The sequence below is a fragment of the Gymnoscopelus braueri genome (assembly GCF_963280865.1).
Source record: "Gymnoscopelus braueri genome assembly, chromosome: 22".
NCBI lineage: Eukaryota > Metazoa > Chordata > Actinopteri > Myctophiformes > Myctophidae > Gymnoscopelus > Gymnoscopelus braueri.
In genome coordinates this window covers 19,187,432-19,306,099 of record NC_137624.1, presented here as the reverse complement: position 1 = coordinate 19,306,099, position 118,668 = coordinate 19,187,432, and the positions used below count along the sequence as shown (strand labels likewise).

The window sequence follows — 118,668 nt, the reverse complement described above, 5'->3', positions numbered from 1 at the left end:
TTAATGACATATGGTTTCATTCTTGCTGCAGTCTTTGGTTTACAATACAGAAATACATGTACACCGCTGCTGTACATTCGCTCGGGTGGCGCAGTGGTACCAGCCTAGTGGTTCAAATCCACTGTGTCCGAACACAATTGACCCGTGTTCGGGGTAGGGAAGCCGGGTACAACAGCAGTGACTACACACAGAAATGTGTGTGGGGAGGTATCAATTAGCATAACTACATTGTAGAGAAAACAGTGGAGAGAAAAAACGAGAGAAAGAAATGCATGCACAGTACGCCACTATATAAAATCCTGAGTGCTAAATGAATTGTTGCAGTGTACAAATTTTCAACGCACCTACAGTACTACCCACAATAGTAAAAGGTAAAATCCTCAGTAAATGTATCCATTTGTAACTCAGAGAATGTACAGTACAAATGTACTGTAACCAAATGAACCCGGTTGGGCACATTTGATTACATTTCTTAATCAGCTGAGTAACAGTTACACTTCTGTGTTTCCTCATATATCGCACAAATGCACAAGCATCGCTTTCATCGACTGAGCCCTTTTGACCACAATTTCTGACCCCATTTACTGACGTCTTTCCTGTAGTTTGAAATGCAGATGCCTTTTGAAACCAGCCTGTTGAGCAGTGTTATTGAAGCTCCTGCCACCCGTGTCCCAATAATGAACCCTCTTTCATAGTCACTTGGATCTTTTAATCTTGCCATCTTGATCCAAACATTGATGACAACTGAGCCTGTTCAGCATCAGCATATTTATGCATGCCACTGAGCATGATAGGATATTAATAGCTTAATTATCTCTCCCAGGCCGGAATTGCCGGAGGTGGAGGTTATGTTTTCGCCCCTATGTGTATCTGTGGATCTGGAGTTAATCCCGGAAACTACTTAACCGTTCAGTGGCAAATGTATCGTGCAGGCAGCCAGTAGGCCAAGGAAGTCACTCCACCAACTACTACTTACTTGAACCGTTGATAGTACAATACACAAACGGCCAATTTAGAACTAGTTAGGTGGACTAACTAGTTTTACCATGAAAAGTTGAACTGTTTGTCATAGAAATGCTATATCCCCCATAGCTTCCTCGGGTCCAGATGGCTGCAACCCATTATTAACTGTTATTAGGTTTTTACTTACATTTGTAACCTGTGTGTATATGTACATATACAGTACACACATATACTGTATATACAGTAAATATTTTGACAATAGGGACTAATGCATCCTCCTATATTAGAATTGCCTACAGGGTCAACCGGCGGTGGACGGTGGGTGGACGTCACAACCGTAACATGTGGACCTGCGAGGCGCACCGTTGCTCCGATCCGCACCAAACTTGGCACCAACACTGGTCAGGGGTCTGCCATCAGAATAGCCACATTCTGGTCGGGGTGCCACAGGCGCACCATTGCTCCGCCCACTCTGTGTTCCTATTGGCTGGGCTTTAAACAGCCATAACTCAGTTCCCAGCATGCTAAGCTTCCCAAACTTGGTCGGTGCTCTTAGACAGCCGATAGGGACAGGCTGTAATTGCTTAAGCTCCGCCCCCTCTGTGTTCCTATTGGCTGGGCTTTAAACAGCCATAACGCCAGTTCCCAGCATGCTAAAGGCCCCAAACTTGATGGGTGCTCTTAGACGGTGACTATTGCTCTTATCAGCGCAACATAGGACTAGGCGTGAACATTTAGTACTTTTAAAAGGGCATGAAAGTAATTACCTTTTATAATTTGTTAAAATTATAGTTTAAAAACTACAGCAGATTCAAAACATGGTAAGCTAGTAAGCAACGTAGGCATAGCTGCAGCTAATACAATTTAAAATAGGTGTCTTAGATTTAGGTGTTTATAGAGCTTGTTGAACACCTACATATAACACACCCATTATTAATTTGTTTAGGTGCAGCTGCTGTTGCTTACATCATGGTGTACTATAAGGTTAAGCGGCCTACTGTGTTTACTAGAGGTGTAACAATATAGTAACTGCATCGAAACATATTTTTGAATTTTCAACGATCTACTATATCGATATGCAAACAGCAAAATATCGTATCGTTTGACTTTGTATCGAATCGTTCTGCAAATGCAAATAATTGATTTTATTGATACTAAGTACTTGTGTGTTGTATTTACCAATTTTAAGGAGAAAAAAGAGAAAGAGGGGTTTAATTACTTTTCCATTCCATATCACTTCACTTGGTTCATCGATAAATGTGTCTCTGTGTTCATGTCAAGGTGCGGGTTTGTCCATATGTGTTCAAATATTTGCTAGAGAATCACTGTGTTCTACATGGATTTATATCCATAATATATGTTTTTTCCCTTTAAAAAACTGCACTATCCACATGTTTCACACTTATTTCTTTTTTTTGCTAAATAGTTACTGAATCGATTTTAAATCATTGAATCGTATCGTATCGCCATGAATGAACCAATATCGTCCATGTATCGCATCGTCAACCATGTATCGTGATGCGTATCATATCGCTGTTAAAATGTATCGTTACACACCCCTAGTGTTTACCCTGCTGTAGTTTTTAACCTGAACTGGAAAACAAACTACAAAATACGCCTAGGGATATATCCCCCTTTAAGTAAATCCTGTACACCTTACCGTTTAAAAAACTCAGATTTAATTAAACGTGCACGCATTCTGTCACAAATACTGAAAATGGATTTAACTGAATTTGTTTATTTGTTTTTCAGTCTATTGCATAGCTCTCACAAAAACTGTACGCTTTTTGTATTGTACATCTGAATCAATAGGGTGTGCACTGTAAAGAACTGAAGGTTTTCTCAGTGACAATTTAGATGAAAGAATGACCGTGCGTAGAATGCATTGTGATCGTTCGCCTGTGCTGCATCAGCAGCACTCTCGAGCGACGGCTGCTTGCCCTTATAATCCGTGATTTCTCTTAAACCTTGCAACACACCTGCGTTATGCTGTTGGAAAGTCATTGGAATGTCCTTACTTTACTCACCCAGTGACCACTTATACTGTAGTGACTTACAATCCCCCTATAATACATAACAGTGATTATAATGCATTATATAATTATGGTGTGTTACAAAAAATACGAAGAGAATTATAATACACTATGAATGAGTGTCCAGCAATTATGAAGTACTGTGATACTTGACCTTATAAGTCATGCTTTATGTGTTAGGAGTGCTTATAACTAGAATGATACAGTGTAATAAGCAGAATATAATGCATTCTAAGTATACAGTATATTTATAATGCATTATAGACACATTCTTGAGGTTCTGTGTGCACAAAGTGTCTCAGCCTATCAGAGGGAGGGTTTTACTACGCTCTCCGCACTTCTGTCCAAACACAAGCAAGTTGTGTCAGACAACAGATTTGACAGAGCAGTTGCTATTCGCGTTGCTATTTAGTTTCACTGTCGATTCATCCTCTTAAAACTACAATCGGCTTTGGCAGTGTTTACTGTATGTCACCCACCAGGAAACGCACGCACGCGCACGCACACGCACACGCACACGCACACACAGAAAGCTGACTACACAGTGTACTTGTGCTCCCATGCTATGTCAGGTATTCATTTCAGCTGTGGCAGCCGGTGCTTACCTTGCAGACAGACACTATGGAAATGGATAAAGAATGTGTGTGTGTGCGTGTATGTGTGTGTTTGTGCTTGTGAGTGTGTCATGAAATGTGCTCATGAAATGTTGTGAGTATGCCTGCGAACCAAGGGCCCAGCATCCGTCTTCGAAATTGAGCCTATATAGGAAGTGACAGTTCATATGAATGGCCTGTAGTTTAGACTTTAGACTTGATTTTATTACCTTAAAAAAACATTGTCATAAATACTATGCTTCCAGTCGCTAGGTTAAAATCTTCTTTCAATCACCATGATATGCGTTTTGGTAAATTATGGTCCTATATATTTTAAAATTGATGATAAAGTAGGGTATGCTCTAGGAGGGGCGGAATAATTTGATTGACAAGCTACACAACCAATAGCATTCATTCCCCCGCTCTTGATTGACAAGCTACCCAACCAATAGCATTAATTTCCGGTTGCACAGGATATGAGGCGATATGACGCGATATAGAAAGATGGCGGATTTGAAATCGTTGTAAAATAGGCTTCATTTACGGTCTGTAGAAACCAATGGCGTCACTCTGTCCATTCTTTTTTACGGTCTATACTGCGAACACAGTCACGGTAAGCCATTGGTTCTCAACATCGGGTCCGGGGACCACCAGGGGTCCGAATGGGCCCTTAAAGGTCTGTAAACCCTAAGAATGTACAAGTGGAACCAAATGGACCCTCGTTGAGAACCAGTACCCTAAGCCAGTGTTTCTCAACCAGTGGCCCACTGGTGGGCTGTGAGGGTATTGCACATGGGCCCCCAAATAATTGACAAAACCCATAAGATTTTAACGATAATATAACATTAATATAAAAAAATTACACCAGTAAATAAGAACCTAAAGTATGTTAGTTCCATTGATCCAAGGTGGAACACAGTCGATTGATTGATCATTAAAATAAACATGCGCTGGCCCGTACAGCTGGAGTAGCGGTCCGGGCACCTAGGCTCAGTGTAGCCTGACAGCGCGTTGCGGGTTCGAGTGCCGATCCCGACGGCCTTTGCTGCGTGTCACTCTCCATCTCTCTCTACCCGTTTCCTGTCAAACTATACTGTACTATCAATAAAGGCATAAAAGCCCAAAAATAAATCTTTAAAAAATATATAAATAAACATGCTCTGACAATGCATGAGTCCCACCCATCTGATGATCTGACCAGCAATGGGTTGTGAACATTTTCATGATTTTCAAGTGGGCCCTGATCCAGCAAAGGTTGACAACACTGCCCTAAGCAATATGAGTAAAGGATGCTGCATGGACCAAATATTGATTCATGGTGAGGAGCACAAAGGTCCCCTGTGAGTGTTGGTTATGTAGACGCCTTCAGGCTGTTTTAGACTAATGGATGTACTTTAGATCAGCCTTGGGCAACCACCTCTTTTTGGTCTTCCAGGTGATCCGGTTGGGCTATTGAGGCGATCAATTGAGACAATCAAAAACGACCGTTATTAACCATTATTATTTGATGTGCATACATCTTTTCTCCCCAGCTAGAGCTTACCTTTATTGTTCATATTAACCACATGAACCCTAGTGTCCCTATTTTGGGCATAGGCAAAACATTTCAAGGATTTTCAAAAATAGTCGATCTACAGTACACGATTGCAGATTGGCTATATTTGAATTCATTTGAAGTCATTCTTTGTTAGTTTTTGTTTTTACATTATTTACTTGCTGGTATTCTATTTAGCAGCTTATAATAACGTAAATACAATGGTGGTTTCACTGTCTGCCTCACAGCCAGCCTCGCAAAACATAGAGTAAGTGATCAAAAAAGGTTGCCCACTCCTTTAGATGATAAAACCTGGGCAATCACAGGTGAAGCTTCTTAACCATGCACCTTCTGGAAATATTCCAACAAAGTACATCAAGGTTTACTGTAGCTGCTGATCTGTCTATCGATTGCCTTTCTCTGGTATCAGAAACGCAGTATCAGCACTTGTCTCACTTGATCACAAAGGGTTGGAAGCTCGTTATCAGTCGAGGAGCAAATCTTTCACATCCTTCAGCTTGTCCAAAGATTTTATGATAATCCATGAGAGTGAGTGAGTAAAGGGTTTTGAATGTAGCATAAGCATAGCATGCGCCATACAACGATAGAGATATGATTGTGCAACAGCTATGGTATCATAAAGTGTGGATGTACACCAGAAATAACAAGATTTTAAAAGTAATTCACTCAAGGTCTTAGTAGCAGTTTTTCCCAAATGTGGCCCAGGACCCCTGGCACAGCTTGGTTTCAATCCTACTAGGAACTTAATTACATTCACTGCAGGTGGGTGGAATTAACTGCTTGCTAGAGGAGAAACCCAGCGGTACCAGGGGTTCCTGAGAACTAAGGCTGAGAAAGCACTTCCTTGGAGAAATATACTGTTGGAATAGAATTACCCAAACTGTAGAGGTTTAACCACCCTATTTTGGGTGGAAATTTGACATACAAATGAAAATAAATAAATTACATGAATGATTTTTATTTGTATTATTCAAAAACATTCCAAAATTGCAGATGTACAACCTCACAATGCATCACATCACAACGCATTGTGAGCTTGTAGATTGGCTATTTTGGAAAAATAATAATAGGCCTTAAAGGTAATGACATCTGGGCTGATTTTGTAGTTTGTTTTCCGGTTCCGGATATTACAGAAGGCTGAAAACATGGCAGGCCGCTTAAGACTGATCTTAGACAGTACACCATGATGTGAGCAAAACGGCAGCTAATCAAATTAAAAAGAGGTGTGTAAGATTTAGGCATGCAAATGTGCAAATACGGTTGTCTGCTGTCTGTTTGCACATTGGCACACCTAGATCTACACACCCATTTACTTATTTTTTCTTCTGTAGTTGCGTGGTCAGACTGGGGGCACTCGAAAGCTCTGATCATGATCAAAATATAAAGTGGAAGTGAAGCCTGCTCCCCACTTCCGTTTCGTCTTTACAGTTCTAGAAATGTATCCTAATATAAATCAAAATCATCTAAGTATATATAGCTTGATGCTAAGCAGAAATGGAAATTAAAACATCAAATGTAAAGATAATTTAAAATATTTTTTCGTGAACGGAAGTGCCAGCTTCCTCTCTCGGATTTCGGGAGGTGTAGTTCCAGACTCTATATAGCATTCGGAGATTGTGGAATAGTTGTCTGGCTACGCGAGACTAATCTGTGTATGCTGTTGAAACATCTCTTCTCTTAAGCCATAACTGTCTAATCATAAAACATCTTTATGTTCTCAAACTGACCTGACTTTTATTCAGCCTTGTACACAAGACTGTTTTTCCAAATATTACATGTATTACTTAACATCAGTTTTGGTCCTGCCTAAATTCACTGCACGGCCCCTTTGGGCCCAAATTATTGTTTTATGTGGATCCCCATTAGCTGTTGCCTTGGTGACTGCCAAATAACTTCTCCCTATTTGTAATAATTAGGCATACAGTACTCTGTACTCTCCAATTATTATTTCTTTACCACACTCTTGGCTGACTTATCCCTGCATGAATGTGCTTTGATCCATCTGGACTAGTGTTCATTTAAGACAAAAAAAATATTGTTCCAATGTGGTTTGTTTGATATTCGAGGAAGCCATTGTATTCAATGAATGTCATTACAGTATGAAAACCTACTTGCAACATTTTTTAGATGAGCAACCCTGTTTATACATACAGTATAGCATGTTCTCTATGCACAAGACATCACATGTTTTGGTTGAAGAGTAAGGATGGCTCAATAACATGAAGTTCAAACAAGAGAGGTCATTTTATTTTTTAATAACAGAAAACATCCCATGAACAGAATTGATGCAAGAAAGCAACAGAACAGGTTTTGTTCATGATAGCAGGTCCAGTTCTAGTTTTTGTGACATCTCAGAAAGGTCTTTGGACCCGTTCACAAAATAATATCATTATGGATCCCTTTGCAGCTATATTCTGTGTTTTTCCCAGCATGTATTTTTTAAACTATCAGTTGGTACTTTTGTGGGCATACTTACTGTGGGGTCCCCTTGTGACCAGAGCACCGACATCAATTTAATTCAAGAGGCTGAACCCCAAGGAAAGAGCCTATACTGTAGCTTTCTCATGTGGGTCCTGGGTTGAAAAGTTGAAGGCCTGTGGTTTAATTTTCATTTCATCGTGTATCTTGCATGTATTACTATTACATTATGAACAGAATAATACAAAACAGGGATTATACATGAGAGTCGTACCCTGATACGTCATATGAATAGGTTTCAGTACAAAACCTTTGAGTGCAGGATTGAAGTGCAGGAGAAAAGTAGTACAGACTGAGGTCCATAAAAACAAGAGGCCTTTTCCAACAATCCACCATAGATGCCAATGAGCCATTCTTGCAGAATATAGTTGTCTTGCTAAAGCATATTATCTCAGATTATCCCCATGTTAATCTTGGCCAACATTACAACTCCCATAGAAAAAACAAATTATGACCTTAGGACCAAGCCAAACCATTGGTTTAGTTAGGGAGCGGGAGTGAGACAGTGGCGAAGGAGGAGGAGGAGGAGGGAGGTCCTGGGAAGGAAGACGCTCCAGGTCATTCTGCTGCACTTCCTGTGGGAGGATCCTCCGCCTGTTGCAGTGGGAGGACTCTGAGCGATTCCAGGATGCTGATTGGTTGTTACTTTCATTGCATCTGGAGATCAGACAGACAGTTGTACTTAGTAGTATTCTGAGTAATTCCAAGAAACCCATTAGTGCATCCCACTCTTTCTGTTGAAGAAATAATGTTGATGCCCAGTGGTGGAAAAAGTACCCACATCCTTTACTTAAATAAAAGTATCAATACTGCAGTGTAGAAATACTCTGTTACAAGCACAACATTTACAACAAAATTTACTTGAGTAAAAGTACAAAAGTATTGGTATCAAAATATACTTAAAGTACCAAAAGTAAAAGTACTCGTTATTCAGAATGTCCCATTTCACAAGTTTTCAAATGTATAAAAAATCTTTTGAAAATAGCCGATCTACAAGCTCACAATGCGACACCCTATGTCGTGTCATTAGTGTCGTATATTATGTAATAATACGTAATATGACATGTATATATTACATGTCCCCAATGACACTGTACTATTATCCTCCAATAGAAAGGTTTGTACAGTATGATACTATCCTCCAATAGAAAGGTTTGTATGACACCGTAGTATCCTCCAATAGAAAGGTTTGTATGACACTGTAGTATCCTCCAATCCTTCAAAAAAAGCACTTACCAGACCAAGCGACTGGCTTACACTTGAGGTCCCACCTGTTCAGTCTGAACTGTGGAAATCTGCTTTCTGCATTGATTTCATGGAACACAACTCACGCTAAAAATGAATGCCCCAATATCCTATGGACAATTTAATCACCTGCCCTTAAATCTCCCTACCTCAACATGTAATTGTTTACAAGTGTTCAAATGTTCTGTTATGGTTTTATTTTTGTTGTATCTATCATATATGCGATTAATCTTCTATTGTAATAGATGTGCGATAGTTATCATAACTATCACTACCATTCATCTTCTATTGTAATAGTTATCATAATATCATCTCTACCACTTCCTCCCTCTAGCTCCGCCCCTTCATCTCCGCCCCTTCCTCCCTCTAACTCCACCCCTTCATCTCCACCACTTCCTCTCTCTAGCTCCGCCCCTTCATCTCCACCCCTTCCTCCCTCTAGCTCCGCCCCTTCATCTCCACCACTTCCTCCCTCTAGCTCCGCCCCTCCATCTCCAGTCTTTCCTCCCTCTAGCTCTGCCTCTTCATCTCCACCACTTCCTCCCTCTAGCTCAGCCCCTTCCTTCGTCTAGCTCCGCCCCTTCCGCTCTCTAGCTCCACCCCTTCATCTCCACCACTTCCTACCTCTCGCTCCGCCCCTTCCACCATCTAGCTTCGCCCTTCCTCCCTCTAGCTCCACCCCCTCCCTCTAGCTCCACCCCCTCCCTCTAGCTCCACCCCCTCCCTCTAGCTCCGCCCCCTCCCTCTAGCTCCGGCCCCTCCCTCTAGCTCCGCCCCTCCCTCTAGCTCCGCCCCCTCCCTCTAGCTCCGCCCCCTCCCCCTAGCTCCGCCCCCCTCCCCCTAGCTCCGTTTTTTTTTTTTTTTGGACAGCTTTGATCAAGGGAGGACCATGCTAACGAAATTTAGCACGTTAGCATTGTCTATTTAAATGAGGGTCTAAAGGCTCTGTGAGGCAGTTTATAACATGGTAAAGCAAACGATTTTATGCTCAAATAACCTGGTGAGTTGGTGAATACAGTGGATTCGTTTTTAGATCGATCTGGGATTGTATAATTGTGTACTGGGCTGTCTGCAGCTTGGGCTTAAAGCTAACAACAGTCCATGTTAGACAAATGTAATGATTCATAAATATACTCACTGATCACTATCATGCTCCTTAGAGTGTTTAGCTTAGTTTAAGGGTCTGATTTGTTGAAAATAGCTGTGTTGATAAAGCCAGGTTATTCATATATTTTCATACATTTCCATGCAAGTATGGAAATATGGTGTCAACATGGCAAAAAAGCGCTGGTAGTCGGTACTCCTGGTTTTTGCTGGGAACAGGGTTCGATTCCCTGCAGCGCCTTGCTTACTGTTCCACCTTTGTCCTGTTGTGTATGTTTACATTAAATGTTAGCACTCAATTAATTGATTCATAATACCTGAATGCACTTTTATTTTAATATATAAAGCAGATAGCCCTGTGATTACCTGTGATTACATCTTTAGCACATACTCCTATGTCATGGTGTATTAGTCGGCATAGTGGATTAATATTTCAAACAATCTTAAAGTTAAATATTTCAAAAACTACAAATCATTTCAAAGTAAAACATATCAAGGATGCATGTCCACAGTAAGGTGGACTTTTTGAACTATGGAACGTGATAACTTACCTGAATTTTGATGCATGGACAACCCCCCCCCCTTACAGTCCAATGGTCCCCAGCTTCGGACGGACGGACGGACAGACAGACAGGGGGCAAAACATACTCTCTCGCCATGCCTTTCGACCTGGCAGAGACAATAATTAGATTTAAAGAACAACAGTGGTGTAAAGTAACTAGCTGGCTGGCTGGAATGACCAGCAAAGCCAAGCTGGGAAGCTGGGCTTTGCTGGTCAGTCCAAAAGAACACTTTAAAGCGCTAGAAGACTACATCTATACATTAAACATGTGATGGTCTAGTGGACTAATGCTCAAACTCTCAGCACTGGGTTTCCATGTTCAAGTCCCAGACCTGCTGTAGTTGAATGTGAAATTAAACATTTCAAAAGTACTGAGTAATGGTGTAGTAATACTCAGTATTTCAGTGGTTGAGAGTGGTTGAGATGTAGCGGTCTAAAGATCAGTCTCTCAGCAAGGCGATGCCATGTTCAAATCACAGTCATTCTATGGTTCATTGCTTTTCAACTTTACTAACTGAAGGCTGACATATAAACATTTCAAGAGTACGGAGAGACATATGATGGGGGTGGGTGAGATATGGTGTAGCGGTCTAAAGATCAGACTCTCAGCATCAAGAGATGGCCAAAGAGATGGAGATGCCATGTTCAAATCCCAGTCATTCTATGGTTCATTGCTTTTCAACTTTACTAACTGAAGGCTGACATATAAACACTTCAAGACTACAAAGAGACATACGATGGGAGTGGCTGAGAAATGGTGTAGCGGTCTAAAGATCAGACTCTCAGCATAGAAATGCCATGTTCAAATCCCAGGCATTCTATGGTTCATTGCTTTTCAACTTTACTAACTGAACGCTGACATATAAACACTTCCAGAGTATCAAGAGACATAGGATGGGAGTGGCTGAGAGATGGTGTAGCGGTCTGAAGATCAGACTCTCAGCATAGAAATGCCATGTTCAAATCCCAGGCATTCTATGGTTCATTGCTTTTCAACTTTACTAACTGAACGCTGACATATAAACACTTCCAGAGTATCAAGAGACATAGGATGGGAGTGGCTGAGAGATGGTGCAGTGGTCTAAAGGTCGGACTCTCAGCACAGAGATTCCATGTTCAAATCCCAGCCCTTCTATGGTTCATTGCTTTTCAACTTTACAAACTGAAGGCTGACATATAAAAGAACACTTCAACAGTACTACCAGACATCTGCTGTTAGTCAGTGAGAGATGGTATAGTGATCAGACTCTCAGCACAGAGGTTCCTTGTTCAAATCCCAGTCGTCCCATACTTCAAAGTACTTTGAAAATTTCAAGGCCAAAAAGAAAGTCAAATGCACAAAGAGACACGTGAAGGGAGTGGCTGAGAGATGGGGTAGTGGTCTAAAGGTCAGACTTTCAGCACAGAGGTTCCATGTTCAAATCCCAGTGCTCCCATACTTCAAAGTTGTAGTACTTTGAGATTTTCAAGTAGTTTAGGACCTGGCTAAGATATGTATGCACTTAATTTAGGAGAGAATATCTCAACTGTTCTTGGCTAATATGACCCCAGGGAACAACTTAAGAACTGTGACAAATTCTCTATCCGGGGCGAAATACCCGAAGATGACCACGCCCTTTTTAAAATGACCATAACCGGTGCACTACTTCCAACATGGCTCTATCTGCTAAACCGTTGGAGCTACAGATTTACTGAGGTGCTCAAAATGTTCAGAATACTTATGTTTAGTGAAACATAGTAAAGTGTAAAATGTCTAATTTGATATTTGACAGAACAGCTAAAAGAAACTAAAAACGTATTACAGTCCAGGGCCATAGGGATATTTTTTGCACGAATCAATCTAAGTGCACCACATTTGTCCCAGATGTAATCCAGGGCATGCTCTAATGAATTAGCAAGGGCGCCCGAGCCAGCGACCTATAGATGGGTTTCCGCGCGACGTCATCACAGAGCAGAGTCCGCAATCTGCGCATGCGCGGGGGAGAACGAACCGGAAGTGCCATTCACTCTATTGTTATTTTCGGGATTTAGATAGGCATAATGCTGCTATTATAGGCATAATAGGCATAATGCTGCTATTATATACAAACAGATCCAACTTCCGACAAATCATTTTTATTGAGTAAAGAAGATATTACAAACTGCATCATTTAATCTACTTTCATTAAACCTGGTGAAGACCATTCATTTTATGGGTAATAGGGTATAGGATATTTTTAGGGTAATAGCGCCCTCTACAGGCTCATCCCGCCACTGCGCGCGCATCATCCTCTCATGTTTACAAACAGGAAACCCATCTATATAGTGGCCAAATCCAATATGGCTGCCACCTGACAAAGTTTTTGGCTATAACGTTTGAACCACATTTTGAGCTATGAATGCAAACTTGGTGTCTAAATCATGTTTTTTGACAATTAGAAACATGTTTGAATGTTTCCACTCCACTGTGGCTGCAAAAGTCATGTAGTGGACACAGCTGTCCACAAATGCTGCAAAACTGAAGTCTGTTGCATCTCGATATGTATCAGTTATTGCTGTTCTGTTGTAGTAACGCCAAGACACATTCCTAGCAACGATTTGTTGTTTAGCAATTAACTTTTCTGATTCTAATTTGAACATATTGTTCAAATTCCATACACCTTTGACTATTATGATAGTATTCACTTTATGCTGAGCCTTGATGTGCATACTGTACTGGCTGTTGTATCATTTGGATTCTATAGTCATTATATTGTTTCGATAAAAAAACATTGTTTTCTCCAGTTTGATCTTAACTCATTCCTACAACTACTGTATACACTCAATCTGGATGAAACTTTATGTTACAGTACATGTTACATATGTTACAGTTAGGTATAGTGGCCATATTTGTAATAAGCAAGTCAAGTGCTCTAGATGGATTCAATCATAAATATAAGCATTCCAATGTGTTTCTAATGCTCAAAAAGCATAAAGTAGACACCAAGTTTGCCAAAAATGACAAAGATTAAGGTAAGTGAAACAAATTTGCAAAACTAATATTTCTTTGAAATATGCAAAATATAGGTCCAGCCACACCCAGTCATAAAGGTAAGCATTACAACATGTTTCTAATTGTCAAAAAACAGGATTTAGACACCAAGTTTGCTCATTTATAGCTCATCTGGTTCAAAAGTTTTTGCCAAAACCTTTTTCAGGTGGTGGCCATATTGGATTTGGCCACAATGATGACCCAGAGCGTTGCTGGCTCAGGTACCCTTGCTAAATCATTAGAGCATGCCCTGGGTTACATCAATTTAGGTGCTTTTAGACTGATTCACACAAAATTATTCCTATAGCCATAATAGCCCTGGACTGTAATGTGTTGGCAGTTTCTTTTGCTTTTTGTAGCTGTTCTGTCTTAAAATATCAAATTAGAAATATTACACTTTACTATATTTCCCTAAACATAAGTATTCTGAACATTTTGAGCACCTCAGTAAATCTGTAGCTCCAACGGTTTAGTAGATAGAGCCATGTTGGAAGTAGTGCACCGGTTATGGTCATTTTAAAAAGGGCGTGGTCATTTTCGGGTATTTCGCCCCGGATAAAGAATTAGTCACAGTTCCTAAGTTGTTCCCTGGGGTCATATTAGCCAAGAACAGTTGAGATATTCTCTCCTAAATTAAGTGCATACATATCTTAGCCAGGTCCTAGACTAAAGGCGAAAATACAAAAATGCAAGTCAAAAGCACAAAGAGACATGTGAAGGGAGTGGCTGAGAGATGGGGTAGTGGTCTGAAGGTTGGACTCTCAGCACAGAGGTTCCATGTTCAAGTCCCATACTTCAAAGTTGTAGTACTTTGACATTTTCAAAGCCAAAAAGCAAGTCAAAAACACAAAGAGACATGTGAAGGGAGTGGCTAAGAGATGGGGTAGTGGTCTGAAGGTCGGACTCTCAGCATAGAGGTTCCATGTTCAAATCCCAGTCGTCCCATGCTTCAAAATTGTAGTACTTTGAAATTTTCAAGGCCAAAATACAAAAAAGAAAGTCAAAAGCACAAAGAGACATATGAAGGGAGTGACTGAGAGATGGGGTAGTGGTGTAAAGGTTGGACTCTCAGCACAGAGGTTCCATGTTCAAATCTCAGTTCTCCTATACTTCAAAGTTGTAGAACTTTGAAATGTTCAAGGCCAAAATACAAAAAAGCAAGTCAAATAAACAAAGAGACATGTGAAGGGAGTGGCTGAGAGATGGGGTAGTGGTCTAAAGGTTGGACTCTCAGCAGAGAGGTTCCATGTTCAAATCCCATTCGTCCCATACTTCAAGGTTGTAGAACTTTGAAGTTTTCAAGGCCAAAATACAAAAAAGGAAGTCAAAAGCACGAAGAGACACCTGCTGAGGGCCCAAAGGTGCGTTGGCGCAGTGGTGTGGTGTGCTTGATCGGTCGCCTCTGCTACAGACAGTTGGCAGGTTCAAGTCCCATGCCATCAACGTACTGGAGGACCATCGGGGGGACTGCGTCCCTCCCCTGTTTCCTGATAGCTAAAGGTGGGGGGTTATGTCTGAAAGAACTCTGCCCAGCTTAGGTTTTAGCTGGGCAGGGCGCCTTTTGGGGATCACATGGTTTAGCTGCCTTGGTGCCTCTGAAGGACTCGTATGGTATCGCCGGTTTGAACAGGGCCATCTGGTGGATAAACACTGAAGGCACTGGAACGCCAAAAATGCCAAAAACGCATCGGCGGCACGTGGAGGATCTCGGTGGCACTGAATGAGTTGGCGTGTCCTTCTGTAAAACCTTAGCTGGGCAGAGTTCTTTCAGACATAACCCCCCACCTTTAACTATCAGGAAACAGGGGAGGGACGCAGTCCCCCCGATGGTCCTCCAGTATGTTGATGGCATGGGACTTGAACCTGCCAACTGTCTGTAGCAGAGGCAACCGATCAAGCACACCACACCACTGCGCCAACGCACCTTTGGGCCCTCAGCAGGTGTCTCTTCGTGCTTTTGACTTGCTTTTTTGTATTTTGGCCTTGAAAACTTCAAAGTTCTACAACTTTGAAGTATGGGACGACTGGGATTTGAACATGGAACCTCTGTGCTGAGAGTCCAACCTTTAGACCACCACTCCATCTCTCAGCCACTCCCTTCCCATGTCTCTTTGTGTTTTTGACTTGCTTCTTTGTATTTTGGCCTTGAAAATGTCAAAGTATTACAACTTTGAAGTAAGGGACGACTGTGATTTGATCATGGAACCTCTGTGCTGAGAGTCCAAACTTTAGACCACTACTCCATCTCTCAGGCACTCCCTTCCCATGTCTCTTTGTGTTTTTATGATTTGCTTCTTTGTATTTTGGCCTTGAAAATGTCAAAGTACTACAACTTTGAAGTAAGGGACGACTGGGATTTGATCATGGAACCTCTGTGCTGAGAATCCAAACTTTAGACCACTACTCCATCTCTCAGGCACTCCCTTCCCATGTCTCTTTGTGATTTTGACTTGCTCTTTTGTATTTTAGCCTTGAACATTTCAAAGTTCTACAACCTTGAAATATGGGAGAACTGGGACTTGAACATGGAACCTCTGTGCTGAAAGTCTGACCTTTACACCACTACCCCAGCTCTCAGTCACTCCCTTCACAAGTCTCTTTGTGATTTTGACTTGCTTTTTTGTATTTTGGCCTTGAACATTTCAAAGTACTACAACTTAGGAAGATGGGACGACTGTGATTTGAACATGGAACCGCCGTGCTGAGTCCGACCTTCAGACCACTACCCCATCTCTCAGTCACTCCCTTCATATGTCTCTTCGTGCCTTTGACTTGCTTTTCTGTATTTTGGCCTTGAAAATGTCAAAGTACTACAACATTGAAGTATGGGACGAGAACATGGAACCTCCATGCTGACAGTCTGATCTTCAAACCGCTACACCATCTCTCAGCCACTCCCTTCACATGTCTCTTTGTCTTGTTTTTTTGTATTTTGGCCTCAAACATTTCAAAGTACTACAGCTTTGAAGTATGGGACGACTGGGATTTGATTATGGAACCTCTGTGCTAAGAGTCCGACCTTTAGACCACTACCCCATCTCTCAGCCACTCTCTTCACATGTCTCTTTGTGATTTTGACTTTCTTTTTTGTATTTTGGCCTTGAAAACTTCAAAGTACTACAACTTTGAAGTATGGGACGACTGGGATTTGAACATGGAACCTCTGTGCTGAGAGTCCGACCTTTAGACCACTATCTCTCAGCCACTCCCATCGTATATCTCTTCGTAGTCTTGAAGTGTTTATATGTCAGCCTTGAGTTAGTAAAGTTGAAAAGCAATGAATCATAGAATGACTCTGATTTGAACATGGCATCTCCATGCTGAGAGTCTGATCTTTAGACCGCTACACCATCTCTCAGACACTCCCAACATATGTCTTTTCGTAGTCTTGAAGTGTTTATACTGTACTAGCCCATACCCGGTCGGTCGACCCAAGACGGACGGTACTCCAATTATATAGTAGGATGTCAGCCTTTACTTAGTAAAGTTGAAAAGCAATGAACCATACAATGACTAGGATTTGAACATGGCATCTCCTTGCTGAGAGTCTGATCTTCAAACCGCTACACCATCTCTCAGCCACTCCCATTGTATGTCTCTTCGTACTCTGGAAGTGTTTATATATCAGCCTTCAGTTAGTAAAGTTGAAAAGGAATGAACAATAGAATGACTGGGAATTGAACATGTAATATCTACACAGGGAGTCTGATGCTTAGACCACCACACCATCACTCAGCCACATTTAGCTGATGTGTCATATAAATTAGACCCTCCATAAAAATGCGATTTTGGGATCGCATAATTTACCGCATAATCAGCAAAATGGCGCATAATTATGCGGGGGTAACGTTTTTTCAAAAAGCCCGCATCGCATAAAATGCGCATCGCATCACATAAAATGCGCATCGAATATGCGCATCGCATCGCATTATGCGCTTCGCATTATGCGCTCCGCATCGGATATTTCGCAACTTTTCACAACTTTCCGCATATTTCGCAACTTCCCGCAATTTCACCGCATAAAAATGCAAAAACTCCAATATGAAAAGGGGGGCATTTCTTCCTCAGCCTAGTGGGAATCTGCATGCAAAATTTCACGGAAATTGCACACCGTGTTCATGTTTTGAGGCATTTTGTTCAAAACTGACCAATCCTGCAAACTTTGGAAGCCACTGTAGGCCAAATAGGATGGAATAGGAAATATCGGACAGATCCATCAGAATCACATGACTATGGAGATACAGTGTACCAATTTGCGTGTTTTTTGGACAGAATCTGAAGGAATAATCTCCAAAAATGTATTATACAGAAGTCGGCCTCCTGGTGGCGCTATAAAAGGCAGATGTGAAAAATGCAGGGCAAGGGTTTTTCCTTGACCTCTAGGGAGTGTGCTTACAAAGTTTTACACAGATCGGTGCAGTTATAGGTAAAAACACGAATCGGCCTGTTATAGCGCCACCATGAGGCTGATTTGAAAATTTTCAATTGGCATTTCTTCCTCGGCATAGTGGAAATGTACGTGCAAAATTTCAAGGTAATTGCATGCTGTGTTCATGATTTGAGGCATTTTGTTCAAAACGGAGCAGTCCTGCAAACGTTGGAAGCCATTTTTAGCCAAAATCTGAAAGACCCGTTTCGTTTAATGACTACAGAGATACTGTGTACCGATTTGCGGGATTTTGGGACAAAATCTGTAGGAGTACTGTCAAAAAATATGTTTTGCACAAATTGGCCTCCTGGTGGCGCTATAAAAGACCCATGTGAAAAAATGTGGGCAGAGGTTCTTCTGTGGCATCCAGGGAGTGTGTGTGCACAGTTTCACTGCGAGCAAGCCAACGGTGCCGGAGATTAGCTGTACACAGACAGAATGACACACGGACACACGGACGGACGGACGGACGGACACACGGACGGACGGACGGACGGACGGACGGACGGACGGACAGGGGGCAAAACATACTCTCTCGCCATGCCTTTCGGCCTGGCGGAGACAATAATAATAATAATATCAGTAAAGTCTGACTTTTTTCATGTTTTACAACTTACATACTTGACTCTGACTTAGTGTAGTAGTGTAGTCTGCCCTTTTTTTCTTTCATTTTTGTTTACAATTTAGTAGGCCTATAGTCTGCCTTGATCTTCAGACCAAAGAGACAGCTGTAGGCAGTGGTGGAAAAAGTACTCAAATTCTTTACCTAAGTAAAAGTACCAATACTGTAATATAGAAATACTCTTAGTAAAAGTACAACATTATTGGCATCAAAATGTACTTAAAGTACCAAAAGTTAAAGTACTAAAATGTTTGAAAATAGCAGATCTACAAGCTCACAACACGTTGTGAGCTTGTAGATCGGCTATTTTCAAATAGCCTATGTATAAAATAGGGCTAAACTGGTTAATGTATGTTTAATAATATCATAATTTATATCTGAAAACTCCAATTTATTTTTTTACCACACCAGTGTTCAATTATGACAAAACATGTATTTGTTGCTTTTTCCTGGTTCCAATGTTTCAGTAAGGTCAATCTGTATTCACGAGTAGATTTAAACATGGACTGTGAGGGGGTTGCTTATTTTTACATAGTTTTTGGCTACTGGTTGACTGGGTTGTGTTCTGGCACACTATACAATTATTCACACAATCTTGTGCGGCATGATCAAATCCAAAAGTAAGTGGTTTGTTTGATATTCGAGGAAGCCAGTGTATTAAATGAATGTCATTACAGTATGAAAATCTACTAGCAACATTTTTGAGATGGGTAACATTCTTATAATACCTATAGCATGTTCTGTATGCACAAGACCTCACATGTTTTGGTTGAAGAGTAAGGATGGCTCAATAACATGAAGTTCAAACAAGAGAGGTCATTTTCTTTTTTAATAACAGAAAACATCCCATGAACAGAATTGATGCAAGAAAGCAACAGAACAGGTTCCGTTCATGATAGCAGGTCCAGTTCGAGTTTTTATGACATCTCAGAAAGGTCTTTGGACCCATTCACAAAATAATATAATTATGGATCCCTTTGCAGCTATATTCTGTGTTTTTCCCAGCATGTATTTCTTAAACTATCAGTTGGTACTTGAAAGATTTGTGGACATACTTACTGTGGGGTCCCCTTGTGACCAGAGCACCGACATCAATTTAATTCAAGAGGCTGAACCCCAAGGAAAGAGCCTATACTGTAGCTTTCTCAGGTGGGTCCTGGGTTGAAAAGTTGAAGGCCTGTGGTTTAATTTTCATTTCATTGTGTATCTTGCATGTATTTCAGTTCCAGAGGTGTTAAACATTGAACTGTCAATCATTATGAACAGAAGAATACAAAACAGGGATTATACATGAGAGTCGTACCCTGATACGTCATATTATGAATAGGTTTCAGTACAAAACCTTTGAGTGCAGGATTGAAGTGCAGGAGAAAAGTAGTACAGACTGAGGTCCATAAAAACAGAGTGGTTTTTGGCATTTTCCAACAATCCACCATAGATGCCAATGAGCCATTCTTGCAGAATATAGTTGTCTTGCTAAAGCATATTATCTCAGATTATCCCCCTGTTAATCTTGGCCAACATAACCATAGAAAAAAAACAAATTATGACCTTAAGACCAAGCCAAACCATTGGTAATGCACTGTCAAATATCCAAAAATACTGTGGCATCAGTGGTGAAATTAACCAGCAATGCATATTTTTTTGTCTTTTTCTTTTTTTAAATTCTCACAGTGCTGACACTGTTTCTTCAGTACGCAAACAATACAGAGGTGTAGTTGGCTGGGTTTATACACTGAGAATACATGGAAGTCATACTCAAGTGAGTTAGCCCATCAAGCTTAAATACTAAGGTGCCTTTATGTCTAGGTGTCTTCATGTTCATGGAAAGATCAATACTCCTGGAGAGAAATGTGTGGAGGACATTGCAGGGAGAGGACACACAGGAAGCAACAGAAAAGAATGGGAGGACTGAAAACAAAAACAAAAACAAAAAAACATGTAGAGATAGAATGGGAAGAAGTATAGAGATGGAGGAAAAGGAGAAGAATGTCGAGATGAAGGGATGTAGAGGAGCGAATGCACAGCTCTTCCATAGGAGGAAGTGACCAGCTCAGTGAGGGTCTCGGAAGGGTCTGAGTTCAGGTTCCCTGGCTTGCTCTTTCCCAAACATGCCGAAACCCTCTAACAGTCTAGAAAATGCTTAGTTCCAGACGCATGGGAGTGTTCCGTTGGAAATCCTTGTGTCTGAGAGAACTCTATTCCCTGGAGAACATTTCATTCCAACATTCAGTCGGCAGCATTCTAAGTTCCAGAGCCCTGAGGAGATTCTGATTCTAGAACTCTGGGGAGAATCTAACGTCAGTACTCCTTTTTTTTTAGGACCTTGTTGCGGTCTGTAGTTAACCACTCCTCTAGAACAGAGGAGTTTTTTTCAACTCAAGGAGTGTTGGTGTGTGGGTTTGTCTGCTGGTGGGGTTGGCTATACTGAGCAAACTGGTTAGCTTGGTTGGACTGGTTCGCTATGGGCTGGATGGCCTGGTTCGTTGGCTGGTTCGCCGACTGATATTGTTCCATCTCTAGTTCCCTCTTCCTCCTCATGGCCGACTGCAGCTGCTGCTTGATTATGAGAATCTGTCCTTCCAATTCCGACAGCTCCTGAACGAGTGGGTTGCGGCCCACCGTGACCCCGAGGCCAGGGCCACAGTCTCCAACACCCAGTCCCAGACATTGTCCCGGGGCTAGGCCCTGCCCAGAGACCCCCTGACCTAGTCCAGGACAAGACCCCGGTCCCTGCCCCAAACCCAGCCCCAGCAGGTCAGAGCGACCGTTGGAAGTGGTCACCAGGGGCAGGTGTTTGTCCAGCTTGGTTAGGGAGTGGGAGTGAGACAGTGGCGAAGGAGGAGGGAGGTCCTGGGAAGGAAGACGCTCCAGGTCATTCTGCTGCACTTCCTGTGGGAGGATCCGCCGCCTGTTGCAGTGGGAGGACTCTGAGCGATTCCAGGATGCTGATTGGTTGTTACCTTCATTGCACCTGGAGATCAGATAGACAGAGAAACATATTCACATATATGTATGGTTGTCTTTATTCTCTTCTCTTAAGTAGTACTTAGTAGTATTCTGCTTCGCCAAGCAGAATTCCAAGAAACCCATTGATGCATCCCCCTCTTTCTGTTGAAGATATATGTTGATGATCTAGTCCTGGTGTTCAAAGAACTTGTAAGTGCTCTTATTGTATAGGTTATCTAGTTTGGGTATGAGAGCAGACCACTAAACCCAGCCAGAGAGGGAAATGGCCTTGAAGATTGTAAAACCAGGCTCACAACACATCGAAATGTGACGCATTGTGAGCTTGTAGATTGTCTATTTTCACAATCTAAAATGTTTTTTAAATAACAATAAAAAGGAAAGGTTTTGGACATACAAGGTTTCTACCTGACAGCAGCGATATGTGACTTGTAATTAGTTCTCCAGATATTCAGAAATATATAATTATATAATAATGATTTATTTGAGCTTAAAGGGGAATACCACTCATTTTCAAAATTGAACTACCGTATGTCTTTAATACACCTTAGAGCTGTTGTGTGGAAATAAGAAAAAAGCCCCCCCCCCCCCTATGTTGCCTAGAACGGGATAATTTATTGAGGTCATGTGATAGTTCAATGTTGAAAATGAGTGGTATTTCCCTTTAAATCTTTGAAGCAAATTGAGTGCTCCAGTGCCTTTGTGAAGAGGCCCATAGTACTATTTTTCATATTACAAGCTTATCTACTGTGCCGTACTCTACTCCCAACAAGGCCTCTCAACATGGGGAATATCTGGAAGAAAATAATTAGTGAGTAGCAATCATCGTAAAAGCATGCTTATTGATGGGGAAAATAAATTAAATCAATAATGTGCCTGCTGGGAACCCTCCTTAACCATGCTTAGCCCAGGTGAACAGACTGTGTTGAAAAACTAAACGTATAATTTGACAGAATAATTTGGAATACTTTGATGTCCCCTGCTTATATTTGTGTTATGTGTATCTATGATTGTTCTGTTCATTGTCTTCTAGCTTCTGAATACATTTACATCTGTACGAGTAACTTTAAGGCTAGAAACATTTTAGACTTTGTACTAGATTTGATAGCTGGGAACAAAATATTTTCCAATATTACTAAGGGGATAGAGAGATTTATCTGAAAAAACAAGAAGTGAATTCTTCACAAATAAGACATTACATGGTGAGATGCATGAGATGAGACCATCAGCATTTTCAACATAATTGATAATTCTGAAATGAGTTACCTACAATACAAATAAAATGTTTGCTCCTGTTCTCATACAGCAATTTCTAAGATAACCATGTTATGAATACTTCATTGCCAGCTGTCAAAAGACCTGTTTGCAATCCTCAGTGCTTTTTTGAAATCATGATTAATGCTATTTGAGTTATCTTTCTTTCTCTGAAAGAAATCATTGAAATGAAGCCCTTCAGATACAATCTCACTTCTTCTGTATCTCTCCCTACATTCATCCAGCAGTACTATTGCGTTTTGTGTATATTGTGTCACAATGACGATGTGTAGTTTGATGAATGCATTTGTTCAAAGCGCAATTAGTCTTTCAAAACAAATGAACAAATAAGCAAACAAACAAACAAACAAACGAAAAACATGTATCTACTGTTCAAATTGGTCTTGTCACTGTTATTTCTGCGTTATTTTGTCTCACATGAGAACACATGGTTTCATTACCAAGCAGCAACCAAGCCAACCGGTTGACAATTTAGTGTAAAATTGATTTGAGCGGAGATACCAGGTTCTTGCAGGACAATATGACAGTAATCGTTTCCGACTCTCTGACCGAGTGTGAGGTAGGATTCTGCAGAGTTCAACTGACTGGGCATAATTATACCAGAGTAGGTAATCTATCCTCGTTACCACAGGCATCCCTCGCATGGCCCTGCCTTCCTAATTACAACACATATTTTACTAATTCCAATTCCGGCCACAGTGCAAAAGCATAAATTCAGTATTTCGCAGTATGTGGCATTTCATATGGCAGTGATATATGTAATAGAGTAGAAGGGAAGGCAATTCATTAAAATAAAGTAAAGGAGTTACTTTGCTTAACAAAGGCTAACACAGGCTAATATACTCAGCAGTAAACCCACTTGGGTCAGTAATTTCCCTTCAGGCACATAATAACTGACAGTTAGGATTCTTCATCTGTTCCTACTTTGTCAGTCCTACTTCTGGCATCGTATCTAATTTGAAAACCAATATTTCCCTTCAGGCACATAATAACTGACAGTTAAGATTCTTCATCTGTTCCTACTTTGTCGGTCCTACTGCTGGCATCGTATCTAATTTGAAAACCAATAGGAACCTTCCACTTGATGCTGTATTAATGCCATGTGAGAAATGGCCAGTTGTGAATTTCGGCTGCTACAGAAAAGCGTAAAAAGAAAAAAATAATTAACACTGCTGTCATTCTTGAAATGCCCTTGGATGAGGCAACGCATATTGGGCTTAAAGTGCCGTATGGTTCTGAAACACTATTTCACTCAATGCAGCTCTTGGAAAAACACTGAAAACAAATGAGAAAATAGCTCTTAGGCTTTACTAATAGAAATCTACAGTATCTCTCTGTCTCTCACAAACACTCTGTTTATTTATTTCTCTAATTCTCTCAATCTCTCTCTCTCCCTCCCACATAGTCGGACTTTCTCACACTCTCCCTTTCTCTATCTCGTTTTCTCAGTTAAAACAGTTTGAGGTTATGTCAATGTGCGATTATTCACCCAATTTTCTGAGCTGATAATTGCTCTCCAACAGACTCTGACCATTTCATTTAGCTCCAGATTAAAAGCTGCTCCGTTAACTGCTACTTACTTGGATGTTAATTGATGTCACTAACTCCCAACCCGCTAATTTTCACAAGTGCTCCAAAAATATGTTGCCTACCCAATGTTGGAGAGTGCCTGTGTGCATTTTAAGTGAAGCAGTGTGTGTGTGTGTGTGTGTGTGTGTGTGTGTGTGTGTGTGTGTGTGTGTGTGTGTGTGTGTGTGTGTGTGTGTGTGTGTGTGTGTGTGTGTGTGTGTGTGTGTGCGCGCGTGCACGGGTGTGCGTGTATGTATTTTGGTTGTGTTTCATTCGTAGGTGTCACCCAGTAATGTAACAATTTCCTTTGGTGTTTTATGTGTAATTGAAGTATGAAATATGTGCATATCTCTCTCTGTGTGTGTGTGTGTGTGTGTGTGTGTGTGTGTGTGTGTGTGTGTGTGTGTGTGTGTGTGTGTGTGTGTGTGTGTGTGTGTGTGTGTGTGTGTGTGTGCGTGTGCGTGCTTGCATATGCATGTGTGTGAGGTGCAAGATACAGAGCATAAGGTCCTACATCTTCTGATGATAATGTAATACAAATGAGGAGGCAACCCATCGGCGCACTGTGGGTGCTCGGTAGGAGAAATTGAACTTTGTTAAAGGGATCACTGCTAGTGCTGCTGTGACCCCAACTGTTGTCGACCGACAGTCGGCCTGGTCTAACTTGGCTTAACTCTCTGGCGTCCACATTTTGTTTTAAAACACAAAATGACTATCCTTTTTTGTCAGGGCTGGTATGGTAGACTTGAATGGTTTAAGGGAAACTCTTGGCATGCGCTGTACTCACAGTAATGGCGAAATCAAGGTATACTAAGGTAATGCTTTTCATACTTTTTTCATTGTAATTTCAAACCCACCAGAATCCACTTCAAATAAAGAAATGCATAATGGTGGAGTGATCAAAAGCAACAGATGTCCATATGAACAATTATTTTTACATTCCCATAACAATCCCCATATTAGAACGAAACAAGCTTGGATACAGAATCCCTTAATTGGGCTAAACAAAATGATGATACATTTTACTAATCTATCGTTCACTCTTCACATGAGACTAATCAAGGGCGATGTGCATGAATGTGTGAGGGAGCACCCGCTGATTTTAGAATTACTACATTCAGGATGCAGGATCTGCATGTGGTACTACACACACCGAGTTTAATTACACTCCTGTCAGTTTAGTCAATTGAGCATGTAGACTTTTTCAAAATAGATTATCCATGGTAGGCTACTACTGAAAGCCTAATATATATTGCACAGAGTGAAGCAAGAGAGAATGGAATAGGAAAGGGAAAAGAAGAGAAGAGAGAGAAAAGAGAGACAGAGAGTCCCCAGGGGCCGGGACATGAGATTGTCGTCATAACTATGTATTTTAAATAACTATTCATTTAATTCATTTGCATGTCATGTCTAATTGACTGAATTGGAAGTATAAATGGTACCTTTTTTCTGGTTTGGTTATGGTTGGTAGCTTGTCGTCTTCATCGTTGAAGACACCATTGAGGGCCCGGTGTAACCTCTGGAAAACAAGCCACACATTATATTGTTATAATTAAAAGGTAACAGAACAAAACAAAATGTCACTTTTTAAAATGTATTATTTAATGCATGTCCTTTTAAATGCGCAACATGTATCAGTATTCAACATACTTTTCTTCGTGTGCGTGCGTGCGTGCGTGCGTGCGTGCGTGCGTGCGTGCGTGCGTGCGTGCGTGCGTGCGTGCGTGCGTGCGTGCGTGCGTGCGTGCGTGCGTGCGTGCGTGCGTGCGTGCGTTCAGTGTTTTAATGAATGAGAGACGAGGGTAAGAGAAGAGTTCAACTGAGGTCCCCAGTTGCAATCTCTTTCCATGGTGCATTGATCCGTCCTTCCTCAAAACAATCAGAGATAGCGCAGACATCACGTGTGTGTGTGTGTGTGTGTGTGTGTGTGTGTGTGTGTGTGTGTGTGTGTGTGTGTGTGTGTGTGTGTGTGTGTGTGTGTGTGTGCGTGCGTTCGTGCATACCTGGCTGGTGTGCAGCCAGTATCTGAAGCGTGGTTCCTTGACCCTCGGGATGACAAATCTATAGACGATGTGTTCGGCTACGGTGGTCACCAGTGACAAGGCTACGCCCACACACAGCATCACGAACAGGCCGGAAAAGTGCTTTATACCCATCTGTAACGTCTGTGGAGAGAAAGAGAGGGGGGAGGCAGGAGGAGGGAGAGGAATGATGATGAAGGAGAGAAAGAGATGGAAAGATGGAGGAAGACAGCGAAGAGGCAGAGTAAGAGATTGAGACAAGGCAAAAGACATGAGGGATGGAGTCAGATGAGGAGATGCAGTAGAGAGAGAGAGAGAGAGAGAGAGAGAGAGAGAGAGAGAGAGAGAGAGAGAGAGAGAGAGAGAGAGAGAGATGGACGGATAGAAAGCATCATAGATAGACAGGAAGGGAGGAGATGCAGGGGTGTACGAGTCAGACAGAATGACGGAGATAGAGGGAGAGTGAGGATAGAAGGGCAGAAGGGCAATCATGAAAGAGATGAAGGGTGAGATTGTAGGGACAGAGGTAAAAAAAGAAGAGAAATAAATAAGATGAGATGCATAATTACCACTTAAAATAAAACATTTTCTAGTTCACTATGCATTCTACATAATGCCTAACAGGCGAGTGCTCTCATCGGAAGAACAGTCACATTACGCTACTAACCAATAATCAGCGGCTACGGAGCGCAAGCGCCAATTGACATTATGCTTTCTGAGTGCGATACACAGCATCCAGAACATTACTAACAACAGTAACAACTACAACCAAACTTTTCAGAAAACCTACTACCTACTTTCGCTACTATTTCAGATTTTGTAAAACCTACCAAGTGCTCCCAGGAAGGAGCACACTTTTCTAGTATTTGTAGTTAGAAAGTAAAAGTGGTGTTTGAACTCTTAACCTTGGGAGCATCAAACATTAAAGACAAGTGTCCAAGATGGGGATTTGAACCCATGTTTCTCATATCCCTGGCAGCTGCACTAACCTAGTTAGCTAAAGTGTTGGTTCTCAAAGTGGGGTTCGGGGACCCCTAGAGGTCCTTGGGGGGGTACCAGGGGATCCCCAGCAAAATGTGTCAATATAGCGTCACAATTGTTTTAACCACTTTAACCATATTTTATACTTTGTCTATTCAAAAATAGCAGATATACAAGCTCATATGAGCTTGTATATCTGCTATTTTTGAAAAATCGGCAGCCAAATACATATCATTTTGGGGGTCCTTGACATGAAAAGGTTTGAGAACCACTGGGCTAAAGCACCAGCCCAGAGCTGACATGCAGCTACAGTACTTGGTCAGATAAATGTTACATTTAAACCAAGCTCATTGAAACAATGTCAATGGGGATCCAGGTGTCAGTCAATCAACCCTAGTCAACCTAGCAGGTTCTGAGAGGGGGTGGGACTGGGACTTAAAAAATGGAGGAAGGGAAACAGTCTGAGAGTGAGAGAAACAAGTGAAAACAGAGACGTTTAAGTGCTGGTTACAAATTCAATAATCTGGTTAATGTTGTCACCAAATTAAGGGCCAAGGATCAATGCAGAGCCCTCACATGAATATCAATGCAATGCTACTAGTGTCAGCCTATAGCAGTCACTTCCATTCTCTAATGCTGTCAGAGAGAGAGAGAGAGAGAGAGAGAGAGAGAGAGAGAGAGAGAGAGAGAGAGAGAGAGAGAGAGAGGAATGACAGTGACAATGTATTGCTTAATTCAGTAGTTCTCAAACCTTTTCGTGCCAAGGACCCCCACATTGTATATTTGGCCGCAGACCCCCCCATCAGATTTTTTTTTGTGCCAGGTTAGGATTTAGAAGACATTTGTAGAATCCCCAGAAGCAAAGATTTTAGTAAAAAATGTTACAAAAATATATTCAAAGATTTGCACAAATGTTCACGATTAAAAAAAAAGTATATCTGCTATCCAGCTTGTATATCTGCTATTTTTGAATAGCCAAAGTATAAAATAATGGTTAAAGTGGTTACACAGATGCGTTCCCGTTTTTTAATGGGTTAATAGTTGAAAGATAAGACGTTTAATAGTGTTGTGTGTGTTTTGGATAGTGTGCTTCAGGGCCTATAGCTGCTACCAAAGCTGTTGCAGTAGAGGTGATACAGGTCACTGCATACCAGAGGATCCAGGTGCACACGTAGGATAAGATTGTGGCGCTGTATCTTGCATTACAAAAGTATTTTTTTCATTTTTTGCCAGGTGCCTGGTGCACCCCAGAGCTTGGTGACCAGGGCTGCAGCCCCTGAAGACATCATGTGCATTAAGCTGGGGCTGCCTGAGCACTGTAAGAACTTTTATGTTCAATCAAAAAAATCAACTAAAACAAACTAATCAACAAAAAAAAATACATCAATATGAATACAGGCACACAGTTTGGCTTTACTGAATAACTATATGAGCACGTGGGTTCTATACCTTTCCAACACACTGTTGCTGTGGCAAGCTATTTGAGTGCAAGGGAGTTGGGAAAGTCCCGGAAAAGACGCGCTGTGATTGGCCAGTAGTCACTTTGAGTGGCAAACTCTCACCCCAAAACATGATTTACGATTCTGTGCCTATCGGTACATAACTCGGACGGCGCTGAGTCGGCTCAAGGCTGCGCGCCCCCGTCGCGATCCAATACTATACTTTATCGGCGAAAAAAAAGTCTGCGGTTGTTGGAAAAATAGCGGCGGCAGCAGGATTTGATCCCAGGAAGTTGGGTTGGCAATCTAATGATCAGCGAGGCACACCACCCAGGCAGGTGCTACAATGTGCTTTTTGGGCTGTATTAGAATATGAAAACGGCCCCACCGAAGGGGCTTCCCAAGTCCAGTAGAGCGAAAGCCCCGTCCGTGTATAGTTCCATATATAGCGTTGCTGTGGGGTGGTCACATGATAACTCCAGAGAGCAGGATGTAATCAGATTGATTGAGAACATGCAGGCTCAGACATTACTTGCACAACAAACATGACTGGGCACTTAACCTTTTAGAATTTAGGTGGAGAGTGAAAGACAGAAAATGTTCCTTATTGTATTGAACCACCAATCGCCTGTTATCAAACCAGTGACATTTCCTCTGTGCTACGGAAACATGGAACACTCTGGGGACAACAACGTTTAAGCTCATAGGAAAACTGTTCTGTGCGGACATAAAATGTTCTCTATTGGTCTTGAATCACAATCCTTCTGTTAACAAACCACTGACATTTCCTCTCTGCTACAGAGACATGGACGATACTGGGGACTACAAAATAGGATTTAGAAGCAGAACATGTTCCGTGACCATGTGCATTTCCGGAAGTCCTTCCTTTCAACTGACAGTTCACACTCTATCAGCACTCTTGCATGCTCTTCAGTTAAAGATTAGAGCCAAATACAAACTTGGAAAACATTGTTTTTTGAACCAAGAACCTTCTGTTAACAAAGCACTGACTTAGACTAATTACTTAGTCTAATAGGGATTTGGAGTGAAAATGTTCAAAATAGTGGATTAAAACCAGGGACCCTGTGTTTATAAAAGACTGAAATAAAACACAGACAATGTATGCTGGCTGAGCCGCCAGGAACAACTTCATGTCTTGTTTGCCAACAAGACCTGCAGCCACATCATGATTTTAAAACATGCACCGTAACCATCAAGCCATACATCAAGCCACAATTCTTGATGTGTCTCTCTCAAGCGTGGCGATGGGGAATGCACCCCTCATACAGACTGGGTCCATTTTTACTAACTCGATTTTCCGTGCATGGCCTATATGGGGAGTCGCAGTTTGATCCAAGGAATGCAGGGGAAAACATTTGATTGTACGACCTACAGTATATATTCTCTCCAGATATCCTGGCAGGTAGAAAAAAATATATATATACACACAATATACAGTATATATGTTATTATTATTATCAGCGCAAATCATGGTCTGTTGGGGTCATCAACAACTGCCAAAAGAATCAGGCTACATGATCATTAATCACTTGTCAACGGTGCTTTTAGTTTAATGACTGAAGTTCAGTGAACATGAATGGATATGCAACACAAATGAAGCTCCAAAAAACGGAAAGAAACACAAAAGCATTCAAGTCTCAATTAATACTCTGGTGCCATGTCATAAAAGAAAAACGAAAGCCTGATTTATAGTTAGTTGCACGCTGTGTCGTGCGCCGTAAATAGCAGATCTACAAGCTACACAACACGCTGTGAGCTTTAGATTTCCGTGTGCCCAACGCCGTGCACAACCGAGTATAAATCAGGCTTAACAGCACTGTAGTTGCTGTTTCATGCTGCCTGACAACAGCTTTCACTCTTCACTCCCAGAGAATCGAAACCTGTCGCCCTCCTCGTGCGAACACACAGAACCAAAGCTTAGCCATAACAGAGGCTGAGGACACAAGACATTTATATAATTTGTATAATGCCCAACTGCCTGACATCCAAAACCAAAGAAGCTAGGTCAGCTTTTTTTCTCTGTCCAAAAAAATCCCCACCATGGGGTTTCCTCCGTGGATCAGCAGATTAACCCATTAAAACCGGGAAAGGGTCCCGTGTCATTTTAGATGTAAGCATTGGCTATTCAAAAATAGCAGATCTACAAGCTCACAGCACAGCTTGTACATCTGCTTTTTTTTTTACATTTTTGTGTTTGAAAATGTTTGAATACTAAAAAAATACTGTATATATATATACAAATCTCTTCTAGTGGTCCCTGGCACAAAACATTTTCAGATGGGGTGGGGGGGTCCGTGGCCAAATACATGTACATTTGGGGGTCCTTGGCAGGAAAAAGTTTGAGAACTACTGATTTAGAAGGCATGTGTAGAATCTGCCTCAGGTCTTAATGGGTTAAAGCAATGTGCACCATAACTGTACACACAGCATATTTGGTTCATGGCCGGCTCATGACCTGTGTTTTGTGTAATATTGAAACGCGCACGCACACACACACACACACACACACACACACACACACACACACACACACACACACACACACACACACACACACACACACACACACACACACACACACACACACACACACACACACACACACACACACACAATCCCCCAGCTTTCATGTCGTTCTTTCTAGTATGTACTGTATGACGTAATAAGGCAATTCCATAAATCTTCTTTTTGGTCTCGCTCTGTCTCTCTCACTTGATGGTAACCAAATCAATAGGGGATGGTTTATTCTGCATGTTAATATGCTGAAAATACAAACACAAAAGTTGATAGAGCTGGTTGTGTGGCAGTAGATATGTCTTTGTCAGTGAAGACAGTGAGAGACGTATCTCCATAATATGGGGTTTTCTTTTTTGTTTATTTTTTCCCCTATTATTCTGGTGTGAACATTCGGAGAAAATAGTACAAGCTCACATGTGTCACATTGCTCTTAGATTTTTTGTTTTTGCTTGGAGTATGATTACGTAGACTCTTGTAAAAAAAAAAAAAAATTGAGGTGCAAGGTCCGATCTACAGCTTGCAGATCAGCTATTTTTGGGCGTAGAGGGAAAAGTATAGACCCCCAGGCTGGGGGTCTATACTTGTCCCTCTATGCCCAAAGCCAAGCCAATGCTGGGGGCCCCAGCACTGGCTCTGTCAACCATACCACATATCGTTGCTGTCGGGTGGAAACCTCCAAAACTGTTACTTTTCAGAATTCAAATAAAAAAATAGCAAAAATAGCCGATCTAAAAGCTCAAAAGGAGTCGCTGCTCTGCATTAATTAACAAAAAAAGGTTTCTGCCCAGGGTTTGAGTGGTTAAGCGACGTTGAACTTTAAGAGAACCTTGGGTTTTACAGCTACCTTGAAATGATATAAGTTCAAATGTTGTCTGTCATGTTTATCTGTTGCTTCTGTGAGAATGAGTGGTTCCATTCAGTCCGATTGGTGGGACAGGTCTTAACATCACACGTTTAACACAAATTAATGTAAAACAAAGCAGATTCTGCCAATGTGTATTGACAGTGATGCGCTCAGGAACGAGATGGAGTCGAGTTCCGCAAGCATCACTGAAGTGAATGGTTGACAGAGCCAGTGATGGGGGTCTATACTTGGCCCACTCCTTTTTTCCCTCTACACCCAAAAGAACATTTAAAAAAAACGCATACGAGAAAATTATTCATATTGTGGGACATTTCGCTCTCAAAATAACAACCTTTCTGCGAGTGTTATCTCTGTTATCCTGGAAATACATGGGGTCTGACAGAGACCAAGTCCTTGACCCAACATTGATATGGCTGTGCGCTAGACAACTTTTACCAAACTGAATACAACATTTAACTGTTAGCTCAATCTCATTGTAATTAAGATATCCGATCGCAATTCAAATTTTCTATACCAGATTTAGCTATTATGTCTGCAAAAGTCCCACGCAAACTGCTAGCCTAGCCACTGGCTAGGCAGCCTGATCGCCAAGAATTTAGTATACATTGCACGGATCCAGTGCACGTCATTCAGTGCATAGTCGCCTAGAAACCCCGAAAATCCGTGCATATGTACGGCGAGTCCCACGGTGGGCGTAACCAGTTGCAACCCGGAAAAACCCGGAAGCAGAGCAGTCCACACAACAAAATTTACGATTCTGTGCCTATCGGTACGTACTGTAACTCAAACGGCGCTGAGTAGGCTCAAGGGAACGTCGCAACGTTCGGGACGGCAACTCGCTCGCTTTAGCTCACTCGGTGGTCCCTTACGTGGCGACAGTTCCCTTGAGACTGCGCGCCTCCGAAATGGTTTAGTCACAATGGGGGAGATGCGAGGCGGCTATGCACAGATTTTCTGGTTTTCCAGTTGTCTATGCACGGAATTTGAAAAACGTTCAATGACAACGTTTCCTCTGGCGATCGGGTTGGGATCCTGACAATGATCCTGACATGATACTGACCATGACTAACCATGATACTGACATGATATTGACAGGATACTGGCCCTGCTACTGACCATGATGATGACCATGATACTGACCATGATAGCCTCTCCACCCACTCAGCTACAACCACCCCGGTATAGACCTGGCCAGTAAGGTTCCATCGTCATTTCCCCCATAGTAACTGCCCATCACACTATCTGTTTACAGCCAAAGCGTATCGTGTAAGTTCATAATCTTTGACAGTGGTATAGATTATTTGAATTGTTTTACTGTTACAACCAATAAAGGTACATGTCTGAACTTAATTTGTTAGAAAGTATGTGTTATATCATACTCGTTTCCATACCATCTACTACACAATACATACTGTATAAGCCCTGCCAATTTTCAGAAAATCGCAAGAGCACAACAATTAGCATTTTCAGTTGCATTGCGTGCCATAGCTGCGGCACCAGTTCAAGCTGTCAAGGATAAAAGTATTCTACTAGTTGGCTAAACAGATACAAAACACTGCAGCATCACTATGCTACTTGTTCTTTCTATCAGAATTCAACCATGAAGTCTACGCTAGAAAGTGGTCTCGAAATTAATGATGGAAAGTGTTGTTCTTCTGCATTGTGTTTCATGCCATAAGATATAGAGGTTATATTCTTGCAGTCATGCCATGAGAGGGATGGGGTGGTGGTGGGGGCTATTCTATCAAACAGAAGGGATAAGAACTAAGGCCAGGTGAAGTGTCAGTCATTTTGCCATGGAGTAAGACAGCCGTAGTGCCTGGCAGGACCACAGCGCAGTGCACAGAAACATAGGTTAGAGTGCAAGGTTGGAGCATGGCCTGGAGCTGTTGCCATTCAGCTTCCTTGTAGCCTTGTTCACCAGTGAGTGGGTTTTCAATTCCATATGAGCAGCCAGATTGAGCGGGTGCAGTGATAGATAGGAAGACGAATGGCATGGAATAATTTAGACAGGTTGGAAACTCAGGGGACAGGCTGCAGCATTCTCTTTTTTTTTTGAAAGATTATGTTTAAGGAATGAACATTTTATTGGCCAGCACAGGAGAAACAGACAGGAAAGATATGACAGAGAGAGCGGGGATGTCATGTGACGCAGAGGTAGATTTGCAGGATATCATGATAATATCGAGAGGGAAGGCTGAAGGCTGAAAAATAAGGTATACTGTATTGTGCTGAAGAAAGTTGAACAGCGAGGAGAGAGTTGGCTGGGCGACTTGACTTTCATTTTGTGGGTTTCCACACATTCTGTTGAAAAAAACATGGGCCCGATTCACTAAGCTGTTTACGCCCATATTTTGAACGTACCAGCATTTACGTTACGTGTCTGATTCATCAATCTTTTTCTGTCTGTCTAGTTTGCGGGAGGTCCGCTCTTCTCAAGTCTGCTCGGAGGCATGACTTAACCCATTAAGACCTGGAACGCATCTGTGTCATTTTATGATTTAAGCTAAAAAGCATTATTTTATACTTTGGCTATTCAAAAAGCTCGTAGCGCAGCACCGAGTGCCGCACTACGAGCTTGTAGATCTGCTATTTTTGAAAAATCGTGAAAATGTGTGCAAATCTTATATTCTTTTAAAGCGAACATTTTTAACTCAAATCTTTGCTTCTGGGGGTCCCTGGAACAAAATATTTTGAGATGGGGGTCGGCGGCCAAATACATATCATTTTGGGGGTCCTTGACATGAAAAAGTTTGAGCACCACTGATATAGAAACATACGTTTTTTAGAATACTGTTGGGATTTAGAAGACATTTGTAGAATAGGCTTCAGGTCTTCGAGACCAAAGCTTGCATATATGTCATTAGAACGCCTCATTATTCTTCATACAAAATCAATTGCAATCGTGCCAAACCTCAAATTAAATATTATGTGCCCAAATTTTGTCAACACATGTAAAAAAGAAAGAAAACATTGTCAAACTAGAAAAAGTGCTCCTCGGAGCACAGGTCTCCGACAGGTCAGGTACGTTATTCTGGCCTCCTGGTGGCACTATAATAGGCCAATGTTAAGGGTGGCATTTATTCTTGGGTCTTTCACGGCAATCAGACACTGCATTCATGATTTGAGGCATTTTGTTCCAAAAACGTGTTTTGCTAAATTAGACCTGCTGGTGGCGCTATAACAGGCCAATGTGAAAAGGGTGGCATTTCTTCCTCGGCCTAGTGGGAATGTGCGTGTGAAAATTCACGGAAATCGCAAGCTGCGTGCATAGTTTGAGGCTTTTTGTTCAAAACGGACCAATCCTGCAAACTTTGGAAGCCAACCATAGGCAATGAGGATGGAATATGGGAAATCGGACAGATTTGTGTTGATCACATGACTATAGAGATACTGTGTACCGATTTGCATGACGTTTGGATAAAATCTGTAGGAGTAATGTAAAAAAAAAGGGTTTTGCACAAATCGGCCTCCTGGTGGCGCTATAACAGGCCCGTGTGAAATAATTGGGGCAGAGGTTCTGAATTGGCATCCAGGGAGTGTGTGTGCAAAGTTTCGGAGCGACCGGGCCAACGGTGCCGGAGATTAGCTGCTAACACACAGACAGGACGGACACACACACACACACACACGGACGGACGGACGGAGGGTAAAACATACTCTCTCGCCATGCCTTTCGGCCTGGCGGAGACAACAATCTTTGTATGCATTTAAAGACATGATGCAAAATTGCAAATTCAACCAATTTTTTTTTCTTTTCAGTTGACACATTTAGAGCTGAGTTATTAGGCGTGTTTGCCGCTTTTGCAAGTGTGGCCACAGTTTCGCCAACTCCAATGTCACGCTATTAATTTATAATATTGACCAAATCACATGAAGCAGTCTTACCTTAAAAGGATACATTATAGATGAAAAATAGCTGCCTGTGTCCATTACTCCATTTCCAATTCCGATGTAGTAGTCGGACAGTGGAGGGTTCGTCCAAAGGACAGATTACCCTCAGTAATCAATAAAGCTCTGATAAAAAATATCGGATATTGGCGGATTCCAGAATAATCTTTTTTACCTCGGTAAAGGTGAGTGAGCAATTGCTCAGTAGAAAGGGCTTATATAATATCCATTCCAAGTTGTATTAGCCTTTGCTCGTGAGGTTGAAGTTTATAAATTAACTTCTTATTCTCATTACACGCTATTACTTTATTAACGTGCAGTGGATCCATCGCGTGAGGAACTCGTGTGGTCAGCTTGTCGATCTGTCCATTTTGAAGCGTGATGGCGTTTATGGTCTCACGTTAGAGTTCCTGGTTGCCTTTTATGGTTTTAAATGGGACGTGCATGATCTAAACGGGAGCGCGCTCCTGACTGTCAGGCAAAAATGAGCTACACTCGGAATACACACAAATGAAGGCAGTACACAGCGTTTGGTGGATCGCACGTTAGACTGTGATTATCGAAAATACACCCTTCTTTAGTAACTTTGTTTACACGTTACCACCGACCAGCTTAGTGAATCGGGCCCATGGTTAATAAAACTATCTCATAATTCTTGTTTACACTTCCTTAGTTAAACAATCCAAACGTGTACCTCCGTGTGTGCGCGTGCGTGCGTGTGCGTGTGTGTGTGTGTGTGTGTGTGTGTGTGTGTGTGTGTGTGTGTAAAACGTGGGAGTCCATGGCCGCTGATAAAAACTCTTGGCGCTGTGCAGTAAACGACGCTGCCGTAAAGCTCAGCAACATGAAGCGGACAGCTGCAATGGACAAACGTGCTCGTCGAAAGGGTGACAAATCCTCCCAGACCTCTACCGCAGCCACATCAGGCCAGGAGTTCAAGTGCACCGGTTGCCAGAAAATCTGTCGGTCAAGGATCGGCTTACATGGTCATCAACGTGCCTGCCTCAAAGCAAAGCAAAAGGACTCCAAACTCCTCCTAAGAACCAGCCATCGTGTGTGTGTAGGGACACATATTAGATGGTGAGATGTAATGTACAGTATGTAAGTGTCCGGTTTATTTTGGACGGAAGAATGCAGAGAGACAGGAAGGGCAGAGAGAGACACGCAAGACAAGACAGGGGTCACATTCAAACCCAGGTTCTCATGCTCACTAGGAGCATATGACCTCGCATTTCCACACGGTGCAAAGCCTGTTTTTCGTTCCAAACTGACGAGTGTGATCCGGTCTCGACCACAGCTACTCCCCAACTAGTATCCGGTTATATATTCGGTTGAGCATCGCAATGTTATTGTTCCCCCACATGAATGCCGAATCATAGCTTGTTCTTGCCAGTTACAACAGTACACTCACATTTATAGTTATTTTTGTATTTTAAAGATGATATAACGTGCACTGTATCACAGGTTTATGGGTAGGCGGAGTGGGTCTTGTTTCCGGTCTTGTTTCAGCCCGCCTGGTGCCGCACATTTATATCCTTTCTATACCAGATCAGAAAACTGCTAAACGAGTTGATCCCAGTCTACTAGGAGCATAGGGTCTGTGCACTATCTGCCTGAGCCAGTCTCCTCTGCTGTTCCTGACCTGAAATGCAAATGTCCTTCGTGTGCTCATTAAGCGAAGCTTGTTTATTGTTATGAAGCATTTTAAGTTTTGTTTTTTTGTGAACATAATTCTCATTAAGTTTCATGTCCCTACAGGGCTGGAGATAGCCCTTTGAAAATCTGTTAACGATATGAGCGTTGAATAGGAAATGCAGGACACGCGCACGCACGCACGCACGCACGCACGCACGCACGCACGCACGCACGCACGCACGCACGCACGCACGCACACACACACACACACACACACACACACACACACACACACACACACACACACACACACACACACACACACACACACACACACACACACACACACACACACACACACACACACACACACACACACATCCCCCACATTTTTTATTATTATTTATTTTGAGTGGTGTTTTTATTATGTATACTGTAAGAGCAGGGTGTTAATTACCTCAGTTACAGCGAAGCTGCGTTTTCCACAGGGTACCACCTTGTACCACTTATCATGCAGCGTGTCCATGAAGCCGTCTGATTTGTACAGACTGACCAGCTCTGAGATGTTGGTGGTGAAAGGAGAGTTCTGGGGAAGGCCAATGCCATAGCCTGGGTGAAAGGACACAGACAGACAGACAGACAGACAGACAGACAGACAGACAGACAGACAGACAGACAGACGGATGTAGACACAAACACACAGTTGTACAGTATTGTTTAGCAATTATTCTTTGGTATCAACAGTAAGCTTATTTTCTACAGACTCACATAAGACAGACACACAATTGTGCATGATGTCATGTAATGCCATTCCTATATCAACGGTTAAAGGAGTAGTTCACCCCAAACATTACGTATTTTCTATCAATTACGCACCCCATGAAGCCTTGAAGATTTTTTTTGTCTCGTCATTGAATTATTGGCTCAGTAATGCATTCGGTGGTAATGCCATGAATTTAAGGTTTCTTGGGCTGTGTAATTGATAGAAAATCTGTAATTTTTACGCGTGTCCATTCCAAAGTGTCCATTTCAATATCCCAGCCTTGCACGGTGTCCTTTTTCAATGGCTCTTCGCTGTTGTGTGTAAGAGTAAAGAGAATCCTTGTCAGGAGCAGGGTGACCATTAGCAAGGCTGTCGCTGCTAATAACCAAACATCACGGTTAGGAAAGACACAGGCATTTAATTAGAAATGTCAGAGGGTATCTCAGGACCTGTTAGCATGTTCGCTAAGTGTGACAGATTTAGCAAATCCTTCCCTTTGGTAATGGGACGGAACCACTCACAGATGCATCTCCGTTCTGTCCCAAAGATTCCATCTGCACTAAAAGTTTTGTTGTCTTGGCTTGTAAATCTTTCTTTCTTTCTTTCTTTCTTTCTTTCTTTCTTTCTTTCTTTCTTTCTTTCTGTTGTGAGCTTGTAGATTTGGGGGGCTTTTTTCGCCGGTCCCATTATCCCTAAACTTCGTTGCCATTTAAAAAAAAAATGTTGTTCAAATAGTTCAAATAGACAATCTACAAGCTCACAACGTGTCGATGTAGATCGGCTAGTTGAACTACTTGAAAATGTTTTTAAAAATAGTAAAAAAATGGCATGAAGTTTAGGGATAATGAGGCACGGGCGAAAATAGGGCCCTTGGTGTAGATGGGAAAAAAGCGGTATAGATGCTCTCCCCCACTTCTAAAGGTACAGTAGCAGTACACACCTGTATCCCCCCACATGTAGGCCTCCCTCATCTAAGCAGTGTGTGAGCTAATGTTCCTTTTTTGTTGTTGTTGGTACTGTTGTACATAAATTCAAAATTTGACATAAAAAAAATAAAAATGTAAAGTTAATTCAAAATGGTCTCATGTTGGCACCTAGTTCGGAATATAACATTTACAGCACATACAGTACAGTTACTTAATGCTTCCCTAAACTCAGTAATGTGTGTTAATGTTCTTCAATGGCAAATGATTCGCTTAAGTCAGTAAGTGCGTTAATGTTCTATAGTAAATATTTAGCTAAAGTCAGTAAGTGTATTAATGTTATATAGTAAATGATTCTATAAAGTGTTAATGTTCTTCAATAGCAAATGATTTCATAGTCAGTAATGTGCGTTAATGTTCAATGGCAAAAGTTTCCCGCAACAACTCAGTAATTTGTTCTGTTGTACTGTATGGCAAAGGCTTCCATAGACTCAGTAATGTGTGTTAATCTTCTGTGTTGATTTACCTTCAATAGCAAAGGGCTTTCCAACGGTGAGTGTCTTACATTCTGCATCGATGGAGACCTCATAGTCCAGCAGAGCTTTATCCATGATGAAAGCATCCAGTATCTGAGGGTCAGCTCTGGAAATGATACAAGAACTCACACTAAGTATTTTGTTGGCATGTCCACTGGTATTAGGTCAGTGAAGAGAGACAATAATGGCAGAGAGGAGGGATAACAGCCAATACAAGGATATTGTTATTATAGTATATGGGACAATAAGTGATTCCAAGCTGACAGATCAATCAAACTTAAAGTACTGCATGTAACCACTCAAATTTGGATTTGAGCTAGGGTTATGTTTTCAGCTTGTTTTTGTCTGTCTGTAAGTCTCTAAGCACAATTACTTGAGAAGGGAAGGACATAATGTCCATGAAACTGATTCATGATACTGGAATTGGAAACTTGGAATTATCAGTCAGCAGAGTTGTTTAACTTTGGTGTTGAAAAGGTAAAGGTCACAATGAAGATCAACGTTAAAATCAAGAACACATGGTCACATTTCTCTGAAACTGTGAGAATCATCAATAGGCTGCCCTGCAAGAGATAACCTTTGGGTCAAACCGGTCAAAGTTCAAGGTCACAACTAAGGTCACGGTTTGAATTACATAATCAGTCATGTCTCAGCTGGGAATGACATATTTTGACAAATTCATAAAGTGTTGGTGGAGGTAGGCTACTCTATGCCCTCTACTGAGTACAACAATTGTACTTCAATTATTGTTCTAGTTTTTAAGGCATTGATCTTTTTGAGCTCCTGAATGAATGCTGCTTCTTTTGGGCTTTCTGGAAACCCTAGTTGTGTAAACAATAAGAGAAGGCAAAGGAAATGCTAGTCTGATAGTGAAGAAAGACAGATTTCTTATTAGATTTGAAAAACCCTTTCAGATGGCTACAGCATGTAGAGTCTAGACATAATCAATCTCAAAGCTCTTTCTTTCATAAGCATCATACTAGATGCTAGTCTAAGCTGCTTCAACTTTGATTCTACTATACTGTCAAAATATTTAAAGTGAAGGACCAACGATGTGCTATAAACTAGCCAAGTCTGAGTCCTCAGTGGACAGACAAAAATGCTGACGTCCAGAGCATTAGTCAAAAGTCAGCCCCAGACTACCGTCTGCTTTTTGTAAATGTATTGCTAATGAGTCTCTATTGGTTTAAAATCACAATTATCATTGGACAGCCCTGTTGTTGTTTTTTAACAACTGGTTATTTTTCTCCCCAATTTTGTAATTGCCAATTCTCCCGTTGTGTACTGTGATCTGTGTTGCATCACATGCCTCCACTGATACACATTGGGTCACTAGGGGTGCAGCAGTTAATTTAGTAGCAAAAATAACAAAAAAAGCAGAACTACAAGCTTACAACATGTCGCAATGTGACGCATTGTTGATTGGCTATTTTTGCACGACACCGTTGTACAATTAGGCTAATTGATTTAGTTGATTATAAAAAAACGATCTGATTTTTCACATAATTTTGTTGATGTATAAATAGTAAAAAAAATACATAATATGCGCTTCTCAATGAATCGAAAAAGTAATCGATATAATAATGGCTAAGAAAGTAATTGATAGTTGCAGCCCTATGGGTCTACCAGCCTCTTCTTCTCACCTGACAGAATTTTTTCTGACAGTTTCACCATTGGGGTGTAATATGTGTTACGGGTGCAGCAGTTAATTGAACTAATCAATTTAATTGAAAATAGAATAATAATTGATAATAATTTAATAAGTTAAAGTTTAAAGTTAAAATATTTTTTGCATGACAGCTTTCTGTTGCAAAGTATAAGATACGGTTAATCGTTTTGTTGATTTAAAAAATAAATAAAAAATACACAAAAAACACTCTAATATTCACTTAATCAAAAAAGTAATCGATAGAATAATAGCTAAGAAAAAAATCGATACTTGCAGCAATAATGGTTGTTGAGGTCCAAACTATCTTCCCCAGATCCCCTCCCCACTGAAGAGGCACCATGGCCAAGTGCAATGACAAGGACACAATCCCCTTCCAACTTCTTTAACACTGCCAATTATGTTTGTTGGAGGACCCGGCCAAGCCAGATTAAATTAAAATTAAGATGCATGAATAGGGAAAGTCTATAATGGCTATCACTTAAAACAATTTCAGCACTGCCAGATGCTTCCATAAGTAGTCAGTAGCAGAGGTTTCAGCTCTAGACCCAAAAGAGAAATTTGGTGTCTTACAGTAGATACATTATGAATTAAATACGTATTAAGCCCTTGTTAAAAAATAGAAGAAGGGTTAAAAAAGAAGAAGGAAATATTTACTTGTGAATCACAACCCATAACAATGTGTCGGTGACCCAAAATGGGTCGCTCGCTACCCTATATTTGGGAAACAGTAGTACCATCCCTGTAGTATCAGGGCATATAGGATAGTGTTTAGAGTCAGATCATAGCCTGGAGGTGTGGACACATAACTCCCATAGCATCAGACACTTGTAGCCGTTTTGAATTTGATATCAGCATCCACAGCCCGGCAAACAATGTCTGTTTATCTCCGTCTCTCTCTCCACTCGCTTGAATCATGAAGAATGACATAAGCTACAAACGACTGCTCCTGGTGTGCAACCGCAGACTAGACTTAAGAGTGACCTTCCTCAGGATGTTATGCTGTTACATCATGCTGAAAAAAAATATTTAAAATTATTCCTAACTCACCGCTTTGATGTAATGACGTTTTGTTGCCACATACACCTAACATATTACAGCAGCAGCCACAGCAAGACAGACTTAGATGCTACCAGCAGGCTGTTTCAGTTTCTTTTAATCATGTCAAGTAAAGAGATACAGTAAGTAGTTTAAAGGTAACTAGCAATTAAATTAATTAGCAAAGATAACCGATCCACAAGCTTATACATTTTCACGCAGCTCTACCTCCCCTCCTCAATAATCACTGCTACCAGCCCCTCCATCCTCACCTGACATACAAAAAGGGATGCAAATAAACTCACTAAAAACTCAACTGCAATAACCAATGAAGTCCCCATAATTGATCCAGACTCTCTCACACGCTCCACTCAAAAGTTCTCCCTCGACATTGATGGCTCCATCGTCACCCTAGCCACCCAAGTCCGTAACCTTGGAACCATTCTCGACCCCACATGACATTATGCTGTAACGCTTTGGAAATTAATAAAGTATATCTCATCTCATCTCACCCTCTCCTTCCAGCCCCATATCAAACAGATCACCAAAACAGACTTTTTCCACCTCTGCAACATTGCCCCGCCTTCGACCCAAACTGTCACACACTGCTGCAGAAACACTCATTCACGCCTTCATCACATCCAGACTTGAACACTGAAATAGCCTCAGGGCCTCAGTGACAGGGCCTTCTCAGTTGCTGCCATCTCCCTATGGACCTCACTCCCAACTCACATCAAAGCTGTACCCCACCATCTTTAAAACCACCCTCAAAACCCACCTCTTCAGACTTGCCTTCCCCGCCAAATCTATTTCCCTTTTTTTTCCTCCATTCCAATTTTAAATGTAGTGTTTTTTGTTTTTTTAACCTTATTTTCTCTTTCTAACCATCACACACATTCATAGGAACCAAACGATCTGTAACAAATAAAACACAGCAGGGCACGCTGAGTAGACACTACATTATTGGCATACTAATGTGTAAATTTCTGTAATGTTGCATTGACGTTTTGACAGCAACAAGGGCAAAATTACGTGTTTGGCATTTGAGGAATATACATTATGCTTCCGTTGTCCCGTCATGATGTGATGCATTGTGAGTTTGTGAAACAAAACACATTTGAAAAATTCTAGAAAATCTTTGAAAACTTTTGAAAGTTTTTGCCTATGAACAAAATAGGGATGCCAGCGTTAATGTGTACGAACACGGAAAGGATTAGATTTCCCATGACTCCTCTAGTCAGCACAATGCGAGTTAAATAAGAATTCCTGTCAAGACTCCATGCTTTCCAGCCCTAAGCCTACCACACCCCAGTCCTGTATCCCCCCACATTCTGCTGTGCTTCACAAGGATGTGAGGTGAATGCGGAAGCGGGTTGAGATGACAGCATACACAGGGGGGGAAATCATGGCGCCATTAGGATGGGAACAGCTGTAGTGATAGATGACAACGGGGGTGGGGGGGGACATATTTATTTATTTATTTACCAATACTTGTTTTTTTTTTTGCAAATGTCTTAGTTTGAACTCTAGTTATGTTTTTCTTTTATGTTTTTTTTAACAGAATTCACTCAGCTATTGCTGAGTGTTGCGTGGACCTTGTTTCTAGAATATACAGCTGCTGGGTACTGTTTGTTTGTGTGTGTGTGTGTGTGTGTGTGTGTGTGTGTGTGTGTGTGTGTGTGTGTGTGTGTGTGTGTGTGTGTGTGTGTGTGTGTGTGTGTGTGTGTGTGTGTGTGTGTGTGTGTGTGTTTATATTATCTACATTTCATCAATTAAAGTTGCATCAATTAAATGTTGCACCCCTTGATGCACATTTACTGATGTAAACACAAATATTTAATAAAATGTCACACTAACTTGTATTTAACCATTTAATCTGTCTTTGTATACTCTCTTTGTATTATTTGAATCATTATACAGTAGAAGATCACAAATATACACTGTTGCTACAGTACCTCAAATCCAGAGAATACCAGGAGTGGCAGCCCTGGTCTCTCATTCATAAGCATTGCTTATTCCCTTTGATACCACATTCTACACAATGAAAGTGAAAAGGCACAGGTAGTGCTGTTCACTGCCTATATGCCTAAAAGTCTTGGTAATTAATTCACTTGTTATATTTACATAAGCGTCTGCGCAAATGTAAATCTGATACTGAATATAATATCCCACGGTATACGTTCCCTCTGATTCACTTGCTACAAGATAGTTTTATTTAGCTAGCTGCCCTGATAGTAAAATTGGAATAAACCAATTGAAACGTCAAAACTAGATTTTCAAATGGAAAAGGAACGTTTTTGGAGACAGGGAGATAAGGCCGTTGCAGTGATCGTGAAAAGAATATATCTGCACACCATCCTGGCTGCTCCCAAAGTTATCAATCCTCTGACTTGGGCCCTGCCCATGTCCTGATCGTTTATATACGCCAATACCCCACATGTTCACATTTATGATTAACCCGTTAAAACCGGGAAAGCATCTGTGTCATTTTTGATTTTAGCTATTCAAAAATAGCAGATCTACAAGCTCATAGTGTGTCACTTCGTGCTATGAGTTTGTAGATCTGCCATTTTTGAAAAATCTTGAAAAGTTGAGCAAATCTTTGAATACAGTATATATATTTTAAAGCAAACATTTTTAAATCAAATCTTTGCTTCTGGGAGTCCCTGGAACAAAATATTTTGAGATGGCCCTGGAACAAAATATTTTGAGATGGGGGTATGCAGCCACATTTATACAGTATAATTTTGGGGGTCCTTGACATTTCTGAGCAGTTTTGAGCACCACTGATAGAGCAACATACATTTTTCAGAAAACTGGATTTAGAAGACTTTTTTTTCCTGCCTCAGGTCTTAATGGGTTACGAACACACCAAATGTTCTACTAATGAAATTCACTTTGGGAGCGGCAAGAACGGGTGTGCAGATTTTCTATTCTTTTCTTGAACTCTATTCTTTTATCCTGCGCCCTTTGAAATCATTCATTTGGACGTGCGAGTGCTCCTGGACTGCATCTGTCACAGTAATTGTACCACTGCAAAATTGCAGCAGTGTCATAAAACCTGCGAGGAATGGAAAACAGCCTACACAACCGCTCCAGCACGTCACATTTTCATTACATATTGGCCTACTTGTATACTTTATAGGTGTTATACTTTATGAATGTTCAAGGGACAGAGAGTCTTTTCATTTCCAGCTAATGGTGTGTTGACAAAATTTGCAAAACATGAGGATCATTTGGATACCGTTCTGCATAACATTTACTCATTATTAATGCTGTGTTCAGTGTGTACACCCTGATGATTTATAAACATCATTTGGATCCTGTTCTGCGTAGCATTTAATCGTTAATGTTGTGTTCAGTGTGAAACCAGATGATTCATAAAGTTCATTTTCTGCCTTGCATTTAGTCATAAACACTATTTACTTCGTTGACCGGGGTCCCCCAGGAGTCTAACACTTTGTTCCCGCCCTTTCCCCTCTACAAGTTTCTTCTGCAAAAATAGCTGAGCTTGCAGATTCTATTTTTGCCAAATGACATGCCCAGAATAGGGACACTACAAATTCCTTGCACATTCATGTTAATGCATGACATCCCTCTACATGTCCCGATTCCATCCATAAGGCACTAGAAAAAATGGTGCTCTTAATGCAATGATGACAGTTCAAGGAGGTTTAATGATGAAGATCTAGAAGCCACTTTCATATTATAGGGGCAGAAAGGTTGGTGTGCAAGGAAGATCATAATACCTGGGCACTTCAGAAGAGACTACCCAAATAAAATATACTGGAGCACTCGACTGGTCTGCAGAAGCAGAGACAGAGTCAAACTGTTTGACTCTGAGGAAGACGCAAGTCGAAACGTCGGCCACCCTGCAAAACAATACAAAAAACGTGCAGACCAGTCGAGTGCTCCAGTATATTTTATTTGGGTAGTCTCTCCTGAAGTGCCCAGGTATTATTATCTTCTCTGATGCAAGTTGTCCCTGTTGAGCACTGACGAGCCCTTCTACCTTCAACTGGCTGACGCGCGTAGGACTTCTCTTTACTTAGGTTGGTATGCAAGTTTGGGCGTAGAGAAAAAAACATGTCACAGGAGTATTCAGTAATAAGTGATGATGCAGCCATACATTAAAATAGCGTTATCTAGTGCGCTCGGGTGACACAGGCGTAAAGTTGTTGCCCACCACCATCAGACTAAGGCAGTGGTTCTCAAATGTTTTATTTTCATGGACCCCCATAACTCAAATGGAAATGGAAAAAACAAATGGAAACAATTGACGCATAAGAGTCCATTTGGTTCAAACCGCTGGACTAGGGGTGCAGCTGCAGCGAACACAATAGGCTCTATGCACAGCAGCCATATTGGAAAGAAATTGGGCCGCTTCCTTACTTCCTTCACAGGTATTACTAATGATACTAATGAAGGCTCTGTTCCATTTAGGGTAGCACAGTTGTTCTCAAACATTAGAATTTCAAGGACCACCATAACTCTGAGAGTGTACAAATGGAACCAAATGGACCCATTTGGTTCCATTTGTACACTCTCAGAGTTACACAATCGCAAGGGGCCATTTGGAACCCCCTCAAGGAACCATGGCATGAGGGTCCCTGGACCCCACTTTGTGACCCACTGATGTAGCAGAGTGTTTCCAGTGAGCCAACATGCACAATATCAGCACTCAGACCAGAATGGAACAGAGCCTTCATTAGTATAATTGGTAAGACCTGTGAAGGAAGTAAGGAAGAGGCCCTATTTCTTTCCAATATGGCTGCTGTGCATAGAGTCCATTGGCCGTGTTCGAGGGTGGAATGCCAGCTTCTGACTTCATGTGTATCAGAGGAGACATGTGCTCATCACCCTCCTTAATGAGCCAAACAGTGGGGGTGAGCAGCAGGAAGGGACTACAGCACAAGGGGAAGTAGGAATAGGCAGAATGTCTAAATTAGGAGAAAACGTGGGAAAAGATTAAAAAAAAAATTGAAAAAAATAACACGTTATCTAATCCTGACACCGCAGCCCAGTAAAAAAAGAAAAAGAAAATATTCTCAGCTCTTTACCGTTCTGCGGAGGTCCATGCAGCTGCGATAAGGCCAGACACACACAGGCACGCGTCGTTCACAAACTGCACAGCTGGTAACATGCTATGATCCATAGCCACCGATTGCACAGGGAAGCCACGCTGTTATTAGACCCTAGCCTGCCTTGGTTTTTTTTATCGCTTTGGCACGGTCATGTACCGTAAATTGACAACAATGGGAACTGTCAGAGTGAGGAGCGCAGAGAACAAACGTGAAGAGTGCTGTGAGACTGCTTCAACACATGACCCACTTCCACAACTGCGGGTGAGCCATTCTTAACCGCAAGTGTGCTATGGAGACCCACACCACCGTTAGCAAAGGAAGCAAAGGAAGGGGTGGAAGATTGTTTGAAAAGTTGTATTACTTTTAAAACTTTATTAGGAAGTACACAGACATCTTCAACCTCCTCTGCCAACATTTTCTTAACCACTGAAGCCCTGTATACTACTTCGACCAACAAATATCAATCAAACGATCTACAAGCTCCCAATGTGTTGCATCACGATGCGTTGTGAGCGTGTAGATCTGGTATTTTCACAGTTACTTAATTAAAAAAGGACACATTACTGTGGTTAACATATACTTTTAATTAAAATGTAAAATTGTGATCAACATATCAGACTACAGTCTACATTTCCCAAAAGAAAATGCATGGATGTAATTAAGTCTGCCAAAAAGCAGGGATAAAACATATCTCCACCGGCAATAAAAAGTAATAACCAGAGGGAGGATTCTAAAAAGCATGAAACCCAGCAAATCAATCCTTGCTCACACCAGTCACCATGAAGTACTTTGTGTGGCCAGTCAAAGCACATAATCTCCTCCATTTACAGACAGCACAGGTGCATGGATGCACTGACCCTCACCATCCACACTGCCCTCTCTCCCACCTGGAACTGAGCAACACATTTAGAATGCCGTTCATTGACTACAGTTCAGCATTCAACACCACTACTCTCAGCTTATCACCAGAGCTCAGAGATCTAGGACTCAACAGCACCCTGTGTAGCTGGATCCTGGACTTCCTGACAGACAGACCAGCCCTGGGGGCCCCTCCTGTACTCCCTGTTCACTCACGACTGCGTGGCCACACATAGCTCAAAATACATCATACATTTTGCCGAAGACACCACCATCACAGGGCGGCTAGTGGCTCAGGAGGTAAAGCGGGCCACTTGAGAATCGGAAGATTCCCATTTTGATCCGCACGGCTCCCCTATGGCTTCATGTTGAAGTGTCCTTGAGCAAGACACTGAACCGCTTAACTGCTTCCGATGAGCAGGTTGGTGCATGTGTGAATGTAAAGTGCTTTGGATAAAGGCGCTATATGGCTGCTCCATTTACCATTTATCATCGGCCTGATTATAGACAACAATGAGTAGGCCGGTCACAATATTACATAATCGTCTAATCGCAATAATTTTTTATATAATCGCAATTATTTTTGCATAATCGTCATAATCAATTAAAAAATATATATATTTTCAAAAAATGACAATTTTTTGAAATAGCAGATCTACAAGCTCAAAGCTCATTTTGAGCTTATAGATCGTCTATTTCCACTATAAATGTTTATTTTTAAGTATAAAGTAATTAAATAGGTGTTATTTGTCATATCTGCCCTGTGCAACTTCCGTTTAGGAAGGCTAAAAGCCAAACAGAAATGTAATTTTTAATATGTAATGTTCCATTCATTTTCAACGACAGAAATACTGTCGTTGAAAATCGTTAATCGCTATTATTTGAGTGACAATTAATCGTCAACTTAAATTTGTAATCGTGCCCTAACAATGAGATGACCTAAAGCGAGGAAGTGAGCAGTTGAGCAGCTTTAGCTTCCTTGGGAGTTCAGGAACTGGACCTGGGCTCGACATGTCACGTGGGTGCTGTTGTCAAGGCGGCGATACAAGGAGCTTATCTTCCTCTGAGCAGGCTGAAGAGGTTTGGAATGGGACTACTACAGGATACTGTGCAACTTCTACCGGAGTACCACAGAGAGTATACTGATTACCTGCATCACTGCCAGATGCTCAACACACGTTCACGAGGCTCCACAGAGGGTGGTTGAAACAGCACAACACAACACAACACAGCACTTTACCCCGAACCAAGTTGCCAGCCGCGCAATACCGCTACACCCAGAGTGAAAGGCCCAGAGGATCAAGATTCGTGCTGCCCCTTTAATGGACTGTTCACTTTGATACCATTTGACAAACTCAGGGGTAGTCTCTATCCCCACGCCATAAGACTTCTTAAGAGACATAATAAATTGCATGGTGCTGTCTGCCTTGTTTATATTCCGGATTGTTTTATATTCAGACATTTCTTATTTTATTATTTTTTATTTTATTGCTCTTTTCCCACTTTTGAGGTAAACTCAGAGTTCCCTATACCTGCAATGTTGAGCATTGCTGTAATGGTGTGCATGTGACAATAAAACACCTTGAAAAGGACTGCTTGCGTGGCTGCTTTTGCAGTGGCAGGCTTTTCTGCTATCCGGACCTATATACTTCTTTTCCACCAACAACGGCATGTGGATGAAAGCTGGATACTGCAACCTCTTAAAAGTAAGCCTATTACGATATCCTGGCTTTTTTATTAGCATTATGTTGGTGTTATATTGGCCTGTAACTTCTTGTCTGTGACACATACAATACTACGTATTCACAGAACCAAGTCCTGTTAAACACACTGGAGTTTATTGGAGACATCTAACATTATTTGGCTTTTTTTTTTACATCTCGTGTTCATTGAGATTAGACATGCAAGACCTGACCCAACCTGGTGTTTAGAATCTGTATCAGGGACAGTAGCATTGTCCTACTTTGTTTATTTAGCCCATAAGTTGAAAGATTGTAGAAAAATTATGTTTAAGTGGGCTAGGTGCTGGTCATCATCAGGTCATCAGAGTTTGGAATCGCATGTGAATCTGATGGTGTTAAAATTCTATAACGTAGCTGTTAGCAAGGTTTATCATTACTACATATGGCTTTCATAACGGCCAGTGTTATACACTGAGCTCACTTAACATGAAGGCTAGACGTGAAGGCTACATGTATCCATGATGTGGTGCATACTGTATATCTGTGTGCATGCGTAATCTATGCTTTTGAAGGCTACATGTGTCCATGATGTGGTGCATACTGCATCTCTGCACATGCACAGTGATAATACAGCTGTCTTACTTAAGCTGATCTATCCCGTCAGGCGTAGCAGGAACATTGTAGCGTCTCATGTACTCGTGCATCTCAGGGAAGCTCTTTTTGAGGTAGTCCTCAGCGCTGCTCTCCTTCACGGTGGCAAAGCGGAAACCCTGCGAGGGGTGGTGAAGCTGCAAACAGAAACAGAAACAAACACACCCAAGGTGTGGTTTTTCATTATGTTTTGAGTGCATCGTTTAATTTTTGAACGTATGCATTTTGCATGAATGAAATGCGTCCAGTACCAAAAGTAAAAGTACTAAAATGTTAGAAAATAGCAGATCTACAAGCTCACAACGTGTAGCGATGCGACGTTTTGTGATCTTCTAGATCTGCCATTTTCAAATAGCGTCGCTATAAAATAGGGCTAAAGTGGTTAATGTATGTTTTATAATGCAATCATTTATATCCGCAAAGTAACTAGTAACTAACGTTTTCAAATAATTGTGGTGGAGTAAAAGTACAATATTTGCCTCTGAGATGTAATGGAGTAGAGGTAGTATTGAAAATTGGAAATCCTCCAGTAAAGTAAAAAAAATACCTCAAAATTGGACTTAAGTACAGTACTTGAGAAAATGTACTTAGTTACTTTCCACCACTGGCAACAGCACATGCTGAACGGAATGGATGCAAAGGCTGTACTTACAGCATTACTGTTTGGATTGCAAGCCTTCAAATCAAATCATGTTTTGTAACCAAGCTCTTGCTGCTGCATTAGAAGGGAGTTTCTATAACACTTATTTAGCTGACTCAGATATTTGGTCTTTTTCCTTTTTATATTAACTAATTACATTTCCTTCCAGCAGCATGCATTTATCAACAAATAGGCCTAATAATAAAAACTTTATTATCCCCAATGGGCGCACTTTGTTTTACAGCAGCAGTAAAAACAGCAACAAACAATGGAGCAACAACATACAATAATAGACATACAGAATATGTCCATAATTGTTATTAATACACAATGTTACACACTAGGGGTTAATTAGAGTACAAATATACAATAATTTTAAAAAATTGCTTGGGGACAGGGGGGACTGTTGAGTATCAGTAAATTGGCTGGATGCAGATATTTTTTAAATGCAAATCAATCAATCAATCAATCCCTTTTGAAAACGTTCTCTGTACAGTACATTACAAAAATGCAAAGATTATTTCAACTGCTGATGTTTTTTTTGTAAATGAATTCCCTATTTCATCATACAAGAGTGTCGCACAAAAGTAGTGAAAATAGCAGATCTACAAGCGTTTCACTGTTTTTTTTATAATAATATATAAAAGGAACGGTTTATGGACATAGGCTACAGCAGCGATATCTTGTATAATATAGCATAACATAGACAGGGCCATAACAACCACTGCGTCTCTGTGATAAGCATGCTGGCACCGTGTTGCAGGAAGTTCTGTTATACAGTCAGTGCAGCAAAACGTAAACAGCGTTTTCAAACAATTCCACTCTGGAGAGCGTTTCCAAAAAGTTTACATTTGAAAGTGTGATTTCATACGATGCCCCTTTCATAACATCCAAGATACATGTCGATGTCTAGGCCTATCCATCTCTCTCCCACTTTTATGTCTCTCTACACTGTCCTGTCAAATGAGACAGAACATTCATACTAAACTAAAATGTCTTTAAATAGGTCACATCAACAAAAACAGAACTCTGAACACTTATTAATCCCCTCACACCAACCACAGGCTGACAAAACGGTGGCATAATTAATGATCAAATCTAAATAGTTTAAAAGGCTTTTCAATATAACTTTTTAATTATTTTCAGCTGACCTTGCTTTATATAAAGCAAGGCCGAGCTTTTTCAGCTAAATATTATCAGATTGATAGACATACAGATGTCAGCCAGTCTTACAGACACACAATAGAGACTAGCCGAATGATCTTGACCTACAGTACAGTCTACAACAGGTACATTTGACCCTGGTGCGTTACTACATTGGTTCTCAAAGTGGGGTCCGGGGACCTCCAGGGGTCTTTGGGGGGGATACCAGGGGGTCCCCAGCAAAATTAGTTAGTAAAGCGTCACAATCGTTTTAACCTCTTTATCCATATTTTATACTTTGGCTATTCAAAAATAGCAGATATACAAGCTTGTAGTGCGGCACAGAGTGCCGGGCTACGAGCTTGTAGATCTGCTATTTTTGAACAATCTTGAAAATGTGTGCAGTTAAAAAGCGAACATTTTTAACACAAATCTTTGCTTCTGGGGTCCCTGGCACAACATATTTTCAGGTGGGGGTCCGCAGCCACATAAATATCAATTTGGGGGTCCTTTGCATGAAAAAGTTTGAGAACCGCTTCTTACCTACACATACTGTACAGCTTAAAGTTCTACTTCTAGTCTAGTCCAGTCTATAGGGTTTGTTATTTTTTTGTCCTATTTAAATGTTTCAAATAGAACTTATACGTTGAGCACACTTATCAAAACTTTATGAAGGTCCTCTTTTGTGATTATTATTATTTATGATGATATAGGGCTTTCAGTTAATTAGCTAATTGTGGCCTCGTCCCCAACCTCAGCCCACTGTTCTGTGCACAGTACGGCATGCTTTGTTTTGTTTTCTTTGTCTGTTGGACAGCACAAAGGGGTGGGGGGGGGGTGGGCGGAGTGCTTTGGGAATTGCATGTTTAACAATCCAGTTGTTAAAATGTTTGCACTGTGCACAAAATACAAAAAGAAGAAAAGAAAAACAAACTTCATGACCGTCATAGAGCTCTTTTGGTGGCTATCTAGAGTAGACCATTGGTTCTCAAAGTGGGTCCTTGAGGGAGTTCCAGGGGGTCCAAATGATAGATACTCTAGTTAGGAACCAAACTGATCCTTATGGGTCTGTAACTCACAGAGTGTACAAATGGAACCAAATGGACCCTAACGGGTCCATTTGGTTCCATTTGTACACTCTCAGAGTTAAATTAACATTGATTTTACAATATAAATTGGGGTCCATGAGATAGATATGCCATTAAAGAGGGGTCCGTAGCCTCATGCATGTCACACTGGGGGTCCTTGAAATTAAAATGGTTGAAAATCACTGGTAGAGCCGTACAAATCTTCTCTTATGGGGGTCCTTGGCATATCTTTTCAAATGGAGGTCCGTGGGCTGTCAATTTGGGGGTCCTTGACATGAAAAAGTTTGAGAACCACTGATCTAGACAGTCGTGTTTCTTACCTTGGGGTCATGTATTCCGGACAGCTCCTCGAAGGTCTTCTCCCCGACCATGACGGCGGCCAGGTTGGCGGTGTAGGTCGACAGACAGAACAGGCAGAAGATGGCCCAGAGGTTCATCAGCAGACGCCCCGTCCAGCACTTGGGGGGTTTGATGGCCACGGTGCGCCCGAAGAGGATGGCGTAGCACACGTTGAGCGCGGAGGAGAAGGAGAACACGCGGTCCCGGTTGCGCCCGCGCGGCGTCATGCCAAAGGGGCTGGTCCACTCGTACAGGGTGAGGAAGACGGCGGTGACGTGGAGGGCGACGAAGATGCCGAGCCACATGGACCAGTGGAGAGGCCACATGAAAGCCCCGATGGGTGCTGCTGTGTCACGGGTACGCACCTGGAAAATATATAAACAGGATTGGACGACCTTTATGTTGGTTATAGATTGTTTCAACAGTCTATGGCAGGGGTCTTCAACGTTTCTCAGGCCAAGGACCCCCTAGCTGAGAGAGAGATGAAGCAGGGACCCCCTCTATATTGTATAAAATTGTGTTTCAGATTAAACTTTTTTTTTTTACTTGTTCTGCTCTTTTTCCCTCTACGCGCCAAACCTCTTTGCCAAAAAATAGCTGATCTACAAGCTCACACGAGGCGTTGTGAGCTTGTAGATCTGCTATTTTTGGCTAAAGTTCTCCTCAGAATAGGGATGCTAGGGTTCAAGTGGTTAATGTAAAAAAAAAAGATCAAATAACACAAAGATTTGGCGGCCACCATGTAGTAACTCTGAGGACCCCCTAGGGGTCCCGGGCCCCCTGTTGAGGACCCCTGGTCTATAGGTCAGCTGTGTACACCACTAGGCAGGGGTGGACGAGACTCAACAGTACATTTAAAACAACCTGTTCAGGTAATAAGTTGGACAGTTGTTGTTTCTGTGATTTATGTCTTTTCGAGGGCAATGGGTTCACAAAGGTTGGAATGTTCAGGGCAGCTGTGTTATTGTTTACAGCATTAAAACAACAGCTCAACTAGACTCAGTAATTTGTCACTTTTCCTGCTACCTCTCTCTTTCTTCTCTCCCACTTCTGTTTCTTGACCCCACTATATTTCCTCTAGACCAAGGGTGCAGATCTCATTACAACAAACATGGAATTTTCAAAAGTGCTCACAGAAAAAACAAACAAACCTATCGACAAAAAGTGCTGCATTGTGCACTACAGTGGCAGCCTCTGCCATTTGGAGGACCATTTCAGAAACCATAGCACACTGCACTCTTGTGACATAAACATGTACACTATAATCACAGTGTATATACAGCTCCAGACTACCCCTATATGCACCATGGACAGCAACACTGTCACAAAACGCACGTCATCCAAGTTTGAACTCCTAATGAATTACTAGGCTAGGCTATAGTTTTACTCAAATACATAGACATTGACTTTTTTTATAAGATGGGCAATATTAATACATCACCTCAAATCACCTAATCTCTCTCTGCATCTCTCTCTCTCTCTTGAATGAGAGAAATCCGTTATGTGAGGATCTGGGGATGTGTCATGTTATTATGAATGATTTCAATAGTGGAGTCGGTTTCTGTTAAATATATATTTCTAATTGCGTAATTTATTTCAAATTAATTTATTGAGGCTGACTCGTCCTCTACGACCCCCCGGGGTCTGTGCCGGTGTGCTAGACAGAGAGATATCTATCTAGTAGATAGACAGACAGACAGACAGACAGACAGACATAAAGACAGACAGACAGACAGACAGACAGAAACGGCAGACAGACAGACAGACAGACAGACAGACAGACAGACAGACAGACAGACAGACAGACAGACAGACAGACAGACAGACAGACAGACAGAAACGGCAGACAGACAGACAGACAGACAGACATAAACGCTGACATAATCGCTGAGGATGAGTGCTTCATATTTGTAGGTGGATTGATTGATTGACTGGCTTAATGATTTGATCGATCGATCGATCAAAAATCAATCATCACAGCAAGGTACTCTTTTTCAATATCACACTTGATTACCTTTAATTGTCCACATACTTCTGATATAGACAAACTCCATCATGAGAAATCAATGCTGTGACTGAGTTAATACGTTCACACAAGGAAAGCTGCATGCTCTCAATTCTGTTGTCATTAAGATAAAAATTTGCATTGGAATTCAATAATGCGTGGCTTGCTGAAAGCGAACAGCTGAACCATATAAGTCTGGACCAGAGTGCCATGGAAAAGAAGGTGAGGTGATGTCATTGAGAGCCGGGAGGAATGAAAATAACAGAAGTCGGACCCACACAAAAGAGAATGCAAAGGTAAGAGAAAGATAACGAGAGAGTACAAAGAAAGACTGACAGAGTCTGAAAGGGACAGAGAGAGGGAGAGAGAGAGAGAGAGAGAGAGAGAGAGAGAGAGAGAGAGAGAGAGAGAGAGAGAGAGAGAGAGAGAGAGAGAGAGAGAGAGATAGAATAGGGGTTGGAAAAATGGGGAGAGAGTGAGATAAAGAGAGGAACAGACAACAACACCGAAAAAAGTGGAGGAAAGCAAAGGACAGTGGTGGAAAGTAACTAAGTACATTTACTTAAGTACTGTACTTATGTACAATTTTGAGGTATTTGTACTTTACTGGAGTATTTCCACTTTTCAATACTTTTACTTCTACTCCACTACATCTCAGAGGCAAATATTGTACTTTTACTCCACTACAATTATTTTAAAACTTTAGTTACTAGTTACTTTATAGATTTAGATTATTATTACAAAACAAACATTAACCACTTCAGCCCTATATACATTTCGGCCATTTGAAAATAGCAGATCAGCTTGTAGATCTGCTATTTTCATAAGAATTTTATAATTTTATACATTTGAAAACTTGTAAAATGGTACATTCTGCATAAGGAGTATTTTCTACTTTTGTACTTGTTTTCATACCAATACTTTTGTACTTTTACTCCAGACTTTTACTTGTAACAGAGTATTTCTACATTGCAGTATTGATACTTTTACTTAAGTAAAACATTTTAGTACTTTTTCCACCACTGGCAAAGGGGGTGGGGATGAGAGAGAGAGAGAGAGAGAGAGAGAGAGAGAGAGAGAGAGAGAGAGAGAGAGAGAGAGAGAGAGAGAGAGAGAGAGAGAGAGAGAATGTGTGTGTGTGTGTGTGTGTGTGTGTGTGTGTGTGTGTGTGTGTGTGTGTGTGTGTGTGTGTGTGTGTGTGTGTGTGTGTGTGTGTGTGTGTATGTGGCAGAGAGGTACTGTACCAGAATCCCCAAGCTGGTGGAGAAGAATGGAGAGGTGAAATCGATGACCTGGCTCCTGGCGGAGTTGATGCTGAACGACGTCAGGGCCAGGTGCGCGGCGCCACTGAGCAGGTCGCCCACCAGCCCCGTCCAGCGGCCGTTCTTGTACCCGCCGTACTTCCCGTCGCCGACGATGTAGAGGTCATAGGTGAAGCCCATGTCCTCCGCCAGCTTCTCCAGCAGGTCGATGCAGTATCCGTAGCAGCACTTCTTGAGCTCCGTGGGGACGGTGCCGTTGGGCCTCCTGAGGTTCTGGAAGTAGCCCTCCAGCACCGACGACTCGTTGGCGAACGGGTCCAGGCACAGCGTGCCCGCCGGGCACAGCCCGTCGGCGTCCACGTCCCGCGTGAACACGAACGGGTGCTCGACCAGCGTGACGACCCGCATGTGGAGCCGGGCGCGGCGCCAGTCCCCGCCGGCGCCCCCGGACCCCTGGTGGCTCGGCCAGCCCCCGTGGTCCATCAGGACCTTGCCCTGCCGCCAGCGGCCGAGCCGTGTCCAGGTCGGCTGGCCCAGGGGGTCCAGCTGGAGGGACCAGATGAAGTGGTGGGCCTCCGAGGTGACGCTCTGGCTCCCCTCGTCGCTCGACATGAAGCCGCTCTGGCCCTCGAATGATGTGTTGGCTAGAAACCTGAGAGGGTTGGATAGAGAATAATGGAAGGCAAAATGAGATCACAAAAGCAAATTCATGAATGAATTCCAATAACACGGATGCTTTTTGCATTTTAAATCCTCAATTTTGCAAAAAAAAATTCATCTCCAAATATACATTCTAGAGCAATGGCGAGAGTTCAGATAGAAGAAAAAGACAGAGCGAAAGAGAAAGAGAGGGGGGGGGGGGTGTTGGATAAACTAATAAAGATTTGGAATTACTGTAAAGGTACACTATTAACAAGACTAGTAGTACTAAAAGCCCCACTAACGGCCACTAGAGGCCATGCAGCTTCTTACACCCAACTAGACTAGGTGTGGTTTGAACCAACTTTCCTGCTCTTACTTGTGGGGCTAAAGAAGAATAAGAAGAATACGTTGGTCTGAGGGTGGTACTAGAGGCAAGCTCATGCAGTCAATCAAATCAGGAGGGTTAATCTTCCAAGGAACATGAATTTGCTCTGCAAGTTTCGTGGCAATCAGCCTTTGAGATGCTATATGTGCTAGTAGGACTTTTGGCCTACGGGCGGCGCCAGAGGAAAGGTCATGGGGTCAACAAAATCAGGGTTCATCCTTCGAGGAGCACCCTATCCCTAGTTTTGGGCATATGACGGGATATACTCTATCCATAGAGCCCTGCCACTAACAGGCAGAAAGATAACCCAAATAGATGCATTTGTGTCCAAATGGCTATGCGTTTACTTGCAGATGTCTGTAGTTTGGTTATAGTAAGTTGGTAGCCCCTGACATTATCGCACCTCAAAATGACAAAAAATAAGTAATTCATAGGAGAGGGACTGCAGTATGAAGAGAATGGAAAACAAAAGAAAATACTTTTGGTAGGGGGACTATTGGAAGAACTGGGAAGAGAGCGGAAGACAGATTGAGAGAGGAGAGAAGGGGAACACGGGGAGAGACGGGCAGGGGAGGGTGGGTCAGGGAGATAAATTGAGTCATCCGTGGATACACTTGGGCCATCTGGGTATTTGCAGGGTACAGATAGCTCGCTAGCAATACTATCAATCTCTCTTTATACCTGTTAGCATTACAGATTCATCAAGTCCTGCCATTTTACAGTCTGCTGACTAAGTGTAAAGCAGGAGATATCAAGGCTGAACCAGCCAACATGAGGCCAGGCTACAAAATAGATGTTTTGGGTTGTATTGCCAATAATCCCATTTTGTCACTTAAATGGGAGTTTACAGCTGGGGAGTTGTTATACCCCACTAGAGTCCAATCTGTCTCAAACTCCTTATCTCTTACTGTCATGCATGTACATATAAACACACACACACACACACACACACACACACACACACACACACACACACACACACACACACACACACACACACACACACACACACACACACACACACACACACACACACACACACACACACACACACACACACTCATATGTCATAAATATTATTATGTGACATAGAACAGAGATAAAAAATAATAATAATTTTGTCAAGTCATCTGCAAACTGCACAGGTTTTAATGAGGGATTCTGCTGTCATGCATTTTTTATTCATGTGCCGTGAAAAACATATTACTTTTCCCAGATGTTTTGTTGTTGTTATCAACAGCAGCACAAAAAATGTGTTATATTAGAGGTCTTAGTGTCAGAGAGAGAGAGAGAGAGAGAGAGTGTGTGTGTACACGTGTGACGCGTGTGTGTGTGTGTGTGTGTGTGTGTGTGTGTGTGTGTGCGTGCGTGTGCGTGTGCGTGTGCGTGTGCGTGTGTGTGTGTGTGTGTGTGTGTGTGTGTGTGTGTGTGTGTGTGTGACAGCGTCAGACAGCCCATGGTTCAGTGATCATGCCATCTCTCTCACTGAGCCATGCTACTGGCTGTCTGAAGGTGTCAGATACCAGAGCGTGCGCTCACACACGCACACACACACACACACACACCTGCACACGCACATGCACACACACACACACATTACTAACATCAGCAAACCGACGCAGCATTTGGAAGGGGAATATTCTGATTCATAGAAAATGTGGGCATCACTTCATCACAAGCAGATTCACACCATTTTGATATACCTTCAGGTAGTGATGTGACCTTTCTAAAATATCTATTTCGTGTGTCACCTCACTCTCAAAATGCTTCCCGCCAAAGCTACATCTACAAGCCTATCCCTTTAGCGGTCTGTAACCCAACCAGACAGGCCGGGCAGCCTGTTTAAAAGTCAACCTACGTGTTCCGAAGACAGCCGAGAAGCTGTGAGAGGCTAAGCTACTTGAGAAATATCATTAAGAGTGCAGGCATCTTTCTCTCCGTCAGTCCTGCTTCACCCTGAAGGGGTTTATTTGACAATAATCGCTCACGCACTGTACAATATGCCACGTTCAGATACTTGAAATATGAACAAAATCAATCATTTGTCATATTGATTTAAAAATGTGCTTCCATAGCAGAGCAGGCATCTGTTATTCATAACAGAATGCCTTGATTGAACTGATCAGAATCAAGTTTTCAACCAAGTCATGTAATAAAGACTCTCGTAAGTAGGCTACATCACCTGTACTCACACAGTATAGTATTTATGTTGCTAACTGCCCTTGGAAATGACATATATACGCTATTAGAGAGCTCAACAGCCACCTATTGAACAGCCTAGTTTCCAGAAGTGATTTCCCATTAATTTACTCCATAGATGTTTCAGAAAATCCTTGTAATTGTAAATAGTTGTAAGTCTGGTTTCAAACAGGTCAACAAGACAAATTGTGACAACAAACCTTTTGATTCGGTAAAACAATTAAAAAACATTGAAAAACACAAAAAACTAAGGTACAAGACAATGTGGCTTCTACAGGAACATAATGCATCATTTCATAACCTCAGCTTATTAGATGGTCACGACATTATGTCTAATAATAGTCCCGTATGCAGAATTTCGATGGGATTTTTACTTCCGGAGAGCATCCTGCTGAGCTCAATTATCAGCTCCGGATATTTTAAATTTCGTGTGGTTTGGTTTGCACTGCATCTTCTGTTTTGTACTGCATTAAATTCCGCTTCTATTCTCCCCAAGGCCCCTGCTGTGACACATTACATGAAAGTTACTGTATGACATCCACCTTTGGCTCACTGGAAAACATGACTCACTTCCACTCAACAAAAGGGTAAAATGATAGTTACAGAAATGATGGATAAAATGATCTAGTCTTTGAAGCTGAAGAGCAGGAATGGTATTTTAACAAGACTAGGGCAAAACCTAGTATATGGCTGGACCATGGATGAAACGCTGGAGGGCTTTTACAGATACTGAGCAGCGACCCTTATAACTTAATTTTAACATAACTTAAAGGACGACTTCAGCCATTTTCAACCCATCTTCATGTAATTGGTCCTCACTAATGCTCATTTTAATATGGCACCATTTTTGTCTATTCACTCTGTGTCTCAGAGGAAGGCTGTGGACAGTTCAGAAACCCACCTACCAGTGACATTATTGGTATGGAGGTTTGGTCATTTCAAACATGATTAAAACATATATACATATTATATATATAACGCGAGAACAATGTCTTCTAAGTTAGAATAATAGCATGCTAACTTTCCAGGAATAGAAAGCCTGGAGTTTCTATTAGCTTGGATTCCCCGCTGGTAGGCGGGTTTCTGAACACAGCTCTAAGACACAGAGTGAGTAGACAAAAATGATACCATATCATAACTAGAAAAAGTGCTCCTCGGAGCACAGGTCTCCGCCAGGTCAGGTAAGTTATTGTGGCCTCCTGGTGGCGCTATAATAGGCCAATGTGAAAAGGGTGCCATTTATTCTTAGGTCGTTCACGGCAATCGGACACTGCATTCATGATTTGAGGCATTTTGTTCCAAAACAATGTTTTGCTAAATTAGACCTGTTGGTGGCGCTATAACAGGCCAATGTGAAAAATTGTGGCATTTCTTCCTTGGCCTAGTGGAAATGTGTTTGTGAAATTTCACGGAAATCGCAAGCTGCGTTCATGATTTGAGGCATTTTGTTCAAACGGAGCAATCCTGCTAATTTTGGAAGCGAACCTTAGTCAATGAGGATGGAATATGGGAAATCGGACAGATCTGTGTTGATCACATGACTATAGAGATACTGTGTACCGATTTGCATGACGTTTGGATAAAATCTGTAGGAGTAATGTAAAAAAATTGGTTTTGCACAAATTGGCCTCCAGGTGGCGCTATAACAGGCCCATGTGAAAAAATTTAGGCAGAGGTTCTGAATTGGCATCCAGGGAGTGTGTGTGCACAGTTTCGCAGCGACCGGGCCAACGGTGCCAGAGATTAGCTGCTAACACACGGACAGGACACACGGACACACACACACACACACACACGGACACACACACGGAAGGACGGAGGGTAAAACATACTCTCTCGCCATGCCTATCGGCCTGGCGGAGACAATGAGCATTAGTGAGGATTAATTATATGAAGATACTGTAGGGTTGAAAATGGCTCACGTCGTCCTTTAAGTCAATGATGTTCGTGTTTTTTATGTTATTCCTAGAGCAGTCAAACTTACTGGGCAAAATGTGACTTAATGTGGGCCAGACCAGTTGTGTGTGCGCAAAGTGCCATTGGCTTTGTTTTTTCAACCAGCTGCCTCACTCAGACCCTGCTATAATTACTGTGTCTCAGTTTTGTTTATTATGAAGCATTGCTTTTATGATTGGTACTACAGTCGTAGGCTTCAAGAAAGTTGTGACGAGAGATGGGGAAAAAACAATGCTAGTTTTAGTTTCAGGAGCCCCACCCTTTCTAAACCATATTCTCACAATATTTCATAATGCATTGTCCTTACATGTCACAGCTAGTGCATCCAACAGTGTGTAACTAATTTCTCGTTCTTCCAGACACCTGAGATTTCTTGGCTTTAACCAGCCTGTCAAAGTCAGGACCCCATTTCTGGGGCAATTTCCATGTAATTTAGATATCTATGTGCCACCTGCGAGTGCAGTTTGGATTTGTTCATGTTCATTATGTAGAAAGCCTGCTCTTAGAGATTTTGTGCTGAACATGCAAAGGATCTTTCTCAGGGCACACCAGCTCAGCCACCATCAGAATGCATGCATTGATGATTTCCCTCTCTGAGTATGGTTTTGACACAGCAGTTATTATGGGCAATAATATCGCTAGCCTTGACAGGAGTCTCCCGGCTTTTGGCGAATATGGATTGCAGTTTTCCAGTCATTCTGTGTCTTCCTGCAAACGTGTCATGCTTTTGTCATTTCTCATAGAGTCGTAGTGTCGTTGTATTCTTTTGCCATAGTCACTTGTTGCGAGCATTGAATATCAGACTCAAAACAAAACAAACAAACAAAAATCACCCACTTCTTTACACCTGTAAACCTGTGACGTCACAATATTCTGATTCTGATTATTTACGTCAACTTTAGTTTTCCTGGACAGCATTTTCAACCACAGCAGCAAACAGTCTCAGATTGGCTACAGCCTGAGTACCCTAGTGGTCTTTATACAAAGCAGGTGGGTAACCATCTATTGTTATACTCAGTGATGAGCTGTGGATTTTTGAACTAGGGGGGCTATATTTTCTGACGTCACGTGCACGCACACGTGCACGCATGTGCACATAGCCAATCAGCTCAGTGCTAGTTGAAATACTGTATTCAACATGTGATTTTTTATGTATTTATATCTTATTATTTAGTTGCATTGTTAATTTGTTGTTTTTATTTTTGTTTCAATTAATTAATTATTTTATTTTCCTTTTAGTTTTATATAAAAGCCCTTTACATAGACTCACCCACACATAAGTACTTAAAATAATCAGACAACTTGTCTTTGTCCTGTCTCAGAGAACTGGGTCCTCTTCTAAGCGATCCCCTTCACACTCTGCAGTGCAGAGACTGTTGTCTCTCATTGTGAGAGGAATGTACACATTCAATTCAAGTCCATGGCTTTTTTCGAGTAGCCTAATGTTATGCAAAGCAGCCAGGTAGACGCTATTGAGAACGGCTCGCCGCTGACGGCGCGAACCTTGAGAGGCTATTGTTTAAACTTTAAGGTGTTAAGACCGCAGCTGACGGTGCGTGCTCGCGCGTGCATGTGGAGCTCCCAGCCCCCCAGCCAGCGCCAGAACTAAGGGGTCGCCGACCCCCCATAGCACCCCCCTACAGCTCATCATACTGTTTACACTTTACAGGTGTGTTTTTTAGGCCAAAGACCCCTTAGCTGAGAGAGAGATGACACAGGGAGGGACCCCCACAACATTGTGTAATAGGCTATGTTGGATTCATGTTAATGTTTTCAGGCATTTAATCACTTAAACCCTCAATGCTTGGTCAAATTTATCAAATACTTTTGGCTCTATACTTGGTCTGCTCTTTTTTCCATCTACACCGAACCAAAATTCGGCGAAAAAAAATAATATATATATATATTTTCGGGTAATGTTCCCCCCCAGATTAGAATAGGGATGATAGGGTTCAAGTTGTTAATGTAAATGAAACAAAAAAGTTCCTTTCACACAAAGGTTTGGCGGACATTCTGTAGTAACTCTGAAGAAAATTACAGCATTGTTGTGTAAACCATGGGTCTTCAACAGAGGTTCCCGGGCGGTCCCGGACCCCTGTTGAAGACCCATGGTTTACCCAACAAGCTGCTGACGAGGAGATCCAGACATCAGGGGGGGATAGAGAGCACATAGTGGCTAGTACCGAGGGTGGCATCAGACCGGCTACATATACAGTACGTAACAAAGGGTAATACATGGTAGTGTTTTTTTTTGCTGTTGTGTAGTTTTTTCAGATCGAACCAGATCGGACCCCTTCGGGCTGCCGGTCGTGCCAGTTTAATAGATCATCCTGACTGACTGGGAACAAGGGTCAGAGATACGTACGGGACTACATGGCCACGCAAGTAGTCAGATCCCAGCGTCAAATGATAAGATAAGGTCAGTTATTGGATGTTTTGTTTTAGTTTGCAATACTGTGTGTGTGCGTGTGCGTGTGTGTGTGCGCGCGCGCGCGCGCGCGTGCGTGTGTGTGTGTGTGCGTGTGTGTGTGTGTGTGAGAGAGACTGTACGTCAGTGCTGACTTGATAAATGATGGCGTGTGTATGTGGTTGTGTTGATAAATGATAATGCATGTGTGTGTGTGTCTACTCAGTGTATGTGTGTGGTTGATAAATGGATGCACACAATAACAAATTACCCCACACTCTCAATCATGCGCAGTTCCACACAGCGTTATGGAAGGCAACTAATGATGATCACTATGAAAGGTCTTATACCTCCCCTATCTTATAATCTAAAAAGTGGAGGTTACGCCAAAGCTGTCTCATCTACCTAATGCATTGATTCTCAACCTTTTTTAATTTCAAGGACCCGAAGTTTGATAGGCATTAGTCCACAGACCCCCATTTTCTTTCTTTTTTCTTCTTCTAAATCTCTGACCCAATCACTGTAGAATCAAATCCGAAAAGTTCAATTCGGTTCCTAACTATCTAATAATTTAGCTGGGGACCCCCTGGAACCCCCTCAAAGACCCCTGGGGTTCTCTGGACCCCACGTGGAGAACCAGTGATCTGATACTAATATTAGTTATTCTGCACTGTAATTTTCTTCTGCACTGTAATTTCTTATTTTCTTTTACATGTTGTATGTGTTTATGTGGTTCATGCTGTGTCTTAATGCTTACTGTTTTATGTAAAGCACTTTGAATTGCCTTGTTGTTGAAATGTGCCAGACAAATAAACTTTGCCTTGCAAAGAAATCTTTCAAAGCAAGAGCTTGCTTGCCCCGGACGGCTGGCGTAGCGGTCCGGGCACCTAGGCTCATTGCAGTCTGACGGCGTGTCGCGGGTTCGAGTCCCGATCCCGACGAGCTTTGCTGCGTGTCACTCCCCGTCTCTCTCTCTCCCCATTTTCTGTCTGTATACTGTATACTATCATTAAACAAAGCCAAAAGAATATCACCCCTCCCCCCCCCAAAAAAAGAGCTTACCAATTTGGGGACAGTTGGCACACACACACACGCACACACATGCACACACACACACGCGCACCCACCCACGCACACTCCCTGATAAGAGAGTTTTGAGCTGTGATTTTGTTTTTTGAGCAGTGAGCTTGTTAGTGCAGCTGTCTGTATTTTAACACTACAGCTCCCACAGCCGTTATTAGTTGTGCTTATCCCTCTACCTCATAAGAAGCATATAAGTAGGATACTTAAAATCGACTTACTTACAGTCTAAGTATATATCATTACCAGCTGTAATGATATTTCGTCTGCATTGTTAAGTAATGCTACATCTATCTTGTCCCAAACTGGACCAACGTGTTTCGGTATTGTAATAACTTCATCCATGGTGTTCTTCCTTGATAAATCAATGCCCACTTCCACCAAGCAGGGAACATTAACTTTTAATGCTGCAGTGAATATTTAAGACCTCTGCCGAGTCATTCATTACATAGCATTATTCTGTCTTTATAAAGTCTGCGGGCCAAAAGATTTTGTTTAACTGGGCTGCATAGGCGTCACTCTAAAAACAAGATTCCTGTCAAGGATTGTCAATGGTGGAAACAAAACATGATTAAGATAAGCCAAATGAAATGTTCCCATGCGGCATCTTATCTTTATGGCCCCTATCCCCCTGTAGGTCATCTGAGCGTCTCCAGGTGTTGCCACTATACGACGATTAAGTGAAAGTATCTTCCTCTCTCTCCCACCCCAATCTGTCTGTCTGCCTCTTTCAGTCTAAGGTGTTTCATTCTCTCCCCCTCCCTGTCTGTCATCTCTCTATCTATCTATTTCATGCTCTCTCTCTCATTCTATGTCATTCTCTTTCTCTCTCGCTCTCTCTCATTCTGTATCTCTCTCTCTCTCTCATTCTATCTCGCCCCCCCACAACCTGTCTACCTGCTACCTTCCCAGCCACTCTCCAACAGCTTTCTCAGTCTGTTGGGCAAGGCTTATTATCAGCCCTTCTCCCTGGCTTAATGGCATAATGTCAGGGCAGCAGCGTGTACACACATCCTGTAAACAGACAGGTTGAAATAATACAGGTGTTGCTGTTCTATTTATAGATACAATCTGTAATGTATACTGTAATTGAAATATATCACTAGGTTTGGTGAAATAGAATAGGTTTCTGCAAGTGTCTGACCTGTTAGTGAAAGGTTTTGTCAATGGTTTTATGAAGTACCTGTTGCAATTCAGCCTTGGCTCAGTATTCATGTCAAGCTTACTGTAGCTGTCAAGAAACCTTCAAGATACTTACAAACTCATATTATGCAGTGACAGATACAGTAACAACAATGGAGTCACACTGCTATCAACAAGTTTAAACATCTTTGTATAAAAGCTGAAATAAGCCACGTTATTGATAAAGAACATTGTAAATGATTCCATGTTACCAAAAGCTTTCAGCACCACAGTCTACTTACTGCTGTATGTATTTATGTATGAGCACTGAATCCCTTCACAAAAAATGCATTGTGCTTTCTGTGGCTGTGTGAGGAGAGTAATGTAATCTGCCATTCTAGGGCTATGTTATATAAGTAAATAGTATATATTTGTGCTTGCAAAAGCAATTTAACATTTTGACATGACATTAAGTTATCTGAGTTTTATCTATGTACGGTACCTGTGGTGCACTGTTTGAAGCAGTCAGTGATGGAAGGAGTGCTCACATGTTTTACTTAAGTAAAAGTATAAATACCCTATTGTAGAAATATTTACAAGTACAAGTTTGGTATTCAAAATTTACTTGAGCAAAAGTACAAAAGTATTGGCATCAAAATATACTTACTGTACAGTACCAAAAGTTAAAAAAATAGCAGATCTACAAGCTCACAACATGTCGCTTTGTGACGCGTTGTGAGCTTGTAGATCAGCTATTTTCAAATTGCCAAATTATATATATATAGGTCTGAAGTGGTTTTGTAATAATAATCAAAATTGAAATGTAGTGCAGTAGAAGTACAATTATTGAAAATTGGGAATACTCCAGTAAAGTAAAAAATACCTCAAAATTGTACTGAAGTACAGTACTTGAGTAAATGTACTTAGTTACTTTCCACCACTGGAAGCAGTCTTTGTTATTGTTGTTAGACATACAGTATAATCAAATGTTTTGTGTCCCTCCATGGATTGTTGCATGGAGGGAGATGTAACAAACTGTATTTTCTTCTGGCGCTGAGCTTGGTGCGTGTGCCACAAGAGGCTGCATGTTGTTGTTGTTATTGTTGTGGTTTTACGTGGAATACTTTGTGTTATGTCACCCCCTTTGGTTTTTCAAAAGCCCCCTCACTGATACTCTGGCACCGGGCCTGGACTTCAGACCGCAGGAGGACTACGTAGCTGCCTGGTGGCATTGGCAACAACTAACAACAACTAATGGGGACCCTTTTTAATAAACAAATAAACAAGGGGCATTTTCAAGTGCATAGAGGAGTAGAAAGTAAGACAAAACACAACAAACTTTCGCTCACAGGCAGCGAGAGCACTTTAGTGATGCTTTGAGGGGAATCGTGTCATCACAGAAGTATATAGCCTACCACTGACAATAAAAAAAAGACAAAAGAAAAAACATTGGATGGATGGGTGGACCCATCCATCCATCCACCCGTATGTCTGTCTATCCACCATGTTGGCCCCAAGTAACAATGAACCAGATCACACAGCGCCACCATTAGGCCACAGTTTCCAATTCCACAGCATCTTAAAAACTAATGGGCAAATTGCTCACAAAACCTCATGTGCTCAGCATGAATGAACTCCAACGAACCATTGCTTTTGGTGACCCCATGGCCTTTCCTCTAGCACCACCCTTAGGCCAAACTTTCTACTTGCAGACTTGTGGTTTTCTCTAAAATCTAAAGGGCAGATTGCCCTGAAACTTGCCGAGTGCATCCACGCTCCCTGGAGGATGAACCCTAACCTATGACATTTCCTATCGCACCACCCTGGGGCCAAAATGTCATCTTTGCACACACACTATCTCATAATGTAATAATATTACAGACTGCATGATGATCCCTAATGCTTTTTGGGCCTCATGGCCTCACCACTCTTCAGCCATTTACAGTTGGGTGTAAGGAATAGCACAGTCTCTATAAAGCTGCTAGCAGGGCTTTTAGGTTGAACTCGATACAACTCTACTCGACTTTTTCTTTTCCATCAGGCAAAAAGTATCTGGCGCCTGGTACTTTTTTGGCATCACCTCAGGCAAGGTTCCAAATGAGACACATCAAAAGGTAACACACTGCAGACCACTGATTGGCCAGAAAGAATTGTCACTAGCATGAATATGTCATTGAGTCATGACGGACAGCCCTACACGGCTCCTGAACGCTGTTAATAACACAGTCATTGTAAATCAAATGTGAAATTAATCAGTATTGAGCAATTGTCTGGGTAATTTCTCACCTAAAAAGTTATCAGAAACCGTTTTTGTGGACTGTACAGGTGAAACAGAGAGAGAGCGAGAGAGAGAGAGAGAGAGAGAGAGAGAGAGAGAGAGAGAGAGAGAGAGAGAGAGAAAGAGAAAGAGAGCGAGAGCGAGAGCGAGAGAGAGAGAGGCAGAGGCAGAGGGAGAGAGAGAGAGAGAGAGAGAGAGAGAGAGAGAGAGAGAGAGAGAGAGAGAGAGAGAGAGGCAGAGAGAGAGAGAGAGGCAGAGCGAATGATAGAAGGAGACAGAGGGAGAGCCTATTTAACCAACACAACAACCCGGTCAATGCTGGGTACCAAAACCTGGAAACATTGATAGACACGTCGCTTGTTAGCACAATAACCATGGTAAAGCCAGGCAAGCTGCTTGTGGTAATATAATTGCCAATCACCACCCCTCCTCCTTAAAGTGTCAGCTAGATTTTGTTCATTTACTTAAATGGCGCTCGCCTATATTTGCACAGGGGACAGTCACTTTTCTTCCTGTGTATTGGTAAGTGACGGCTCCATCTCCATTTACATTTTAGTCACGTAGTTCAAGCTCTTATCCAGACCAACATGCATTCTGTGCGTGTCTTGGTCAAGGACACAAGGCAGGGATTAAACCTGGGACCTTTTAATGAATGGGACAGTCGCTCTAATGACTTGGCCACCCTGTTTTCCAATATTCCACTTGTACCTACAACCTCTGTTCACAGGCTCGGGCAGAAAATCAGACTGAATCTGTTGACAGGCCAGACAGTCTACCTGCCACCAGCTGCCATGCTGTCTCTGCATTTGTCAATTCCTGGTGACAACACTTGGTTCCTGCTGCAGAGTCTCTCACGCTGGGACTAGTTCAAACGACCAGCCGGCATTTTCTACAACCCCCTGCCCCCCCCTGCCATTTCCTCCTGCCAGTGTTATCATTTTCTGATGCCAGCCAATCTCCGTATCATGTCAGTTATTCCAGCTATCTTGCTGGATTTAATGTCAGGGTAGGAATTTCTCCAACCACAACTCCCCTACTTGTCATTCTACCTGCCATTTACTGTCTACGTTCATCACTTTGTCCACTGATAGCATCTTAAATAAGGTGCTCCTGTTTCTGTCGCTTTCTCCACCCTCCGTAGTTTGTACAACAAACTACAAGGTCTGATTTGTTCATGAGATTGTTGGCAAAAATAGTTGTGCAATCCATTTGGCATAAAAGAAAAGGGTATCTGGCTCTAAGTAATGCATTTTGGATCTTGGCACTACAGAAGGTGGAGAAAAGTGAATGTAGGTTTGCAACAAATTACTTTTTCTCATTACATTTCAGTTTGGTCCATATTGATACTGCAGAAAAAAGGGAAAACCCAAGAGACTGTTAATATTTGTCACTTCATTTTCAGATCCAGATCATTACCGCATTTATATGTTGCTCAAGGACACAATATCAGGAGGAGCCGTGGATCAAACTCTGGGATTATTCAGATATGAATAAATACTGACCATTTAAGTGATCTAAAAAAAACACTGGCTGGATTGCCATGGAATTCATTATTCACCTTCATGTTCCCTGGACAGATTTTGGTAATGCCATGGCCTTTCCTCTAGCACCACTAGCCTGGTTCCAGACGAATCTGCCATTGCAAAATTGCATTGCATTTTGCCCTAGTTATTGTCTGGCCACGCGAGGCTATAGCACCACCACCATTACAGTAGGTCATATTTTCCACTTAAACACAATTGTATAAACATCGAACGGGCGGATTACCGTGAAACCTGCTCAGCATATTCATGCTCCCTGGAGAATGAAGACGAACCCTAGTACTTTTGGTGACCCCACAGCGTTTCCTCTAGTACCAGCCGAAGACCAAAATTTCCACTTGCAAACAAAATAATTTATCTCAAAATCCAATGGTCAGATTGCTTAAGATTTGTCCATTTGGTCTCTTAGACTCTTGGTCTTGTTGATAGTCATAATGCTTGAAAATAATACAGCCTGTATGAATGTTTTATTGCGAAATATGCTTTACCAGTCAACTGATACGTGCTTCTGCGTCTTTGACTCACCACCCTCGTGGTTTATGCCAAACCCAGCTCTGTATTTGCCAGTGTCTCTTCTAACCACCTGGTTTTGTTTTGTGTTTTCTCGAGGGACATTGTTGAAGTTTTTATAGAGAACCACTTGTCTTCCTAACACATCTCCATACACACCGCTCGTCTTCCAGCATGGAAGCCCTTCTTTCAACACGGCTGCATCTGTTGTGATTTGACATCTTTTGTCACATCACAAGATCAGAGGTGTAACAAATCTTCAGTACAAGCTCCAAATGTTTTGCGGTTGCACAAAATAGTCAGACAGGACAGAAAAAGAAACAAAGAGGGGAAAAGGTCACAAAACAGGACAACACTATCAGATACTGTATATATAAGGTGAATGCTCATAAAAGGAAATATGAAAGATGCAGAATATCAGTCTCTGGTGCGAAAAAGAGACATCACTTAGCAGTAGATATATACAGTAGCAGATCCAGAATCACTTGTATGTTTTTACTTTCTCTCTCATCTGTATTCTCTCTGTTTTCATTCAACAGGAGGGCCTATTTAATGTCTATTTTGCAGTGGTGGAAAAAGTACTCACATTTGTTACTTAAGTAAAAGTATCAATTCTGCAATGTAGAAATACTCTGTTACAAGTAAAAGTCCGGAACTTGAGTAAAAGTACAAAAGTATTGGTTTCAAAATGTACTCAAAGTACCAAAAGTAAGTACGGTACTCATTATGCAGAATGTCCCATTAGACTAATCTTTTGAAAATAGCAGATCTACAAGCTCACAATGTGTCGTGCGACGCATTGTGAGCTTGTAGATCGGCTATTTTCAAATGGCCGAAATATATGTAGGGCTGAAGTGGTTAATATATGTTTTGCAATAATAATCAAAATCTACAAAGTAACTAGTAACTAAAGTGATTCAAGTAATTGTAAACGTACAGAAAATTGGAAATACTCCAGTGAAGTAAAAAAAATACCTCAAATTTGTACAGTACTTGAGTAAATGTACTTAGTTACTTTACACCACTGCTATTTTGCCAAACTTATGACACATTTGCAGCTTACCGATACAGTTATGATACATTTGCAGCACAGTCATTGTTGTTGATGGACATTGTTTTGAGAAGCAACACAAATTATTGTTGTCCTCAAGTAGACAGCGTTGAAAACTTGGTGCCTAGGGATTCTCTGGGTGAGGGTGCACCTGATTTAATGGCTGTCTCCCTCAGCGAGCCTCATTACATTACACAATCTACAGTACTGCCATTTTGGCACTTTGGCACTTATCCATGTATGGGGAGGGAAGAAATTCAGCAGTTTGACTTTGACACAAATCAAAATATGTCAATGTGGAACAACATACACTTGACTGGTGACAAAGTAAATACAAAAAACCTGACTAAATCAGTGAGGAAAAATAATGAATTCAGACGCATACACACAGGTGTAATGCATCATACAACTAATAAGCCCATAGCATTCCTATCCTGGGGTTAAAATGTAGCATAAAATGTGCCCAAAAAAGCAAAAGTAGCAAGATCGACAATTTTCTGCAAAGATATTTAGTGAAGCGTGAACACAGCAGGGGACCTCGTAAAGATCCCTTGAGAATGTGGTAAATTAAGTATAGGGTTTATGTGGGTTTTAAACACCATGCTCTGTGGCATGTATAAAAATGCTGATGCTAAGAGTGACTGAGAATCAAGATAAATTCTACCCGGTATAACATAATCATAACCCTAATATCATTGCTTACAGTCACATAATCTGATACAGTATGTCACATCATGGCACTAATTTCTGACATATCACCTTTTTCCAAGTGAAGAGTGAAAACTTGGAAAAAGGACCTCGTATAGAGCCCTTGAGAATGAGGTAAATTAAGTATAGGGTTTATGTGGGTTTAAACATCATGCTCTGTGGCATGTATAAAAATGCTGATGCTCAGAGTGACTGAGAATCAATGCGGGACATGATCATACCGTGTCAGCAAGAACAGTACATCGACAACTAGAGAGGGACGTTATAGTAGGATTATAGTGCATAAAGCCCTCATTACAAAGACAAATTCACATCTGAGACTTCAGCGGTGCAAAAGCCAAAAGTGATATGGTCAGATGAGTCATCTTTCACCATATTATCCACAAGCTCACAATGCGTCGCATCGCGACGTTTCCTTTTCTGTCGCCCGGGTACTAGGGAGGTAAAATGGTTTGTTAATTGTTTTGTAGGTAGTTAATTTAAAGTTTTTTTTTGCATTGTGAGCTTGTATTTCTGCTATTTTTAAATGGCCAAAATGTATTGAAGCTGAAGTTAGTAATGTGTGTTTTGTAATAATCAAAATCTACAATGGTTACTTAAAGCTATACTAGTTAACTTACAAAAAAACTAAAGTTAAATTGTATATCTTTTGTGAGTGGCAAATGTTTCACAACACCCACAACACCCACAACACCCCCGAAAGCCTTTTATAAACATATTTTCTATTGAAACGGTGGTGGGGCACCCTTCCTGCGAAAATGACGTCATCCGGCCGGAAACGGAAATGCACCGGTTTCCTGTTTGGCCAGGAACTAGCGCGCTATTAACAAAAAGGAATCTCACGCTGTTTTTATGGTATTATAGGATTTGAAGATGGAAAAACAACAGCAAAAGAAAGCACAGCTCACGGTAACTAAAGCCCCACTGGCTAAGAGAAACGATCCGTAGATAGTATAAAACAATTAAAAGAACGCTTTTTGAAACGCTTCCGCCTTCTGGTGAAAACAAATGGAATTCTGGGTAATGCTGGACTCAGCAATGGACCTGCAATGACGGTAGTGACCAGCAGAGGTTGCTAAAAAAAAAAATTGGACCTGCCTCGAACTGCTTTAAGTTTTCGAATAATTGTAGTGGAGTAGAAGTAAAAGTACAGAAAATTGGAAATACTCCAGTAAAGTAAAATACCTCAACATTGTACTCAAGTACAGTACTTGAGTAAATGTACTTTCCACCACTGGTGGCATACACTAAGAAAACGGTACACGCCTTGATGCTTGACACTTACAGTGAGGGGGGTCCAGTGGCTCTGTTATGCTGTGGGGGGCATTTTGCTGGCATGGTTTGGTCACTTCTCCTTTTAGAGGGAAGGCCGGGTCACTGCAAATCAATACAAAGAGTGATCACCTTTATCCTATGATGAAACGCATCTATCCTGATGGGACTGGTCTCTTCCATGATGACAAAGCTCCCTCAGGCCACGAGGGAGGGTCACGGATACTTTGATGAGTATGAACATTACATGAATCATATGCTATGGCCTTCGCGATTTCAACCCAATCAAACGCGTTAGACAGCGCTCTCTACCATCATCAGAAAAACACCAAATGAGGGAATATCTTTTGTTAGAATGGCGTTACATCACTCCAGTAGACTTCCAGAGACTTACTACAATCTATGCCAAGGCACTTTGAAGCTGTTCTGAGGATTTGTGGAGGCCTGACAACATCAAGTCACTTGATGTTGGTTTTGAAACACAGAACGTGATGTTATGACCCAGAGTGCTGGGACTCTGCATCAGTCTGCATGTAATCTCTCAAGAAAGGATTCCTAGCTGCGCTACTTCATCTGTCGGGAGGGTCATTCATTCAACGTGTGAATATTGGCCTACAAGTGGGTGGGCCTTAGATCAGGAAGCAAGCCACGCTTCACTTAACTGAATCTGCATCTCTACATTTCCAATCATTCATTCAATTTAATGTAGTAGTTTATGTATCAGGGACAATGTACATAATATTGATCTCAAGCGTGACTACAGTACTAGCTCATTCCCACCTGTAAACCTGGGCAGGTGAACAGAAACAATAAAAGAAAGTGCAAAACCTACCCTCTCTACAATAAATGGACCAATAATCGATTAGTCACCCCATGGAGACTTTCATTCATGGATTCATGGATATTTGTTTGTTTTTGTCACATTCCTAGGCCAAGAATTTGATGACCAACCAGGCAGTGGTTCCGGTAGGAGACACAGAGGAGACTCTTTGTGTCTCCTACCGGAACCGCTGCCAGTCATAACATTTTTGGCTTAGGAATGCGACGAAAACGAAACAGTATCCATGAATTCAAGTCTCCATGGGGTGACTAATTGATAGAAAAAGAAGTCATTTTGGGGGTGAACTATCCCTTTAACCTAACATCTCTGCCGGTAGCCAGGCACACACACGGCATGCACACACACACAGCTGGACCAAACACAAAGCGTAATACAACAAACCAAACACCACCTAGGCAACACATGCTGTACACAGACTCAGAGTTATAAAAACGAATATGAAAATGAATGCTGACAAGACTGGTTGCTTTATTTTTTTGCCTAACGGGAGAAAATATGGTAATCTGTACAGGTTTTCAGATTGACTGGGAGTTTATTCCATTATTTAATGGCTTTAAAATAAAAGGCTCAGTGTGCAAGCCTTGTTTAGGGCCGCTGTAGTCTCCCCTTGAAGCAGACCTTGAAGCTCTGCCCATTTCGATGCTGTTGGGTGGAAACTGTTAAGGCGGTTACACACCGGCGAATATGCGAATATACGCAAAATTCGGACTCGTTCCGAATAATTAAAAGACGCTTTTTTCGCTCCGCGAAACTGGTGTGGAAGCTTGCATTGACTTTATAAGGTTTAAAAAAAGAACGTATTATTCGCATGAAAAAAATCGCCCCGGTGTGTAAGGACCTTTACTCTTCAGAATTCTAATTCAAAAATAGCAGATCTACGAGGAAAAAAGATCTAGGAAAAAACATAAGAAGTTGTAATATGGAGATAAGAGGTTTCTACTGAGTGTTGCTCAACAAAGCACTATGGATTATCTTAGGCACAAAACGGATGTCATACAAAATTAATTGTCAACGCTCAACATTTTATGTTTGTCAAGTATATCACAATGATGATACTGCAATCATTTCCTGTCAAGAACTTTCACGGCTTATTAGCTGGAGACCAACATGATATGCAGTAATGAAAATAATAAGAACAAAAAAAATCATATAGCATTCATATGATGTCTTAGAGGCCTCAACTGCTGCTAATGAATCCCTAATATGTTTAAAGTTTCAAAAATAGCAGATCTACAAGCTCACAGCACATCACATCGTGCCGTGCTGCGAGCTTGTAGATCTGCTATTTTAGATTTGTTTTTAATATATACATTTTTTAAAGTGAAAATGTTTAACTCAAATTTGCTTCTGGGGGTCCCTGGAACAAAATATTTTGAAGAGCCAAATCCTTGAGGGGTCCTTGACATGAAAAGGTTTGAGAACCACTGACTAACATAGGTTTTTCAGAAAACTGTTAGAAGGCATTTGTAGAATCGGCATCAGGTCTTAATGGGTCAACAGAGAGTTTCAATTTCGACAAATATTTTAGAGGAATTTAGAGGAGCATTGAGCTGACCATATCAAAGGCCTTGTACAGATCCAGAAATACCCTACACCCACAACACACTCCTTTATCGAGACTAGCGTTGATGACTTCAAGGAAGTAGCAACATTCAGCAGAATAGTTAGCTCTAAACCCAAGTTGCGTGGGTGCAATGGGTTTAAATGTCTGACAGCCCCGAGGCAAAACTATGCTCGCAACCGTTTTCAAACATTTAATTTGACTTGCATGAACTTTCATGTGGTGAAGAGCAACTTGTTTTCAGTTCAGCACCACGGTGACCTCCGAACCTTTGACATAAGTTGCATCTTGTACAATCTCTTATGTCCCCTGTGTCTGACATGGGTAAACCAAACAAAAACGGTGTGTAGTGAATAGTGATGCCCTTAGGCTATATGGCTTGGTGAAGAAACTTGTTCTTAATGTTTGTTATATTCACCTCTTTCTGCCTTTATTTGCTATTGATGAACCACTTCAGTCAGATCTTTCTGTGTGATTAATGTTACTAAAGGGACAGTTCACCCCCAAAAAATAAGAGAGAGAGAGAGAGAGAGAGAGAGAGAGAGAGAGAGAGAGAGAGAGAGAGAGAGAGAGAGAGAGAGAGAGAGAGAGAGAGAGATGCTCTAGTTAAAAGAAATGGAGGCAGAAGGACATATAAAGTGGTCTGATTAAACTCTGTCACCATTTGGAAAACACAATGGTGTTTTCCAAGTGGCCACATTCCTGAGCCATGACATTCCATAATACAAGTTTGGTTACTGTCCATCACCAGTTTGAACTGAAGAAAACAACCTGGACATCACTGGTTGTGGGATCATGAAATGCGTTGCTGTGTCGATAACTTGAGTTGGAAAAGCACAATACTGGGGTGTCTGCACATCCCAGTTTGTACAGTACACATAGTGATTGTCAGTCACACGTGTGTTTCAACAATGTGGACTCAAACAGTCAATCACTCACTCAGTAATGGACCAGGGTCTGGCAAAACAACAACAACAACAGGGTTCCAGGAAGTGAAAATCTACACGTTCCAACGAGTTTTACTTTTGGTCTTAATTTAAATGTCATTCAATCTCATTTCAATATTTTGTTAAAACGTGGGGGAAAACCTAATAATAATGATACCGTGTTTTCTAGAACGCCACGGTATTTCCTGCATAGATAAATGTTTTCCACCTCCCATAGGGTTTTAGCCACCCTAAAAGGAAAATCCCCCGCACCAAGATTATAAGAATTGAGAGTAAAATATATATCCTGGATGCTCAAGTAAGACAAGCTGTTATTAAGCTATCAACAAATCAATCACTAAGTATTTAGCACTTGTATGTAGCCAGTCACCTGCCCCTTTGAATGGTTTACGCGGCATGCCACTCCCCACTCAAACTCACTCCCCTCCCCCATCTATTGTTCTAATATTTAATTATATCATTTAATTAATTATATTAATTAATTTGTAACCATTTCATTGGTAATTATGATTTACTCAATTAAGATTGTCAGAAATAACAGGAAAAGGCATAGCTTTCTGTTAACGTAACACAGGCCTTGTGCATAGTCGCAACACAGACAGACATGCTTTTAAATGTCATTATAATGATGCATGAGAGAATAAGTTGTGGAGAGATGCGTGGTGAATACTGCCAGTTTGTTTGCAGGTGGTATGAGCAACAATAGGCTTAGCCAGCTGGACTCCCTCCTGTCCTTTTAGCCCTTATGAATCCAGACACATATTGACTTAAACATTGATCATTTACAGCAGCATCTGGGGAACATCAATGTACTGGGAGTGAGGGTCTCACACACACACACACACACACACACACACACACACACACACACACACACACACACACACACACACACACACACACACACACACACACACACACACACACACACACACACACACACACACACACACACACACACACACGTTAAATGCCTTGCTCAAGACAATGTTGACAGGAGGCACTGAGGGTGAAGAGGGTAACAGCATCTCTAATTAATTTAGTCTCAAGATCAATTAACTTTGTTCTGGGATTTGAATCAGCAACATTCTTGTTATGAGCCTACTTCTCCAATCCTAGTCTCCTGCTGCCAGCATGTTCATACAAATCAACTGTCACACCGTGCCTATCTATTCCTATTGCGTATTTATTTACTTTAATATGCTTATGGCTGGTGTTTTTATCCAGGATTACTGAAACAGCAAACAGAAGAATAAGTCAACATTTAAATGCATACCTCTAAATGCAATTTGGCCCACTTTTAAAGAAGTGCAAAGGACAGCAGTACACTGAGAACGGTGCTTTCTGCATCTCCTACTAAACAGGCCTGAGGCTTGACAGAGAAAATAATATTTCAGGCAGAGAATAATACTGTGTGTGACACACATTCACAACCAACTTTCCTATTCCCCAGCATGCCCTGATATCTTTATCAAGTGTTATTATCTCATACCTACGTATACCTTTCCTAGGGCTGCCTGTGGCTGACAACCAATTCCCACAGCATGTATAACAGTTTGAAGTTGGACACTGGACTCATACGCAGGAAGATAAACATACAAATTCTATTGTTTCCGTTTGTGGGTGCTTTGTTACAAAGCACCTTAGACTAGAATGACTACATATACTGTTGTTTTTTTATGAGGAATTACACCTCCCTAAACTTAATAGTGTTAGTATTCTGCTCTATTCACCAAGCTTAATCTGTTCAAAGTAAACCTCTCTCGTGCTTTGTTTTGATTTACAAGGTCACAGACAGGGCTATTCTAAGATGCCATAAAAATGTATTATACCCCCAAGTGGAAAAGAATGTATTACACTAGCTAACGATAGATATAATGGACAAAGAATAGTGGAATACATAAATCCACAAAATCAACAATTCAGCACAAAATGTAATCTCCAAAATCTCTAAAAGCTCGAGTGTGAGAACAAAAGGTCTTGCTTCCTCCTGGTCTGAAGTTCTCCAGTCTATAAAAACTCTCACAGATCAATCAAAGCAACCCTTTATAAGCAGCTTATACTGTACTAAACAGAGCATAAACACCTGGCAGGGTTCTCCATCAGCACTCCAACCTTACGGCTTCCAAATAAATCCTGTTCCTGGAGAGGAAGGTACTTCTGGGACGTTTGTTCTGCTGATTCGAGTGTTTTTTGGGGAGAGGATCACAGTAGGAAAGGTCAGACTCTAATTGTAATGCAGTGGTGTGTGATCGGCGCTGATCGCGGTCTCATAGCTCATATCTCCCCGCTGTGTAGAAGTGGAATGCAGCAGAGCTACACACTTCACAGTGCTGCTGCTAAATGCAATTCAACACATTATTCTGCCATCACATCGCTACAGTCAGAAAGCTGTGTGCACGTGTGTGTGTGTGTGTGTGTGTGTGTGTGTGTGTGTGCATGTGAGTGTGAGTGTGAGTGCTTAGGAGAGTGGTACACATATATGCAGTTTTGCTGTAGCGTTTACCAGCCGTCATGTCAGTTGTGTGTTGTTCGACTGAGACAGAGAAAAAGAGAGACAGAGAGGAGGAGCAAAAGACAGAAGAGAGAGAGAGACATCATCTATCCCAGTGGTTCTCAACCTGTGGGCCGGGACACCCAGGGGGGTCCCCACATGATTTTTGGGGGGTCCCCAGATGACAGTGAAGAGACAATTTAAGGACTTTTAAGACCTTTTTGATACCTAATAAATAAATAAAACATGTAAATAAATAAAATAGCATTTATCAAAAGTAACAACAACAAACTATACTATGAAAACTGGTGAAACATTGGCCAAATTGTCAAATAATATAAGAAAGAGGCAAACATTTTGAAAATAGCCGATCTACAAGCTCACAACGCCTCGCATTGCAAGGCGTTGTGAACTTGTAGATCTGCTATTTTCACAATATTTATCTGTGGAATCAGGGTGGGGGGTCCCCAGTTCAAATATGATTATTTTGGGGGGTCAAGGCCTGAAAAGGTTGAGAACCACTGATCTATCCAAGCACCTGTGCTTATGCAAGCATGTTATGATCTCGTTGATTGAACGTCTTACCTGGCCAGGTATGTCCCTGAGTTGTTGCTTTTGCTCTCCTGTACATCCATGCAGTTGGTGGTGCCGGGTATGAGCGCCAGGGCCGGGTTCTCTCGAGCCGCGGTTCCCACCGCCCGCGCCACCAGCTCCAGGGAGTCCTGCACGTAATGGTCCAAAGTCGGGGAGCCCATCAGCCCGTGCGCCAGCAGCCCCAGGGGCAGCCCCTCTGTCCTCAGCTCCACCACGTTCTGGCTGTCCCCGAGGACCCAGTGAAAGTCCGGGAGCGACATCCTGGCGGTCAGCGTCCAGAGGCGTCGCACCTCGCGGATCTCGCACCCGAACGTGATCACGGCCCTGGTGCCCGAGTCCCGCAGGGCCTCCAGCTGCTTTATGAGGACCTGCTGCTGGTCCGACTTCGACGAGGAGGGAGAGGAAGGAGATGAGGAGGACGCGGCGGAGGAGAAGTAAGGGAAAGAGGCCGAGGACGACGACAATGATGTATCTGATGCTGTCGCTGGCGATGATGACGAGGAAGACCCAGAGGACCCGGTCGCAGCGGATGAAACAGCAGTCAGGTTGACCAGGGCACCCAGGTGAAAACGAGTGTTGTTCTTGATGAGGAAAAGGAACTCGGCCACGTTCCACTCCTGGCAGAGGAGAACGCTGAGGTCCCACCAGCCATTCATCATCAGCAGGGAGTAGAGGAGACGCGCCGGTGGAGCCTCCGCTGTCCGCATGGCCAACTGGAAATGGAGGGGGTTCTGGCAGGGTGAATGGGGGTAGAGGGTGGAAGAGGAAAGGTAGTGGACCGAGTGAGTGGCGGAGAGAGGGAATGGAAGAAATGAACACACAGGGAACGTGAAAAAGGATACGGTTTGGGGCGTATAGACCGTAGAGGAGAGAGGGATGATAAAGAAGGGTGGAGGAGAAATGGAATGGTGCGAGAAGGGAGAGAATGACAGAGACGGGAGAAAAGGAAGAACAAGATGGATGGAGGAGAGAGGCGATAAAAGGTGGACGAGTGGAATGGGGAGAGGGGAGAGAGAGAGAGAGAGATAGAAGGAAGATAAATATGAGTGTAGGTGCCATGAAAGTGGGGATATATGAAGGCAGAAGTGAGAGGGGAGAAAGAGAGAGGAATAGGAATAGGTAGCAAAGGTTAAAGAGGATGAAGCGAAGGTAGAGGGGTGTGTGTGGGGGGGGGGGGGCAGGTGAGGTGAATTTGGGAAAAGAAATGGAAGTGCAAAGAGGAGAGGAGGGTAAGATGAAGGTTGTGAAGTGGAAAGATGGTGTAGGTGGATTCGGGAGGATGAAAGGAGAGAAGGAGGGAGGGAAATGGTAGAGTGATTTTTGTGTTTTGGAGACGGGAGGGAGGCCAGGGAGAGGTGGAGTGTGTGGGGAGGAGAAGAGAGGAGAGAGAGAACAATGGATAAAGAGATGGGGACAAATGGGGGACGGATTTGGGAAAGGATAGAGATGAAAGAGAGGCGGCGGGGAGAATGGAGTAGGGGGAATTGGATAGGACAATGACAAAGAGTGAAGAGAAGAGAAGAGAAGAGAAGAGAAGAGAAGAGAAGAGAAGAGAAGAGAAGAGAAGAGAAGAGAAGAGAAGAGAAGAGAAGAGAAGAGAAGTATAACCGGTTAGTACGGATGGAAAATGTAAAATAGTGGTAGCAGGAGAGATTAGAGATTAGAGATTAAGGCGGCCGACATGGGCAAAATGGAGAAGAGCAGAAGGTTGTTTTTGGGGTAAGAAGACAGAGGTGTGAAGAAGTGGTAGGATGTAGGAGCATTGTGGGTAAAAAAGAAACAAAGAGAAGAGATAGAGAGATAATGGGATTCACATGGAAAGAAAGAAAGAAAGAAAGAAAGAAAGAAAGACAATTTTAACCAATTCTGCGTAAAAATTCACCTTCGTTGCTTTAAAAGTGAAGAAGAACACACACAGTTCGCTGCATATAATGGATTTCAAACTCCACTGGCTTACCTGCACCCATGAATATCATTATACACATCAAGAACAGTGTTACCTTTATCTGCATGGAAATTGATATCACTTACACACTGTATGGATCGACCGGCCCTTACAGAAAACACCCTGCCTCTTCAGTTTCAAAAGGTTCGTTCAAACACATTTTTTGCTCTCTCAACAAAAGCCGCAGCCAAACTTATGAATTATGAAGAATTGATTTCGGTGTCAAGAATGAGTGCTTTGTATTCCCCGCTCGCCAAACTGATACATTGATAGCAAAAGCTTATTTCTGCGAGACGAATTCACTGATATAATCATATGTTATGTTTATGATTATTTATTTATTTTCGTTTTCATTCTATTCCGTCTTTGTTGGTACCTTGACAACACATCTTTTGGACGTACTTTATTGAACTGTAGGCAGTGTTTCCACAATTCTTTTCAGCAATACTTTTAATTTAATGCAGATGATATGACCACCAAAACCATGAAGCAATTATGTAAAATTAATGAGCTGTTGACAGGATGAGTACTGTCAAATTTTGGCTTGACAAAATTGATAAGTTGTTATAAAATGAGGAAATAAGATATAAAAAATAAAATAAAGGAAATAATAAATCAATGTACTAAGCACAAAACCACGTTTAAAACCACACACACACACACACACACACACACACACACACACACACACACACACACACACACACACACACACACACACACACACACACACACACACACACACATTTCTCCTATACTATCATTCTGCAGCTGCTCTGGCAGGCCATCCCCTTAGCCAGCATGACCATCATTTTAATTTGGCCGCGTCATAATCACACAATAGGTACTTTTGCAGGGCTCAGAGTCTACAGAAATTCTCTGTCATTTTTAGTGAGGTTCCGGTTGCCAGCTCTGATCTTACCTCTGAAAGGGGCTATACTTCATATACAAAATGTGCACAGTCAACCTGGGAATCAGCTACCGGAGCAGGGAGTAGGGCTTAACTATGTCCCTTTAGAGTAGAATATATCTATTCACTCTCTATCATTATGCAGATGTCTAGTGATTCTCATCAGACTTTATCCGCATACTTTGCATATTAATTAAGTATACATTGTTGAGACATTTTAATTACTTGTTGCTCTTTATGCACCGACAAGTAAAGTGGAGAATCTTATTTATACTATTAATTATATGTAAAGTGGAGAACAACATAAACATCATAATTTAACCCATTCAAACCGGGAACATGTCTCTGTCATTTTTAGATTTCTTTGGGCTATTCAAAAATAGCAGATATAAAAGCTCATAGCGCGGCACCGAGTGCCTCGCTATGAGCTTGTAGATCTGCTATTTTTGGGGAAAATCGTGAAAAATGTGTGCAAATCTTTGAAAAAACACATTAAGAGGACATTTGTAAGTCTAATCTTTGCTTCTGGGGATTCTACAAATGTCTTCTAAATCCTAACTGTTTAAAAAAAAACAGAATTAAATATATATATATATACTATATATTCAAAGATTTGCACGTTTTTTTTTTTTTTTTTTTTTTTTAATAACAAATCTACAAGCTCATAGCGCAGCACTCGGTGCCGCGCTATGAGCTTGTACATCTGCTATTTTTGAATAGCCAAAGAAATCTTAAAATGACACAGATGCGTTCCCGGTCTTAATGGGTTAAAAAGGAATGTCTCTTACTTCTTAGTTAAAGATTAAGCCACTGATGAATCCAATGACAATATCTGGACTCATATCATGGCCATTCACGCAAGACTCTCCAACATCCAACATTCCCTTGAAATCCCAGCTAGCTGCACAGCAGTTTTCACAAAGCCGTTTGGGGACCTCAGCCTTGTGTGAGTCACAGTTTTGGCATGACACTAATGAAGGCCTGGGGCTGAAAAGTCTGTCTGTTCTCTCCATGAATGACTTAAAATATATATTCTATGAGCGTGTATCCTGTTTTGATGTCCACATTCTTGTCAAACACAAGACATCATCGCTGTGAGTTGTTTAATGATTTTTAAGGACAAGACAGAAATCATGATGCCACCCACAGTCTCGGTTGTCCAGAAGTACAACAGAAAACAAGATTGGACAGTTTCGTAGTGATGAAAATGGATCTTATGCCATGGATCTTTAAGCAGAACTGATGTTTGAAATCTGTCGACCAACCACTGGCCTACTCGCACCAGACAGTGGTTGCTCCAAATTAAGGTTTTCTGATTGCTACAAAATTGCAGTAAAGGTGATCCCAGGTCAGGCATCGAGGTGATGTGCTGGTGCCGCGCAATACTTTCAGTGCCTGTGTAGCAATTGTATGCAAATGCATTCCACAGTTGGTTTGACAATAAAGCCGTAACTACTTCTTCATACCCAGAGTTGCACCGCAACAGGCCCACCCAGTTGCCGTACCCTCCAACACCTGTCAATGGATCACTAACTAGCACCTAACTAGCATGAGACTGTGCCTCCATCTGTATGAGAGACACACACACACACACATACACACACACACAACGACTACAATGTCCATCAGCACAGGTACGTGCCTCCAGGGCTGTGTTCTCTGTCTGATTCTGTCTTTTCCCGGTGTTTCTCCCAGGTCGACGTGGTTTTGAGGTTAGGTCTAGGCATAGTTTCTGTGAGGTTAGGGTTAGGCATAGTGTTTGTGAGGTTAGGGTTAGGGTTAGGCATAGTTTTGGTTAAGTTAAAGGTTAGGGTTTAGTCGCCACGTGGGCAACACACAAAAGGAAGAGGGAGTCCCGTGTTCTCTCACCCGTCTTACTCTACACAAACAAATGTAGCCTAACTCCTGACACATCCACCAAAATCCTGACACAACTGTAGTGGTTGTCTTCTCTAAAAACAACGAGTCCTCCTTCCTTCAAATGGAGGATGGTGCACACATAACAACCTTGAGATCAACACCACCAAGTGGCTCAAGTTCTTCCTGCACGAGCTGAGGAAGCTTGGTCAGTTGAAGCTCAACTGACAGATCCCACAAGGCCATCCCAGTGAAGTTCTCCTCAGCCACCATAGAGTCCATCATCGTCTTGTTATACCTCGACTCCTCACTCTACAAGACCAGGCTTCAATGTGTAGTCTGCTCTGTTGAGAGGATTATTGGTTGTCAGCTACCAATAATCAATGGTCTGCACTCCATCAGGGAGAGGGTGACGGACCCCACCCACCCAATGGGAACTACCTCTACATGAATTGGGACTGTATTGTTTTAATAACCAGATCTTCTGTTCCATAAGATTGTATTTTTTTTTCTTGTGCACATTCTGTACCTTTTTTTTATTTTCTTGGCAACTGTAACACTAGAATTTCCCCTTGGAGATCAATACATTTAATCTAATTTAATTAGACAGGCATTTACTAGTCTCATCATATTCAGTGTTTCCCATTAATTACTTGTCCTCCTAGACTATGGCAGGCCGCCATGGTCTAATTTGTCCCGCCACACTTTCATAATGAACAGAACATTATTTTCACACTTCTCATAATAGTAGGGCTGGGACCTGGTGACGTTATAGTTTACATAAATACAGCGATTTGCACAACATGGATTGGCGTGTCACAACATGGCTGCGCCCCCCCGTCAAAGCCTGATTCCCCTGGGGAATAAGCTGCAGCAGGAAAAAAACAACTAAAATACTAACAAACAAAAACCTTGAAAACCGTGGGAGTATTTCAGACAGGGACCCAACAATGTGGCGCTCTGTAAACTCTGAGCTTGGAAATAGCTTATCACAGCCATACAACGTGCTTCGTCAAGACTGCAGCAAGAGAGCACCATAAGTCCTGTTTATTTGTTGTCCCCACCCAAGCATGACATATTAGCATTATAAACATGCTGTGTTTTCTGTTAGTAGCAGTCACTTAGAATTGATTTTCAAAAGGCTTCTTCATCGCACTCATGTCAAAAGCAATTTCTGCAGCCATTCGTAGCATGCAATGCGCACGCGATGCACATGCTCACGGCCAATCAAACGGATAAATTCAAGCGATCTCACCGGGATTGTAACCTCGTTCCCAGGCTTTTTCTCATCTCACGAGGAGAAAAGCCTGGTAACGACCTACGGCAAAACGTATAGGGTGAGACTTCCATTTAATCTATGGACTTCCCCTGGAAGCTGTCATTTTTGACCAATCACAACACGCTTTTCATGCCTGGGGAAAGTAAGCAGATCTGCACAGCATCAATGTAATTTCCTTGGACTTCCACATAGGCACTTTCAGTACCAGCCAAAGAGAAACGTGCATCCAGAAACAGTCGGCAAGTGTACAAAATCATGCAAAATAAGAAGCGTTTTAAAGCATGAATAAAATATCATTTGGTCCGATCTGTATGTTAGAGTATGTTAATTCAATATAACTTATACAATTGGGGTGGTTGTATTTTGTCTCCCTGCTCTTCTATTGAGACATTTAGATCGTGTCGAAGGTCATGTCTCACCTAGACAAAGGATCTGAGACTAAGTTTGACCTGAAGGTCAAGATTCAATGTATCCCCTGAGTAAGCAGGCAGGCTCCATTAGCTCAATGGTAAAACTTTCAACACTTGTGCAGGTAATCGGGTTAAAATCCGGGGTTGAAGAGGAAAGTGATGGCTAGACATTGAAATAAAATAATAAGCGAGTTGTGGTACCGTCATTAGCTTAGAGGGAGTCACGTGCCAAAAAAGAACAGCTCTACGCGATTCGAAACGTTGTTAGCAGGTAGATCAGCTATTTATGGAGGGCTACACACACACAAACACACACGCACGCACGCACGCACGCACGCACGCACGCACGCACGCACGCACGCACGCACGCACGCACGCACGCACGCACGCACGCACGCACGCACGCACGCACACACACAGGAGAGTTCAGTTGGGGAAGACAAGTGATAGATGTCCAGGAAGTCATGTTTATAAAGTAATGTCTTGAAATGCAGAGCCTTTAGGGCAGTTGTAAATTAGCATTGCCTCTCTTTGTCCAGTATTACCTCACTCTGCTACAACCCATCAATCACCAGTGGCTTTTCTGACTGTGTTTCTTTCCTCTTTACGGTGCTTGCTGCCAGGGTAGGATCCAAGCAAAACGAACGTTGAAACAATGATGGTCAAGCATTGCAGCTTTTGTGTACGTTACATTACTCAAAACACTGAAATTATTGGTCATATTAATTGATTTCAACACAATGCATCAAGTAAAAGTTTTTTTTTGCAATCAGAATCTGTTTATTTATTTATTCTTATCATGTAAAATATTTAATATAGGCCATGTACTTTAAGTTACATTAAGTTATGTTTTTGTCTTCTGGGTAAAAATACAAAGCAATTTCAAGGTGTCAAGATGTCTGTTTGGGTTCAGATAACTTGGGATGAGCATTTCCCATACTTTTGTACTTTATGACCATATTGTACCGTGGTATTATACTGTAAATTCATTGCATAGATTAACTGAATAATCAAACAATAATACTTCGTTTGTCTGCACTTACACTTGATAACTTAGTCATATACAGTGGTTACTTTGTACAGATTTATACTCAGGACACCTAGAAGACTAGCGGTTCACAGCTAATGGGGATCCTAATGAACAATAAACGCTAATGATTGATTATAGCCAAAGTACGAAGCACATAAAATCCCAGTCACTCATCTACCTGATGTACACTGCGTCGCTAACACACATAAACATAATGTATGATATGCTTAAATACACTAATAAACATGTGCACATAATACACAAACAACTACACAAACATGCACAGTCATCCTTCTCAACTATTTTGTTTTAATTAATTCCACAACTTTTACACAAGCTATGCACAAAAATCCCAGAGAGTCTATTGGTTCATTTCATTTATCTCATTAATCACTTTGCTCATTAAGCATGCAAATTGGACAATCTTTATTCCTCTCCATGATCTGCTGATTGTCTACAATGGGAAGCATTAACGTTGCAGGAGAAAACAGAAACACCCATCAGAACCAATTAAATGCCAGATTCATTGCAGATCTTGAACTTATCTGTTCTTTGGTCGGAAAAAAAAGGCCACATGGCATCACGGTCTGTAAGGCATTTGACTCTCTACTCTCTCTACCCCAGGGTGAGGGATTTATTCTTGGCTGTGATCCCGTGGTACTGTGATCCAGCTAAATCTGCAACCCTCTCTTTGTTCAGCTCTCTAAATAACGAGGGGGAAGATTTTTCACAATGAGGCAATTAGACTCACTGCCCTGACTCTGTTCTAGTGTTCTACATCAAGGGTTCCCAAACTTTTCAGGCCGCGACCCCCCAAAATAATCATATTTGAACTGGGGACCCCCCACCCTGACAAGCACTTGGAATTGTGGGCATTACATTTAGTTTGACTCGGTTCCACAGATACATATTGTGAAAAGAGCCGAACTACACACTCACTGCGCCTGTGAGCTTGTAGATCGGCTATTTTCACAATGTTTGCATCTTTCTTACGTAATATTTCACAATTTGGCCAATTTGGTATTAAAAAGGTCTTAAAAGTCCTTAAATTGTCACTTTATAAATGTGCAGATACCCTGTATACACTGTATGTTGGTTGTTTACTGTTGAGTGAATGTTGCACATTAAGCTAATCATCTGGGGACCCCCCAAAATAATTTGGAGACCCCCTGGGGGTCCTGACCACCAGTTTGGGAACTACTGTTCTACATAACAAACAAATACCATGTTTTAATTGGGTCCACACCACCTGGGGTCTTTGGAGTGTGTAGAATATTGATTGGATAAGTTGATATGGCTAAAATGTGCCAGATTTTTCTGGTGTTATATTTTCTGTGATGATTTTTATCCATCTTGTCGAATTCTTAATTATATTTGTATTTATTTATAACTTTTTCATCAGGAATCACAATTTGTTGTGTGTGTTTGTGTGTGTACGGTTGGCATAAAGCCTGGAAAGTCTAAGAAAGGCTGTGTTACAGTAGCCTGGGAACCAGCCTGCTTCGCTACGTTCGGCGGACTTTCTTTTCTCTCTTCGCTTCTCAGTCTGGAAAGCCTCCTATCTCCAAGGGAGGCGGGACATGCCAAAAGGTTCGAATCAAACCTGGGGCTTCTGATTGGTCTGTGGTGCGGGGCGGGACCAAAAAAACAGTGTGATCGTTGTGATTCGTCATTCGTTTGAACAACATCCAATCAGCAACGACGTTGCCCAACGTAACATATGTAGTTCCAGTGTAGTTCTGCAAAACCTCCCAATGGGAGGCTTTCCAGACTGAGAAGCGAAGAGAGAAAAAAAAGTCCGCCGAACGTAGCGAAGCAGGCTGGATACCAGGCTAGTGTTACAGTGTCCTTGTGTCTTGTTCATGAATGTTCACAAAAGACAAATTCTATGTCTACTTACAGTAAAGGTGACCAACGGACTAGAACGATCAGCTGCATATTGGTCTTGCTTTGATTCGATCATTAACCAAAGTAAACAGCATTCAAATGGTTAGTGAATATTTGTGATCTATGTCTATAAAATAATCACAATATAAAGTAATACTTTTTGACTTGAAATGACATCTAGACAATCTCAGCAGCTGACTTCCAGTCAGTTTATGTAGAGTAGAGTAGAGTAGACTCAACAACTTGTTGAACACTGATGGCTAGACATTGTGGGTTAATTCATCTGTGGTAGTTGTAGCCTACATGATACAAATGATAGTAAAACTGCAGATAAAAGTAAAAATTGGCATAATCTTACAGTAGATTATAGTTTATATTGGTATCCAAAATGTCTGCCTCTCCATCCAAATGTATTTAAAAGCTTCAGGCTAAACGCTCTGAGTAATTCACTTAAGTGTTAATTATTAATCAAGCAAGGCTGTCATATACTGTAGGCCTACTGTAATTCAATGATTTACCTGAAATAAAGTGGACTCTGTTGATCCATTAACTTTTCTTTAGTCTTATTAAACATTTTACTAATATATGGTGACCACATTGATTTAATGTATAACAACAAACATGAGTGTCATCTATATAGGCACAGCTGTTATACAACATTCCACTGAAACATCTATATGTAAGCAAAATTACAGATTCCCCAGAGGAACTGACTATTGTGTTTTCATCAGCAGGAAATCCTATAAAGCATAGCCCCCAACTCACTATTCTGCTGCACAGTCAAATAGTGCAGAGTTCAATTAACCCTGAGGATTTTACTGTGTGAACTCTTTGTATCAACCATCACACTCTTTGTCTATTAACCCATTCAACGCATCTGTGTCATTTCTTTATTTATTTGGGCTATTCAAAAATAGCAGATATACAAGCTCATAGCGAGTGCCGTATTTTTGAATAGCAGATAGATTGTTCAGGATCACAAACACCCTGAAAATCACGTGATCACAACAAAATTAAGCTGGTTTCGTTCAGTGTTATAGGATTTATAAAAGTAAAAATGTCTCTGCTTTCTGTTGTTTTTGGCGAAAACAAGCCACATTCAACTGCCCATAACTATGGAATGGATTATCCCGACGGCACGCTTTCTTCCCCCCGATTTTCCGAGACCCCCATACGTGTAATGAGGCGATCGCCGGGTGGATCGCTGTGAAAAATAATATTCTATGATTTTTCAAAGTTAGTAAAAACACTCAGAATCGCTTGCAGTGGCTTTTCTGAAAAACTCTGGCAGTTAAAGAGTCAATAGGGAAAATCTGTGTTTTCACTATTTCTTAAAAGTTCGTAAAATGTATGGAATTCATTTTTGTACATTTCTAATCAAATTTATCTTTTTTTAATATAGGAAACCTAACGTGGGGGGATTTACTTGTGACCCATAAGAAATTGTGTGTGATCCAAAAATGGCTCCCGCACCCATTATTTGGGACACTGGTATAAAATGTACATTCCAGCTGGCTGGAAATAGTAGCCAGCCAGGGACTGGGGACCTGGGGGGAGCCTGGGTGGTATGAAGGGTTGGCAGATGTACCAAGGGTCTGAAATGGTTTATCACACACCTCAGGGCTGAATTGTTGAAATTTGCAGCTGCCCTATCATCATGCATAATGTGTAGTTGGAAGAAAAAATACCAATGGTGTGGGGGCTGAATCATTTTGCCTCTACTTTACTTTGTAAAAGTGTATAAGTGCCTATTGTGAACTAATGATTAGGTGTCTTGTTAGGCAAACATTCTGCAAAAATAAGCCAAAGGTTGGTGAAAATAGTTAATCTACAAGCTCTACAAGAATGTAAATGTTACACACACACACCAAACAAGCAAAATGCTTGTTTGTTTGTTTCTTTTTACAATGTTTAATTGATAGGGGACGGGGGGGGATACCATGAATTTCTGTATTCTGTAGTATATCGATAGAGAACACACAATACTGTGAAATTTCACACCATTACATGGTCAGAGTCAGGAAGAAGCTAAAGAAAAAAAGCCAATAAAGTAACAGGCTGGAAATATTTCAATGCAAAGTGGAACACCCTCCCTTAAAGTGGAATAATTGATACATTAAAACACATAAGCAGTGGGGGGAAATGCAGGTGTGTGTGTGTGTGTGTGTGTGTGTGTGTGTGTGTGTGTGTGTGCGCGCGCGCGCGCTCGCTCATAAACAACAGCATCAGCAGCTTCCAATACCCTAGCACGTACTCATGGCAAACATTTTGAGTCAGAAAAAACATAAAAAGGGTCTTTTGCTCTCTGGTCTAAATGATTTATTGCCGTTCAGAACCCGCACTTATGGTGAAGTTAGGAGGACCAAATGAAAATCAATGCAACATAATTGCATATGATTCCACGGAAATGTAAACATCTGCCATGAAGATTATCCTGCACATTGAGTGTCAAAAACTCTCTTAATCTCTTCAATTTGTGAGAACCATGTGGATACCAAAAAAACAATCAGCATTTTAGGAATAGTGCCACTTCGAACACATGGTTTAGGCCTTGTTTTAGACATTGACACTACACTACACAACACAAATCCTTAATGTCAATTTAACTCTGAAGGGTTGGAAGTTAAATTAACCCTTCCTAATTTGTTTCCATTCGTATGCTCTACATGTTTTACTGTGTTGTGAAATTGATTGGTTCAAAGCATGAACCGTTAGATCACTTACAGCATCTATACTGCAATCTACGACGGGTCTGAGTCACTTGATGTGAGTTAGGATGCTTTTCCAATTGGTGTTGAGTGTATAGCGGCTATACTTCTTTTTTTTGGTTCTTTATTTACCCAGGGTAGTAGCTGAGCACAATGCTCATCAACAAGTGCGCTCCTCTAACCTTTAGGCCACCGCTGCCCAAAACACCCATACTACCATGTGATATTAAAAATGTTATATAGTCATCTTTCTAAACATACTCCCATTATGTGATGAAGTTCGGGTGCTTTTCAACTTGGTAGTGAGCTTATAGGGGCTATACCATGTGATATAGAAATAAATGATAGTCATCCCTCTAAACTTACTCCCAAAAACACACACCAGAGAGAGCCCAGCTGGAGAGCTGGGCTTATTTATCTGGGTCACAGCACTGGAGTAACTGACAGTGGGTGCTTGGACACTGGCAGGCACTTTGTGTTCAACATTTCACTGCGTGCCAGGCTGGAACTGTGACGCCTCGCAATGCACCGCATGACCATGCAAGTTGAATATCATCGCTGTGGGGCGGAAACGCGGTATGTCCGAAACCGTTACTTTTCAGGAAATAGAAAAAGCTTGTTAACACTTTTCATAGGCTAAATGAAACCCACAGAAACTTTCTCTTTCAAAATGTCCAAATTCATTAAAAAATTGCAGATCTACAAGCTTGCAACGCATTGTGAGCTTGTAGACTGGCTATTTTCTCTACTTTTGCGAGACACTCTTGCACGACAAAGTACGGCAGTCATTTACAAACAAAGAAGAAAAGAAAACTAGTTGAAATGTGGAGATACAAGGTTTCTTCTGCTGCCTTACAGCAATGATATGCTCTCCTTGCTTTATCACAGCCTGCCACCTGAAAAGGGTCCAATTTAAGTGGTCAAGTGAGCGAACATCAATTGATAGGAGTGAGTTTAACCCATGCAATCAGGGAACGCATCTGTGTCACTTTAGATTTCTTTGGCTATTGCGGCATAGTGCGGCACTCAGTGCGGCACTATGAGCTTGTAGATCTGCTATTTTTGAAAAATCGTGAACATTTTTGAAAATCTTTGAATATATATTCTACAAATGTCTTCTAAATCCTATCAGTTTTTTTTTTTTTTTTACTTATGTTGCTATATCAGTGGTGCTCCAACTTTTCTATGTCAAGGACCCCCAAAATGATATGTATTTGGCCGCGGACCCCCATCTCAAAATATGTTGTTCTGGGGACCCCCAGAAGAAAATGTTCGCTTTAAAACATATATATATTCAAAGATTTTCACATTTTCAAAAATAGCAGATCTACAAGCTCAAAGTGCGGCACTCTGAGCTTATATCTGCTATTTTTACTGAAATCTAAAATGACACAGATGCGTTCCCGGTCTTAAAGGGTTAAACAAATGGGGTAAGCGATATCAACCGTCACTGAGACTGTATTTTATCTGTATTTGCGGAAGAAATAACCTACTGAAGAAGTATTGGAAAATGTTTTGGCAAGGATTTCCCAAGGATTTCCCTTGTTAAACTTCTAGAAGAAGTGAACAATTAGACATAATCTATTGTGAACTTCTATAGCAGTGCTCTTCTGTGAGCATATACCGACATACTGCATGCAAGTGTGGTATGATAGTGAACACAGCACGTCATCGGGACCTATCTGGTACTCAAACTACACCTCACAGTGCCTGCGGCACCTCGCGGCAGTCTCACAACATCATTAAAGAGCCATCCCACCCCAGCCATCACTCGTTCAACCTCCTGCCGTCTGGAAGTAGATACAGGAAGATTGCAGCTAGGACTTCCAAGAAGAAAAACAACTTACCCAGGGCTGTGGTACAATTAAGCAATGCTGCTTTCACCCCGATCCCCTCCCACCCAGTGTGCAGTAACTGGGTGTCCTTTTTAAACATCTAATTTAGTTATTTTTGCTACATGTGCTCTTGTGCTGTGCAAAAGATGATTAGATCTATTACATGACATATGCAAATTTGACTTAACCCTGATCCAATTTACACATTGCAAAAATCTGCATTTGTTTCCAGTGAGAAATATATTCAAGCGGTTTAACTGAGTGGCGTTGTGTAGATGAAAATCCCCCCCCCCCATTTCTAACCATCAACTTTCCTGCTAACAGTTATTGGGACATTAAGTGCTGAAAAATAAACAATATTGTTAATGTTCTGTAAAGATGGGTCACAGTTCAAATCCTGTTCGGAATATTGAGTAAAATGATCACATAATTGTTTGTTGTTTTCTTGTAAAACTGTGCAAACTAGATAGTAGATGAAAAGCACATTTAGTTTCAATTGGAGATGTGATCTGATGACCTACTCTAAAAAGAAAAAGAAAAACCCATCACCTGCGCATGTGTGAAAAAAAAAAAAACCCACCCCAAGGAGACTTAAATTAATGGTTATTTTTTTAGTTTTTGTCGGATTCCTAAGCCAATAATTTGATAACCAGCGGACTGGTAGGCAGTGGTTCTGGTAGGAGACACAAAGGAGACTCTTTGTGTATCCTACCGGAACCGGAGATTATTGACTTTTGTTTTTGACTGCGCCAAAAACAAAAACAATGATGAATTCTAGTCTCCATGGGGTGACTAATCGATAGAAAAAAAGTAATTTTGGGGGTGAACTATCCCTTTAAGCCGATATTGTTTGTCATCTGACGAATAGTAAAATCCACAAGCTCACAACCTGTCGCGATGAGACGGGTCGGCTATTTTTGAAATGTTCGAATATTTTTTCCTACCTTGAAAAAATTGACTTCTGTTTGAAAGTGGTTAAGTGCCAGCATTGCGCATCCTCATCAGTGCCAGATGTTTGGTAATCATTGTATTTGTACGATAATTTTACCCTGTGAGCAATGTACGATCAACAATGCAAAATAATGCCCAAACGTATGATAATTGTGCCATTAAAAAAGAAAGTGCATGCATTTACTAAATTCCCTGGCAGCTGATTCAGGATCTACTTTGGCTTTTACACATTATATGGATTAAGATAAGGAAATCTGATCCTAGATTTGTACATAGAAGCAAAGTCGGTCTTTCTAGTCAATCGTTATTCTTAATGCATGACGTGCATGACCCCACACAGGAGCGAGCATGGCTGCAGTTCTCCATCAGAGTGTGTCAAGAAGATAGCGGGAGGATACATCCAAGTTTACAGTAAAGTACAGTACAGTAAGTGTTACGCAACTATACACTCGCTTTGACCAGTAATGACCGCAACGCACTTGTGTCAGAAACTGACTGCCACAGCCCATTAAACCTCTGATATACGGAGGTTGAAGTTGAAGTCACAGACACAGGTCCTGTTATGCACTGAGATACTTTTTGGATGATTTTGAAAAGAGATAGCATTACTTTGACAAGTACAAATATTGCTACAGCAAGCATATTGAATGCATAGACAGCATTACATCATAATTATATACTGATGACTTATACAACTGTTGTTTCCATGTTTGAGCAATTGATTTACATTTATCTGTAGACCAGATTTGTTTTATCTAAGTATAGTGTCCAGGAAGTTGCCTGCTTCCATGCAGCCTATGTGCTGTGTTTTTCTCAAGTAGGCATCTCGAACAAGGTTGTTGTTTACAATAAATATGCAGTTTTTGGAACAAATTACACTGCGATGTCTCTTCTTTTGGCTGTGTACGATAATCTTCTTTAAAATTTGAAGCCTCTGGTTCAATAGTTTAACATTTCTCATCTGGCAACAGTGTTCCTTCTTTCACATCCCTCCCTCGACTGCAACTCGTCTCCAGGTGTTCTCAAGCTTTTCCAGATCCCTATAGCCTCTTACCTGCTAAACCATTCACCCCTCGCTGCCTCCAAACTTCTTGACACTCTGTGCCCAAACCACAAATTCTCCATTCATTTTGTGCACACACACACACACACACACACACACACACACACACACACACACACACACACACACACACACACACACACACACACACACACACACACACACACACACACACACACACACACACACACACACACACACACACACACACACACACACACGCGTACGTTACTGTAGCTCAGTCGGTGGCAAGTGTCCCAGAAGCCTTCAGGCTAACTAATGGTGGGGTGAGTGTATGTGTGTGCGTGCGTGCGTGCGTGTGCATGCTTGCGTGCAGTCGTTCGTGTGTGTTCGTGTGAGAGGGTGTATGTGTGCAAAATGTACACAATGTGGTTGACTGTTACCAAGGAGGTCTCTGCTCAAGTATCCACACGCGCACACACACACACACACACACACACACACACAGACACCCTCAGTGGCTAGGGGCGGCTCTAGCCACTAGCATGTAGCCCGCAAACCAGTAAGCTAAATTAAATTCCGACATAGCAGCAGTGACTTCATTGGACGGACACTCACTCGCCTAATGGTGCACCTGCCTTGTTGTCAAATTATTTAAAAAAACCTTGCACTTGTGCTTACGCAGAACGTTGATTGAACCCAAACAAGCACTCTCAAGCTTAACTGTGGTGGGAATTCCTTACACGCCAACAGACAATAATAGTAATAAATCACGATTATGGATGACCGTCTGTCTATCACGATTATGAAATAACCAGCCCAGCCCCAGTTCTCACACCTGCATGCACGCACGCACACGCACATACTTGAACAATACCAGTGATGAATCCAGAGTGTTTCCAACCTAAAGGCATTTCCCTATCTCACCCCGTTGTGTGTGTGCGTGCGTGTGTGCGTGCGTGCGTGCGTGCGTGCGTGCGTGCGTGCGTGCGTGCGTACAGTATGTGTGACTGTGCACACATACGCAAAAAAACACTTTTTCTGCAAGCCTTGAATTTGAGAGTGGATTAGCATAAAAGAATGTCTAATTATCCTAATGTCATTGTTTGGCATTCCAGTGGTGAATTCAACAGATAATCTTAAATAGGCATATTTGGCACATTACTGGTTTACATTGCCACTGAGGCAGATGGGATTATAGGAACAGCATGATTGAGTGTGTTGCAGTTTTATTTTATTTATTTTTTCATATTCACACATATCACAACATATACGGTATTTCCCATAATTGCTTTCTACCGTTAGCCTGCTGACTACTATAGTCAAACACCACATAGAATGTGCATCACAGTAATGTGAACCCTGTACTGTAGGTGATTTTAACTACTCTGGATTTTGAGAGCACCTCAGACAGTTTTTAAGTTGCTTGATTCAGTATTTAGATATTTGATATTCATGTTATCAGACACACCCCCTTCCTATACAAACCCATTGCAACTTCAAACTTCATTTTAATCATGATAGATTCATCAATTGTTAAATACAATGGGTTTCTATCAAGGTGCTAGCATCCGGTTTCTGAATTGAGGCCATATAGGAAGTGACAGTGGGTGGTCGCTAGTTTCGCTATTTCCCCCATGATTTCCCCCCTGCTCTCTATTACTCTCTATTAAAGCGAATGGGTTTTTGGCCGGACTTTACACTTGATTTTATTACCTTAATAAACATTGTCATAAATACTTCATGCTTTCAATCGCTAGTTTTAAAGTCTTCTTTCAATTACCATGATAGCGTTTGATGACGATGATGCGTTTAGTAAATGATGGTCCCATTAATGTTTTTAATTAATGAGAAAGTAGGGTATGTTTCTAGGGCTCCTACTGGTTCTACCGATTGAAGACCCGCCCTCGCTGCGGTTGCAGCCAATAACAGTCGTTTCCGGTTTCTTTTCGGGACCGGAAGTTCAAAGATGCCGATGTCAATTCAATGTCAAAACGGTCTGTAAAAACCAATGGGGCTCCCTTTGTCCATTCATTTTACAGTCTATGGTTTGTATAGGAAGGGGGCGTGTCTGATCAAATGAATATCAAATATCTAAATACCAAATCAAGCAACTTAAAAGCTGTCTGGTGTGTTCACAAAAGCCTGAGGAGACGTTAAAATGACCCCAAACTTGTTTTAAAGTGAAACATTCCTTTAACCTGTGTTACGCTACCACAGGAGCAAAAATGTATTCTATTTGTAACCTAAAGTTAGCAGTAGAGAATTCCAATCCTCAATGCACTTTAACAAATGACCCTAGGGGACCTGTTTCGTGTTCTGATCCCTATGACCACACGTGCCATTGGACATTTTATCATATTCAACAGCATAATCTACTGTATATGGACTCTTTGAGGTTCGACATCAGCACACAGGATCTTGGAATATGTTAAATGTTTCAGCCTTTTTCGGAAATACATTGTCCCAGGGAAACTACACTTTGTATTCTGGGCCCAATGACATACTCTGAATGTTTCATAATATTTAAATAATAAAATCTATTAGCCATTAGCCTTATCTTATCTTATCTCATCTTCTCTGGTTTTCTGTTATGTTCCATCTCTTCTCTGCACAGTAAAATCCTCAGTGTTCATTTCACTTAGAAAGTGTAAAAATGAGGAAAATAAGCCCTTATGGTTACATTTTGGCACACTCTGTGTGGTCTATCTGGTCTTGGTTTGTTTAAAATTGTCAGGGAGACATCAGGTCTCTGCAGCATAGCGTCAGTGTGCTGCTTTGGAACAGATGAATGCAACTCATCCAAGACCTTTTACGTTGAAGAGCTCCATTAATTTCACTCCCCAAAAATGAGACACCTACATTTATCTACAAAATGATTTACGACACTAAATTAGCTTATATCACACTATGGCTCTTTTTATGACAATAGTTAACACAACCTGAGCCATTGATCGATAATGATAGTACTTTCACAATATAGATCAGCCAAAAGAGTAATTGAGTGATTCAGGTGATTTTAGAAGGAGATGGGTGTAGGAAAGAGGCTGTTTGTAGCAGAATGTAAAAGCAAATCAATCTTTCTCAAAACATTTAAAAAGGAAAAATTAATTAAATACCAAAGTTACACATTGCTGCCTTTCATGACATAAAAAAACTGTCTTTATGTAGGCTATTATGTATTTGTAAACATTATAAATCGCTGTTTAACTCCTGTTTAATCCAGCAACCCCACTATCTCAGAATGCACTAGTTTGAATTTGAGGGTAAACAACTGGCAACAGGAATCTACATCCACGACCAGAGTTTGGGCACCTGTTCTGTGCACTCTCTCTCCATGGTGCTGAATTTCCACTGGGAAAGAATCCATCTCAAATTATACACGTGTAACATTGCTTGATTCTCTCATCCCTTCAACTCTTCCCTTGGGGCCAGCATAGCTCTATACTCAGACAAACAAGGTAGGCTATTACTTTAACATTAAGTAGGACTACATCTGGGAAGTTCACAGCACCTTGTCCAGTGCTGGAGCACACACACAGACACAGACACACACACACACACACACACACACACACACACACACACACACACACACACACACACACACACACACACACACACACACACACACACACACACACACACACACACACACACCCCACTGGAGTCAGGAAAAGTGAAACTGGATCCACTGAATTAATCCCACACGCACGTGCCCGTTATATTGCAATAATAGGCTACAATGAATCAACAGGCATATGTGAGCATGCTTGAATTTTTGCATACATTTTTAGTGATTGTTATTATGGTATAACGTTGGTTCCCAAAGTGGGGTCCGGGGACCCGGCCAGGGGACAGGGTCCTGGGTGGGGGGGGGGGGGGGGGGGCGGTACCAGGGGGTCCCCAGCAAAATGTGCTAATGTAGTGCCACAATCATTTTAACCACTTTAACCTTCTTATCTTATACTTTGGCCATTAAAAAATAGCAGATCTACAAGCTCATAGCGCATCACTTAGTGCCACGATATGAGCTTGTAGATCTGCTATTTTTGAAAAATCCCTGGCACAAAATATTTTTGAGATGGGGGGAGGTCCGCAGCCAAATATATATCATTTTGGGGGTCCTTGACATGAAAAAGTTTGAGAACCACTAATAGGATAGGCCTGTGTGTATTAACCCCTACCTCACTGTTGCGCGTGAACTCCCTCTGCACCACGCTGATTACAGGCACCTGGAGCGCCTGCGAGATGAACTCCAGCTTCACCAGCTCGTCGCGGTTCCGTGGGAAGGCGAGCATGGCGGAGACCCCCTGCACCACCACGGTGTGACACACGCTCTCCAAGAAGGACAGCGGGTCCTCGGACTCCTCGTCGGCGCCGCCGCCCGGCGTCGAGGAGGAGGAAGAGGAAGACGAAGAGGAGAGGAAGGGGAAGGAGGCGGGCAGCTCGCCCAGCCCGGACCCCACGGCCATGACGAGCTCCAGGGACAGGTTGTAGGGCAGCACGTTGCCGGCCCGGTTCAGAGCCTCGGCGGCCAGGAGCACCGAGTCCCGCGGCGCGAACACGCGGCTCTCCCTCGAGGCGTTCTCCTTCTCCTCGCGCTGCCGCGCCAGGTTCTTGCTCCTGCTCCCCGCGCCCCGCTGGCCGTTGTTACCCGAGCCTCTGGTCCTGAGGCTCCCCATGCCGCCTCCGACACTTGTTGTCTCCCCGCTCCTCTCCTCCAACAACTCCCTCGTCTCCCCGCTCCTCTCCGTCTCCAATAACTCCCGCAGGTCACGCGTCACCCTTGAAGATCCAGATCCACCACCGCCGCCAGCTGTTGCCGTTTCGCCCCGATCCCCGTCGTCGTACGATCCGCCGGCGGAGGAGGAGGAGGAGGGGAGCAGCCGGGGCTGGACGTGCAGAGCCCCGACTCGGACCGTGTGGCCGATGCGTCTCAGCACCTGGCAGGGCTGCGGGTGGGACAGGGCGCCCGGCAGCAGCAGCAGCAGCAGCACCACCAGGGCGCACAGCAGCAACAGCGGTGATGGAGCCCCCCGCCGCCGCCGCCTCGGACCCATGGCTCCTATTATTAGGCTGCCGGTCGTCATGATCAGCGCTCCCCGGGAACCGGTGTCCTCCTCCCCCGGTGACAACAACAACAACATCCACCGCGTGCGTGCGCCCGCCGTCGCTCAGACCGGTCTCCGGCTCCGCTCGCGGCAAAACTTGTGCGTTATCCCCCGCCGACAACAACAGGCTGCGCGAGACTCATGGGCACAAGCCGCGCACATGCAAAAGAGAATGAATCCAAAGTCGTGCCGACGTCGTTTTTCATCTCAAAGGATTTTCATCAGCAAAACCTGTTTGAACATATAGTATACGGATTAAGATTCCCACAAAAAAAAACTCTGGAAAAACAAGCATAAAATAAAATAGTGCTTTTAAAAAAACACATTCCAGATACTGAAATCCATTGCCCACAAATGAAAAAAAAAATCTTTTTTTCCCTCCTCCAATATCCAATTTCACTGATGGGGAAAAGAAAAATATTCCACAATATACCATCCAGAGTGCAGCAGGCGCACGGTAACTGTTTGGTTTCCTCAGTTTAAAACATGAAGCAGGAGGCTTTTTTTTCCTTCTTTCCTCCACAGACAGACAGCTGGTTCAGCTCCCTCCTCCTCACCCTGATGACACTGTCTTGTTCTGCTCAGACCCTCCAGCACGAGACCGCGGTCCGCGCCCCCCCGTCATCACCACCACCACACTGCACTGTCATAGAGGATCGATAAGTAATAGGCTAATAAAATAACTTAACCACTTAAACCCCATATGGGTAACGCGGAGTCCCTCAGGGACAAGCTCACAAGTGTTAGCAGATCAACAAGCTCACAACGCCACCCGCTGCGGCATTGTGAGCTTGTCGATCTGCTCTTTTCAGCGAAAGCTTTCCCCACAATACCGATGGGGTTTAAGTGGTTAAAGAAGTTAACCTGTTAGCACCACACAGACAAAAAACAAACCTAAAATAACGTTTTTTTGCACCATATGTATTATTATGCACACATAGCCTATGCCACTACGTGGACCTTCTGTACCAATGTGTTACCACTTTTGCACCTTATGCTAAACCTCATGTTACTGTATCTGCTGGTCCTGTAGGCCTAAAAATGTATATCTTGATTTTTGTATTATGTTCTGTTTGACAAGCTTAGGCCTATTTAATATTTCCTTTTTTCCCCCTCCCTGCCTGCCTCCTTTTTCTTCTTCTGCCTTTCTGGAAAACAACAAAATTGATGGAGCTTATGCAAAAACGAATTTCACCCAATTATTTCACACCTGTAAACAAGTGATGTGACAATAACCATGATTCTCATTCTGATTCTTAAAATAAATGCAGTGCCACATTGACAGAAAACTTAAAAGAAAAGTGCAGCCTATATAATTACACAATACAAATGACAGATTATACAGATAAATAGCCTATCAGAGGAGGAAGAGACAGGGAAAAGAAAAATATACCCTGGTACAAAAACATCTGTGAGTGACAAATCCGATTCACCTGTTTGTCAGTGAAATTCACACAGTACAACAGCTTTGAGACACCAGCACATTGCCTCGCAATGCGTTACATCATCTAACACTGTCTAAGCCATAGGCTTTTGTACCAAAAGAAACCAAAGGTTATTGTGTGTAGGGTAATAGGCCTAGAGGGCGGTGCACTGTGTTTTATGGAAATATAAAGCATACAGTATAGGGCAAATCTGTAACTGTTCATAGCTAAACCAAGTTACTGCCCGTACTGTAGTTCTCCCTGCTTGGCTGAGGGATTAAAAAACAAGATCTGTGTGTGTGTGTGTGTGTGTGTGTGTGTGTGTGTGTGTGTGTGTGTGTGTGTGTGTGTGTGTGTGCATGTGCGTCATGCGAGCAAGAGTGAGAGATACAGTACATTATAACATCTGGTACTGTAGCCTGTTGTAAGTAATTATATATAAGCTTTATTTTAGACATTAGGCCCATAATACACAATAAAAAGCAGCATACTGCATAACGAAAAAGATTAAAATAAATAAAAAGTATAATTTATGTATATACAGCATGTATATTTAAAATTTTCCCCTATATTTCAGGGTCTAGTTTTGGTGAGATAAATCTATTATGAAGAAGATACGAATAATTAAACATTCCTCACGGTAATGGTCTTTATTTAACAACTCCTCATAGCAGCCAATTAGCTGTTAAACAGCAGCTGACAGATGGAATGTAGTGTGACTAATGCAATTCCTGTTGCTGCGGCAACCAACAGGTCAAAGGTTACTGCTGACCCAATCATCGGGCTCGGCGACACAGATTAATGATTCACTAATGGTCTGATCTAGATTAATGATGGAGTAATAGTCTGGCTTAATAATGAGAGACACGCCCACTAAAATACAGAAAGATCAATGACCCCTGATTGATCCGATACAGTATGACATCAGAGGATTGGATTGGCAGAGGCTGAGGGAGGAGAGAAGAGGCCGAGCAGATGTAGAGGAGTGGGGAGGCAGAGGAGAAAAGCAGAGCGTTGGGGAGAGGACAGTGGTGGGAAAAGTACTCAAATGTTTTACTTAAGTGAGAGTATCAATACTACAATGCAGAAGTACTCTGTTAGTAAGTAAAAGTCTGGAATTCAAAATTTACTTGAGTAAAAGTACACAAGTATTGGTATTAAAATGTACTTAAAGTATCACAAGTAAAAGTACTGAAATGTTTGAAAATAGCAGATCTAAAAATAGCAAAATAGCAGATCGGCTATTTTCTAATATCCCATGTATAAAATAGGGCTAAAGTGGTTCATGTATGTTTGATAATGTAATCATTTATATCTGCAAAGTAACTAAAGTTTTCAAATAATTGTAGTGGAGTAGAGAAGTACAATATTTGCCTCTGAGATGTAGTGGAGTAGAAGTAAAAGTGTAGACAATTGGAAATACTCCAGTAAAGTAAAAGTACCTCAAAATTGTACGTAAGTACAGTACTTGAGTAAATGCACTTAGTTACTTTACACCACTGGGAGAGGAGCCAGGAGCGGGTGAGAGAAAAACTAAAAGATAAGAAAGGAGACAAGCAAATAAGGAAAGGAAATACAATGTAGAAAAGGGGTGGAGAGAGGAGAAGAGAGGAGAGGAGAGGAGAAGAGATGTCCAGAGGGGAGGGAGGGAAACCAATGGTTGGGAGGCAGGGTACACTGTAAAATCTCAGTGTTCATTCATAACGTACATTAAGAGCAGATACAAACAAATTACATCATGTGAATCTCAGGATCCACATGGGAACAGTGAGCCTGATCAGAGCCTCTTCTTAAAAAATAAGTAAAATATTTCAAAAAGTATAAAACATATATGTGGAAAACAAATATTGGAAGTACTTATGTGACCTACTGGCAGTGTGAACACTCAGATGTTACACTCAGACCACCCCTCATCTCGAGGGTTGGACTCCTGCAGTTCCACACACACCGTAAAAACAAAAGAAAGATAAGACGTCAGTTAAAGAAGAAAATAAGATGTTGGAATACAAAACCACAGTACGAGAAAATAACAGGCAGGAAGGGGATAGAGAGGGATGGAAAGTGAGATAAGAGACTGCATCTTTCAAACAGCCACTGTCATCGCTGTTGCTGGGCCAAAAAGCAATTCCATACAGTGTGTGTGTGTGTGTGTGTGTGTGTGTGTGTGTGTGTGTGTGTGTTGTAAATGCATTGTAATAGTGCCAAATTATCCCTGCTACAGTAAGTGAAAAAGAGGGTCTTTGAGGAATGACTTTTTCATGTGTATAACGCCACAACATCGGGGGGGTAATTGAACTCTTAGTTAAATTAACACTCTGTATAGGAGGACTCCACCAGAATGACATTATCAATTATTTCCGCCAGGTCAAAAGCAAAAAGGGGGGGGGGGGGGGGATTTTTCCTCCAGGTGTTTTCATTTTTAATGGAAGTCAATAGATAATGGACCGGGCTGAAACATTGCCCAAATATAGAGTCATGCTGTAGATACGTCAACGTTGAGTGATGTAATAGACTGACCACACTTCGTGGCGGAGATAGGCACTCTACACAGTGCATGAACCTCTAGTTATAAAAATAAGGTTTCATATATCATCATTGCCTCTATCCATCTGACAACCTAGCGGCAACGTCCCTGATGTCTTCATGCCCTCATTATCTCCTTGGTTTGTTGTTCCTTTAATCAATCTACCGGTAATTTCCTATTTCTCTCTTTGTTGTCCACCCACTTGTATGCATCCAAGTCCTGCGGCTGTCCTGTGCCTCCCTGTCTATCTGCTTGACCGGTTTTATTTGTTTGTTTGGCTGCACACATCCACCCCTTGTTTGTCTCCGTGGGTGGTTGTCTGCACCCCTGTCCCATTTGTTTCTCCTATAGTTTTGTCTGCCCTCCTTCTTTCTCATCTGCTAATCTTTCTATCGACCTCTATCTGATTTGAGGTTTGCCAAATCGTCTGCATGGCTGTATCCATGTTTATCTGTCTGTCTGTCTCTCTCTGCCTGCCTGTCACTCAACTGTTACAGCTGACTACCTAGTTGTCCATACATCCTGCTGTTTGCTGGTTTGTTAGTCTCCCTTTCCATTTTCTGCTATGCACTGTAGAAGCCTGGATATTAATTTAACTCCAAGAGTGCACAATTGTAAATTTGTATACATTCTCTCTATACAAATCAATAAATGAACACTGAGGACCTTGCTGTGTCTGTCTGTCCCTCAGTGTGACTGACTGTGTACTTCTATTCTATTGTGTGTCCCTTTGCCTGTCTCTTCGTCTCTCTGTCAGTGAAGCTGTAGACTTAACTGACCCTTTGACCTTCCATCTAGGATCCTCCATGGTTCAATTCCCCCTCCAGTGACACACAGGACTCGGGAGCAGATAAAACCTGAAGGCATAAACCAAGGTTAAAGGCAGTTATCAGACAGACAACTGGTGGTGACGCACGCCTACAGAGACGCGCACACACGCGCACGCACACACACACACGTCACAAACTGAACTCCAATTTCCCTACTAGGTTGGGAGGTATGCATTCCTATGCATTAGATTAGATGAACTCTATAGATGAAGTTTTTATCTGGTTATGCTTGCTTCTTATGACATGGATTTGAGGATGGACTTTTTAGGATTTATTTATTTAGATTGATAGAGTATTTTTCTGCAATAATATTCTTATTCTTTTATGAATTTTGCACAGACACACTCACACAGACCACGGTAAAAAAAAATATATTCCATTGTGTTTATGATACTGGCTATTTGTTGGTAACCACTTGATAAATGTGAAGTGAGATTGTTATATTTTTCAATTTTTTACTAACACAAATCAAAGCATGTTTTTAAATAACCAAATCTACATTTTCCAAAATTAACTACTCTGCTGCATTGATGCGGCAAGATTGTGCAGTTAGAGAATCAACATGGTTCCCAATTTCCCACACTTTTTGAGAGCATTCCAGAGGTTGTCTCACAGCATGTTTCACTATTTCCAATGCTCCCACTGGTTACATTGTGAAAAGTCATCAGTGCAAGCTAGTGTCACCACATGCAAAACTGTTGGTGTGAGCAAGTCACTGTGGAACATATTCAACATGTCCAGCAGGGATGGAAATTGGCCCCCAAACCCAGTTGGTGTGGTAGAATTCATGGCTGAGGAGACGGGAGTTTATCCAGGATTTGATTTGTTTAAAAATCAAACCCATAACTACTTAAAAAAAAAAAAAAAAAAAAGATCTTTACTTAACCCTGTACTTCTTCATACTACAAATAGCAATAATAGCCGATCTACAAGCTCAAGATGCAATGTGATCTTGTAGATCTGCTATTTTGTTTTAATATTTATGACACATTTTGAAAATGTGCACAAAATAGGGATACCAGGGCTAAAAAATATCAATCCTATCAAACTATATTTCCCCAAATGAAATATATGTACTGTATTTAATTCAGTCTTAGCAGAACCAGGGATGAAACATATTCCCACCGGAGATAAAAATTAATGACCAGAGGGGTAATATCAGAAGCAGGGGCATGGATTTCCCCTCATACTCCCCAGCAAATCAAACCCTGAGGTTATACAAAGGAACCAAACCACAGAGCGGAAAACAGCTAGTGAACTATGCCGTATTCACAACATGGTTGCATTTCAACAAGGCCGAGGCCTACAAAGTAGCACCGGCCATGTTCTCGTCAAACTCCCTCTTCACACTAGCAAAAAGGAAAAAAGAAAATAATCGAAGTGCTCACGCTATTGAACTACTTTCCAGGTGAATGCAAGGTACTCACAATGTCAAATTCACAAAGGCTTACTTTAGGCATATAATATTCACACTGTCGGGAAATCCCAGCAGGACTACAGTACCTTTCCGTTCGCCAGGACAGTTTGCCCACGGCGGTATGTGGAATCATGGATGTTTTGATAGAACAGATAACCAATGACGAATGCCTCCTCACAAGCTGATTGCCTTCTAACTCTAACACACACTCTGCAGGACATCTCCTTTACTGACGGTTACTGTGAGGGAGTCAAAGCCTTCTACTACACATGCCCTGGTTCCATTGCATGCTCAGAAGATGGAATATAAGACATTGCGACAATGGCATCACCCTGTGGTGCTTCGGCGGCCTGTGCGTCTGCCCATGTCAATCTCTCCCCACCACTGAGCGTCTGCGACAAAGCTGCTCCTACCGAGCTTGAAGCATCAGTGCTCTGGGCTGCCCCATTCTCTCATATTCAACACCTGTCTCCACTGCCTCAGATTCAACGCCTTTCTAACAACTTCAATGACTGCTGTTGCGATAACCTCAGTCTCCATATTTACATGACCTGCCACAGCCTCAGCCTCATTGGTGGTCACCCCAGCAACATCAGTTGTTGTCAATTTGGCCTCCCCAGCAACCGCCACTATGGTTCTCCGCCAGCTGGGGGTGGAAAAAACAATCAGCATTGTCTCTTGCACCTGTGCACAACCAGCTGTCACCACTGCCGCGTGCACACATTAGATACAACTGCCTCTCTTGTGACCTTAGCCACACACTCAAGAGGAGGTGAATGGTGACTCCACTTTCTCATGGCACACTGCAGCTTCTATCTCCCAGGCTGCCAAACATCTGCCACAATGGCCTCCGACTCAGTAACCTCTACGGCCCTCAAACTCCAGCTTGGCTAACGCACCGACTGGCTCATCTCAGCTGATGACCACAGCCTTCTGCTCTACAAGCTCCATTGTTTCTCCCCAGGGAGCTCTTCTCACTGGCTGACAACTGTGTCTGCCAGCCAGGTCGACAGGCTCACAGAACCTTTCCTTCTTTCTCTTGTCCTTTTTGAACTTTTCTTCGAGCTCATCCAACCACTTCTGATGTTCTCGCTCCCTTGCCTGAGTTCCCCACACAAAAAAGGGGGGAAAAAAGCCATTTATTAGAGAAAGAGACATGCTGCTCTGCTATAGACACCAGCTGAGCCCTTTTCAAATGGTTAAACGAAGCTAACAAACGATTTGGCGATGTTACTAACACTACATGCCAACCAATTTCAGAACCCGGATGAGCTGCCCATTTATGTCATGGCTAAATCCCCAGCTACTCATTAACAATCAGTAACAGTCAGAGCTTGTGTCTAGGTATGATAGCTAGGACCTTCATCAGTGAACATAGTTAGTTTAATCAGTTACAATAGCACATCAGAAAGCAGGCTTAATGTTGAGGGCATGTGGACATTATGTGCGAATATGCAGTCTTGTGTATCTAGGATTGTTACTGTCGGTTATTCCAACAGTAGCAATCCTTGCTTCACACATAGAAAACAGGGGAACGAGATACAAATCTGAACATCACTGTTATATGTCTAAACATCTTGTGGGCACGTTTTCTCACTAGGGCTTAAGACACATGTCAGCATGATAAGCCGTTTCCAATTCCCTTACATCAGACTCTTGGCTGAATTCTACACAACTCTGGTCTGACGTACTAACCAGTGCCATCGAAGGAAACTCCCCTCACTCATGAACAAGACAGCAAGATACTTGAACTCCTTTACTTCGGGTAAAGACTCATTTGCTACCCGGAGGGGACAATCCATCCGTTTCCTACTGAGAACCATGGCCTCAGATTAGGAGATGCTGATCCTCATCCCAGCCGCTTCACACTTGACTGCGAAACGATCCATTGAGAGCTGGACGGAGGTCACAGACCGATGAAGCCATCAGGATCACATCATCTGCAAAAAGCAGTGAGCTCACCAAACTGTAAACACTCTACTCCATGAGTAAACCTCAAGATGCTGTACATGAATATCGCAAACAGGATAGGTAAAAATGCACAGCCGCGATGAAAGCAAACTGCCATCGAGAACGAGCCTGACTTACTATCAAGGACAAGGACAAAAATCTCACATGTAGCGCGGATGGGGATACTCTCCAGCAGTGGTGGAAAAAGTACTCACATTCTTTACTTAAGTAAAAGTATCAATACTGCTATGTAGAAATACTGTTACAAGTAAAAGTCCGGAATTCAAAATTTGCTTGAGTAAAAGTACAAACGTATTGGTATCAAAATGTACTTAAAGTACCAAAGGAAGAAAGTAGTCATTATGCAGGATGTCCAATTTCACAAGTTTTCAAAGTATAAAATGTAAAAAATCTTTTGAAAATAGATCTACAAGCTCACAATGCGTCGCATCGTGACACATTTTGAGCTTGTAGATCGGCTATTTTCAAATGGCCGAAATGTATATAGGGCTGAACTGGGTAATGTATGTTTTGTAATAATCAAAATCTACAAAGTAACTAGTAACTCAAGTTTTCAAATCATTGTCGTGGAGTAAAAGTATAATATTTGCCTCTGAGATGTAGTGGAGTAGAAGTAAAAATACTGAAAATTGGAAATACTCAAGTAGAGTAAAAATACCTCAAAATTGTACTTTACACCACTGCTCTCCACTCCAGGATCCTTGCAAGAGTAAAGAGTTGGTCTGGCCCCTCCTTTTCAGCACATTAGCATAGACTTTCCCAGGGTGAAAAAGGCTGAGGATGCATCTATGAACACAAGCCATTCCATGGCTTCATCTCACATTAAAATTGAAAGCTAACGGCTTATTTTCTTTTCTAATTAGACAATGTCTGTCTCCTAAATATATTATGCAGTTTAAGTTTATATTCATGATTCCAGGAGGACATGTGGAGATGTAGTTATATTCAAAGAAGAAGCTAGCCTCCGCTCTATCTTTCACTTTTTGCCAAAGCAACAACATAAAATATGGCAACATCTTGAAAAATCAATGATTGTTTTTTTTCTCCCCCAGCTGTGTTCAAGGCTAAGCGTATGTATAATGTCTCCAGCAAGGCTTCAATTTGGTTGAGTTCCTCCAGTGTGTTTTTGAGCTGTTTAAGTAGCTCTGAGGGGACCTTGAAGGACATTCGTGGGCTGTAATGAATTAGCCATTTGGTTGTCTGCCTTAATAAATGCTAAGCAAAAGTATCTTGGTATTCATATTTCATCTATCATATTTCTTACTATAAGCTACATATTAAAGTAGGATATCGTAAGAGAAGTAAAAATAAAATAACATTATTATAACATTTACTCAATTTAGTACTGCATTTACTATGTATCATCATTATACTCTAGATATGCGCTCTGTGAAGCTCCCCTTTCAGATTACATATTGTTTTTGATTTGTTTCTCTTTAACTGTTTACCCTTTAAGCAGTAAAAGTTAACCAAAAATATATTACTAGAGAATGTGCTCCGCCAGTACTGTTCCTGATTAATCCTGTCTTACCTATTTATATTACATATTGTCACGTGTCACTTGACCAATGTTAGCTTGATCCCGTTAGCTTGACCAATGTTACCTCACTTCAAAAAAGTGACACACCTATTTATAGGATTTTATTTCGTCATGTGTCTCGCTAGCCAATCAAAAGCATTGGTGACAACATATTGTCACGTGTCACGTGAAGCTTGACCAATGTTAGCTTGGCTAGGGGGGGGGGGGACACACAGCGGGACGGGAACGAAAACATACTCTCCACCTCTGGCGGAGACAACAACAATACAATTCAGATAAATAAACGTATTGAGAATACTATTAATCATACAACCTTGTACACCAAGCCGTAGCAGATGTATGATATAGTATGATCCATGTCTGCATGTCTCCAAATCTTCATGAGCAGACCCTCACCGTGGCTCACTTGACCCACAATAATGTTCACCATTTCATTGAAGTCCCCTCTGTACCATACAGAACCTAATGGCCAGAAGATACAGATACATATTGTACTCCAGATTAATCTGATCCTTGAATAAAATTAAACTTGACTGTTATGACAGTGGCATAACTGTGATACTTACTGTATTTCTTCTACGTATTGCCACTGGCCCTTTCAAAATACATTTCATTATTCAGAATGACCTGCGTTATACTGTACTGTGCATTTGACAAATAAAAAAAACACTTGATCCCTGATAAGAGGAAAAAATATATCATTTAATATAACAAGTAAAAAAAATATGGACAGAACAGCTGGTCAGAGCAAAAGAAAGAAAGACAGAAAGAGAAACAAACGAACAAACAAAGACAAACAAAGAAAGATAGAACAAATTAAGAATAAGGTAAAAACAAAATCACTTGCCTTTCTGATCAATCAATCCACTGCTATGCAACTTTGGCAGTGCAACTCTGCCAAGGTCGGGCTCTGGAAATACTGGAGTGGTTTCCAATAGCTTTATTCATGCCCCTTAATTATGCAGTTCAGTTGCCAACAACTCCAACAACTCACATCAGGTATTCAAACACTAAGCTGTTTTACTGGACCTGCTTAGTATTTTTTCCCCCTTTTCTTTTAAAGTCAGATTGCAAACATATTAATACTATAGCGTGCTGGATTTGCTGATGCAGGGACTTCAGTGGTTGTGTTGGGCTGACACAATGACCACGCTGTTTCTTCAGTTTCTTAGTTTATGTACATTTTGTGTGAAGCCCTCTGGACTGAGTTAGGTTATTCAAAAGGGTCTCATGCTGTAGGTTGCTGAATAGATGAGCCAAACCTTATTGTTCCCAGGTGATAATTAGTACCCTTTCGCAGTTCTAGGCCTAAAAACTGAGAAAATATGATTGAAAAAATAATAATAATAATTAAACACTGCAAGACAAAAACATCAAAATAAACTCTTGTTCGGTGTCCACTTTGCAGTTTAAGTACATTTCAGTGAGTGCATCAGTGATAAGGCAATCGAAACAAGTCCACCCAATAACACATTGTTTATCATTCATTATTCTCTTTCCACCTCCCCAGCTTCATTTCCTTGACGTTTGGCTGAACAAGCCAGAATTCCCTGGAGGTTTACAATGTAGAAGCTGTGATATGTAAGAGATTTGCCCGTTTGGCAAACACAACCTCTGGAAACTTAGCATCAATAATTCCCTTCACTATGGACATTTTCAAACTGTCAATAAAAACAAACTGAGACAAGTGTTTTATTACGTTTTTATGTGTTCAAGTGTTTGTGTTTACTCGTATTTATTTGACCAAAATCAAATCAAATCAAACTAACAATTACATTTCAAATGAACTTCCGTACCATTTCCTGGCTATTGTCCATGAGATTCCAGTCAAGGTTGCTCTATTAACATAACATTGTTCATTTGTTTTTGTTCTGGTCAAGATGATTTCAATTAAAATTAATTGATTTTATGAGTGAGCTAAACCTATGCTTACATTTCTAAGTAAACAGCTGACTACCCCCCTTGTCAGTAAGTGGAGCAACAGACAAATGTATGGATTGCCATGGATGAGTAGATCAATGGACTAATGGACTTCCCTCCTAGCCAAGACAGCTTTGCGTGATACTGCGAGGAACTAGGAGTTTGGATATTAGCCCTGCCTTCAATTTGATGAATGAATAATTCTCCCACATGGTATTGAACCGTTTGCTACGGTATGCACTATGAACACAGCAATGCTTCTTCTTTTTTTATGAACTTCCAACGATGGCAAGTTGCAACATCTTTGTGTGATCGAGAGAGAAAGACACAGACAGACAGACAGACAGACGTGTGCGTGCGTGCGTGCGTGCGTGCGTGCGTGCGTGCGTGCGTGCGTGCGTGCGTGCGTGCGAGAGACCGACTGTGTACAGTTTAGTTTGTAAGTGAATAAATGCACTTAAAGGGATAGTTCACCCCCAAAGTGACTTTTTTTTCCTATCAATTAGTCACCCCATGGAGACTTGATTTCATGGATTGACAAAAAAGAAAAATAAAAAATATCCATGAATTCAAGTCTCCATGGGGTGACTAATCGATAGAAAAAAAGTAATCTTTTGGGTGAACTATCCCTTTAATATGGTCTTGAGACTCCTTCACCACTGCCAGTACAACTCTCTTGCAAAGATTGCATATTGCCTCGTGATATATGGTTAAAACCTACAAATTTGCCTCAGCGACGATGTCAGAGTTAACAAGCTAATGGTACACCAGCAATTCTCATTTACTAACAAACTCAGCCGCTCCTCCTAAAATTAAATAGATGCTGTCCACTCTGCTAAGGCTTTCTTAAGTTCAATAATGTTCTCCTTTTTAGAGTAATTCCGATACCAGTATCAGAAAAGCTGCCGATACTGGCTAAAATCGGTATCAACGAGTATCCCAGTCTATGCCATTCCGTTACCACATCATTTATCAGATGATATGTCAATTACAGGAAACAAATTATTTTGCATTTTGACTGCTTCAGTTGATGTTGCACTACTGTTTCAAACTGTAACTATACTATTTATCATTATTTCACACATTTTTAGCTGCACTTTAACACTTTTTAATGGGATTTTTATTTATTCCTAGATCAGTGGTTCTCAAACTTTTTAATTGCAAGGACACACATAACTGAGTGTACACAAGGAACCAAATGGACCCTTGGGTTCCATTTGTACACTTTCAGAGTTAGAGACCTGTAAGGGTCCATTTGGAACCCTCTCAAGGAATCAAGAGTCGCTGGACCCTACTTTGAATGTATTTTTTAAAACTACACACTGGTATCGGATAGGTACTCTGTATCGACCGACACACAAGTTATGGGCCTAACCAACCCAAACTGTGGAAGAGGACAGTGAAAACCCATTTAAGATTTCAGTATTCTATGTCCATCTCGGCGTGCGTGCCAGTCTGCCACCCCGCCTGGTCGACAGACAGATGGACCTGATTTCAGACAAACTTCAGGAGTTAACTTTGACTCTGTTGCCAGTCTTTGTGTGGTGAGATTGCAGCATGCCTGACAATACGGTATGACAGACAGATGAGGGAAGTAGCAAGGGGATGCACAGAGAATGAGAGAACAACAGAAAGAAAAGGGGAGGGCAGAGAGAGAGACAGAGAGGGAGAGAGCGAGACAGAGAGGGAGAGCGAGAGAAAGAGAGAGAGAGACACAAAGAAACAGAGAAAACAGGAATTCCATATAATCAAAGATTCCACCAAAAGAGACGCCAAGTGACACAGTGCGTTTTCGTTTAAATCTGCTGCCTGATCAGCATTTAAAGTACGATAGAGTCCCCTACTTCATTGCTTTACTGCCATCTCAGAGACAGGCAGTCTGTGTCAAGCCCCCATTGGACCACTGCCCCAGATTACAGAGACCAGATTCTGAAGAACAATGCAGCTGTTTGCAGCCGGGCCGCCCAGAGGAAAGCAGTGGCACACAGTCCAGAGTTGATGGAGGGCTGAATAACCCATTAAGACCGGGAAAGTATCATTTTAGATTGCTTTGGCTATTGAAAAATAGCAGATCTACAAGCTCATAGCGCGGTACTCTTGTAGATCTGCTATTTTTGAAAAATCGTGAACATTTGTGCAAATCGTTGAATATATTTTTAAAGCGAACATTTGTAGGCTAACTCAAATCTTTGCTTCTGGGGGTCCCTGGAACAAAAATATTTTGAGATGGGGGTCCGCGACCAAATACATATAATTTTGGGGGTCCTTGACATGAAAATGTTTGAGCACCACTGTAGCAACATACGTTTTTTTCAGAAAACTGAACTAGAAGACATCGTATCTCAGGTCTCCTTTTATTCTTCATTCTCTTTCTTCACTTTCTGGTCTTACTTCTTCACTTGTCTTCTCAGTTCTCTCTGGTACTGTATACCTTCCCTATCTCTCGTTTATTTTCCTGTTCTCTTCTGTCCTCTTTTCTACGCCGTTCCTCTTTTCATTCCCCATCTCCTCTCCTCTGCCCCTCCTCTCGCCTTGTTTCCTGTAGCCTCCTTTACCGCTGTGTGTTTCCTAGAGTCTGTCATTTAGTCACGGCCAACAGCACACAGCCTTGTGGGGCATGGCAATACATGCAGCATAATAAACACTTGAGCCAAAGTATATGAAACTCAGAACTCACAACACCACATCATGCATATGCATAATACTTGGGCTGTCCTAAATAAATTCTCGGTTGCATAATAGCCATAGGAATTGGTTGACTAATTGATTAGTTTGAGTTGTGTGTCTCTTCTGCATACAATGATGCAGAGAGCAGCCTTTTCAGGTTGGCGAGCTTAAAATCTGAGCATCCTATTGTTGATTTCACAATGGTTACTGGCTATTGAAAGTTATCTGGCAGAATTAAAGGGCTATATCAGAGTAAAAATCTGTGTGGAGGCGTAGGTTGCTTCGCAGATAAAATCCCCCACAAAAAAAAGAGAAATTGGGCTTTGAGGAAAGTACTAAGACATACATCTCCATCACGCTGTGGTCAAGTTTACTGTAGTCCTCTGAACGCAACACGAGAGATCTTCACGTATGGTGATAAACGATGTGGATGATAGTATTACCGTCTCTGCTATGACAATTGAATTTCCCTCTGGATATAATAAAGGTCTATTTACCTGTATGAAATTGAAAGGACTTGAAAGTAAGTGTAAGCAAGTGAATAAATAATCAATTAAATTGTACAGTTCCACATTTTCTGAAAAGCTAGCACCAGCAGATGAGAAAGGGAGGCTATACAGCAGGAGGCATTTTGAATCTCTTTGATAATAAGAGGGTCTTCAGAAGTTCAGATATCTGTGTGCTGAGATATCTGGTGCTGGAGAATAGAGGACTAGGGAGAGGGAGGGACAGAGAAAAATGAGATCAGCGACCCACTTCCTCAGTTCTATTTACATTGAAAGGGACTTTAGAGTGGTCTTCCGAATAAAAAGCTTAAGTCAGGAGCCACTGTCAAGTCAGGTTTGTTATAATTCCATTAATACATGCAGGAAGGCATTATATCTGCCACAGGAATGAACCACAAAACAAACAGTTCAGAAACTACAGCCACTATTCATTATGAGTTCAAATGACCATGGCATAATAATTCACAATGATGTTACAAATATTGAAGTATTGAGCAGCAGTTTTCTTCTCCTATTTAGGCTGTGTGTGTAAATGTGTGTGTGTGTGTGTGTGTGTGTGTGTGTGTGTGTGTGTGTGTGTGTGTGTGTGTGTGTGTGTGTGTGTGTGTGTGTGTGTGTGTGTGTGTGTGTGTGTGTGTGTGTGTGTGTGTGTGTGTGTGTGTGTGTGTGTATGTGTGTCCTGATAACAAAGGCCAAGGTTTAAATCAAGTGTGCATTAGGTTATATATTATTAATTGTCCTATGTATATTATAAGGCCATTTTCCTTTCAAGTCTTGGTAAATTTAAATGTGACTTAGAGCAAGGAACTGATTCATAGAGATTGGCTGTGTAGGGGGAAAAAGGCTGATGTAAGATTACATTTCTACTGCCAAAAGCAGAGCCTAATAGGAGTACTTGAAATGAGGTGCATGACTGATATCACTAAAGGTGTATGCATGATGAAAGCCCCGGCTGTTGACTCACCTCAGTGAAGAGATCTTTGAGTTTGTGCAGGGTGCTGAAAAACTGGTACGTGTGTGCGTGTGTGTATTTGTGTGTGTGTGTGTGTGTGTGTGTGTGGGGGGGGGGGTTCCCTTTTTATTTTGGAAAATGAAGAGCAAAGAAAAATATAAATCTTTGCCGATTTCATTAAAACTTTTCATTTAATTTTGTATTGCACAAACATTCTGTGTCAAATGAACCAAACATCAAATAAATAAGTATATACAGTACACTCTTTGATTTGGCTCATGGCTGATGTTCCTGGAATTTGGCAGCCTTGGCTATGTTCACAAGCTTGCTCACAAACTTGTTGGAGATTTACAGAAGCCAACTACCAATATTCTGTCCATCTCTGCTGTAATATGAGGCCATACCACTTTGGTTGACAAAATGCTTTTTGTATCATTCCCGCTCGGGAAAAAAACTTCCGCTCGCATTCTCATTGAAGTGCATTGACCAGACATCCCACTGTGGCCAGGTGCTGCTTTATTTTTGTCTCCGCTAGGCCGAAAGATATGGCCGAGACTATGTTTTGCACCCGGAGGAAGAAATCCCACCCTTTTCACATTGGCCTGTTATAGCGCCACCCGCAGGTCTAATTTAGCAAAACAAATTTTTGGAACAAAATGCCTCAAATCATGAATGCAGTGTCCGATTGCCGTGAAAGGCCTAAGAAGAAATGGCACCCCTTTCACATTGGCCTAATATAGCGCCACCAGGAGGCCACAATAACCTACCTGACCTGGCGGAGACCAGTGCTCCGAGGAGCACTTTTTCTAGTTTTTGGTGGGTTCCCAGACTTAGACTATATAAGAGAATGTCTCAAAAACTATGTAAATACGTATTGTCAAACCTATTTGATTTACATAGTGAATCTCATCACAATTAAAATAAAT

The 118,668-nt window shown here is 41.8% G+C and overlaps 1 protein-coding gene across 1 annotated transcript; it reads right to left on the bottom strand.

The window, feature by feature from the left end:
• Window positions 1-20,555: 20,555 nt before the first annotated feature.
• On the bottom strand, window positions 20,556-101,940 carry grin3a (glutamate receptor, ionotropic, N-methyl-D-aspartate 3A; the record flags this gene model as incomplete). The annotated part of the gene is made up of 10 exons (XM_080420223.1): window positions 20,556-21,568; window positions 25,848-25,924; window positions 26,409-26,570; window positions 38,233-38,384; window positions 39,988-40,103; window positions 50,968-51,113; window positions 54,168-54,551; window positions 57,436-58,105; window positions 81,033-81,772; window positions 101,065-101,940. The coding sequence occupies 10 exons, from the start codon at window positions 101,938-101,940 to the stop codon at window positions 20,974-20,976; spliced, it is 3,918 nt and encodes a 1,305-aa protein (XP_080276349.1). The 3' UTR covers window positions 20,556-20,973.
• Between the last annotated feature and the right edge of the window lie 16,728 nt (window positions 101,941-118,668).